Genomic DNA, 144,179 nt, shown 5'->3' on the forward strand with positions numbered 1-144,179 from the left:
CCCAGAGACAGTTTTTCCCACTTTTACAATTTTTCCAACGTTTTGACCCAATCAGTTGCACATTCCTTAGGCTTTTGAAATTATCTTCCATTTGCTCCATTCCATTCCAGGTTCTTGTCAACTATACATCTCTGATAGTCAAAGTGTATCTATATATCAATAGTACTACCTCATCCTCACATGCCCTAAACCAATTTCCTTTGCTAAAAATGCTTCTATTTTACATGTGTCCAAAACAACATGTGAATTCAGCATTCTATTATTCTTCTACAGAAAATGCCTCGGCTGCTAATATAAAAGCAAAATTTAACACTAGAGTCATTGATGTCATGAATTCCTCACCACTCCCCCATTCCCACAGTGATTAGCTTAATTTAAGGAAACAATAAAAGAGGATCTACCTGGTTTTGTGCTGAGCACTCTAGTAAAGATGGGATAGTTGTAGGTGAAAGAGTAGATCCAGACCTCAGCTTCTTTCCTTTCAGTCATGTACCATTTGGGAGACAGTTGTTATCAAGCACCACAACCTAATAGCAAAAATCAACACAATCAGTTTCTCATATATCTGAGAGTAACAAAGTTGACCTTATACTTCAATTTGTGGTTTTCAAGATTAATGACTGATAAACTGTAGAGTGGGGACAGCATATAAAATCCAGATGCACTACATTTCCACCAATACCTGGAAAGGATGAAGAAAGTTTTCTTGGGACCTTGATGGGTCCTCTTCTTGGCGACTCCCTCCAAGATGAATCATCTGGCAATCACGCTACTTCCTTCCTTTTATGTTGTCCTCTCTCTCCTTCACTGTGACTGACTCTCTTTTTCATAAATGGCTGTAGAACTACATTTATTACATGAAATTCACAATGTGTTGTAATCATTGAGTACAAATTTGGTGAGTTGAAGCTTCTATACTTCTCCCTAGATGGCAAATCTTGGTGTAGTTTCTTCATTGTCTGTGACACTCAAATTGCTTTGTTGTTGATGTAAAAGCAAAAAAACTCAAAGGTTCTCTATTCCTAAAAACTAAAGTTATCTTTCCACTCTCATCAAAGCCTACTATCTACAGATTGGCTACTCACCAAAGAACTTACATTTGTGTGTGCATGCTTATGCCTGTCTAATTAGAGACTATACAGAGATAAACACTATCATTGTGTGGCCTTAGAGATGATTCTTTCTGAACTAGAACATTTTTTAAGATAATTATATTACTCTTGGAGAACTCAGTAGCAGTAGTGCTCTTAAAATAGCTAAACATAGGTTGCAATTATATCACAACTATTTGTTATTAATATGCACAATTAAATAACATCTTAGATAAGTGATAAAAAGGTGGCCTCCATGTTACACCTAGGTACTCTTCCAAACAGTGAAAGATGTGAAACTGTGCAGCATGCTATTACATTTGCCACCTCAAGAGCCTATAAGACTATCAGAAGAGAAGCAGAACCCGGGTATTGTATAATCTACTGTCAATAGAGGCACAATTTGCACTATCTCCAACTGTTCCCAGGGTGGGAAATTTGACTCCTTCCTTTTCATTCCTTAATAGACTTCAGTGACCTTCAATCACAGATTTGCTCATCTTAATGGCCACAGTGCAGTCCTGGTAAGGATGTTTATTTCTTGTTTTTCATCTCCTCTGATTGAGAGTATCAGGTTCCTGAGAAAAATGAGGGAGTCTGGGGAAGTTATGTTTTTATGCCAATCTACCCTACGTGATAGCCAATAAAATGTCATATAAGGTGTTGCACCAAAATAAAGTGAGTCCCTGGGACACAAATGTTCCCATCTCAATTATTTAAAGTCCCAACAAGAAACCTGCCTAGCATTTTCTCTACATTGTTGAGTAGAAGTGTAAAGAGATTTGCTCTGCGTGTGTGTGTGTGTGTGTGTGTGTACTATAGTCGCTATTTCAGGAGAGAAGATTTGCTTGCTGTTTAATCCAGTCACAGAAAGATAATCGCAAAGACACAAGAGCTTCTTTGCCCTGTAATTTGACAGAATTCATGCAGCTCGGTACTTTTTTTTTTTTTTACTTCTATATTATCTTTTCATTCTTCAAAAGAATATGAAGTAATTTCATTCAATATGGTATTCTGGATGGTGTGTGTGTGGAGGTATAAAATTGTGCCCACTATACATGTGCAATCCAGATACACTACATTTATTCTGGTGTTGCTGTGAGGTATCAGGTGGGTCCATAATCAGATAAATGGGGGAGAGGGAGAGGGAACAAACAATTTCAGAAGCATACGTATTTTTTTCCGTTTCATCCATCAAAAAAGGAGGGTTTTGGTCTAACTACTTTTAGGATCCCTTCCAGGATTTTTAGCAACCGCTTTAGAACCAACTATATGCTAAGTTTAGACGCGCCACCACAAAAGAAAATACTGTAGTGAAGAATGAGCAGGGAAAACAGCCGAAGGAAGGAGGCCCCAGAACCTCAGCAGGGGGCGGGGCCCGCGGTTACTCTCCTAATCACTAAAAAAAGTCACAAAACAGTTCAAAGGCTCAGAGCAAAGTGTTTGGGTTTCTAACTCTGGCGGGTTCTAGATTCTCAACCAAAAGTGCTTTTGCCTTACTCCACACTCCCTCTCCGCGCCAGCAGAGCTTCCACACCCCTCGGGCGGTGCATTCTCGCGCCCCCCTCGCCCCCACCCCCTCCCCACCACCCCCAAAGTCCTTAGCGTAAAGTCAGCACCTTCCCTGCCCAAGCACAGTCCCACGGGTCTGGAGAGCTCGCCCCGCAGCCGCCCTCCGCCTGTTTATCGCGACCTACAAGTCCAAGCGAGAATTTTCCAAGTCGGGGACACGACCGTGGCCTGGGCGCCCACACTTTCTAGCAGGGCCTCGCCCGGGGCCGGGGAGGGCGCCCCCCGCCCTAGACCCGCGGCGGGGCGCTCCCGGGCACCTCCCCTCCCCCGCGCATCTCCGCCAAAGTGCGGCGGCTCCAGCTCCCCAACCGGCCGCCCATGCCCCAGACCCGACACCCCGAGAGAGCGCAGCCGACGGCCCTGTGCCCCCCGCCTCCCCGGGTTGACCCAGAATCCAGGGCCAACCCGGGAGGCAGAGGCTCCAGGTGGGCACCTCGACTCCCACCTCGGGTGCCCCTGAGGTGCCCGGCAGCGAGGGCGCGCGGGGCCCCGGGGCGCACCCGAGACCCCCCCAGATTCCCCAAAGCCCGCGGGAGGGCGCGGCGGGCCGCGCGGGGGAGGCGGCCGGGGCTGACAAGGGGTGAAGGGGGGGACCGGGCGGAGGCGGGGCGGAGGCTCCCGCCTCCCCCTCGCCGTCCTCCTCGCGGTCCTCCTCCGCGCCCTCCTCTCGCAGACGCCGCCTCCACGGGCCGGAGCCGGGGTCCGCGGCGCTGACTCGGGGCGGCGGGATGGGGACTTAGCGCCACGGCGGCGGCAGTGGCCGCAGCGAGACCGGCCGCCGCCCCCGGGCCCGTCCCGCCGGGGGTGCCGGGCGCGGCCAGCCCGCCCCGGAGCCAGGCCCGCGGGCGGCGGCGGCGGCGGGGCTGGGCAGGTGGCTGCGGCTGGAAGATGGCGCCCTCGGGCCCGGGCAGCGTCAGGCGGCGGTGCCGGCGGGTGCTGTACTGGATCCCGGTGGTGTTCATCAGCCTCCTGCTCGGCTGGTCCTACTACGCCTACGCCATCCAGCTGTGCATAGGTGAGTGCCCGCCGGGGCGCGCGCCCGCCGGCCTCCGCCTCGCCCACCCCGCGGGGGCCCCCGCCGGCCGTCCCGGGACGCGCGGACCCGGGGCGCACGCCGCGCGCGCCCTCCCGCCCCGCCCGGAGACCCCCTCGCGCCCCCTCGCGCCCCCTCGCGCCCCCTCGCGCCCTCCTCGCGCCCCCGGACGCTGCCAGCCCGCGGCGTCTCCGCGGCCGAAAGCAGCCTCGGGCACTCCTGGCGCGCGCACTGCCCCTGCCTGCCCCCCGCAACTCTGGGCTACGGTGACACCCCCCCCCAAGTCGCCCCCCTTCAGCACACGCGCGCGCGCTCGCGGCCGAGACACCCTCTCCGCCGTGGGCTAGTCGCCGCCGCCCCAACCACACCCCCTACCTCGGCCGGAGCGCCGGGGAGCGCCGGGTCTGCGCTGCCCGAGCCCCCGCGCGGCCCGGAGGCCCGGACGGCTGCGCTGGAGGCTGGAGGGCTCCACGCCGGGCCCGGGAGCGGCGCTGCGCCAGCCCCGCGCTGGGGGTGGTGGCCGTGGTCCCCGGGGGCCGGGATCTCCTTTCCTGGTTGTCTTTAATCCACTTTTTAAAAATGTGTGACAGCGCGCAGGAGCCTTTTTGCTGCCTTTATAATTTGAGGATTGCCAGTTGGACACTTTCTAGTTAAAGGGAGGTGGGGGAGGGGTGAGCTACTAGAAAGTGTTTTCCAAGACCTGTGCAATCCGCAGGGCCATAATTTAGGTATTAAAACAATGGGGGCGAGGGTGGAGGGGCAGAGATGACCATCCGAGGTTTTTCATCCAGAGTGCCAAGTGGCTTAAGTCCAGGTTTTAGCGTCCTGAACTGGTGGGTAGGATACTTCCAATGCTGAAAGCTTACCCCCTCCCCCCCAAAAAAAAAGTTGATTATGCACTATTAGAGAATATAATAGTGCCCCTTGCTGTAAGCAGGCGTTTATCTTCAAAGGTATTGTGAAAGCTAATCAGTGTTATCAGAAACGATGAGCCACCTTTCTGCTAGTGATGGGTGCTTGTGTTTGGTGTTTACTGTTCCACCTAAGAAAGGGGTTAGTTTTTCCCCTGCCAGGCACTAGCCTTGGGTGGGACAAAGAGAAGGTGAAATAGTGGCCTGTTTAGTTGAATTTTCTCAACTTAAGCATTTTTCAGAGCTTCAAGATTCAGACACACAATCTGGTCTAAAACCATCTAACCTTAAATTGTTGTCCCCTGTGAGAAATATTAGGAGTCAGAATAATATACCAAAATAAGTGCTTTTCATTAAAATATACTTTTAAGAGAACTCACACTAGCTTCCCATTTCGAATGGTTTTAACATTTGCTATTGTTACTTTTTATTGAATTTAGAGATAACATTTCAGTACAAGTGAAGTGAGTCTGTTTTTAAAATAGGATTGGTTGTATTGAAATCTTTCGGACAGTGCCTGTCAACATGTGATATTCTAAATGGTATGGAGAAAAAGTTTTCAGAAAGGTGATTTGTATTAATTGTTAATAATAAATACTAAGAAAGCTTGCCTTGTTCAGATATACCTTATATGTTACATAACTATTAGAACCTTTGTTGTGTCTCATTTCTTTACCCTCTTAAAATCAGGCAATAGTTTCACTTAATGTACTGTTGCAAAAGGAGGCTATAAGACTTCTTGACTACCAAAACAAGCAGCTTATTCTCCCATATTATCACATTAAACTAAGATGCTTAGCCTGATGCGGTGTCTCACGACCATCAGAAGGAAGCATGTGAAGGCAGGAAGAGCTTTTCATCCCTTATAAGTACCTCTGTCTCTAGCTGAGGGCCTCTGTGGATAGGGTGGACAGGTGAGGGGGGAGGTAAAAATGGAAAATGGCTGTTTTATCTGGATCATGTTTTTATACTTACTTTCTTCAAGTTTAAGATAAACCTAACCTACCCATGAAATCCGCATCACTATTTTAATAATTAAAAATTTGACTAAGAGAGAGAATGCCTAAGTGACATGACCTGTTATTGATATTTTTACCTGGTGTTCGAAAGTGAAGTTTCATATCCCTTATTGCCACTGCCTACTTGGCCCGGCACAATATCCATCATGTTGAAAGCAGTCAATAAATGGTCTGGAATAAACAAATAAATGATTCAGAGGCAACGCTGCCTCAGAGGTTGTCAGAAAGTAGTTTTCATATTTTTATTGCTATAGAAACAAAGAGTCTAGAAGAGAGAACAAGTTGAAAATGAATTTGATTCTACAAATAATTGCACTTTAAGAATGGTAGGCTCTAAAAGCTTGGATAGCTTTGGTTAGGTGTGAAGTTGGAATTAATTATACAGTTCCTTTATGGGTACTGGGGAAAAATGGCGACTAGTGTGACAGACACACAAGGACAGCATTCTCTCCTTTTCACAAGCAAAGCAAATGGGAATGCCAAACTTCCTTCCCCACTTCTCCACTCCCCTGTACCCCCACCCTGCATTAACCTCAGACTAACCTTTGTGGATTATTTTTCTCTTGGAAGTTACTGCTTAAAATCAGATTTACCAAATTTCACCTTTAGATCAGTGGCCAGGACTGGGAGTGGAAGGTGGAGGGTGAAGGTCGGGGGCTGGGACCTGGAGCAGGTAACAAGTAGAATAGAACAAACAGGGTGATTTACCCTGGTCGTCCTCCTACATCTGCTGTCGGCTGGGTATGACCCTGAATATAAATTACTCTGTGCCCTTTGCTGAATGAACTGCAATTTAGGAGTAGTGCTTATCCTGGTATCCTTGGAAACTGGCGATAATGATTCTCATTACAGTTAGTTTCTATATTTAACAACATGGATGTGTGTGGCTCTCTAGGCACTTTTTCTCTTAGCATAATGTTTGCTTAGTGTTTGTATCTTACAAAAATAAACTCATCTTTTTGGAATATGTGCATCTATAAAATATATGGGCTGTACAGCTATTGTATGAGAGTCAAGATTCCTTTCTATACCACGAAAGAAAAGATAAAATAGGAATGCTAGTCCTTGTGATCATTCAGAACATGTTTATCTAGTTTGTTGATTAAGTAGGCTCTTCTTCATATTTCTTCCCCTCTTTCCTTCTCTCTTTTCCTAGCTTCTTTTGTCTCTCATTTTCCATAAAGTAAGACAAATGCAAAGGGTAAAATTGGTAAGGTCGTGCTTGCTGGTACAGAGTTGCAGTAAGGGTAGTCTTGCTGGCTCTGGGCATGCTTGAATCAGTGAATACACTAGACACATTCATGTTTTACAGTCCTTTACAAGAGTTATTGTGGTGTCTGTTGCTTGTTGAAGAGAATAACAGATTTTTCCTTTTCAGTGCTAATAATTAAAAATTTAAAACTTTTCCTACCTTTTGTTAAAACTTCAAATGGGCAAAGTTTCAAGAATGATAGTACAAGAAATACCCTTGTTCAACCATTTTGGCTTTCATCTTTCTAACATGTTTTACTTCCCTTCTCTCACCTTAGGCTGGGCTAGGATACATTTGCTATTAATTTGTATATTCATACACTTCTGAATTTGCTAATTACTTAAGTCATTTTAAGCAATATGAAGATTGAAAAGTTTGGAGATGACCTAGGCCAACCCCTTCGACCATTTGAAGCTACATGTTCCTGAGTTAGTATAAGTGCTACATCCTTTCTCCAGATTACCCAGTGAAATTGCTGGCTACGACTTCAGCAGTTGTGCAAATGTTAAAATGTCTTCCTTTTCCTCCGAACCCAACACCAAATCTCTTTAAACTAATAAAGATGTATTTAGCAAGTCTCTTAAACTTTCTTGTTTAATTAGAGTTAACATAACTCTGAACAGAGTGAACCCGCAGTCTCCACGTAATGATTTCATAGCTTTAGAAGAATCTCTAGTTTGGGCCAGATAGTAAACTAAGTACCTTTGGCTTTGCAGGCTCTATGGTATCTGCTTAAATCTGCTATTGTAGCACAAAACAGCCTTAGACAGTACTGTAACAAATGGGCATGACTGTGTTTCATTAAAGCTTTATTTAGAAAAAGTTGGAGGGCCTGAACTTGACCTTTCAGCAGTAGTTTGCTTATCCTTGGAATATGTTAGATGTTAGCCAATTAGAGTATTGGGGCTTGACAGTTTATATTAATACATATTTCAAAAATGACTGTATCCTCTTATATTCCACAGTGATTATATTGATGATGTTCAATAATTAAGTGAATTAATCTACATTCTTAGATATCAGTTTGGGAGATATATAGTCATATTTTCCTTCTTTTAAACAAACATTCTTAGCAATAAGATATATGAAACCTGTACTTGAACACTGTAAAACTCTGACCTCCCATTAATTTAAGCCCATTGCAAGCTCAAGTATGGAGACTGAATGGGATTCTAATTTGCCTTCCGTCATGAAATGAGTTTGAGTCACACAGTGAAAGAAATGTGTACTTGCTTTTTGGTAAACTATCATTTAAAAAATTAGGTAACACATTAAAGCTTTTTTAGAAAAAAAAACAACACAGGTGACCTTGGGAATACAAGTGTTACTATCTAGAATTATTGAACTAGTGTTAAATGAGATAGAAGGCTCATCTATAGAAAACTGATGACTGTAAAACTTGCAGTGTCTAACTCAGAAATTATTTCTTGTTTTGTGACTTCTTGATATCATAATTTGAAGATTTGAAATGTGAATAGAGGGATTAAAATCATGTCTTCAAATCTAAAAATTCAAATATTCAAAATAAAATATGATATACTCCAAATTCTTTATGCTGCCCTTTGCCTTTAGTGTAAATGGTCCCTGGTAAAGTAAGAGATAATAAGACTCTGCCTTGTGCTTTTTTGCTTCCATTTAGTGTTTCAGAGAATTATTTTTCTCTTGATGTATTGAAAAATGCAGCGTTACTGTTTGCTAATATGTCCTATTAGAGATACCATTAACAAAGCAATTATCAGAATGCTTAGCATGTACAGGTGCTCTGTAATTGTTGAATGAATTGGTTTCATTGTGATTTTTATTAAGTCTATCCCATCCATTTTTAATTTGAAGATATGCAATTATATAATGTAAATAAGTGAGAGAATAGAATCCAGCAGTCAAAGCTCAATTTAACTACAGTTTTAGAAAGTTTGCTCTCAAGTGCTTACTGAGAATGTCATCTTTGCCATTAAATACTTGATCAAGTTTTTCCAGTAATTAAATGGAAGCTGAAGGAATAGTTTTTTAAATCAAGATAATTAATTGTCTCTATAGAAGGTGTTTCCATAAGATTAGAAGAAGGTCAGCTTTGGAAGGGATTGAGTAGCATTCATAAGCATTTATTGAACCTTTGTTACATGCCAGGCACTTTTGCCCACAGAAATGATTTAGAGCAGAGCCTAATAGAAATCTTTTCCTAATAGCTAAGAAAAAACTTGCTGCTTGGGGGAAAAAAAACTCCCTGAGCTTCTTAGTGTCTTGTCAAGCTGGCTTGGGCATGAGGAAAGGAATACTTTTCAGAATGCTACACCCACAGCAGAAAGAAAAGCAAGAAATAGAAAAGGAAACACCCATTCTGAGTAGCCTGTGAATTGCTTGGCGGGCCAAGATAAAAGAATAATCAAAGGAGCAGGTAAAAAAGAACTGATAGAGCGCCCTTACGGAGTAATAATTTCCTCATCATAATATGAATCTTACCACATATAAACTTACTAGGATAAAATTATGACTAGCAGTTTCTGCCCTTGTTGCAAAACAGGTGGCATTTCAGCTCCCTCACTTCTTCCTTGATGTTGGCAGCTCAGGGTGTGTGACTTGGAGGGTGAAACTGAGGGAGTGGGGGCAGAGAACCTCATGAATACAGCCTATCGAATCCCTGGAAGCTGGAGGACCTAGCTTAGAAAACAGGCAGAAACCAAGCAAAGATGAAGCAGAGCTGATATTATTCAGGAGGAATGGCTGTTTGAAGGAGCTAATGCCTGGTGACTGGTTATCAAAGGCCTGAAGCCATCCCTGCTCCCCCAGACTTTATGAAGATGGTTCCAGTGTCAAAGGCTCATTCGGAACATCCAGCTGGCTGAGAGGAGGTGGTTGCACCCACATCCCAGGGTTTAGCAAGAGCAGGTGTTTTGTTATTTTGGCTTTATTGGCAGAAAGAAGTGCCAGAAAGATAGACTAAAGAAAGAAAGAAAAAAAAAAAAAAAAAGCAAAGCCAAATGTTCCAGAGATGAGGATGGATGACAAGTTCTCAATGAGAAGATACTCATTGATTGTTTTCTCTTGTTTGTTTTTATTTTTTGTCTTGATGAAATAGTTGTGGTTTTTCTTCTCAGAAAAATGGAACCATGACTTACATTTTGTAATTTATACTGCTGATTTCATGTATCTGAAAAGCTGTATCAAATTTCTCAACCTTTTTTCCCTGAAGGAAGTGGTGAGTTCAAGGGTCCCTTGAGATTCCAACACTGCTTATAATGACTAGAAATATTTTCATTTCTAACCTGAAAAATGATAGATTAAAATGTAGCATAGATCCTTAATGCTCTCTGTTGGGAATATAGTTTTCCAAAGATCATTTACAAAGACAGTCATAATATTATGTGGAATACTATGATTTTATTGCCATTGAGGTAGAGAATTAATAATGAAAGTATGACAAAATTGAATTAATTTTCTTAATAGTTCATTAGTTCATTCAAAACTGTTGAAGCAGTTTTCTAATTTCTTCAAGGGTAATTTTATTATAATGTGTAAAAGTGAATTTGCAGGGCAGAGGGTGGAGGTGAAGGTATCCAGGCGGAACTGTATGCCCTGATTTCTTAAAAAACATAAGGTAGAAATGTTAGCAGTAAAGTAACAAGCTATGATAGCTTGAAATTTTCCTCTCAAAATTATAGTATCACAGGGTGAAACATTTATGTTGCATTTTTCCTTATTTGACTTTTCATCTGACTGTAACTTTTCAATTATAAGTATCTGTGTCTGAAATGTTACAAAATCCTTGCTTATTTGGGAGGTGTTTACATTTTTAATACAAATGAAAAAAATATTTGTATGGATGACTGAGTTTTATTTCCTGGCCCGTATTTCTCCATGGTATCCTGAAATTTATCCTCATGTGAAATGTGAGTTAAGCATTCCTGCTATCATTTAATTAATTGCCAACCTGGAGAAGCAGAATAGTCCAAAGGCATGCACTAACAAGAGAAGCTACTAACAGTTTTTCACAAAACATTTTTTTCTATATCCTTTCAAGTCAAATATCCAAAGAATACACTATTTTCAGGATAGCTTACTTATCTTCATGATCATTTTATAGTAGCTATAATTTCATGTAAAAAGCATGTCATGCATTTCCATGAATTTTATAGATTTATTTGGTTACAATTCAGAGTAAAATTTGGGAAACCAAATTTGGGTATGTTTAGAATAAACTAACTTACAATTCACCCTAGATTGTGTCCCTGATCTTTGTGGGGACCCAAAGATCATTTCAAAGGGGTATGTGGCTGAGTTCGAAGAATGGCTTTTTACCAAATTTGTAGGACTGTGAGAGATGGTGTGATTTAAAATCCAATATCGGGCCTCGCCGGTGGCGCAGCGGTTGAGCTCTGGGTTGCGAAGCTGCCCGTGGCCTCTACGGCGCTGGTTCGATCCCCGGCTGCTCCCCGGCCAACGGAGGAGGGTCCCACATGGCGCGCAGACCTCTCCTGCCGCCCGCTGCTCCCCTCAGCAGTGTACTTCGGTCCTTCTGCCTGCTCTGCTCCCCGCTCTGGCTCTGGTGAATTCTCTCACCCTCCCGTGCTTCTGACTGTACCCAGTGCATGTATAAACAAACAAACAAACAAACAAATAAATAAATAAAATAAAATAAAATCCAATATCTATGATACTCATATTACTCACATTGGGAGTACTTAGTGGGAAAAACAGCTTGCTCCAGAACAGCTGATGTTGAGTGATGAGCCTCAGACTGAAAGCATAATAAGCCTGCTCCAAATTGCAGGAGCTAATTTGTGATCAAATTTATTACTATATAAGCAACTCCATATGACATGTTTTAGGAAGAAAGAAAGACCCAGTACTTAATTATGACTAGTGATTATCCAGGGCATTGCCAGGGAGGTCAGTTAATGTGACAGGATAGAGGGTAGGGACCAGTTTGACTTAATCAAGACTTTAATTATAGCATATTTTAATGCTATATTAAATGCATTTTATAAATGGATTTAACAACTTAACAATAGAGCATTGGCATAATCAAGGATGTGCATGTAAACTGAGCAGAGATGAGAACTAAAGATGACCAACACTGAGAGTTCATGAGAAGAGCTTGCAAAGAACCAGCAAAGAAAACTGAGAAGCAACTGGTTGTATGGAAGAAAAGAGCATGTCCTGGAGCCTGGGGTTGTGGGGGTGGAGAGGTGGGGGCTGAAGTATAGAGGATGAAGGAGTCAACTCTGATAGAAGTACTCTGGGGAAAGAAAGGAGTCAATATGACGGATCTCTCATCTTCCTAAGAGAAAATATTACTCCTTTGGTGCTGACCAGAAAATTCCATACTGATCCATTAAGACTACATTCCTGGGGGAGTTTATATCTGCAATTAGAGTAAGTGTTAAAGTCTTGATGGTTACCACAGGTGACTTCATTTTTGGACTGTGGTTGGTTTTTTTTTTATAAACTATTTTTTAAAAAGATTTATTTATTTATGCAAGTGCTGGGGTATAGGCCAGAGATGCGGGAGGGTGAGAGGATTCACCAGAGACAGAGTGGGGAGCAGAACAGGTGGATCCACTGAAATACAATGCTGAGGGGAGCAGCAGGTGAGACAGGAGAGGTCTGCCGCACCATGTGGGTAGTTCTGTGGCCAGCTGGGAATCGAACCTCTGCTGCAGAGGCTGAGGACAGCTCTACAGCTTTGTGCTCAACCCGCTGCGCCATCGCCACCAGGGAGGCCCTGTGGTTTCTTTTTAACAATCAGCTTAACAAAACAAACACATGTGTAAATTGTTGGGCTATCTGAATTAATTCAATCCAAAGTAAAAAGTGTTTATTAAGCATGCTTAACCTTTTATTTTCAGAGATAATCTATAGACAATTCCATGACAGCATTAACTATGTCCGGTTACCACTGCAGCCATGGTGGCCCTGATACAGAGGACGGTGCATAGTAGCATTCCATACATGGTTTTATTAAATGAATGTGTGAGTGAATGCCAACTGAACTTGTTTAATTGAGTCTTTTGGGAGCACAGTAGACATTTCAAGCATCAAAAAACAAATCTTTTAGGACGGAATTATACTTCCTTTTTATTATTTGATTTCTCAGATGTTCATAAGTTTGTAATGTTTTTATGGTTTCAAATGATCATGGGCTGAATGGTAGCTCCTCAAAATTTATATGCTGAGCCCTAACTCAAATATAAAAATAGAATGCCTTCTTTTTTTCCTCTATAGATGATGAAATGTATTCATCTGTAGTAAGGATTTAGATGATAAAATTAATTGTAGAACACATTTGAAAATTTAAAAATAGTTAAGAATGATTTTAGAATGAATATTTGCCCTGATGTAAAATAATCACTAAAAAAAATAAGTGCACTTGTGGGATGTACTCCCACTTAACCAGCATTGCATTGTAATAATTTTCTGAGAACTAAAATCTCCCTTTATAGTGTCGAAATTTGTACCCATTTTAGATTTAAAAAAGAACAAATTTCCAAGAGTTCCAACTCTCTCTTTCCTCTTCCCAGACTTCTTAAATAGAGTATACTGAACATAATTTAACTTAGATTTAAAGTTGATCAGTCTGAGACAGGTACATGTATGATGCTAATATTCAAAGCTCCCTGGATTTTAAATTCAGTGTTTCTTTCATATATTTCCTATTGACTGAGAAAGGTCAAGGAGGAGTGGAATTTGTGATTTTGCCAAGGCATTCTTCTAAGTCTAAGGCACTGAGAATCTGGGAAGACTCATGAATGAACTACTTCAGCAGAAATGCCTAACTAGACATTTACATCTTAGTAAAACTTTGTTTTTCTCTATGGGATACTCTCTTGAAAAGTTTAAGCAACAAAACCCCCGTTCATTGTGGAAATAAGGAGAGGCGAGAAAAAAAAACCTTAGCAAAAGTTAGAAACTAACTTAATTTGTGGTTTGAGAAGGGACTCTGTGATTTAACACACACAAAGATTTAAAGATTTTGTGATAAACTATACATAACATAAAAATTTACTATTTTAAACCACATTTAAGTGTACAATTCAGTGGCAATAAGCACATTCATAACGTATGGCAATCACCAACATCCCCCTGCAGCACTTTTTTTTTTTACAATTTCTTTTTTTTTAAATATTTTTTAATTTTATTTTTATATTCCCCATACAATTGCAAACCCCTTATTTTGACCCCATCCCTTCTTTCCCCACCCACCCCATTGTGTGTCTCAGGTTCATAGTTGTTTGTTGATTTTGATTTTTTCTTTCTTATAGTTATTCTTTTTCCTGGTCCCTTATTTAGGTTTTCCAGATTCCTGCTATGAGTGAGACCATCCGGTATTTTTCTTTTTCTTTCTGGCTTATTTCGCTGAGCATGATCCCTCCCAGCGCCATCCATGTTGCTGCAAATTGCATGTGTTTATCTTTTTTGATTGCTGAGTAATACTCCATGGTGTATATGTTCCACATCTTCTTGATCCAGTCATCTGTTTTGGGGCATTTGGGTTATTTCCAAAGCTTAGCTATTGTAAATAGTGCCCCCTGCAGCACTTTTTCATCTCCGGATTAAACAACTCCCCATTCTCCCCTTCCCCTCAGTCTCCACAACTGCTATTCTGTTTTCTTTCTATGAACTTGAGCCTTCTAGGTCCTTGTATAATTGGAATCATATGTTTGTCCTTTTGTGAGTATTACTTCACGTGCATGATGTCTTAAAGGTACATCCATGTAGTAGCATGTGTCAGAACTTTCTTCTTCCTCTAAGTATCAGTAATCTTATTGTTTGTTTGTCCCTTCATTAGTTGGTGAACATTTGTATTATTTCCACCTTTTGCTTATTGTGAAGAATGGTTCTATGAACATTGTGTACAGATACCTGAGTTCTTGACTTTAATTCTCTTGAGTATATGCCCACAAGTGGAGTTTTTGGGTTATATGGTAATTCTGTTTACTTTTTTGGAGAACTTCCATACTGTTTTCCTAGAGCAGGTGGTTTATGATTCCATTATATTTGGACATGTAAAAATGTCCAAATTTGAAGGGTTTTGGAGATAGCAGTGTCACTGCAATAGCTTTTAACTACCTGAACTTTTAAGGTTTAGCATAAATTGATGGAAGGGAATTGTGAATTGTGAATAATCCCCTATTACCCCTTGAGGCAGTTGTCATTATAGGGAGAGTGTTCCTCATGAGAATGCTGGCCATCAGGCATGCCCAGGGCAGAAAAGGTGAGAACTGCTGGCTTACCGAGCATAAAATTCAACAATAGTTTTTTTAGTTACCAGAGCACTAATGCTAACTGCTAAAAATTTTATCTTTTTAAAGAACAATATGTTGGAAAGTGTAAATGGCACATACCCCACATAAACTGGAGCTGGTAGAGAAAAGTGGGGGGTAGGGAAACAACCTGTCTTCAAGGGCATCAGTGACGCAGGGAATTAATCATGACTTCATCCTTCACCACAGCCAAGGACTGAACACAAGTCATGAATGAATAGCAAGGTATTTATATTGCTAGGGTGACTGAAAGTGGCATTAGGAACAGAAAGCAAAGATGACATTTAACTGGAGGAAACATCCAGGCAGAATACATGAGCTGCAGCTCATAATAAGCAGAGGGACTCTGTCCAAATATTGATGACTATCTTTTTAATTCCTTGCACAATCTTTTCGATCTTCCATTGTACATTAATGAATACACCTAATACATAGTAAGACTTTATTTGTGTTATATTGCATTATTATAATATGCTGTCTTACCACAGTAATAATGCAAATCTTTCATTTGCAAGCTGTCAGCTTATGATTATATCAAATTTGCTTTTGCTGCAACTGAATATGCATACTATTACTGCAATTACTGACAGGTAGAATGTGCTAGTGCTATAGATACATGCAAAGTAAGGCAAGAGTATGATTTGCTGCAAATAAGGAACAGGCATACTGTCATTCAAGCTGAGATCAAAGAAAGATGGTGTATGGTAACTTTATAAAGCAATGAGTTACAAAAAAAATAGTGCTTTCCAGTTACTCAGTACTGCAGCGCAAGCCAGCAACTAGCTTGATACTTTTGCATGTTTTAATAGATATTGCAGCCCAACCCTGTCCTGCAGTAATTATTACTGGTGCTAGTGTTGTTTGAAGCCTTATAATTCATTCCTTCAAGTGTGCCTCTGTAAATTCTATTCTGATGAGCACCATAAACACGAAGGTTGGAATTAGAGTTTTGTACCCTTCCTTTCTCTGTAGAGTTGTAAAGTACTCCATAAGTGTCAAATAATATATATGAACCCAGAAATAGTGGTTTAATTTTTAAATGTGTTATTTGTGCTGTTATTTGTATTCCCATCATGTAGTACTTGAAATGTAATTGCTAACCCTGGGAGGTTATTTTAAAAGATTGTCTGTTTCCTTGGAAAAGCAAATAAGAAGTATTAATTTTTCTACTTAATAAATCAGACAGCTAATATTTGGTAGTGAAAAAAATACTCTATTGTCCTCTGTGATAATTCTGAGGAATATATGAGATAATGAGCGATTGCTGTAATAAAATTAAAAAACATAGTACAAAAATTTGTTTCCAACTCATCTTCTATATTTTTTTTAAAATGTTGAATTAGCCAAAATATAAGTAGAATCTTTGTTACTAGTAAATATGTATACACATATATAAGAAAGATGGGTACTTAAGTGGGCAAGATAGTCCTTAAGACCCTTCTAATTTTAAAATTTTGTTTCTGACTAACAAGGGGGATGTTTTCAAGATCTAAAATCCCTACTTTATCTTCTCTCCATGGTAGTCAACCATTACATGGGAACCTGGCAATACCAGGTGTGGTGCCCACCATAGTTTTGCATGGCGTAGAGGAATCAGTCGTGGTCTCGCAAGCCCAACCCCAAAAAAGGTATCTGAAATTGGAAAGGAAGACGGGTTGGATTTGAGAAGATCTGGGAATTAGGAACTTGAGTTGAATTGCAGCTGTGTGTGGAAAAGGGAGGGCCCAAGCAACTCTATGTAATAATCAGGATAAGGGGCCTCCCTGGTGGCACAGCGTGTTGAACGCCATACTGTTAAGCTGTCTTCAGCCTCTTCAGTGTGGGTTTGATTCCCGGCAGGCCAGGGGGATTCCCACATGGTGCGGCAGACCTCTCCTGCCTTGCCCTCTGCTCTTCTCAGCAGTATCTTTGGACCATCTGCCTGTTCTGCTCCCTGCTCTGTCTCTGGTGAATTCTCTCAACCTCCTGCGCCTCTGACCTATACACAGTTTTTGTGTAAATAAACAAATCTTTAAAAAAAATAATAATCAGGATAAGTAAAACACCTATACTGGAATGTGCAAAACTTGCTGGCATTTGGAATCTCGTTATTTTAATTTCAGACAGAGGGATGATAGGGTTCCATTAAGTAAGCTTTGAAATAAGGACACTGAGCAGGGACCAACCTGAAGTCAGAATTCCTTATTTAAGTGCACTGCTTAGTACAGTCAATGATTCATAAATTGCCTTTCCTATTGTCATAGGGAAAGCAATTAATTTTTCAAGGCCATAATTGTGAAGCAGTCTTTATTCCCCTTTCAAAGCAGATAATTGAAAGACCTTTTGGTGCGATGCGCACAAACATTCAGTACGCATATTCCGGTCTTTAGTTTTATTTATTTTTTTTAAGATTTAATTTATTTATGCATACAAAAACGGGGGTGTAAGCCAGAAGTGTGGGGGGTGAGAGGATTTACCAGAGACAGAGTGGGGAGCAGAACAGGCAGATGTACAAATACACTGCTGAGGGGAGCAGCAGGTGAGACAGAAGAGGTCTGCTGCACCATGTGGGTAACTCCCTGCCTGGAGATCAAACACATGCTGCAGTGGCTGGCGATAGCTTGGTAGTGCTGAGACTTAACCCCTGCACCACCGGGAGGCCTCTGTTCTGTTCTTTAGTTTTTCCATAGAGTAGACCTAATTGGATATTTAGAGCAATAGTTTGGTCAAGTTGCCAAGAAGTATGTTGAGAGAAATATTTCTAACTTGAAGATTTTGTTAACAGGCCTCCCTGGTGGCACAAGGGGTTAAGTCTCAGCACTATGAAGCTATCAGCAGCCACTGTAGTATGAGTTTGATCCCCAGTCAGGGAGCTGACCCATATGGCACAGCAGACCTCTCCTATCTTGCCTGCTGCTCCCCTCAGCAGTGTATTTCAGTACAATTGCCTGTTCTGTTCCCCACTCTGTCTCTGGTGAATCCTCTCACACCTCCACATCTCTGGCCTGCACCCCAGCTCTTGTATGCATAAAATAAATCTTAGGGAAAAAAAAGATTTTATCACCATAAATACTACAAATTACCATTCCAGGATGAATTTATGTTCTCGTTCTCTTCATTGTCAGTTTCTGTGCTGGATAGGTGTAGCTGAGTTGTGTATCTGGGCAGCACAGACCCCAGGAATTAGATCAAGAGTTTCTTTCCTTCTGCTGCTGACGAAGGAGGCCAGGAATCCCTGTCCATCTCCTAATTTTCCCAATGTCATCATATCATTCTTGTCCTAGGAAGCTAGACCTCTGTCCCTTCCCAGTTCTTGAATTAAAAGCTCAGGAAAGTCCAAGTACTGCCCTCAAATATGACCCAGTATTTGAATTATTTGCACCCAAAGTTTATGAGATTACCTGTTTTAAGGTTACATTTAAATTGATTTAGGGAGGAAGAATGATAAAAAGAGGACTCTTAAAACCCTGCTCTCCAGAGCATCCCTAATCCGAAGTGACAGTAGTGGATTGAGTGTGAAGCAGGCCAGTATGTGGAGCAGCCAAAGGAAGGAGAGGATGGCTGACTGATAAAGCCAAACGGTACACCGTCAGGGGCACCAGATACCCCGGGCCCTGGAAGGCCATGGGGAATCCTTGAAGTGTTTTGTTTTTTTTTTTTAGATTTATTTTATTTATACAAGAACTAGGGTACAGGCCAGATGCACGGGAGGGTGAGAGGATTCACCAGAGATAGAGCGGGGAACAGAACAGGCAGACTGACTAAATACACTGCTGAGGGGAGCAGTGGGTGAGACAGGAGAGGTCTGCTGCGCCATGTGGGTTGCTCCGAGGCCAGCGGGAATCGAACCAGCACTGCAGAGACTGCGGACAGCTTCACAGCGCGGTGCTCAACCGCCTGCGCCACCAGGGAGGCCTGAATCTTTGAAGTGTTTTGGGGGTAAGGCAGACCTATATTTAGATACCAGCTCCATATGTTATGACTTGAATAACATTAGAAGTTATTTTACCTCTGTGAGATTGTCTTCCCAACTTTTAAAATTAAAACACCTACCCTACAAATTTTTCTAAGGCTTAAATAAGATAAATATTTTTAAAATTCAGCACAATAAGTGGCATATAGTAAGCATTCAACAATTGCTCCCTTCCTTTCATTTATTGTCACCTCTTCTCATCTTACTCCACCCCTCTCCTAGCCAAATGACGTCCCCTCACCCTTGTCCAGCTTCACCCTGCTCAAACTACAGTTTATTTGAGAGATTGATTTATTCCACCAACTTTGTAAGTTGAAGTCCTAAGATGCAGAGCTTCAGAATGTGATGTGAGTAGACTAATCCGGCAGATGACACTGGAGACTTGGGGTGGGATTAATGCTGCTCTCGCAGCCCAGTAGTGAGGAAAAGTATGTGCAAATTCACTATGATGGAAAAGAGGTGAATTTGGATGTTGCAAACTCAAAAGACTTCTCTTAAAGCAGAATAGCTACTTTTTGTAGTCCTATTAACTCTAAGTTTAAGGTGATTTATACATTAGAAAGACTTTTGATGGCTAATCTGAATGCCTACCCTCGCAGGTCCAAATGATTTGCATGATCTTTTGGACCTAATCTATTCTTAAAGACTTCCCTATATCATGAGCTATACGTCTAACTCACTGTTGTTCGTTTTTTGTTTTTGACATTACCTTGTGCCACTCTTCCGGAAATAATTCCCTAATCGTGTTCCAAAGTTTTGATCAGTTTAGTTTATTAGATATAAATTCTGGGCTGGGGCAAAATGGTTGCATCTAATGACCTGGGAAGTCCTACTTTCGGCTCCAGTTACACAACTCCTCTGTTCCTCATGTTGGGATTTGATGCGTGTCAGGCCCTATCAGAATCTGACAGGCCACAGTAGGTGTGTGGATGGTGTAGAGTTGAGAGGAAAGGCATTCTGGGAGAAGTAGGGAAAGAAAATGTACTTTTAAAATTCATTGGTTTAGTTTCTTCTCATATTTGCCCACATTGTAATTCACCTTCACTTTTCTGTTTTTGTTTGTTTGTTTTTTCACATTTCACAAATTATTCCTATCACCTCGGCATTTCACTTTCAAGAAAATTGTACTATTGCAAGCTAAAAATGCACAGTTTTCTTCTTCAAATTGCTTATAAAACTGGTAACACTAAACTTTGGAAAACTCCTACTATTCACGCTTCCTGGTCATTGATGTATTTATGCTCCATACTTAACTAACATTAATAGAGCCCTTAATAAGTGCCATGTTCCATTCTAGGGGTTTTCACTTACATTACCTACTTTCATTCTCAAGACAGCCCAAAAGAGATAAATATTGAGATAAGACCCAGAGAGGCCAAGTAACATCCAACAGATGGCAGAGTCAGTATTCAAACCTCAGTGCAGGTCATGGAAAAGAAACAAGAATAGGTATAGATTATGCTAAAAAAGAAAGAAAGAAAAACCCATCTGCAGTAGTTCTCACTTACTGTGGTTTTGCTGTCTATGGTTTCAGTTACCTGAAGTCAATGGTGGCCTGAAAATATTACATACAATAAGATATTTAGAAAAGAGTAAGAGAGACTAGCCATATCCACACATTTTTTTTTTACAGTATATTGTTATAATTATTCCATTTTATTACTAGTTACTGTTGTTAATATCTTACTGTCTCTAATTCATAAATTACCATGAGTATGGATAGGGAAAAAAACAGTATAGACACAATTCCTGCAGTTCATGGTTTCAGGCATCCAGTGAGTCTCTTGAAACAAATCCCGAGCATAAGGTAGGATTACAGTCTCAGACAGTGATTGCAGGGACGAGCTAGTCAGAGGGGCCTCCATGAGAGACTGCCTTTTAAAACTTGCAACCTGAAATCTGATGAAGAGTTAGCCAAGAGTGAATCCAGATGAAGAGCTTTTTAGTCCAGACAAAGACACTAAGATTTAGTGTGTTCTAGAAGCAGGTCATACTGTGTGCAGCTAAGTGAGCAAGAGGATGAGTGATGAGACCTGATTTTGGAGAGATAGGTCGGACCAGAACATTTTCCACCAGTGAGGCCCAAATAAGAAGATTGGACTTAATTGTAAATCCAGTGCAAAATCATGACAGGGTTTTTAGCGAGCTAATGTCATCACTGTACGTTTTAAAAGAGACCATGGTTTTCTTATTATAAAATGTTTTTGAGGAACTGTGGGGATCCAGTGAGGAATGTAGATTACCTGGGTGTTTGAGGTTAGGAATGTTGGTTCTGTCTTTTATTATAACAGAGAACCCAAACTGGAAGCCATGTGTTTGGGGTCCAAGTTTTGTGCGATGAAGCCTTAGCCTCACTCTTGGCTTCTATTCTGAAGCTATTTATCTGTCCTGACAAAGCAGCTCCTACAAATTTACTGATAAATTTATTTGTGCAGTGATTTTTGCCTTAGGTCATGTAGTTTGTTTTGTTTTGAGAACATAGTTTTCTGTTTTATTTTGGAACAGGACCATTTGAAGAAGAAAAAGATAGCGTGCAATTTATAAAGGAGTCTTTTAAGAGAATACAAAAAAACAAAGAGAATCAGGTTTAGGAGGACTGTTAGCTGAATAATTGAATTATACATCACAATGTACAGTCTCATGAACTCAATTTACATGTCATTCAGCTGTTACTGGGTGAAGGGTCTATACAGGTAAGAACCTCTCTCACTGGTTCTGGGTCTAACCACCCACTGCCACAAAATCAAGCACAGGCATTTGATGTAGCAAAAAAAGAACAAGGAAACCATTTAGTCTAACCAACAGGGTAAAAGGAGAGGGAGAAGGTCCAGTTACTAATAACTGTGCAAGGTGGAGGTGTAGCTGCAGAAGCTGGCAGAATACAGCAGGCTGCTGCTGCTGATGGGGTGAGGAGGTGTGTGAAGGCCTGAGGGTCACAAAGGAAAAAGAAAACAATTGACAAAGTCTAAAATTTTACATAGATCTGTTGTAAAGGAAATAAATTCAAAACACTTTATTAGAAAAGATTGTCATTGGAATTCGACTGAAAATATTAATGCAAATCCTGCTCCACAGGGCTCGCACTTTGTAATTTCATGAACAAGTTTAGCATCAGAGTTTTTCAAAGAGTGTAATTAATTATGTCGGAGAAACTTGAGTTTGAATTAGCGGTGAGGAGGGTACTGATGACCTTGACTAGAGTGGTAGCAATGGAATATTAAGGATGAAGGATCAGTTAGAATTAGTGGAGGAAATAACAGGAATTAGGGGCATGATTGTTAAAGTAAGTTTTACTGGAGCCTCCCTGCTGGCCTAGGAGTTAAGTCTCAATACTATCACTCCTAAGGCCTGTGTTTGATCCCCGCTGGGAGCTAACCCACACGGCACAGCAGACTTCTGTCTCGCCTGTTGCTCCCCTTAGCACTGTATTTCAGTAGATCCGCCTGTTCTGCTCTCCACTCTTGTCTCTGGTAAATCTTCTCACCCCCTCATGCCTCTGGTCTACACTCCAATTCTTCTATGCAAAAAAAAAAATTTTTAAATAAGTTTTTATGTGAAAGATTCAGAAAAACAGGGATGGCAGCTAAAGACGTGGTCAAAGACAAGATTTTATTAAGACAGGTGCTGTTAAAGTGTATTTGTCCTATTGCTACAATTTTTGTCTTAAACTTCTGAACTGAGCTGCTTCTATTACTTAACTGCAAATGTTTTTAATAACTGTGTCCTTGTTTGTTCAGTTTGTTTTAACTTCTAACTAAAATGATTACATAAACGCTTAAGCATTTTTAGCACCGGGATGGAGTCTCACTTACCATTTTATTCTCAGTAGTGTACATGTGGTATATTCAGTGAATGTTTTTAAAAATGAGATAAAGATAAACAGGAAAAATATAGTTTGGCTATAAATCATCCTTAAGATTCATTCATTAGAACAAAGTCTTTATTTTTGGTATTCCTCATTATCATATTGCATTTATGGGGCTAAGATGTATCTGTGTCAGACTGAATCCAGAAATAGCCTAGTAGTTTTATATAGAAAAGTCACTGTGTTATATACCATAAAAGTATATTATGCCTCCAAAAAAAAAGTTTGAATTTGAAGGAAGAAAAAGGAAGATCAGATTAAGAAGAGAAATTAAAAGATCACAGCGGTACGCTTATGATGAAAATACCCAAAAACCAAATTGTTCTAGAAACAATTATGTAACTGTTCTTTGCTAATTTAAGGGGGGAAAATACAGTTTTTTGTCTACTATGAGGGTGTATTTAGATTTTGGATGTATTTGTGACTAAAAGTTAAACTAGATTTAAGTCACCAACAGTTTACTGGGCTGCTACTTATCAATGGTTGTAATTTTTTTTATAGCAAACTCTTAGTATATAATCACTAAAGCCAAATTAAAAAAAAAAATCAGTTGGTAAACTGTAGGAATAGAATGATCTTTGAGATAATCCCCTGTTCGTTATAAAGATTGAATTTGAATCAATCTAGACCAAATCAACTCGTATTTTTTTTAAAGATTTATTTTATTTATTTATGCATATAGGAACTGGGGTGTAGGCCAGAGGTGTGGGAGGTGAGAAGATTCACCAGAGACAGAGTGGGGAACAGAACAGGCCAATCCACTGAAATACACTGCTGAGGGGAGCAGTGGGCGAGACAGGAGAGGTCTGCCACACCATGTGGCCCAGCTCCCTCGCCAGCCGTGGATCAAACTCTTGCTGTAGTGACTGGCAACAGCTTGATAGCGCTGTGTCTTTAACCTCTGTTCTACCAGGGAGGCCCCAACTCTTTTATTTTTAGAGCTCTTGAGAAAATAGGATTTGATAACAAACTCTGGGAAATCATAATTAGTGTAAAATAAACTTAATTTGGATGGGCTTAGGATTTTTAGAGTATGACCAAAGATTTTATTGTTTTCCCTTTAGAGATACATTAAGATGTACTTCAGTTAATTTGCTAGATATAATTCTAATTTATTAATTTTAGTAAGTAATAAATGTGGCTTGAGAACTGTTGCAAAAGATCAGCACATATCTTCTTTGTGAATCTATTCAGGAATAAAACTAAATTATAGATTAAGGGTGTCATATCCACTTGGCTAGGCTAGGGCAGTCAGTTCAATTAAATATTAGCCTACATATTGTTGAGGAATTTTATTTACTTTTTATTTGAGGTAAAATTGGTTTAAATTGTTTGTATTTTGGAAGTCTAGGTATTTTTTAGATGTGATTAAAATTTAATTCAATGGACTTGGAGTAAAATAGGATACTTTCTTGATAAGGTGAGCAGAACTCATCCAGTCAGTTGAAGGTCTTGAGTGAAGAGACTCCCTGAAGAAGGAATTCTGCCTTGAAACTGCCCTTAGATCTGAGACTGCAGCATTACCTAGTCCTTGGCTCTTCAACTTGGCCAGCCTGCTATGCAGCTTTTGGACTGGCCAGCCCCCACAACCATATGAACCAATTCCTTAAAATAAGCCTCCCTTTCTTTCTTCCTCCCCACCAAACTCCTGTGTTTGGATCTGGGGGCTATAGTTGACTCACCCCTGAATTGAATGATTGCTTGATAATTCATGCAAAAGGGATTGGGGGGGTTTAGATTTTTTCTGTTACATTTTTAAGTATATTTATTCAAGCCAGACTTAGATTGAGAAGCATCCTTTTGTATATTATTATTATTATTTTTTAAATATTTATTTTTATACAAGAACCGGGGTACTGGTCAGATGCGTGGGAGGGTAAGAGGATTCACCAGAGACAGAGTGGGGAACAAAGCAGGCAGACTGACAAAATACACTGCTGAGGGGAGCAGCGGGCGAGACAGGAAAGGTCTGCCGCACCATGTGGGCCTCTCCCCAGCCTGCCGGGATTGAACCTGAGCTGCAGAGGCTGCGGACAGCTTCACAGTGCAGCACTCAACCACCTGCGCTACCAGGGAGGCCCCTTTTGTATATTATTTTTATAGAAATTGGATAGGATCATAATCTTTGTAGGATTGTAATTGGATGTAGACTTTAGATTGTCACAATTGTAGAAATGTTACTGGAATTACATACATAAGCCAAGTATCTGTGTATAACTTGTTAAATGAAAACACAGAGGATATTAGATTTTCATGTATTTTACTTGAGCAACAAACTTTGAAGGGCAAAAACAGCTTTTGAAAATATGTGTCTGAATACATATCCAAATAATAGTGGTCTAGTTCAAAAAGATTATCAACTCATATAAACTGTACTTTTTAAATTTTCATTTTTTTTTTTTAATTCTGACAGCTAGGGTCATGGGTTATCAAATACATTTTCTTTAAACCACCAGCATGGTCATTAACCATCATTGGAATAGTCATTAAGGGTCACTCATATATAAATGTGCAAATGGAATTAAATTGATTTTCCAGTTTTTTAGATTAGCTCCATTGCTTCCAGCATTGCTAATTTCTAAGGCAGAGTTGATACAAGTTAGGGTTGTATATAATTTTGAGCCCTCTTGAAGACAACCGGGAAGTCAGTGCCTTGAGTAAGATGCATGAAGGGTCGGTGGGATCAAATACAGAAGACAGGCTTGCCTAGGGTCCTTCTGAAATCCTCAGAGTAACTACTTCAGGACTCTGTGAGAAGTAAACTCTAACTTGGCTGATTTATAAGCACACTTGTGGAACAGGCCATTTGTAAGTCAACGATCATCTGTGCCTACCTGTCCCATTCTGGGATCATAAATATTAAAGAAAATTGAGAGTCCAGGAAACATTTAAAAGGACCACATCAAGTTTGGTAAGAAATTTTGAAATCATATATTATTTGGACAAAAATAGTACATTTAGAATGGTCATAATAACTTTTGATATGTGAAGGTGTGTCAAATAATTTCTCTCTAGAAATGCGTAAACTGACATAGATATTCAGTAGCTCCACTGGGAAGGAGGGTGGCTCCATCAGTTAATCTTAAAAATGCCTCACATTATCCTCTGTTTCCAGTGCTGCTTAAGGCAATGAAATTATATTCCAGGGCCTGAAATAGTGTACCCTTTTAAAAAGCAGAATAGGAATAAAAATACATAAATAAATAAAATAAAATCCTCAGTTGTGACACTATGGAGGCCAAAATTTGCTAAAGATTAATACAAATGGGGCCTCCCCTGTGGCGCAGCGGTTGAGCGCTGGGTTGCGAAGCTGCCCGCAGCCTCCACAGCACCGGTTCGGATCCCCGCCCCGGCCACCAGGCGAGGGTCCGCCCGCCGCTCCTCACTGTACCCAGTGCTGTATAAATAAATAAAATAAAAAATAAAAAAATTTAAACTTTACTTCCTATAAAGTTTACTTAAAAAAAAAAGATTAATACAAATAGAGGATAATCAAATGGGAAACAAAGCTAGTAGGCAATGCAGAATGCCTGGATCACTAAATGCATTTTCTTATCACCGCTTGTCATAGCACTGCGGCTCCTGTCCTTAGGCTCCTGCTCCCTCGGATATTTACAGCGGCCCCTCAGGAATACAGCTTTTCAGTCACGTTGCTGGGCTCCTCGTTGTGTATAGGAAGTGATTTGTCTTTGGGCATAAGAGTTTTTACTTAGAGAAATTTGATAAGAGTGTATGCCATGGACACAACATTTGATTCTTTCTGGGGAGCTAGCTAGGTGGTTGCCAACTTCTAAAGAGCAGTAAATGCCTCCTGAAATGTCATGATCTGGAGAACATTGCTTTCATCTGAGCTCTGTAGTTGGAAGGAAAACTAAGAAAGCAATCAGTATAAAAGTAAGACCCCAGCGGGTGTGATCGATAGGTTTGTTTTGTATGGGAGCCCTGGCTAAAGTGTTAATAGAGGCAGGGTTGAAGCTACACCCTCTCTTCCACACCATGCGTGCCTCACCTCTAGAAAAGTTGAGCAGATATTTAGAGTGTTGGTTTGAAGAGGAGCCAAATTATTAATCTACTTGGTGGCCTGTGTCTCTGGTCCTTTGTTTACCATAAGCTTCATATAACCTGTTTACCTCTCTTTCTCTCTCCCTTTTTTTAATAGTGTCCATGGAAAACATTGGAGAACAAGGTAAAAGATATTATTTATATATAAAATGTTAAAAATAGTTTAAAAAACAAATAGAATTTATTTGCATCTGGTTGGGATTAATGAATTATTCTTTGTGTGAAGGTCGCTTATTCTCTTAATCACTAGACTGAATTCTGTTGATTGCTTGGAAAGGTCTACTCTGAAATGGCAGTAATTGTGCCAAAGATTCTTGTAGCTTCAAGACACAAGAATACCAACAATCTTCCATTTCAGCTATATAATTCATGAAAATTATCACTGGTTCTAATCACACACCGATTTAAATAACTTTTGGGATAATTTAATATTTTAATGATTCTATAAATATTTTTAAAAAGTTAGAAATTACTGTTAAAGTTTTGAAAATATCAAATGTGCTTTATTTCCAATCAGCACATTTTATTTACTATATCTTACAGAATAAAGTTGTTATAGATAAATGTATTGTCCAGAATTAATCTTTATCATTTATAAACATTTATATTTTGTATTTGCATAGTGCTTAAAGACTAAAATCCCATACAAAATGTGTTTGCATACATTACCTGATGAAAGTATCCTGAATGCTTTTCTTAACAATTGTCCCACATGACACTTGTTTCCTATTGGAGGAAATCCCTTTGTCCAGATGGCAGCTGTTTAAATATATTGTCATTAAGACAATTAGGGATGACAGATTTGACCAGAGTAAGCAAACAGCTTCTCAAACAGAAACTGCTTTTGTAATTCTATGTTACTGAAGCAAATTTCTTAAAGTTTGAATGTTTTTACATTTGTTTAATGCTATGTTTACTATTTAAAGCTGCAAACGCAAATACCGTATTTCACAGTTTACAAAATGGTCCCTTGTAGCCACTGCCAATTGATGAGTCTGTCTACAGATATGGGAACATTCTAATCCTGGGTGTAGATCTAATTATGTATTACTAGGGATTTATTTTAAGCCCTTGGTTTTAGGTAAAAAAAAAAAAGTATTCATTGGTTTGTTCTTATTCCAGTATTATATTAATGAAGTTATTTACAATAATAAAAATTAATATATATAAAATATTCAAAATAAAATGTATTAACTATGGTTGGTAATTTGGCGATTTTAGAACAAGCAGATCTTTTGTGAATACCAAAATTTAGTGTGTATTACTCCAATGATAATTATGTTTCTCATATTTTAGTTGTGTGCCTGATTGCTTATCATCTACTTTTTGCAATGTTTGTCTGGTCGTATTGGAAAACTATCTTCACATTACCAATGAATCCTTCAAAAGAAGTAAGTTTAAAATATTAGTAAAGTTGCCCTAAAGATGGAAATCAGTAATACTGATGTATGAAGAATTAATTTTGTCTTTTTAATTAATATTGTAAGCTTATTGAGGTTAATGATTTTTTTTAATATTCATGTGTCATAAATACTTGAATTTTCATTTTAGCAAATATCATCTGTTGTACTGAATGAGTATTATATTTCTAATATTTAATCTGTGTGCCATTTTTACTTTGCAGCCTGACGTCAGGATATATAACTGGTTAGACAGAAAATTAGAGAGAGAGAGAGAAAGAGAGAGAGAGAAGATAACTGGATAGATAGATGATAGGTAGAACAAATAAGCCAAGAGCAGACATGCTTCTATTATGATTATCATACTATTGGTGTATTTTTGAGATGTCAATCACCAGAAACATCATCAACAACAAAATAATGACTCCACTAATCTTCTCAAAGTAGCTAGTCCACAGTTGCCAGGTACCCAGGCCCCTTCTATCTTGTTACTCTGACAGGTGCAGTCAGAGTAACATCACCTCTTGGGTGAGATGGCTGCTCCAGTTAGGTACAACCTTTCTACATTTTAGCCAGAAGGCTAGAGAAAGTAGGAAAGAGGAGCAGAAGTAAATGTCTTTCCTTTAGGGACACTTTCTGGCAGTTGCTGATGCCATTTCTACTTATATTTAGAACTTAATTACCTGGCCACCTCTCCTTGCACGGAAGACTGGGAATGGGGCCTCCCTGGTGGCACAAGGGGTTAAGTCTCAGCACTATGAAGCTGTCTGCAGCCACTGCAGCACGAATTCGATCCCCGGCCAGCCAGGGAGCAAACCACATGGCACAGCAGACCTCTCCTACCTCTCCTGCTGCTCCCCTCAGCAGTATATTTCAATCAGTCCTCCTGTTCTGCTCCCTACTCTGTCTCTGGTGAATCCTCTCACCCCCACACCTCTGGCCTACACCCCAGCTCTTGCATACATAAATAAATAAATCTTAAAAAAAAAGAAAAAAGACTGAGAATGTAATGATCTCAACAGCCCTGTTCACCTTGTTAGAAGAAAGAGTGGATATTGGAGTAAAACTAGCAGTCTCAGCTACAGAAGTTTTAAAATGGAATGATATAACCAAATTTTCACTTTGAAAAGATCATTCTGGCTCTTTGTTTCTGTCTTTTTTATGTTGGTTAAATGTTCTTGGAATAAAGGTTTGTGTCTTACTCATTTTTGTATTCTTGGCTTATAATTTATTATTGTAAATAGTTTGGCAAATATTTGTTGAATAGAAATAAGCTTTGCTCCGGTAATGATAGTGTGATTTTAATAGGTCAAGTTTAAAAAAAAAACACAGTCTAGGCATCATTGTAAGTTGTTTCCTGAAGTAATATGCTTGAAATGCATCCATGTTCCAGAACGCTAGTCAGTATGCTATGTGACCTGGAAAAGGATATTAAAAACAAAATCACAAATATTTGCAGACAATGGTGTACTTGGCCTAGAATGCTTTAAAATAGCCTTTTTCTTCTGCTATTTACTTATTTTTATCTCTTCATCCTCCCTCCCATTATGTTTGCTTCATTACTATCTTCTCTCTTACCCTCTCTCACTCACAGTTGTACGTTTGAACAAAGTTGCTGTGTTCTGTTATAGATGATCTCAGCCACACTGCTGGTTTATCTCTGTATTGACAAATTCCAGATCTATTTCTATCTCTGCTCTCCTCCTTGAATTTCAAACATTCATCTCCCTGTCAAACACAGCTCGTTGATCGTTCTGCTGACACATCAAGTACAGCACATCAAAAACAGAAGTCACCTACTTGTCCTTCTCTAAATTGTGACTCATCTGTTTCTTCTACCAGTTAATGCCGTTAATGCTGCTGCCACCCACCTCATCATTCAAGCCAGAAGCTGGCAGGCCACACTCATATTATCTCACTCCTCACTCCTCCCCTGAAATCAAATCCTGCTGATGTTTTCACTTCCTAATTTTTCTTTTTCATTTCTAACCCCTTCCTTGTTCTTTTTTTGTTATCACCCTAATTCAGAGTGCCAGTGATCTCTTTTGTTTGTGACATTTCTATGTTTTCTATGGTACTACTGTTTAGTCTTGCCTGTATTCCTTTTCTGGGATCTTCCAAAATTTTATCCTCCACCCTAAAGCTGGAGTGATCCATCTAAATTCAAATTTAATATTTTCACTTTACTTCTTGTACCAATTCAGTAAGTTAACATTTCTCACAGTCTCCCTAACTTAGCAGCAATGATTTATGTAGAAATTTCTGACTTTCCACTTTATAGTCTAGTACTTAATTATATATGGTTTTCTGTATACACCAGGCTATTATTTTCTTTCTAGGATTCTTACCTCCTTTCTTATCCAAATAATTCTATTTTTATCCATAGTGGCAGCTCCTTTTTGGTCTCCTTTGCTGGTTTCTCAGATAGCTGCTGAATTTCTAAAGCATTGGAATGTACCATAAATCAAATACTCAACCGTGTCTCTTTTTTATCTACCTTATCTACATCTCATCTCATTCCAGAAAGTCACAAATTAATATCATTAGCCTGGTCTTCTCCCCTAAACTGAGACTAATTTTCACCTACTTATTTGTCATGTAATTGGAATTTCAGATTCACCTTTTCTAAAATATACTAATTTCCCACCCACTGCCCCATACCTCCTGTTCCTAAAGTGTCCCATCTCAATAATGGCCACTCCATTCTTTCAGCTTTTCAGGTTAAAAAGTCATCTTTGGTAACTCTTTTTTCCTCAGACCCTGCATCTGATTAATCAGCAAATTCTGTAAACCATAACTGTGGAGTAAGCTCATGCATGCTCCTTCCTCTGCTCTACCCTGCCCAAACTACCTTCATCTCTCACTTGTATATCTGCACTTCCTTTTTTTTTTAAAAGATTTATTTATTCATGCATATGAGAACCGGGGTACAGGCCAGATGTGCGGGAGGGTGAGAGGATTCACCAGAGACAGAGTGGGCAACAGAACAGGCAGACTGACTGAAATACACTGCTGAGGGGAGCAGCGGGCAAGTCAGGAGAGGTCTGCTGCGCCATGTGGGTATCTCCCTGGCTGGCCGGGGTAGAACCTGCACGCAGAGGCTGTGGACAGCTTCACAGTGCTGCGATCAACTGCCTGCACCACCAGGGAGGCCATCTGCACTTCCTTTTTAACAGGTTCCTTGCTTTTGTCCTTAGCCTCTTTGAATTTTCATCAAGTCACCAAAGTGATCTTTTCAATACATGAGGTAGATCATCTCCTTCTGCAGAGAACTTCCCTATCATATCTGAGTTCACTCAGGGTAAATTCCTTGCCGTAGCCTAAAAGGTTGTGCCTGGCCTAGCCCTGCACTACCTCTAAGTCCTACTTTAACTCTGCTTTCATCACAGGACTTCGTTGTTCTGTCATGTTAAGGATATTCCTCCTTGAAGAACCTTGGAAACCTGCTACCTCCCTTATTCTAGATGCATAAACTAATACTCTATAAGGTTAACAGACTTATCCAGATTTCAGATTCTTTTACGTCTCTGAATATAACCCCTATATACCATCAATATTTTATACATACTTATTGGAATGCATAGCTCAGTATGTTACCATTTCTTTGAAAATACTGATAAAAATTTAAATCTGTTCCACAGTTCCATCTCTCTTATGCAGAGAAAGAATTGTTGGAGAGAGAGCCAAGAGGAGAAGCTCATCAGGAAGTTCTCAGGCGAGCAGCCAAAGATCTTCCAATCTATACCAGGACCATGTCTGGAGGTAGAAGTCGAGGTTGTGTGCTTTGGCATAACAGGATGTGATGACTCTTAGAAAGCGTGTTTTATGCTCATAACTGTCATATGCTCACTGAAAAACATCGCGTCATAACTTGGAATGCTCTTAAATCTTTTCCTGGTCAATTCTATAAAACAATAGAAACATGACTAGTGTTGTAGCCTGGAGATCAACCAAAGCAGAATTGACTTTAATTTTGTTCTGCATTTTTAATTGTGACTTCATGAAATGTTAGAACCAGTGAAGTCTTGATTTAGGATGGTATAAGGAAAGAATATTTATAACTTAGTCCTTCATTTGCGCCTCTGATACCTTATAGAGATACAGTGATATCTTCACTTGGAATGCGGCAGTGAGACTTCTTTATTCAGGACGTGAGCAGGCTGTGCTATCCATTTTTGCACTTACTAAAAAACAACTTTGTAAGGGGATGATTAAGAACTTATTTCAATATTGAAAGCAACTCCATATAGGCATAGTTGTCTAAAAAAGGATCATTTTACTATTAGTTTATTGAGACTATTTCCTTTTTCACAGTTTTTAACATTAGCTAATGTAATATTGATAATTATTTGTTGCAAGGAATTTTTCCAAATACTAAATTTCTTAGTTTCATTTTACTGATCCTACTGAATTGCCTACTTCGCCACTGCTTTCCTATAATTTTGGTAGACTGTTTTCAGCCTGTAAGAAGTTTGTATATGAAATAGCATATTCAGATCAATCATGCAGACTGGATACCATCCATGTCTTGGATACCAGTATTAGAGAAGAAAGGTAGAGTTTATTCATAAATTTATAAATTGTATTTCTCATAGCATTTCTAAAATGTGTTTGTATCCTTACCTAGTTATCTCAGTATGCATAGGAATTAATTGGGGGAGATATTCAGTTTATTTTTTATAGAAATGGACATATTTGCACATTCTGTGAGCCTTTCTGTAACTACTGACAATACAGAATGCATTAGAAAAATTTCCCTAACACATTCTCCTAGGAAACGTACCCAGAGAAAAGAGGCTGCAAGCAAGTCATTCCTTTTTTGTATTTACACAGAGTTGAATATCTTATTTCTATTGATAGAAATTTACTTTTTTAAAGATTTATTTTATTTTATTCATGAATACAAGAGTAGGGGTGTAGGCCAGAGGTGTGGGGAGAGGATAAGAGGATCACGAGAGACAGAGTGGGGAGCAGAACAGGCAAATTTAGAAAGAACTTTAAATTCCATTTGCTTTTTAGAATGTTAATTGGGATGGGGGGGGGTTCTTCTCATATACACAATTCATTGTTAAATCTAAAACTAAGTGGAGCTTTTTGTTCCTAGCAATCCGATATTGTGACAGATGCCAACTTATAAAACCAGATCGCTGCCATCACTGTTCCGTCTGTGATAAGTAAGAAAACTTTTGCTTCTAAAATGTCTACATGCTCATAGTCTTGTTATTTATTATGCTTCTTCTCTCACTGTTTTCCAGATTATTACCTTTTTCCCTTATCCATGTTGCTCAGACCTCTTTTAGGAAACATAGCTGCATAATCACTTGCATTGATTGACACCAGTATGTCTTAAGGCTGCTGTTGCCTGCCCTCCTCAGGCAAAGAAGATTCCTCAGCCGTGGCACGGATTGAAAAGCATTCTTTAGTTGTGCCTACCGTCCAGATTCATACTGACACAAAGTGCTGGGTTTTAAGCAGCTCAGACTTGGCTAGTTCATCTCAACAAATGCTTTTTCTGTGATTCTTTCCCATCTTTATAAGGATAATTCCATTGACTTTATGACATCCAGATGCAATATATTTAATATACTACAAGGGCAGTACTTCCTGACTTATTTTATCCAGCTTTGCCATAAACGTTTGACATTGCTCCTTCTTTAGCATAAAATAGTTGTCTATTAGCAAGTTGCATTTTTTAGAAAACTGAGGTATTTGATTTGCCTCTTGAAGCATATATATTTTGAATTTAAAGTTATGTATCGTAAATAGATTTTGCTGTAGTTTTTATTTTAGTTGTAAACTTTTTCTATTGTTCAATTCTTAGCAGTATTTTACCTACCATTATTCATTTGAAATAACTGCTTAATATTTCCTTTATAATTTAATGTGATTAAAACTGTGTGGGATGTTGAATTTTGTGTGTTTCTGCTTTTTTTCAGATGTATCTTGAAGATGGATCATCATTGCCCATGGTGAGCATGGCTGTATACTTAGCAAGCTTCTCATAAAGTTTAATAAATTGAAACATTATCTATTTAAATCTTTGTTTCGATGAAATATTGCCTTTGTTGATTAGGAAGTACTTTCAGATTAGGTTCTAATATTTATTTAACTAGCTCAAAAGTACCTTTATTCAGGAGAATTTCCATAAAATAATTTAAAAAAAAGAGTAGGTTAATGATGTAAAAGTTAATTTCTATATTTTCTCATATTTTCTTTGCATGCACAAAGTACAAACATTCTAAAATATGTCCCAGAGATTATACCAGAATGCACAAATTATTATATACACAGTAACTTACTAGGAATTTCTAATACAGAACTAATTTATTTCAAGCTTTAACAATTTAAAGAGTACAATAGCAAATACACACATATGTTTAAACAGCAGGCTCCATTTAAAATTCATTAATGTTTCAAATATTCCTAACTCATGAAATTAGGTAACTTAATAGATGATTTGAAAGATAACATTAATTACATAGTGAAGGCTGACTTTCTTCCTTTCCCTGTGATTTTCCACCTCAATGTGCACATACTTCTGATAGCCACACAAACATGGCCAGCCAAGATTTGGACATTAGCATGGTTATTCTGTGATTCTTATTTTCTTCCAGGGGTGGCACTACAGAAAGGTAAACATGCTCACAAATCCACGCTAGGTGTAGGTTGAAGCATAAACATTTTCCCCCTGTTTTCTGAAAGCAGAATGTTCCTATTTGTTATGATTTGGGAGGTTATTTTTTGAGGTCTGAGGATGTTATTACTGTTAATTTATATGCAAAATGTTTTAGTCCTTATATACATATATATAAACACTATATGCATGCATATATACATGCATATATAAATATATTCTGTAATCTTTATAACAGTGACAGAAAGCCCCAATTTATAGAGGAAGAAAATGAGGCTTAGAAAGATTAGAGTGATTCTCAGTCACATGGTAAATTTTTTGCCCTTTGAAAGTCACATTCTCCGGCCTCCCCAGTGGTGCAGTGGTGGTTCAGCGGGTTGAGCACAACGCTGTGAAGCTGTCTGCAGCCTTTGCAGTGCTGGTTGGATTCCCGGCTGGCTGGGGAGATTCCCACATGGCACGGCAGATCTCTCCTGTCACGCCTGCTGCTCCCCTCAGCAGTGTATTTCAGTCAGTCTTCCTGTTCTGCTCCCACTCTGTCTCTGGTGAATCCTCTTACCCTCCTGCGCCTCTGGCCTGTACCCCAGCTCTTATATAAAAATAAATAAATCCTTAAAAAAATAATTAAAAATAAAGTCATGTTCTATACAACATATTGTGCTCTTTACCCAGTTTAGACTCAGCAGTAACAGAGGTTTACACTAAATTTAAACAACAGAAGAGGGAAATTTACCTAGAATGTTTTGTTTCTTCATATAAGATCATTCAGACTCAGAATTTATCCTCTTCCTTTTCAAATTGAATCTACAAAGCAGTAGGCAGTTTAAAGTATCTAACCCTAACTGGGTCTGATATGAAGAGAATAAGGAATTATTTAAAATAAATATTATCACTTTATTTCCCCAAGTTTAAAATATATATCAAATAAATATAGTCTTTATTTATTGACTTTCTCCTATTGACCCTGACATGGCAAATTACACCATTCCCTTATACAGAAGCTAACCTAACTAAATTCAGTGTCATCAATTCTATGATCAAAATAAATTTACTTTCTATAAAAATGTTATTTATCTTTTAATACAAAAGCTGCTTTTACAATCCTGTAGGAAAACAACATCTTTCCTATCCTTTCTCATTTCCTTCTAGTCCACAAAGAGTCCTTGTCTTCACCCACATTGTCCAAAGCCTCACAGCACTCCAGCCTGTGTCTGCCATTCTTTCCTCTTGAAACAACACTTACCCTTTTGTGACAGAATGGAGTTAGACTTGAAACTGTTTGTGATTTTTTTTTTGCTGTTATGTCATTCAGATGTCATGAAAGACAATCTCAGTAATTGATTTGTAGTCACATTAGAATCCCTAGAGCCTTATATATAACTTGTTCAGATAGTTGTGTATCTAGAATTTTTTGCTTCTTTATGAATTTATTTACTATATACAAGCCCCTTAAATTCCCACCTAAATCTCATGCAGTTCCCTTTTCCTTAATTTTTTTGTGGTAGAAATATTAATTTTTCTTTGTCCTCCCCCCCCCAATTTCTGGTTTATTATAAACAAAGTAAAGGTTTACCTTTAAATTTTTATTTTTAATATAATTTTTTAATTGTTAGAACTCTTACATAAAATCTGACCTTGTACAAAACTTTAAGTGCAGGTACAATATTATTAGCTATAAGCACAATGCTCTACTGCAGATCTCTCGAACTTATTCATCGTGTATAATTGAGTGAACATTTTTCATATAAACATTGTTCCACTTAAAAGTGTGGAAATAAATTTTTTTCTGTTTGTTACAAAATCAAAAGAGAGTGATATAGTAAATTACCAACATTAGAGTAGGAACAAAGACATTTGAGGAGAGGAACAATATGTTTGTGTTCTATGCAATAGGCTTATTACACAAGCTAACACAGTTAACTCAGCCAATGATGATATTAGCCAGTTCCACTTACGTGTTGTATCACATTTACACAAGGTCACCCATTAATTCCCTTGTCTTCATGAAAAGAAAAGAAAAGATAGAAATGTGACTACAAAGTATAAGTTGTATTTGTATTTATGCTTATTGATAATATAGTAATTTTGGAGAAGGAAATGAGAATCATATCTCCATATTTGGAATCAAGTTTATGCTCAAAAAGTATCTCAGAATGCTTATTTTCAGATAAGGAAGATGAATTCTTATAGACTGTCCCACTCTCTCAAGGCCACAAAGTCAGTGTCATATGTGCATTGTAACCCTGGCTGTCTGACTCCTGTCTGATTCTTTTTTAAACCTCCCATTTAATAAGATTTAAAATTACTTAATCGTAGTTGCAAATCAAACCAAAGGTAATATAGTGAAAGAACTTTGTAAGTTCCTCTTATCTGCTGATTTTATTAGGTTTCTTACAAGCTCTATGCTTTTAGGCACATACTTATTTGCACAATTGGACATGAAATATATATGGTTCATGATTCCTTAAAAAAGTGTTAAATACTGAATTTTTAAAAATCTAAATACAGAAATTCCTTTTTTAGTGAAGTAGATTTCTTAATGCTTGTGTGTGTAATGAAATCTTTCTTTAAGAGTGAATCTTAAAGAAATGCTACTGTACTTTAAATGATAGGAAACCTCTGTTAAGAGGAGCACATGAATACCTAGGCTGAAAATATAATTCATTGACAACTTTGTTTCTGTTTTGTTAACAGGGTGAACAATTGTGTTGGATTTTCAAATTATAAATTTTTCCTCCTCTTCTTGGCTTATTCTCTGCTGTATTGCCTTTTTATTGCTGCTACGGACTTACAGTATTTTATCAAATTTTGGACAGTAAGTCAGTTACCTTGGTGTTTTTTTATTTGTTTTTTGTTTGTTTTCGGCCATACAAATTCACCAGCAAATTATGTCAGACACTAATTTCATACAGTAGGATTCATTTATATATACCCAGTACTTGTTGTTCACAGATTTTGTATTCCTGAATTCACCTATTTGCTAAAACTTATTTGTAATCCCAGAATTAATGCTCATAGAGCGTTTGTGGTCATTTGCAGATATGCACAGTTACCCCACAAGCAATTCCCTCTCTGCCTTCTTGTTTCAAACTTCATACTTTAAACAAGTGTGCTTTTCAGTTTATTTAATGCCACAGTCTTTGCATTTTTGTACTTTTTGGTGTTTCTGAGCAAAAAAAAAAAAAAAAGATAGATAAGCTTTACTCAGCCATGTGTTAGAGAACTGTTGCCTATGAGTTCTGTATTAACATTGATCTGTTGAATAAAGTATTGTGACCAGAGGTTCATGGAAACCTAATGCAGTATTTCTCCTAGGAAAGATGGTTTAGTAGTTACAAACTGTTTGTGCAACTCTGTAGAACTTAATCACTGCCAATAAAAGAATGGACTGCATAGGGTCTCCCTGCTGGCGCAGGTGGTTGAGTGCAGCGTATGACGCTGTCCACAGCTTCTGCGGTGCTGGTTCGATCCCCACCGGCCTCAGAGCAACCCACATGGTGAGGTAGACCTCTCTTGTCTCGCCCGCTGCTCCCCTCAGCAGTGTATTTCAGTCAGTCTGCCTGTTCTGTTCCCCGCTCTGTCTCTGGTGAATCCTCTCACCCTCCTGCACATCTGGCCTGCACCCTGGTTCTTGCATAAATAAAATAAATCTTTTTTTTTTAAATAAAGAATTGACTGCATAGATTTTTTGGTATTTAAAAATAGAAGTGCTTTATGTGTATCTGGAATGTCCTGAATTTTTATTAGGTGTTGTTGCTTAGGCTTTAGGTAACTCATTTGTTTTCTGTACTATGTAATTTAAATGTAAGTCAAACAAAATTAAAATTGAGTATTTTAAATATATATAGATAATCCTCCAAACAATGGTAAAAAACAAAAGTTATCCTCTGGATTGCGCTATTATTTTCATTAAATTATTTTTTTATTATGATAAGAGTTTTTGAATTGCTAGATCATTTATGTGAAAACTGAATCACATTCACTACTAAAGATTTATTGAGTGCCTACTTTGTACCAGTTACAAAGCTAAGCACTAGGGATACCCATGTCAATGGCCATGGTGCCTAGCATTCAGCGATGCTTCCCTTGTCCATCTTGAAGAAAAGATCCCTAAAGGAATGTCTGAGAAAGTATCACCTTACTGCTTTCATTCCTGTGAGTGATTTTAATTCCATTCCATAAAGATATTTGAAAGAAGCAACCAGTCTCTGTGAGGACGTTGTTGTCAAAAGCCACTAGTGAGATCTTCTGACTTGTGTCAGTCTGGAGATTACTGCAGGGTATTGAAGAGTATAACTTTCTATCTGAAAGGGCCACCTCCTGGCAGCTTTGGGTCTTCATTCAGTGTCCATAGCCCTAAGCCTATCTGTCATTCAAGAGTGAATTTGAGGTTCCTTGGACAATACATACATGGAGAGTATATCTGATTTTGCTTTGACATAGCCTGGATTTGACATCCCATGGATTTGTAAGGTTTATTTTAGACACATATTATACTCTAGTGTTGATCTTTTCTGTGATGCTATCACTTAAATAGCTTGAAGTATTATTGTGAATGTATTGTTCTATGTGTTCTTGTGGTTGATGCTGTTGTTTGAAGTAATATAAAACATCAATGAGAATAGTAGCTAATTTATGCCACTTAACTTTCATTTCCTGGCATTATATAAAAATAAACATTTGTAAATGTGTGGTACGTTAACAAAACATATTCAGGTAGTAAAAGTCATATGTTATAATTCCTCTTAACAAGCTTCCTACATACATACACACTATCACAACTTTTCTAATGTTTAGTCATGGAAGACAAAATAAACATTCCAAATTTTAATACCTTTTCCATATATTGATATTCTGGTAAACCTGTATTTTAATCTGAGTATATAGTTTTTCCCTCAGTTTTGCATAAAATCATGTATCTTCATCTCTAAATTTAAGAAAAATTTTAAGCAAAAATAATCTTACTTATAAAAGTAGGGGAATACCTACCCCTTTGACAAAGCATTTTATTTTCTTCCTTTCTTTATAGAATGGCCTACCTGATACTCAAGCCAAGTTCCATATTATGTTTTTATTCTTTGCTGCAGCTATGTTTTCTGTCAGCTTGTCTTCTCTGTTTGGCTATCATTGTTGGCTAGTCAGCAAAAATAAATCTACATTAGGTGAGTATTCAATTATTGTAGTTAACAGAAGTTAAGTACATCAATAGATATTCATCAAAAGTTGCCATATGATTAAATACCATCCTATCCTGAAGTGAAAATAGTTCTTGTTGTAGACATTGCTTTATGGGAGATTACCTAGACCTATACAAGTTCACTCATTTCATGTATTAATCGATTGTCCATTGTGTGTAAAGAAAGCATTGTGTATTTATAGTGGTGAACAAGGTAAAACAGTCCATGGTAAGGGCCAAATGAAATAAATACCCAAACATAAAAGCAATTATGACGTGCAAAGTGTGGGGCCTCCCTAGTGGTGCAGGGAGTTGAGGCACAACACTATGAAGCTCACTGCAACCACTGCAGGATGTGTTTGATCCCCGGCCAAGGAGGTGACCCACATGGCACAGCAGACCTCTCCTGTCTTACCCGCTACTCCCCTCAGCAGTGTATTTCAGTCCATCTGCCCATTCTGCTCCCCACTCTGTCTCTGGTGAATCCTCTCACCCTCCACACCTCTGGCCTGTACCCCAGTTCTTCTATACATAAATAAATCAATCTTTAAAAAAATAAACACTGGTATGTTATGGGCAGTAAAAAAGAGAGTGGAACTAATAAATGCTCTGGCATGAATGAACCTTGAAAATATGCTCAGTATAAGAAGCCAAAACAAAATATTACATGTTGTGTAATTCCATTTGTATGAAATATCCAGAATAGGTAAGTTCATAGAGAAAGAAAACATATTGTTGATTTCTGGGGATTGGGGAGAAAGGAAAATGGGGAGTTACTGCTTCATAAGTATGGTTTTTCTTTTGGGGAAAATAATTCAGGACTTTTTGTAGAGAGTAGTTGCACAGAATTGTGAAGATACTAAATGCTACTGAATTGGTCACTTTAATATGACTAATTTTATGTTCTGTGAATTAAAAAAAAAAGCCTTTTATGAGACAAGTTAGAAGATATTGAGAAAACTATAGAGGGAAATTCTAGAAAACTATAGAAGGAAAAAAAAGATACTATAAAGTTTGAGAAGAGGGACTAAGTGAAATAGAGTCTTCTAAACTAAAAAATGCAGCCAGGACTAATATCCTTGTGATGTCAAATCACTTTTAGCTGCAAGAATCCATTATTGAAACAGTGAAGATTGATTGTATTCTATAGTTAATGAATGTTGATTTTTAATAGTCAAGAAAATGCTAGTAAGGTGAAAATATTGCTATAATAATTTTTAAAGTAGATTGTTTCAACTTACATGTTGGACAAGTAAATTATAATTCTTTTTTTCTGTTTTTTTATATTTTTTTAATATTTTATTTTATATAATTCTTACATCATTTTTCAGTTTTGCACAATGTATGCATTTTCATTTTGGTAATAGTCCCCATACAATTGCACCCCCTCCTTATTTTGACCCTAATCCTTCCTCTCTCTGCCCCCCCATTGTGTCTCTGATTTATAGTTGCTTGTTGATTTTGATTTTTACTTTGTATTAATTAGTCTTTTTCCTGGTCCCTTATTTAGGTTTTCTAAATTCCTGCTATAAGTGAGACCATCCGGTATTTTTCTTTTTCTTTCTGACTTATTTCGCTGAGCATGATCCCTTCTAGCTCCATCCATGTTGCTGCAAACTGCATGTGTTTATCTTTTTTTTGATTGCTGAGTAATACTCCATTGTGTATATGTACCACAGTCATCTATAAATTATAATTCTCAAGAAGTAAATCGTTTCAAGAAACTGTTAGCTCCTAGAAACTTCTTGATTGAACTGGTCATAGTGAAAGGACTTCCTCTAGACAACATAGTCTTGTAATTATAAAAATACATTATTAAAAAGCTTTATAATCTGCAGTGAAAAATGCTAAAGTTCTTGCGAACTGTCATATTTTTCATAGCACCTTCAATGTGGTTAGATTTTTCTTTTTGTTAATAGACAAAATGCTTTATATTTCCATGTTTGCTCGTATTCCAAACATAAGAGTGTAGCTTTTGCATCTCAGCATTACTTAAGAAGACTGGAGGAGGGGAGGTCTCCCTGGTGGCTCAAAGGGTTAAGACGCAGCTATGTGAAGCTATCCACAGCCTCTGTAACACGAGTTCAATCCCCCGCCAGCGAGGTGACCCACATGGCACAGCAGACCTCTCCTGACTCGCCCGCTGCTCCCCTCAGCAGTGTATTTCAGTCAATCCATCTGTTCTGTTCCCTACTCTGTCTCTGTTGACTCCGCTCACCTCCCACACCTATGGCCTGTACCCCAGTTCTTGCATGCATAAATAAATAAATCTTTAAAAAAAATAATCCCACAGCCACTGTGGATCTCAACATTCACCTGCAGAGAGGGCATGACAGGTACAATCTATATGCTGCTTTGGATCCTGGTTTAGGAAGGCCAGCTATTATGTACCTTTTTGGTGAGATGGAGAGAATTATGAAATTGGAAAATGCAAGTTATCGACAAGCAGGTTATAAAATATTTGCAAAATATATAAAACTCATTTTGAGTTTTAAAAGACTCTAGACTTGTATCCATATCCTTTGATCATTTATCTGTGTCCACCCATCTATTTAAAAAAGATCTAGAAAATGTAGTTTTAATTTATTTGCTTGTTTGTATTTTCTAATTTTTATAATGCATATAGCTTCCATAATAAAAGGGATACTTAAAAATTAAAAAGGTGTAATCATTTTAAAGCTGCAAAATTGTCAGTGGTGCATAAGTACTTGTACAGGTTGGCTATTGATTTTCAGTTTTCTCATTTAATTCAGTCATTTCTAAATATAGGGGTGACTGGTTGCTGTGGCCGCCACTTATGTAATTGCTCTACCATCTTTTGTAGAGGCGTTTAGAAGTCCAGTGTTTCGACATGGAACAGATAAGAATGGATTCAGCTTGGGTTTTAGTAAAAACATGCGACAAGTTTTTGGTGATGAGAAGAAGTACTGGTTGCTACCCATTTTTTCAAGGTACTTTGTTTTGAGTTTTTTCAAATGTGAAACTAATGAAACAGTAATCCAATCAAAGAACTTTACAATTCTACATTAGAACTCCTGTTTCTTAATGTATTATTTTATGATTTGTTATTATATCAACACAGGAATTAGTTGACTCATCATCTTCCTAAGCATATTGTTTTGATGTCAGTGTCTGATATATGTTTGTCTATAACATAATTATGTTCAGCTTACAGACATCAGCATTTTAAGAGTTTCACTCTATTATATTTTGGACTGTTCAATTTTAAGACTTTATTTTAATTGTAGTCTAGGTGATGGCTGCTCCTTTCCAACTTGCCTTGTTAATCAAGATCCTGAACAACCATCTACTCCTGCAGCATTGAATTCAGCATCTAAAAAGTAATCCTTTTTTATCCCCCTATTTTACTTTAAAAGAATGTGTTTTCCTTTTTTTTTTTACATTGGGCATATGTCCCTTTGAACAAAGAATATGAAGCACGAGGCAGTTTATCACAATGATTTCCACTTGGAATGAAGGAAAGTATGACTGGAGAGCGGGTGTAGGGAGTTCCAAGTATATTTGTGAAATTATGTTATCTAATCTGTGTAGTGGGTAAACAGGTATTTATGCTGTATACATTGTGGTTGGCTGAAACATAACTATGATTTCTAAAATGTAATGCTAAAAAAAATTTAAGTTCATATTAGCTCCCCTAGTGCTCAGGTAAGCAAATAGGGAGAACTTTCCTGACTCTCCATGTCTTTCCTCTGTGGTAACTGTTATAAAGAGATGAGAAGAACCTCCTGGATCAGGCTTGTATAGATCAAATGGCATCCCAGATATCCACTCATCAATTCCACTAGCAATGTGCACCCTAATCTTGGTTCTCTTTAAAGACCTCTAAGCATAATCAGAACTATTTCCATGGAGAAAGGAGGGAGGGATCTTGAAAATGCAATGTCTGAAGATATTTGCCTTGCTGTAAGTCTGTTTGGGTTCCAGTCTATCAAAAATTTAAGAATGCCCATGGGAAGTGCTGACAGTTCTGATTTTGCTAACTGGCAAAACTACTTAAACTTATAAAAGGCTGTGTATAAACTCTAAGTTTGAAACACTGATTTTTTTATATATTATAAAATGTTTATTTGAATAAGACAGACTCTCTAATTTTTAAATGAAAATCTATAGCACAAACATAACCATAATATTCCTACTTAAATTTGAGCGGTTTTACTAGTTGCCAGTATGCTGTGTACACAATCCTATGCTTCCTCTCCTCCAATCCAGTGCATATTTCTTGTAAAGTCAAATAGGGATCATAGTACTTGATCCACTAAAGCTGGATTTGACTTCACAATTCTTCTCAAGGCAGTGATCTTCACAGCCATTCCAAAATCACTTCTAGTTGTCAAAAGAGATGAAACCTATTTGCCACCTCATTCCTAGAGCTAGTTGTGTGCATTCTCCACCAGTTAATGAGGTCATTCTGATGGATTTCATAAAGACATTCAAAGGCAGTAGAGTCTTGCTGGGTCAAACTATGGGATTGCCTTGAAAATTCCATGGAGCTATTAATTGGGTTTTTTAAATACCTTACTGAAAAAAAAAATCTTGTTTTAATAATCTATTTCAGAATGTTTTCAAACTTTTATAAAGTATGGTAGTTTTCAATCATTTTTAACCCTTGTTAAGTGTTTTTTATAGTTTAAGAACATTTGGTTTTTAGTTACAGTATCTCTCCTCCTCCTAGTTATCCCATGGGCCTTGGGAAGAATCTTACTTCTGACACTGTTACCCAAATAGGTAATCTTGAAGAGGTGAAGTAACCTCTCTAGGCTTTCCTTTCCTTTCCTTTAAATGCTGAGGTTGTATTTTGACTGCTAAAGTCTCTTCTATTGACTTCTACGATTTCTCCTGATTAGCTCATATGAAATTTCTATGGCTAGTGCTGTTCTCTCCTTTGAAGCCCACAGTTCTATATCTGGCTATCTACTCAACATTCCCACCCAGATGTCTGAAAGTCATCTCCAATTGAATAGGTGCAAAGCAGAACTCCTGATTCTCAGTCATCTACACCCTCACCCCAACCCTAAGCCTGATTCTTTTCCATATATGGTATTAGTGAGCTCATTCTCCCAGGTGCTCAGATCAGACACTTTGGAGTCATCCTAGATTTCTTTCTATTTCCTTAATTTACCCCATTTATAAACCTCTCAGATGTTTCCTCAAAATTTATCTATAATCTGGATATCTGCTTACCACCTCATGGCTGGTTTCTGGCCCAAGCTATTTTTTTTCACATGGATTACTTCAATACCTCCCCAAATGATCTTTCTGATTCCATTTTTTGCCCTATTCAATTCTATTCCCATTAAAGAGTCAATGTGATCCTTTTAAAACACAAAACAGATTGTGTTATTCTTCTGCTCAAAATCTTCTGTTGTTTTCCCATCCCATCCAGAATCAAAGCTAATGAATGTCCTTACCTTGTCTTGTCTTATCTAGCCCCCAGACCTTTCTGATGGCATCCCTGCCACTTTCCCATCATCCACAGTCCTCAGACACAAGATTTTGTTCATCCTTAAATATACCAAGCATGCCCATATTTGGTGCCTTTGTACTTGCCAGCTCCTCTTCCGAACCATACTTCCTTCAGGAATCTGAGTGATACAAAACTTCTCTTCATTCACTTTCTGCTCTGGTTTACCTTCACAGTGGAGGCCATCTTTGAAAACCCTTTTTTGTAAAATAGTAACCTACTCCTCCACTTCCTCTGAAACCATCTCTTTTCTGTTGACATAGCTCTATTTGCTGCTTCAATACTGTATGTTTATTTTATTCTTCTTCTTCCTCAACTACAATGAAATTGTCCATGAAATCAAGGACATTATTCATTGATAGAATAGGTGCTAGTGAATACTATAAAATGAATGGACTCTTGTCATTGTTAGAGTCTTGTTAGCAGTAATGATTCTATAAGAAATTTCTAAACTAGGACCTTTTAGTATGCTGAACCTGGGTAAATGGTCCCTTTCCTGAGGAGTAATAAATGTTAGAGTAGGCAATATTTTTCATATGAATTGGAGACATTCTTTTTTACTTAAGATTTACTTCCAAAAATTTAATAAGGACATGTTAAGGATGTACATGATTGAAATATTCTCAAATTGTACATATGAGGCAATTAAAGAGCAAAAGCATAGTCTCTAAAAAATTATAATAGTTATATTCAACTGAAATATGTGAAGTTGTTCTTGGAGGAACTTTAGTACTTTTTTCTTTTGAGACATAATTACTCTTCAGGGTATTCTAAAAATTAACTGACAGTTTCAAATCAGTAATTTTTTCTACATAGGTGAAATGTTATTTTATGTATTTTTTTCTGTGTCATCCACTATATCAATATGTGGCATAACTATTTAACTTTAAAATTTAAATTCCTTTAAAACCACTCATTCCCCAATAAAAATAAAATCTATTATTTAAAAAAAAATAAAACCACTCATTCCCCAAATAAAACATTAAATTCGTAAGATCTGATGTCAGATATTTTTTCAACATTCTTGCAAGATAGTGCTCAGATTTGTTGTTACAGTTTTATAGAGAAAAATAATTCTTTGTTGAGTACCAGTCAGGCTACTTTAGAAACATTTAGACAAGTTTTTCTTAAACTTATATTTTCACCATCGTATTTTTTTCCGTAACCACATACTGCTTAAATACTAACATTTATCTTTAATATATTTATTTAAATTGGCACTTAATTTTATTTTATTTTATTTTTTTTAATAATAAATTTTATTTTTATATTCCCCATACAATTGCAGCCCCCCCCATTCTGACCCCAATCCCTCCCCTCCCACCCCCGCCCCACTAAAAGTGTCTCTGGTTCGTAGTTTTTTGTTGATTTTGATTTTCACTTTCTTATAGTTATTCGTTTTCCTGGTCCCTTATTTAAGTTTTCTAGATTCCTGCTATGAGTGAGACCATCCGGTATTTTTCTTTTTCTTTTTGGCTTATTTTGCCGAGCATGATCCCTTCCATGCACTTAATTTTATTTTTAAACCAAACTTGGTATCACTATCATAAATGAGAAACTAGTATAAGTTGACATAAATAGAATAAACTTTAAAACATAAAATTGAGAATAAAGTACTCATTTCTAACTAGCTTCCCTTATCTGCCAAAGGCTGAGGCTGAGGCTGATTCTTGCTATTAAAAATTGAGCTTTGCCAGCATAAGAGATTATCATCTTTTTGTAACCAGAAGAATGAAAAAAGAACTAAAGAGAACAGATTTTTTCATTGTGTGTCAGCTTGACTTAATGCCTTGTCCCTGTATTCCGTAGATTTTCTGGGGTAATTCTTACAATTATGTTGCATCATCAGTGGCTTGAGTTCCTTACTATAAGAAAAATTCAACTTAATACTATCAAGAGTTAATATGATGATTGTTATTATTCAGTCCTGAAAACCATCAATTTCCTGCAAAACCATTGAGAGAGTCCCAGAGTCACCTTCTTACTGATTCTCAGTCTTGGACAGAGAGTGGCACAAACCCGGGAAAAGGCATAGCTGGTAAGTTTGTGTTTACTTGGCAATTTTTGTATATTTTATTCTGAAAAGATGGAAGTGGTAAAAAATAATTCCATTATATGACCTATTGGATTTATCTTGCTTTGGACTTGGATTCTCACTGTAAATTTAGAATTGTTTTTAAAGAACTTCTAATTATGCTGTTCATTAATGTCTGTTAGCAGGAAAAAAGAGTTTTATAAAAGATAGCTTACATTGCTTTTTTCCAGTTTATAGAACCAGTCTTTATTAGTGCATATTAAATAAAGTGATAGAAATAAACTCAAATGTAGTTTATTAAAAAAATGAAAAATATCCACCCAACTTAGGCAAAAGGTTGAAGAATATTTGCTGAGGATATAAAATTATATCATTCTTTTGCTCTAACATGTCTATCCAATTTCAAAATGTTGAAGTAAAGTGATTGCATAATAACCATAACTCTACCTGTTATTTCCTCATATGTCACTCACATTTCTCTTGTTGTTGATTTTAAGCTTTGGTTACTTCAGTTGATACAGTTTATTGGCAAAGTAGCAAGGCTTTGAAGTCAAAACTGATTTGGAATCCCAACTTGGGTGCTAAACATCATGTGGTATTTGTTAAGTTACCTAGCTTCGTTTAGACTTAGCTTTCTTATCCTTAAAATACTTATTTCTCAGAGTCGGTATGAATTAAACCAAAACAATGTGATCATTGACACAGGTGTGCGCATATGTGAGTGGTGTCCCCATAAGTGAGTACAAAGCCATACATCTATGATTAAGGCACTCTTAGCCAGAAAACCTCCAAGTTAATTTAATTCCACAATCCTTTCACCTTCATTTCTAGTCTTCACCTCTCTCCTGGTGTTGCCTGACTGCAGTTCCTTGCATTTTAAAGTGTTTACTGGTTTGTTTGAAATCTCTGGGATTTTAGTAATAATGAAAATCAAGTAATCCTGAATAAAAATTCCAAGGGCATTTTTTAAATATGTAATCACTCATATTCTTCTGAACTATAGGCTTTCTTTAATCTTATTTTTAAGGAACGTAAATGCCTTCCCACGATCTCCATCATTTGAATATTCATAATTTAGTTTCTCATTCTTCATGTTCAAGTCTATTTCATTTTTCAATTCTTGGAAAGGATTAGGTATTGTCCTGAAAAATTAGTGATACTTACTTTTCCTCAAATCCATTAGTTTAGAGGCAAGGAAGTGTGATATGCACTTGGGGAGTCAATTTTGTGGGTGTGTAAAGACAAAGAATTCCCTTTTTTTCATAGGGGACTCGTGTTTCATCATTATAGTTCTACATTAACATAAAAATGATTTCAGTTTTTATGCTGTTATTTAGAATAGTAGGTTAATTTTTCTGTTACTTTGATGGATGAATTGAGAATCTATAGTTTAAAGGGTGATATGAAAAGAAGGAACAGAAAATTGGGAAGGAGAAGAGGAGAAAGGACTCAAAGATTGCTTTGCCTAGATTGAGGTAGGTAGATGAAAAACTTGGAAATGACTACAAAGATGATGTGGTATATTCACCAAGGAATACTACTCAGCCATAAGAAAACTCAAGCCATTTGCAGCAACATGGATGGGGCTGGAAGGGATTATCCTCAGTGAAATAAGCCAAAAGGAAAAAAATAAATATCGCATGATTTCACTTACATGCGGAATTTAGAGAACAAAGGGTCAGGAAAAAGACAAAACTTGCAAGCTGACCATAGATCTGAGGCATACAGCAAGAGACGGGGAGACAGATGGTTCAAAACAGGGGAAGAAAGAACAAGACACCATGGTGATACTAGGGGTGCTGTGGTGGTGGGAGAATTACCAGGACTTTACCTGAGAGGAGAGATCCAATACTGTACAAAAATGAACAACAATGTAAGAAAATAAATATATTTAATAATAATAAAAAGGCCATTTTGCTCGTACTTCACTTATGCATTTCACTTATTTTTCAAAATTTTTTGTGACATCAGGCGTGGCTGTATTTGTGTTTCTGTTTAACCATCTTAAAAACACCCATACTGTTTATAAGTCATCTTTGGATGTCTACTAGGGGATCTATGGATGGATAAATAAATCTCTACCTATTTATTCAAAAGGAACCACAAAAAATAATAATTTATCTTCTTTCCTGAAGGTATGAGTAATCCTGCATTAACCATGGAAAATGAGACTTAATTCTTCAAACAAACTTAATTCATACTTTATGAAAGTAAGATGTCTTTTCCTTTATTATTATGTTTTACATTTTTAACAGTTTTCTAATTTTCCTGGGGAAATAGTTTCTATAAACACTTTTGAGTGATTCAAATCAGAAGTTGTCTTAGTTGGCCCATGGCATTGCATTAATCATGCCAGAGAGCTCTGGACACAGACCTAGCTTCAGCATTAGTTCATTTAGGTTTACTTGATAAGAAATAGAAATATGCTGAACAAAATTCACTTTTATAGTAATGTGTTAAATGGCAGGATTGATCCTAAAATACTGAACTTGAAACAATCATCTGGTCATTTCATAGCATCATGCAATTTTTAGGTTTTTTCTGTCTTCAGGATATACAGTGGTCATATCACTATCCATCCATTAGCATAACCTCATGAGTTCAAGTCCCAGACAGTTACAGTTACATCTTGTTAGCACAGACCTTGTCATCTCTATTTACGGTGACAGCCGCTTGTGTCATTCTTAAAAAAATAAGTGTTCCAAATATTTTCTTTATATCACAGTTATTTAAGTCTCTAGTTCCAAATCAGTTTCTTTAAAACAACATATTTATAAGTCTGCATTCAATAACAAGCTACAATAAAGAGCCCCTTTAGAACAAAGCCATAAACCTCTGAACAAAACAACTATATCAACTGTTAAAAATAAATATAATATGAAGAGTTGAACAGTAATGCTCTCAAGAGATTACAGAAGTGAAATCCAGAATTCTAAATCTAAGAGAAGCAAGAAAGAGAGTAACATCTAAAAATTTGATGTATCTGAGTATATCTGTGGGTATCTGGTTTTTCATTTGTTGTGGTTTTGATGAGTAGATGTGTGGTAATAATAACATGCTGATTTGGCAGTTACCCAGTTGAGTGATGTTTTAGTTTGTGCACAAAGAATACATTAGATCAGAGTAATTACAGCCATGGTTAGGATAGTAAAAACTTAATCTTCTTAATTTGGGTAAATAGTAGAAACACTGTTAAATTTCTGGAAATGATTCTTAAGATAGAACTATGAAAACACAAATAAGAATCACTTACCACTATCACAAAGGAAATATTTTATAGAACATAGTTCTCTGAAGCACATAACATTTCACAGAATTTTTTTACTATTTTGAATAAGTAGTTATAATAATAATTATTTGAGAGGTTATATGTGTTAAATATTTTACAAATTTGCATAGTAATATGGGGAAGCCATGCAGGCATTCCAGTATTTTGACATAAGGTCAGTGTTGCATTTTTCATCATTATTTTTAACACTTTGTAGAGCAGCAGGCACACACATTAGGTTCTAAATAAACAGTCTCTTCTGGTTTTGAACTACATTAGTAAATGATCTATGGTCTTTTTAATAAACTATTTCTTGGCCCAGTATAGTTTTCAGACAGGTGTAATGTGCCTGAACCCCTAGTAGTGCTGAATCTAGCCTGCCCAACCTTCCCTCTTACAGATTTTTAAATAAAAAAGTGCTGTGCTCTAGGCACTTGAGATTTCAAATTTATCTAAATTCCAAGTCGGTGTTTGAAACAGATGTAGAACTAACAGCACAGAGCTCTGCTACTTATATTGGGCCCCATACCAGTAGCGCTGGCGTCACCTCAGAGCTTAATAGAAATGCAGAATTTTATTTTTTAATTTGAATTTATTTATTCAGGGCCTCCCTGGTGGCGCAGCGGTTGAGCGCTGGGTTGAGAAGCTGCCCACAGCCTCTGCTGCGCCGGTTCGATCCCCGGCTGCTCCCCGGCCACCGGAGGAGGGTCCCACATGGCGCGCAGACCTCTCCTGCCGCCCGCTGCTCCCCTCAGCAGTGTATTTTGGTCCTTCTGCCTGCTCTGCTCCCTGCTCTGGCTCTGGTGAATTCTCTCACCCTCCCGCGCTTCTGACTGTACCCAGTGCATGTATAAAAAAAACAAAACAAAAAACCAAACAAACAAATAAATAAAAAAAATGCCTCTAAAAATTGATTTATTCATATATATTTTACATCATTGTTCCTTTTTTAAACAATGTTTGCCTTTTTTCCCCCTCTAAGGCGTAGTCCCCATACAATATCCTCCACCAATGCACCCGTGCACCATCACCTCAGTCCCCTGTGCTCCTCCCTCCCTCCTTCTGATTCTTCTCTCCCACCCCCTTCCCCTGCAGGATGTCTCTTCTGTATAATTGTTTTTGTTGTGTTGTGTTTTGTATTATTATTTTTCCCCCTTATGTCTTATTTGGTTCCTGTATATTCCTCCTATAAGAAATGCAGAATTTTAGACCTTACCATATACCTAGCAAATCAGAATCTGCACTTTCTGCATTTTCACAAGATCCTCCCATCTTTTATATGGCTAGTAGAGTGTGAGAAGCACTGATGTAGAGGTCTACATTCAAACCTTGACTGAGTCTTTGAGCATAGAAACATTTTGAAGAAGGGGTGTTTCTGCCAACAACAGTGAATGAGTTGGTTAGTGTTGTTTTTTATGTGTTTTTTAAATAGTTTTTACAAGTTTCATGTTTTCTGTTTCATTTCAAGGTATCTATGCTGTGGATGGAAGAGGCTTCCCTCAGGAGGACACCACTGACCATTTGTTCCCATTTCCTTTTGACTGGATAAGAATATAAATTGATTATGCTTTTCGAAGCCATTGCTTAAAACCTAACATTTTTTTAATGCAGTATACAAATTGTTTCGACTAATACAAATTCCTGTTAAATATTAAAAGTAATTATGGTTTTATGAATTAAGGATGGAAATATCTTCTGTCATGAAGAACTAGGAATAAATTCATGGGCTGGGTTTTCACCCAAATATTTGGGTAGCACAACTTAACAGATAAAAAGCCCATCAACCATCTAATTTTCAGCCTAGAAAACTGAGACTATGAAGATATTGACACTTAAAAGATATGTCACAGCATAATGATAAGCTTTATTTGTAAAACCGATTAGTTACTGTAGGGGGAGGTATCAAATAAGACTGGTTTATTACCTCTGAGGTAACGTCAGCCTTAGACTCAGTGAACTAAAGTGACTGAATTCATTACCAAGTCCAAGTTGGCTACACTTGAAGATCAGTATCCCCTCCCCCCTTTTTTTTTTTTTTTGCCAGACTTTAATCTAATTCTAGCCTTCATTCCCTGCTAGAAAAGAAGTATGATTATGAAAGCTTGAACTCACTGATAAGCAACAGGCTAGACAATTTTTGTTAGCACTAATACATTTCTATTACATTAGAAACATTTTTCCTCTTTTAATCTTAATTTGGGAAAAATATGTACTAACAATTCTAAATATTGTTTTATATTCTTTTGCCAGTTGACTTTTTAAAAAATCTCTCTTTAGTTTCTTTCTCCTATTGTGAACATAGCAAAATATTGAACTTCCTCTAAGAATCCTTGATAGGCCAGTAGATTAATTCTCCATTAACATTTTTTTATGTCCTCTCATCAGAAATATGACAGTTAAACGATGTGTCTTCAAATACCTATTAAGAGTAAATTATGCAAATCACTAAACAAAAATCATACATGTTTGGAAATTTAGTTCACCATGAACTAAATGATATGCTGCCTGGAAATTGAGTTTCAGATAAATTAAAATGGTGTTTGTTGATGCCAAAATATCTGGCTTCAGTAAATATACTAAGAAGCTCTGTGCCTTGTATGCACTATTTTAAAAAGTTTTATTTTTTTTTAATTTGAATGTTTTGTAAATGTTAGCAGTTAGAATAAACTGCAATTTTTGTTACTGATTTTGAGAATTTAGAGCAGATTACCTTTTAAAACTATATAGTTTAGGAACTGGTATTTAATCAAAGAGAAAATGGTATTAAACTTTTCAAAATCTGAGTAAGACAAAAATTCAACATAAAATAGATTAGAGGATAATGGAGTGATCCTTGGAGTAAAAGATCCTTGCAATTACTCATACTATGAAGATTTTTATATGAGTTAATGAAAGAACCAGTATGAGCTTAATCCATTTTATAGATTGAGTGCACATCTTTGAACAATAGGACGAGTCTTTTTCAGATTTTTTTTAAAAGCTAAACATTTTGATCTGACAATCTGTTTCATGAACTCTCAGATAATACATTTTTACTTTTATCTTACTTAAAGCACTTGTTGGTCATTTTTCATTACCTGAAGTGCCAGGTTGGAACCTATAGCTACTGCTAAAAGTCTTAAAGGCAACAGCATCATGTGATATATTAAGAATTATATGCAGCCTGATTTTTTTTCAAAGCACAGCATTATAGCTGTTTTTATGGACAGGATTCTGTCAGGTATTCCCTTTTAAAATAGAGGGTAGGGGAAAAAGGGGGGATTTTTATTCTTTAGCCTGGTAGAGTACTGTTTATTTTTTCCCCTTTAGGTCTTTCATGTGATTATTAAGGTACATAAGTCAATACTCATTAGAATCATATTTGAAAACCTTTCTGAAAAATAAATATTTTCCCCACTAAGTTGTAATGATACCCTTTTTGATTTCATGCAATGAATAATGTAGTTTTTTTGAGATTATAATTTGTAGAAATGACATTTCATTAGCTATGCAGTATATTATCTTAGTGGGTAAAGCATCAAAGAGACCTACATTTTGTATATATTTATAAAATGTTCTTAAAAACAATTTACTTTAAAAAACCTTATTGAATTCAAACTTGAAGACACCTTTATACATCAACTGTCCTGATTAGTGCATTAAACTGGTGATAGTGATTCTTCCTATTTTTAGAAATCATGCCATATAGCTATCAATCTTTAAGAAAATTTTCATTTAAAAATACTGTACAAATGCTTCATATACATTAGTTATTTGCCATGTGCAGTCAAAGAGTTTGTTTTTTCCAAGAAAAAGAAAAATTGCATATAAATACAATGAGACATTCCAGGAAGTGGTTACCCACTAACACCCTGTTACACCCAAATAAAGTCTGGTTTATTACATTCATTAGCTGTTTATATGAAATTGCCTTTGCTCTGACAATCTAACTTGCTTTAAAGAGGTACTTTTTCCTAATGGTCTGCCAGAGATAGTACAGGCTAAATTCATGTCTACAACCTGGTTATAACATAGTCTTTTGAGAAAAGGTGGATGAGGGGGTAGGGTAAATACTCAGTAGTAAAATAAGTCTGAGTATTACTAGAAAGAATATAAAACTGAGTACACTACAATCAGCAGAAAACTACTGGAAACATGGCATTTGTTTGACCAAAAAACTATCTTCCCTAGGGAAATCAAATACAAGATTAACCAAGTTTATAAAAAATTAAGCTAGTAATCATGTGAGTCATGTGTCAAGAAAACCACCTGTGAAAAACTTACTCCATTATACTAGAATTAGACAAGTTTTCTTATCCTTGAAATACATGTAAGCTTGCTGGACTGATTACGAAATTAAACTGTATACTTTGGTATACTCTTGATATTTATCCAATACTTACAAAATAATGGCTCTAGAATTGCAATGAGTTAAAAAAAAAAACCTACAACCCATATACAAACCACATTAATACCATGATGCTGTAACTTCCAGAACAACCATTCCACTCACCCTCACAGCTGGCAAATTTACTTACTGCGAAAATTCTTGTCCAAAGTGACATCTCAACAGGTTTTCACAAATAAAGTTGTCCTGCCCTAAATACTACTAGGCTTAATTCCAAATGTAGCCTGCACTCCTTTCAACATATCTAGCCAGTTTAGAACAAATTTCCTTTTACAAGCAGACCATGCTATAGACTTAAGTATGTTACTATTTACAGATAACACTTTTTTAAACTTTGTCTTGGTGAAAATTCAGATTCCAATTCTTAACAAAAGCTGTGCAATTTTATTGTCACTTACTAAAAGCATTAAATACACACCAACATTAGAGAAGTCTTGAATTCAAAATTATTTCACTAGATTTTAGAATCTTGTTAGACACAGGAAAATGTTTTATAATGGTGCAAAAAAAATAACCCAACTCTTTACACGCACACATGCGTGCATGGGGGCAGACACACACACAAATTCAAACTGTGTTTTCCTTTTTGCCACATGGAGACATTGTTTTATAGTGGTGTCCTGACTTGTAGTGAGTGATCATCACTAGTGGGATGAGTTCAAGTAGACTTGTTTCAAAGGAATGGTCTGTGAATCAAGAACTATGAAGTATTTCCCAGTAGCATGTTCAGTATAGCAGGCAGCTTTGAAACACCATAATTTTTCTCTCCTCAAAAGAGAATTAAACAATGTACCCTACTAGAATGCAGTCTAAGTAACTAGCTTAACCTCTTAACACATTTATGTTCTTGTACCTAGAAGTTCAAATTTGAGAGTGTGGACGATACCAATAGTGGCAACTTGAAGTTACTTGTAGTCCTTTCTTACTGCAGGAAATGACAGCAAAAACTGGTAACAATGCCCAAAGACAGATCCTTGATGTTCATAGCCAGTATTCAGTAGTATTTGTTTAATTTTCAATTGGGGAATGGGGGTGGGGGGGTGGGGGACAGGAATCATCAGTTTGAGTTGGTTTCTTGAGTAACAAACGAAAGGAAGGCTTTTTGGTAAGTGCTTTTAAGCTCTGATTTATACATAGAGCTCATTGCTCAGAAAGGACAGTAGTAGTGGTATATAATATGAAAACAAACTGATTTATGTTGCATCTTCAAGGGAAGGATTAACAATATAAGGAGCTCAAATCTGACCTGTATTAATACTCAATAGTTCTTGTTTGGAGGATAAAGGTGATTAATCAAATTGAGAAAAAGGACATAATGCTCCAAAATACATTAGTGCTGAATTAAGAACTGATTATCACAGACAGCTTTAGTTCTGTTTTTAATCCAAGTATGAAAGCAAGACAATTAAGTTTAATTTCATGTCTTTTTCTGTCAGTGTGTAGCCTCCTAAAACCTAACATTAAAAGCATCTTAAATGACCCAATCATTTAGTGTGAAAGTTTTGAATAGTAAAAAAAATTAACACCTTAGTAAAAAAACATTTTAGAAGTTCTTTAAACAAATAGAGAATATGGATGAACTCCAGAATTGCTACAAAAACGCAACCAAAGGACAGTCTGTTTGTGTGTGTACAGCTGGAGTATGAATTTTTGTTTAGTCTTTCTACATGGTCTGCAGCAATTGATCAAAAAATGAATGGCCTTAACTTTATTTTGTCTGGACATATTCCTTTGGGCTGTTGCATTAAAGAATATTAACTCACCATTAGTACATTAATAAATGCTTTTTCTTGGCTAACAGGTCACTCATAAATGTTCTGGTTGCAGCCTCATTTTCATTTTTGTTTTATAGTTATAGTGATGAGATATTCTAATTTCCTAATTCTCACCATTGTTTTCCATAAATTGGAAATATTATCATGAGTGCTTAGTCTGCTTCGTCAACGTGTATTTTATCTTTTTTTAGCATAAGTATCATTGAATGATAAACACCATTACTTTACCATGTAGTTAAATAACACAATGACAATCCATTGCTCCAGTGCACCTTAAAGCACATCAAAGTGCACTTTTCTTAACATAATGGATATGAGTTGGTAACAGGAAAAAAAGATATTTGTGGTAGACACGGCACTCCAAATACTGTTAAGCCAAATCTGCACCACTGATGATGTAGACACCATGATGTAGCACACCAGCAAGGTGAAATGAGGACATAGGCGGTTTCTATACAGCTACTCAACTTTACCATTGTAGTACAAAAATAGTCAGACAGTACATATATAAGTGTGACTGCATTCCAGTAAAACTTTATTTTATGAACACTGAAATTTGAATTTCATATAATTTTCACATCAGGAAATATTGTTTCTCCCCCCAGCCATTTTAAAACTGTAAAAACCATTCTCATCTCTTCGGCCATACAAAAACAGACAGCAGGCTGATTTTAGCCTACAGGCCATAGTTTGCTGACCCTTGCTCTAGCAGATTTAACGGAACACGGTGAGTCAAGAATTAATGGCTCCGGAACACTAAAGATTATTAGCTTAATATCGTATATCTGAAAGCTAAATTTAGTAAAGGTCAGAATGTTCTTATAGAAGTTATAAAATATTTTTTAGAGACACAAACCAATATTAGTACAAGGTATGAAATTTCAGGAACTATGCAGACTATTGAAAAGGCAATCTTTAAAATTCCTGTTTTTAAGTAGGTAAAGATTAAAATAAAAGAAACCATTAGGTATCTGCTAGATGTATCAACTTCAAAAAGAAACCACACTAAGTTATACCAAATGCATTTACTTTCTAAGTCTTTTGGAATAAGTGATTTCTGGAAAGGATAGAAAAAAATTCTTAATATCTAGTTGAGGTATTCATAAAGAATAAGCCAACACTGTAAAAATGCAAAAGGCTCAAATTGATTTTTCAATTAAAAGGCTAGCTAATAACTAGTAACAGTTAATGAAGTTAGTTTTTCAGTTATACAAAATAAAAAACATCCCCAAATAACTATTTCTAAAACAAATTACCAGTCATCAACATATATATGAAAACATTACTGAAGCCTTTATTTACAAAAGCTTTAAAAACAAATAATACCCTCTGTTTTGCAAATAATATTTCGTTTAAAAAGGACCATCCAATTACAGCATTGTAATATCATGAATAAAGAATGTACAAGAGAAACAAACCAATGTGGCTAACATTTGGAGATTTGCTAGTATTACTGATTGAAGTGTAGGTAACACACATCATCACTTGCAGTCCATCATTTCAGGGTAGTTAATGATTACCAAAAAGTCTTCCTACACATGCTGTGGTCTGGTCACATATTCTGCATGGCTAAATATTTCACAGTCTCTTTTGTCAATATATATAAAATAGATTGCAAAGATATACACAAAAAAATAAACAAGCATTACACTCCTCAGGTAACTTTATTAGTTGTGTGTGTGTGTGTGTGTGTATGTGGCTAACACATATATACATATATATTGCTTATATATATCTATATACTTTTTGTATTTTGTTTTTTTTGCACCAAATTGCTCCATCATTTAGTAACAACTATGAAAGCACAATTTTTTGTCTTTTAATTTGGTACAAAATATACCTAAAGACTTGCTATCTTTGGACTTTAATGAAATTGATTTGTGGAATTAACAAATCAAGAGCATCATAAGTATGGCTATAAAATCAAAAAGAAATTTTAAAATAAGGGTAAACAGTGATGGAATAAAAGAAGCAGATCAAGGGAAGTGTGCTATCATAAAATAACTGCAGCTTATTTGGATACCAGTTTTCTGGCAGGTAACTAAACATCCAATCACAAGGGGTTCTCCTGAAGGGTGTAAAGCTGGTTTGAAAAACTGTTCAGTCACAGAGCAGCCTACACATGCCAATTAGAAACTGACAGACACTATTTGTGCTTGGAAGATTAAAACACTACATACAGAAACAGCAGTTACTAAGTTCCTCAGTAGTTTTGTCTTTTTGTAGTCTTGCTGAATCAACCGTCTGCACGATGTATGGTGCTATATTCTATGGGTCAAAAACAAGTAAATACTGTATTAAGTTGGCAGATGGTCATTTTTCCAGCTAAGAGTGAGAAAATCCAAAATTTCCAATAAAACAGAGGATATGAGTCAGAATCACTCTCTAAAGTGCAAAATTGATGGTCCACAATCTCAAATAGCTAAAACTCCTGTAGAATGGAAGGGAGACATGAAATAGGGAAATAAATTACAGTCAGTGCTAGTTAATTTAGGAAAAGGGACAAACAAACCAAGCTCAAGTAGGTAAAGTTTATCAAAATATTCAGTATGACGTAGCTTTTCCCACTCTCCGTCACACATGCCTGTTAACAAGTATATTAAGGCCAAATTTAACCTGAATGTTTTTCTATTTATTAAAGAGCTGAGATGGGAAGATCATACTAAGTACTGAAAGGGAAAAAATAAAATAGGCTATGGAAAAAAAAAGTATTGTCTACTGTTCAAGGGATTCAACCGGAGATAAAACCTATATACAAGCATGTGTGCATCTCAAATAAAATAAAAACAAAAGGACTATTTCATGTCATGACTGCTTGTTGGCTTCCTCTTCATATGCATTCCCTGTGCCATTCTGTACATAGGATGAACCAGAACCAAGGCCATACAAATGACCACAATATTTGGCATCATCAATATGATCTTCAAAGAACATCTAAAAAGGAATTTTGGAAAAAAAAAAAAAAAGAAGATAATTTTAACCAAAAAGAACCACTGGTAATTTATATGTAAGCACTGACTGTTCATTCACTATGATGACAGCTCTATTCTATGGTGTCCCTTTGCAGCAACACATTTAAATTCAATGAATAAGACTGACTCTCAAGTATAGAGCTCTAAAGAAAAAAGATCACAGAAAATGTATAAATGCACATCTTTCCTATTAACATTTACAACACCTTAATGAGAACCTGTAATCATGGAAATATGGCAGACTTTTATTCCATTAATTTAACGATATTAAATGGTAAGAATGAATGAAAACAGCCAATGATGGTGGTTGTGGTGGGCAGAGTTTAGGTATGTTATGTAGCTTTGTGTCTATGTGCAAGGCTGAATTGGCAACAACACTCAAAACCTAAATATGTTCTGGACAGTAAAACATAAATCTTCATACTAGGTTACTATCACTGGAGAAGCCAAGAAAAATAAAGATAACAAATAAATAGCAGAGAATCCACCATTATTTGAACCATAAGGGAATATTTTTAAATGTAGGGCTGAAAGCCCAAAGATTTTAATTCTCTAATATATATAGCACTGGGAATAGGTACAAAACAAAATATTTACGTATAAAGACAGTCTAAATCACTTCCAAATCAGTACCACCTGGCAAAACAGCTATTTATGCTTTGTATTATTAAGTTTTCTACAAAAAGTTTGAAATTCCCAGAATTCCCAGTCAATTCTTTAATGTGGAAGAGTATAGATTCAAAATAATTCTAGAGTAAATACTTTTCAAAAAGAAAAATTTTTATAAGCAAAAAGGCCATTCTATTTTGCTTTTACACAAGGCTCTTTTCTTTGCATTTACCTATAGTGTAACCTAAGAGTAGACTTGGGTTCATTAAATTTCGTTCTTCTGTTACTATAAAAAATCTTTACCTTTGAGGAACTGGTCTTTCCTTCTGCCTCTTATGGATAGTCTGACCATTATAATTTTTGGTTCAACAACTTCAGATGCAACCCCTTTAGAATTCAAAATTTCCTTGTAAGACTCAATCTACTAAAAAATCCAAGTCCTACTCTGTAAATTCTTAAAATACGACATGAACAGATAGCATTTTTACTAGTGATTTCATGCCTAAGAGATGACAATGCCAAAGAAACTTAACATCTAGATTTCTTGACTTGGTAGAAGCAGCACTGATGTAGTCAATAGGAAGAAGTCTGGAGTTCCTCACTAATAATTATCTTAGGTAAAAGTTACTAGGCTTTGGCTTCAGTTTTCTCATCCAAGAAATAATATGTGGCTAGACCTCATGATTTCTAAAGCAGGCTGATCTTTTAAGTTTTTTAATTTACGAAGATCCTATTTTCTCATTTCCCTATCAACTACATTTCAAGATGACTTGTTTTTTTACTATTGTCCCTCAAGTGTAGTGATTTCTATAGTACCTCTAATTATATCTTCACCTAAAAAAGTACTTAATTCTCCAAAAACTTTTGTCCTAAGATTTTTAATGTTCTCAACCTAACAACCAAGAAAAAGGCACTGATGTCTTCATACTTCTCTCATTTTGAAAAAGGCCATTCCTGTGAGCAAGGAATCAGATCCTGCCTGATGCTGTGGTCCTATCCGTTCCAGCTCTAACTGTTCAGCAACTTCCTGTAAACCACCCTAGAAGAAACAAAAATTGCCTGTCAAGAGAAAAACATTGTAATGTCTGAAGTCACAAATTACATAACGTAGACACTCACCAAAATATAAATGAACTTTAGTATATAAAAAAAGGACCTTATAAAAACTGGTAATAAACAGAGAATGTGAATTACCACTACTGTGATATACAATTTAAAAGAAGTTTATAATTTAACAGAAATCCTAATTGGGATTCTAATTGGGAAAATTCATCATCATGTATTTTACACCTTGTGACAAGTAACTTTTTTAGAGATTTGGGGGAAGCAGATCATAACAAGATAACAGGCATACAGGGTATCATTTATCAAAGTCAATCTATATAGCAATTACTAAGAAACTGCAGGCAGTAACTTTCAAGTTTTCTTAAGCTCTGGCCAACACTAAATAAGTGTTGTAAAGCAAAACTATTATGACTAATTAAATAGTCAAAACTTCACTAAGTGCTTAACTATGCTTCTATTAGTAAAAAAGGAAGAATATGTTTTTAAGAGTACAACTGCCTTAAAGGCTATGTCAATATTGCTAGGGTTAAAAAGAAATATATTAAGAATGAAAGACAGGGAAGAATAAAAGAAGGAAGAAGGAAGGGAGCGAAAGAGAAAAAAAAGGAGGCAATGGGGAGGTGAGCATGAGAGGAGAAAAAGAAAGCAAAGAACAAACGTTAGACCAAGAACAAAACAAAAACTAAGAAATTTCTCTCTAAATTAAGGCCTCTAGTCCCAAACTAGCCCTTCTCTATATCACAGGTTGAAACAACACAGCTGTTGCTTCTGTGCTAAAAATAGCATGAGGATTAGGTTTCTCAACAGCTGCTTAGGAGAGTAAGGAATATGGTCACTCAGTTTGGTTGACTATAGGTCAAAAACCACCTTTTGTCACTAACCTAAACTTTAAAATAATAGTGTATTTAGAATATCTGATATACTTGGGACTTTTCCAATAATATACACAACAATTCTTTGGTTCTCTGTTCCCCAAAACTGTCATTGTATAGACATGCCTAATTTTTAAAATCATTTCCAAAATCAAATGACAATATTTAGGCCTTAGATTCTTAGCAGGGAGCCAAGTGAGATTCCATAGTAAGGATATGTGACTATAAAGGTTCACTAGAGTAACAGCTAGAAATCTCTATAAATTGCAGAGGATTCTGCTGCTCTTAAGTGCAACAAATACAGAATAAACGTTCTTAAAAAGCACTTTGTTATATGCTGTCTTGTATAATGAGGCCAAAAGACTGCTTCTTTCATAATTTTCAGTTTGTCAAAAAACAAGTTTCCTTATTCAATTCCTATTTTTTACCTATTTAAAAGGCACTTATGGGTACCATCTCCTGAAAGTTTATTTGCATTTCAAAATCTGTCCAACCTTGATGTAGCATCTATGAAGAAACCAGTTTATCTATATATTTTATTTACAGTTTAAAATTCAAACACACCTGCAAAAAATAAAATCATTGTATGCCTTAGCTCTGTACCACCATAGGTAAATCCATTTTCAAACTGATGAAGCATTTTTCCTTAGTAAAGAAACTTTCCTTTTGAAAGAATTAATTTCAGATGTTACAGTATGACAAAAACATTAAGCAAAGCCAGAATGTAAACTACTCCTTAGATAAGACCTAGACACTTACTATTAACAAACTGGTATAATTAGGCTCCCTGCCCCCAAAAAATCCAAAACCACCTAGCCTGCTAATTTTTTGAATATGATCCTATGACTAGAAAAAAACAAAATAGTATCTAGCCAAAATATACTGAAAGGGGAAGTTGGTTTTTTTTTTTTTTTTTTTTTTTGCTACATGGCTGGTTATAAAGGCACATTGCTAGCCAATACAGATTTGATCTTGTTCTGACAGATTAAGAGTGAGAAACTTTCATTATTGTGATAAGAGCCTCGTTAGCTCTCACATTTCTGTGCTCGTTTATAACTGTTAATCTAGCAAGCAATGACAAAAATCAGATCCTTTGAGTTTTACTGAAAACTTAATTCTATCAAAATATATTAAAGCTTTGAAAAAGGTTTTCCAATTATTATTTTTTCAAGAGAAATAATCTAATGTTCAAAAAAAATTACTGCATTTAATATAAAACTTAATAAGGCTTAAATCAAATCCCAACCTAGGATCTTATATGTCAGTAAGTCTGAACAGTGTACTGATAACAGATAAACTACTACTTACTTTGAGATTTTTGCAGCTCTTCATGAGGTACTTCACATCATAAATGACAGGAAAAAATAATCGAAGGATCTCAAAGAAGTCAAGTTCTTCTTCAGGCAAGTTAGAGTTGGTCAGGATTTTGATTAAATAGCCAAAGTCATAACCACTATGAATGAATTAATATAAGGAGGACACATAAATACCAGAGATGAAAATTAATTTTTTCTACTATCAATTTTGAGTCACATTACAGGCATAAAAAGAATGAACCAAAAAAAAAAAAAAAAGTGATTCTGCCTCTTTAAAGATACACAAAAGAGAAAAACACATCTATATTTATTTATCCAATGATAGTAGAAATTACCATCCTTTTACAGTGCTAAGATCTTGTTACCTTATCATACAGAGATACCAATATGCAGATCTACACTACCGCCCCAAGTGACATATAGCAGATGTCTCAAAATTTAAGTATGGAAACAAAAAACAAAGATAAATGTAAAGTTGGCTAAAAAAGTCAAAAGGAAGGAAGAGTACTGGTAAAAATAATGCAGATTTTTCCATAAAAAGGTCATCTACCTTGAAATTCAAAGAGCAATTCCCTGATAAAATATTTTCACTTCCCTAATGCAAATCAAAACTACAATGAGATACCATCTTACATGTGAGAATGGCACATATTAAAAAAAACTAGCAACAACAGATGTTGGCAAGGATTTGGAGAAAAAGGAACTCTGCAACACTGCTGGTGGGAGTGCAAACTGGTCCAAGCACTATGGAGAGCTATGTGGAGGTCCTCAATCTGCTAAAAATGGAGCTTCCATATGATCCAGCAATACCACTCCTAGGTATTTACCCAAAGGACACAAAAACATTAATTCAGAAGGACACTTGCACCTCTATGTTTACTGCATCATTATTTACAATAGGTAAGCTATGGAAACAACCCAAATGCCCAAAAACAGATGACTGGATCAAGAAGATGTGGTACATATACACAATGGAATATTACTCAGCAATCAAAAAAGATAAACTCATGCCATTTGAGCAACATGGATGGATCTGGAAGGGATCATGCTCAGGGAAATAAGCCAGAAAGAAAAAGAAAAATACCGGGTGGTCTCACTCACAGCAGGAATTTAGAAAACCTAAATAAGGGATCAGGAAAAAGACTAATTATAATAAAGTAAAAATCAAAATCAATAGGCAACTATAAACCAGAGACACACTACATGGGGGGAGAGGGGAGTAGGATCAAAACAAGAGGGGTGGAAATTTTACAGGGAAGATAACCAAGATGAAAATGCATTGTACAAAAATGAAAAACTATGTAAAAAACATAAAATAAAAATAAAAAAATATTTTCACTTCCCTTACGTGATTTTATTAATAAGTATGTACTTTTTTCTCTCAAAATTCTGTTTATCTCATTATGGCTCCCTAAGAAATACTACGTGAATGTTGCATATGACAAAAGTGAACTGAGTAATAAAGGCTGAGAAATACTATCTAAAGTATAAAATACAAACTCCTACACTCTCAAATCAAGATCTCCTACCCCATTATTTGGCTTTTTCCACAGCTGTCTCTCTTCCTACATTCATGAGCTGCAATTACACACACTCCCTTTTCCTGTGTGCCTTACAAGATCCCTTCCCTAAAAAGCCCAATTTCCATAGACTCCTTATACTACAAAATAAATATTGTTTTCTCCTGTAATTTAAAGGGCAGGAGTCTCATTTTTAAAATATCTTCTAAAAAAATCTCTGCATATAGTTGGAACTCAAAAGGAGGGGAAAAAAAAAGAAAGCTTTGTTACTGGAATTAAGGAATATCAAAGATATAAACAGAAACCTCTAAATTTCTGGCAGTTGGCGAAGTAACTTTACTGCCTACAAAGTATATAAATCAATATAGCACTTGGTTACCACTAGTAAAAATAAGTTTATATTTCAGTTTAAGATTTATAAATAAGAGATTAATCTTTGCTAGAAATAGAGTAGGCTATGAATATATTTAATGACATTTAGGAGAATAAAATCTTTTAACTTGACAAATATTCAAATACATCAATCTAATCTTGTGCTAAACTCTAAGAAATGAATCCTTTCTGTTTTATTCATTTAATACCTCAGTGTATTTTGCCCAGAGTGTTTTTTGAATGAAAGAACATGTCATCTATTGTGAAAGGAGAGGATAATGCTTTCCAGTTCCTTTGTTATTCTGATGACCAGGAGAGGAAAAAAGAACTCAAATTTAAGTGTTTCTCAAATTAGCAGAGATTTAGGACTTGTTCCTCAGATACAGGCTCAAATGGAGAAAGGGTAGGTGAGAATTGGTAAGGTCAGTATCTTCAAATCAAAAATTACTATTTGGTAATATATCAAAGTTTATAATATGAATAGCACTTCACTATAATCATTCTATAGGCTAAAGTGAGAAATTCTAAAGCATGAAGACAACTTTTTTTAAAATGTGTGAATTGGACCAAGTATAAAAAACATTAACATTTGCATAATATATAGTGCTTTTCAAAAACAAAAGGCCAAATAAAATCATTCCAGGAGCCACTTTTAGTTCCTGGGCTGCCAGCTTAATTTAGTTTTACTCAAACAGGAACACATTCTTTCTCTAACCTGGAAGTCTACTTTTACCAAAGGGAAATAATTTCCCTTCTAGAAATTCTCTTCAACAATCAAGTTTTATATTATTACAAAGAATTTAAAATTATCAGTCCAAAGGCTGATAATTATCCTTCTAAAGGCTAGGAGACATTATATGGCAGCCATTCGCTGGAGAAACAAGCCTGAAATTGGTGATACATAGACCCAAGCGAAGTGTGAAGCAACTAGAGGCTAACACAAGTGTCATTTTCAATGCAGTCTTTTTACCTATGAAATGATAACCATTTGACCCCTTCACAAAGGACTACTCCTGAAGTCATAAGAAGTTCTGCAAAGTACTGAGTCTCAATTCCCTCCTCCTCATGTTTTTTAAACTGGATACCAGATGTTGTTAGTAGCTCTATGGAATCTTGGGCATACATGTCCTCCCTGGCAGGAGACAAAAAAGGACAACATTCAAGAGTGCCATACTTCAAACAAGCCTTTTCTCCCATCACATTTACAACGACAATACTGGAAACAACAAGTGAGGGGATTGACTTGGGTCCAACTGTTCCAATGTTTCATACATATTCAAGGAAAATACAATTTAAACATAAAGGTCATGATTTCAGGAAAGTACTCATATAGCAAACAACCACTCAATATAACCCAATGGTGAGATTTTAATCATTACTACCAGATTCAGAATACTATAGCAGCCACCATTTTTCTCAGTTGAAGAAAGACAATGCTATGTTGCAACATACTTAAAATGTATTAAACATTTTGCTTTCCCAATTTATAGTCCATTTCAAATTTTGAAAGGTCATGTTTTCTCCTTTTATTATAGAATTAAAAATTTCAGGATAAAAATGACTTTTAAATTCAAATACTGTAAATGTGAAGATATTTTTTGAAAAGTATCACTGCCACTCTTATAAAACCAAGTGCTTTAGATTTTTATATATTTCCAAGATAACTATACCAAATTCAGTGTAAATCTGATTCACTATACATAAAGAACTCAATTCCTAAAACTAAACTTAAAAATAAAAAGTGTTTGGGTTATATTTATTTCTCACTTACGTCAAATTAAACTTAAAATTAAACTGCCAAGTTGAAGTTCCTGGAGGATATTCTCCTTGCTCATTCATAAATGTCAGTCCTAGCTGAATTATCTTTAACAAGTCTACATTACACCGCAATAGTTGGTACTGATAGTCAGCATTGCTCCTGAATTCACCAATGGGTCTTGCAACCACACCTGGAAACTCGGTGTCCTGTAAAAGTTTTAAGATTGGTTACTAAATGGTCATAACCACCATTCTCAAATTCCTAGGATAATTAGTGACACAGATCAAAGAATCCTACTACAGATTATATTCTATTCATTTATATTCAACAATAAATTTATTTTTAATTACAAAGTCCTTTAAATTAGGAATCACATTTACTTTTCAGAACCCTAAACCTCTACAAACATGTCTTCTTTTCTTACTTTGAATATGCTAATAAAAAATTACTGTGTGTAAGACATGTATGATAAATGTAACCAAGCACTCTATTCCCAAGGAAGGGGGAAGGGACATCAAAAATTCATGTTTTTCAAGGGGTATATGGAACTATGCTACAATATCTTAATGTTAAAATCAAGTTCCCTAAAGACCAAGTTTAAAGGAATGGAAAAAGGTATGTATTTTCACATTACTTCTCTGAGACAAAATTTATTTAAACATGAATTTATGATGTCCCATCCCCCTTCCTTTATTGGATGCTATATGCTATGCTTTGTGTTGAGAGGAAAAAGGATCATTAAGACACTAATCCATTGCTTCAGAGAGCTAATAATCTAGATAACATAGTAGCTCTAACAGTTGTACAAGGTATTGTAGTAAAGCAGCAAAATAAAGTACACAATCGAGGCAGACTGAATAGCATACACAAAAGCAGAGCTGTTTAAAAGTAGTGTACACAGAACTCCAGTGACAATCAAAAATAAAATAAAACTGCAGATCAACAATGACTCACTGGAAGATCTGATTTTTCTATGTTTGTCTGAGAAAGACTTCTAGAAGTTCCCAGAAGTTCCCTGGCTTCTAGAAGCTTATCTGGTATTATCAGTTAAGACTTAGTGTTGCTAAGGAGCTGATCTGTCACTCAGATAAGCCTTAATGGTCTTCTGCTGAATATAAATAACTTCATACTTCAACATCAGACAGTTTCTCTGTAAACATGTCTGAACATAGAAAAAAAACAATAAACATTGTCCAACTATAAAACCAACCAAACATCCTTTTCTCTCTGCAATTATTAGAGACTGTTATTTCTTTATTGCCTTAGCTTCACTTTAGTCTTCTCTCATGTAGTCAAAACTTGATAACTTAAAGAATTATCCCACCTTTCTGATGGTATTTAATATGGAACAGAGGCTTGTTTCCTTAATCCTTCCCTAAAATCACTTGACATAAGCCCAAATCCTAAGTCTTTTTAAACTCTCACTCAATTGTCCCCTGGTTCCTAATGGCATGCATCTTCCCTCATTGCAATGAGTAATAAATCCAACTTGTCAAATTACATGTGTGTTCCTGCTGGACTTGGTTTGAAGACAGTGACAAAACTTAATTTTCATAATTAAATTAATCCTAAAAAACAAAAACAAAAACAAAACAGCTAGAAGGGCCGAACTCCATACTTTTTAAATCCCTCTTCCCCTTTTAAAAAAAGACAGATTCAGTCATAAGCATACCATAGCAACGTAATTATATTTTCGAATAACTTGACGAATTTTCTTCATCTCTTCATCCAGGTTGCAAGCCCAAACTTCACAAATTCTTTGGCTATGATCTACAGTTGCTGCTGGCATAGTGAGGGCACAAGGAAGTCTAGATGCCAAGCATCAAAATGTTATACTTGATCCAGTATTTGTTTCAAAAATACTTTATCCTTTATTTGTGTACCTGTCAAAATAAAAACCAGCTATGTCAGAAATCTGAATAGTAGAATAACTGAGTATACAGAAACCTAAGATATTATTCAAAGTACTTGATTCCTAAGAAAATCCAAGTTTAGAAAGTACTAAGGTTACAGATAATCAGAATGAAAAAAAAAAAAAAGGACAACAAAACAGGTTCCCTGGTTCTAATATCAATATTATGTAAAACAGTGCTTTCTGGGTGTACACACTATTTTTAAAACTTTTCATTAAAGACTGCCCTGAATTCACACATCTTCCGATAGAAAGACATGGGTTTTTCAGATAAAAATCAAACGCTAAATACTGATCACACTTGACAAAATCAGATGTGTGTTAGGACAAAGGTAGTGTTTGCTTTTATTCTTCATTAACAGAACATTCAAAATCTGATTTGAATTGTTAAAACCACTTGCATTCATTCAAGCCAGATTGCAGGGCACAGTTTTTTTTTAAAAAAGAGCTCTCTCTGAGAAATAAGTATCATAAGTATCATAACCACAGAAGCAGTTCTAGCTTCATAACTACAGAAGAAAGAACACAAAAAAGTATCTACATTTCAAACTGTCTTTGGTTTCCTAAACATCAGATCATTTCCCTTAGTTATTAAACACATATACTATGTTTCTGGTCCACAAACACAGGTTTCATAGTATAAAATAACAGTACAGGCCAGCATTTTGATTCCTGGGCAGGGAAATTCCACATTTTCCCTTATTTTCACGTAAGTTTGAAAAAAAAAATATCTTCACACACACGGAAAAAAAGGGTTTTGTGAACCCTCGCCCTCCTAAACTCTGCAGAAACAAATGTAACCTCGAGCGCCTTATGAGCAAAAGGCAAAGGCGATTCAGGAGACCCCTCCTAGGACACCCTCTCGAATCCGCTACAGACAGACAACCACCACTTTGGAAAGACCTTGCAGCTCAACAATGCTCTCCTCCACTTCCTTCTCTACTGCGGTTCCAGAAGCCTCGAAGAGGCATCCGAAACGTTCACATCATTGCAGGAGCATCCCTGCAGGCTCCCAAAGAAACGAGAGGCCAGCACAGAGCTATTCGAGTCATAGGCAACTCTCTTCCCTGGCATAAAGCCGGTGAGACGATACTAACAACCATTTACAGCAGCCAGGAGGACTCCCGAGCACTGCCGCGCGAAGGAACACTCGGCGCTAAGGCTCTTGGCCACCGCCCTCCACTCCCAATTTCCGTCCAACAGAGCAGCCCCAGGTACAAAGCCCTCACGTCATCACTCCGCGCCCGCCCCTTCGCCTTACCCCCAGCCCCAACTACCTCCCCCCTCTCCACCCGCAGCCTCTTCCCTCCGCCGGCCGCGCTCCCGCGGGCGCCATCGCGCACCCTCTCCGGTTTACCGTTCCCGCCCCCTTCCTCCTTCCCCCCGCCTCCCCCCGCAGGGCCGCGGCGGACTCCAGATCTACTTGTGTCGCTGCGCTCACGCTCCTCCTCCTCCTCCTCGCCATAGAGACAGCACCCGGCGGCGGCGGCGGTGGCGGTAGCGGCGGCGGAAGCGGGTGCCCCATAGACACCTCTCGCCGGGAAAGGGGAAGGGGGAGCCGGAGCGGCGCCGCACCGTGCTGCGCCGTCGCTGTCGCACGTCCTGACGGGGGCGCCGGATGATGACGCGACACGTAGCGGCGACCGAGCACGCAGGAGGGGGCGGGGCACGTTGGTGACTCAGGCTGGGCTGGAGCAGAGCTGGACGCTCAGACTGCCTGACTAGGCGGGTTTGAACGTCAGGGCCGTGAAGGTAGGACTGCCTGTCCCGGGCGGCAAGTTCCCTCTCTCCAGCTGCCCGCAGCCATAGCATGCCCCCCAGAACCCGGGGATCCCCAGCCGGGCGTGCTTAGAGAAGACGCGGCCCCCCAGCGCTTGGCCCCCGGCGTCCCTGCCCGCTCCTCTGTCTCCGGACAACGGCGGGGCCGAGCTGTTGGGAGCAGCAGGCCAGAGTCTTCCAGGGCCTGGGGCCCGGGGACCCGAGGAGGATGAGCTGGCTCTTTCCCCTGACCAAGAGCGCCTCCTCCTCCGCAGCTGGTTCCCCCGGTGGCCTCACCAGCCTCCAGCAGCAGAAGCAGCGCCTGATCGAGTCCCTCCGGAACTCACACTCCAGGTGACTGGCCGCTGCCTCTCCCACAGGAGGAAAAAGTAGGGCGGGAGGGCGGGCTGGTCCTCTCCACCCTCACAGCTCCTCGGGCCGACTCCCCGCCAGCTGCTCTTTTGGGTACACTGCCCTTCTTGGGGTACACGCTTGCTCGCCCATCCTTGGTCCATGTTCATTGTTTCTTTCGGCCCCTCTCTGCCTCTTGCCCACCGCTCACGCTTTCAGTTTTGCCTTGTTCATCTCTTCTGACATCACTATCGACTGCAATCTGTCTCACGGGCTGTATCCAGTGTCTTTTGCATTGCCCTGTGTCCTAACTAACTTTTCCTATTTAACTGCCCCGTTGGTAGAATTGTTAAGATACAGGGCATGGGGAAAGGTCATGTCCAAGTTTCACAAAGAGTGGAAAATGAAAAAATAAAAAACTGTTGCAACATCAAAGGAAAGAGAAGCCAAAGTAGTCATCATTTAATTCTTGTCTGGGAATGACATGCTCAATCCTCTTACATCTCTGGTTTAAAACCCTGTTTAATTCTGATGTAATCCTCCCCTCAAACTGTCCCTCCCAAATCTGGCAACTACCAGTCTTTGTATCACTTTATTCTTGTTTCCACACTTAGGGAACAACACTTATATTCATCTTTATTTTTCTGCTGTTTTGTGCATTTTTCGTTATCAGCATGATCAGATTGGACATATTTTGCACAATAATTTCAGCTTTTTTACTCTAAATTGATTTTTGCAGCCTTTTATATTACAAATGTTTGTGACCTCTAATAGTTTTCAAATGTACTGTTTGTATTTCAAATATTATATGAATTTTGCAAATATATTTACCAACGGTGTTACACTCTGTATTTTAATGTAAAGATGTCAACATCTTTCAACCCTAACCCAGTTTAAATAGATTTTTCATACATTTAAAAATATGTATTTTGAAATAATAAAATTTATTCATTGCTGTCAAACTATAATGGGCCATTTAATTGTTACACTGATAATTTTTCTCAAGCAAGTAAATTAAAATGTAGATTAGTTTTAAGTTTGATATGTTAAAAGAAATTCACTGCAAAATCAGTTTCATTCACATGAGGCCTAATGCTGATTGAACTTAACATGTTTCTTGATTTTTTTATCTCAGTTGTTCTGCTTATTCAAAACTTTCAAAAGGAGAAAGTTTTGTGGTATTTATAGGAAAGGGTGGCATATTTTTATTTGACTTAATGGTGATTTTTTTTTGGAAAATCAGGTTTACAGTCACTCTTCTAAATCATGTTCTGTACTAACTTATAAAAGCTATTCTTACAAGATAAGCTTATAAAGTGACTTATTTTTAACAAACATAGCAAAATTTGACCATTAGAATCTGTTACATTGTGTACTAGTACTATTTGTTAAAATACTATTTAGAATCACATTGGCAATACTGGCAAATTTTTATTCCTTTAGATTGGAGTTGAATTTTAGTAATCTATATTTCTTGCTGCGAAGGCTGGCAAATAAGGAAAATGATTAATCTGAAGTTTATTTTTTATTTTTTAAGCCTTCCAAATAAGGTGAGATTCTAAGTTGGAATTGCTAATATAAGGAGTTTTGAGGTTGGCTAAAGATGATCAGTAAATACCCTGATTCACATATACCGAAAGGATCCGTTTTATTTTTTTTTGAGATGGATATTGTGCACTCATATTTGGACATGTGCTGCATATTTTATAATAGCATAAACTTGTAATACTAAGTATTTAATTCTTTTAATTTCTTTTATAAAAATACTTGCATTTTTTAAAATTGAAATAGCATTGTATTATAAGTTTCAGGTGTGCATCATTAAAAATTAACATATCCAGACACAATAGAAATAATTCCATCCTCCTCTGGGTTCCTCTAGATTGGCAAGTAATCAAACAAGCATCAGACAGATAAGAGAAAAAGCAATATGAAAGTTTGCTAATAATATATATACTTTGTGTATACATGGGAGAGACAGAGCATAACTGGGTAACTCGCCCACGTGGCGGTAGATGCCATCCTAAATAGCTTAGCTAGGATGAGAGGTTGAGGAAGAAAGGGGAGTTAAGTTACACCATTTAATTGGGAAAACAAAGGTACTTCTAACTTCTCCATTGAAAGGAGGATTAGTTTGTCCTATAATACCCTGACAGAAAGAAGTTTGGATATAAGCAACAAAAGCAGCCTCCCCCTGGCCTTCAGAGCTCTTCCCTGAAGTCAACCTTTTGCCAAAAAGACATTTTGGGGCTGGCAGATTTTTGCTTCCCTACATTACAAACTACATTAAGTTCACTATTGCAAGTCCAATTTTATGCTTCATCATACAATTGACGCCTCTTGCATGATTTGTATCCTCCCCCCAACCCCCTTTTCATTCTGGTAACTAATACTAGTCTTTTAGTCTAGGAATTTGTTTTTTTTTTTTTATTTAGGTCATTTTTTTTTTGTTTGTTTGAAATTTTATTTTATTGAAAGTTTTCACATTTATAACTAGATAAGTCTGGAGACAATCAAGTAGGTCATCTTCTTCCAGTTTTCAAGGAATAATATAACCCCAGAAAAATGTCATCTATCCTTATTCAGTCTTCCTGTTTAATTCATGATATGCATTTTTAGACTAGCTGGTAAAATGATCTGTCTTTGTTTATCTAACCATATGTTGCTTGAATAGCCAACTTCAACTTCAAGATTTTTGTGCAAAAAGACAAATTGGTTTTTCTGAAGGTGCACTATGAAAAGTTGGAGAATGTTTCAAGTGGTATTTTAGTTAAAATAAATTTCCTAAATTAAAACCATTTTGTTGCATGCTGACCATCACCCTCATGTTTCACACTTTATCCCTTCTCCAAATATAAGCTCAACAGTGCTTTTATAGCACTGAGTTTCTCACATATTTTGCCCTCCACAGTAAACTGTTCCCTACCCCATTCTTTCATCTACTTTCCAACTCTTAACTCTTTATAATTAAAAAAAATCCCATTTCAGGAAAAAGTCTAATTCCCTTTCTCTTAATAAATGAACTCTTTTGTGGTTACTTCCTCATCTTCCCTAGGCCTCTCCTAAAGCTTTGCTGAATTTTATGTCCATTTTCTCATCTAATTCTTACTAGAAAGGCAGGACAAAGGGGAAACTGTCATAAACGACCATGGTGTTTAACCAAAGCAGAATAACATTGTCTGTTATGAAAATGGAAACTGAAAGTTACATAGATTAGGCTCAAGTAATACAGTATACTTCCAGAATAAGTCATCACAGTATTTATCACTAACATTTCTGACTTTATGGGCAGGTATAGAAATAATTCTGTTTTTTCTGCTTCCTAAACAGCTCACTCTGTTGGTTTCCCACCAAAATCATTTCCCCTGATTTCATGGAAGAACACCTTTTTTTATCTGAGTTCCTGTTCTCCAGGACCTCATACCTAAAGGAGGCTGTGCTCCTTTCACTTTTACTAATAATCTCCTTCCCTCTGCTAGGGAGTGCTAAAACCATTTTCTTAGTACTAGGAAGAGATGTCTAAAAGGAAATGCTTCTTAGGTTTTGGATATGGCTGTGTTACATGGGGTACCTGGACTGCTTAGATCATGAAGGAAGATACGCTGAATGTGCTAGAGTGGAAAAATGGGATGTCGGTGATGTTATGACACTGAATTCACCAACTCTGGAATCTCCTCACTGCTGGACTTCTGTATAAAATAAGTAACACCACACTGTTTAAGCCACCTTCAATCAAGGTTTCCAATTATGGAACTTGAAAATATTTCAAGTCATACACTCATTCCAGAATTTAAAGTCTTCAGAAAGGAAATTAAGTATTTCCCTTGCAATCAGAAAATATTGAAAACTGGTGGTCTTAACAGTTACCATCCTAATTCTTCTGATTTTTCCTCTTAAGATATCTAACGTTAATTAGCTCCTTTGTCATTTTGTTTCCTTAGCTCTAAAGCAACCTGAGGCTGTGTTGGTAATTATCACCTATAATTAATTAACTATGTAAATTCAAAGTTATGCAAATAGTAGCCCTTTATATTACCTTTTACTTAGTAGATCAGTCCTCAAGTAAAGAACTTGTGCATTCATTTTAATAGAGTACATGGTACTGCTGGTACTATTTTTATTTAATATCCAGTAAGAAAGTCTTATTTGGGAGTTATGATTTTATAGAATTGTTGTTTTCTTTTTCACTGTTAGACTAATACTTTTAATAAAAGAAGTCCTGAACCACAAATCAGGGGATACTTATGTGTCCTGAATTGACATATAACCTTGATAGGCCTTAGGAGAATTGAAGTAAAAGGATTGACTACCTGATGTCATATTGCCCTGTCCAATGTATAAGTCTGTTCTATGTGATCATTCTCTTAGACATAAGACAAGAGGAACTTTAGCAACATAAAAGGAAGAAGCAAAAATAATTGATTCTAGGAAAAGCAGCAAGACTTAGGTGAATGAAAGCTTTGTCACCAACTGTCCTGGATTCAGATTCTGGTTCTAATACAGAGTAGCTATATGGCCCTTTGGCAACTTATTCAGCTTATCTGAGTTGTCTAAGTCTCACTTGTAAAATTAGCAATTGTGATTTCTATTATGCAGGGTTGTTGCTATTTAAATAATCCATATGAACATTAGAGATTATGTGGCACATAGTAAGCATGTGACAAAATTTAGATACCTTCTTTTCCACTGCATAGAATCCATGTACCTAGAACCTTTGCATCTTAGCTTGTATCTTCTTGCCAGTATATTATTTATGAATCCATTATTCACAAGCCAACCTGCAGCTCACCTGTCCGTGGCAGGACTACTTCTTACTTTCCACTCAGCAAGTCAGTCCATTTCTTAGAGTGAGTTTCTTCACAATTGAAATGTACCAACTTTAAAAGATTTTAGGCATAATATATGTAAATAAACCAGAATATTATCTGGCTGGTAATAATTATTAATGATGCTGTATCTGAGGAGATAATGTCAGACCTGAACTGGATTGAGTTGAATCTTCGGGACACGCTTCTGGATAGCAATTGCCATGATTACCTTTTCATTTATTGCAGCACTATTTATAATAGGTAAAACCTGAAAACAACCCAAATGCCCAAACATAGATGACTGGATCAAGAAGATATGGTGTATATACACAATGGAATACTATTCAGCAATTAAAAAAGATAAACTCATGCCATTCATAGTAACATGATGGAGCAAGAAGAAATTATGCTCAGTGAAATAAGTCAGAAAGAAAAAGAAAAATATCGGATGGGTTCACTTACAGGAGGAATATAGGGGAACCAAATAAGATATTAGGGAAAAAAATAGTAACAATACAAAACAAAAACAAACAGTTATAAACCAGAGACATCCTGCAGGGTAGGGAGAGGAAGGAGCACAGGGAACTGGTGATGGTGCATGGGTGAACTGGTAGAGGAAATTCTATGGAGACTACACCTGGAGGTGGGGAGCAGGAAAAAAAGCAAACATTGTTTAAAAAAGAACAATGATATAAAATATAAATAAATTTAAAAAACAAACATACACCTCAACAACATTATTAAAAATAAATAAAATTTGTTAATGATGTTTCAGCACTCATTAATATTACCTTAAGTTGTCTTTGATACCTCATTTGTGAAGAAAACCTGTCAAAAATATTAATGTCGAGAAGATAGCTGTGGGGCAAATGAACTTGTCACTTCCAGCTAATGATTTAAGTAAAAATTATTTTAATCAAATTTGCTTTAATTTTTCTATAAAAATACAATGAGAAACTAAGCCAACACTACAAATTTAGACAGGTCCCAAATTAGATTCCTGTTCTAAATGAGCACTCTACTATGCCAAGGGCTTTGCACACATTATTTCACTTAACCTAACAATTTTTTTAGGTAGATAGATGCTTTTAATAGGCTCTAAAAACATTTATCACTTACTATTTGACAGAAAAGACCAGAGCACTGCTGTCCAGAATAAAATCAGGCTTCTCTTACTTAGAAATAAGGTGAATATTTGTTTTTAAAAAGAATTAGCAACCTCCATCAAATTATAGGAAATACCCCATCCAGACTTTTAAAGTTTAATCTGTTAAGATCTATACTTCCTAGCTGTCTTGTACAGCTGGTTAGTGGCAGAGTTAGAACATACATTCGGATATATACATACACTTGGATACTTCCGAGTATTATTGCCTGCTTCGTTGAGAAACTTTTCTGACTATGATGATTTTTCTGACAAGATCCAGGTTCTTTGATTAAAAGTAATTTTAGTAGGCTATAAAAACATTTAAACTTATTTTTAACATTAATGATTTTCTAACTTCTAAATTTTTCTCTCATTTTCTTCTACAGTATAGCTGAAATACAGAAAGATGTGGAATATAGGTTGCCATTCACGGTAAACAACCTGACAATTAACATTAATATGTGAGTAGAACTGTATCCTATTTTTTCATGTGCTAATACTTTAACAAAATATTTTTATTACTGGTTTTGCAGTTATTTTAGAGGTAAACTATTTAAAGCAAACTTATTTCAAATATTCCCTTTCTATTACCTTAGTTTATCAAACGTTAAACAATTTCATGAAATAAAAACATTTTAAAGCTACTACTAATGTATTTTGGTATAAGGAAGAAACTGTAAAAGAGGAAATGCCATAAGAGATGTAATAATCCTTATTATCTTAATTGTCTATTGATTTGCAAAAGCTTAGTTGAAGATATGCTGTACTGTAAGAATGATATTGACAAAGGGGAAAGAAATTTTCCTTAATATCAAAAACAGTTAAAATATTCTAATTTTCATTAGTAGAAATATCAACCAGAAAGTTTAAGACTAAATTTGATTTGATTATTTTTCAAGAAAGAAAGAAGTTAAAGATGTAATCATAGGATTACTTAAATCACTTGGACAATGTGATTGCTAACATTCCCATTTAGCCTTAAATCAGTTATTAGTCTTTAATATGAAAGAACAAAGTTATTACCTTAGATTGCATTAAGTGATTGGTTGCTAAAGCAAGTGTTTAAGTGAAGTAAAAAGACCCTTAACTTGAAAATAGGAACCATGTCTTACTCATCTTCAGATACTTGTTGCCTAGCATAGCACTTGTACATTTGAGGCCTTATGAATACCAGCTGAATTAGTTATTTAAAGTATGAATGTATAGCAGGGACAAGCATGCTATATTAATTTGATATATAGGAACTTTTTAAATCCTTGAGCAGTCCTTGAATTGGAACAAATTTCAGACACCTAGATAGCGAATAATGTATAAATCTAATTTGGTTGGACTCCAACGGCCATTCATTACCTTTTTTAACAAACTGATAAAACATCTTCAACTATAAGAAAGAAATAGCTTTATCTCTAATCCAAAGTCCTAGGTAGAGAGTGGGAAAGGCCAACGAGAACCCAGTTTTCTTCTTGACAGTGCTGCCAACAGATTTTTAAGCCAGTAGGGTGACAGAGGCAATTTATTTTTTTTTTTTAAAGATTTATTTATTTATACAAGGACTGGGGTACAGGCCAGAGGCGTGGGAGAGTGAGAGGATTCACCAGAGACAGAGCAGGGAACAGAACAGGCACACTGATGAAACACACTGCTGAGGGGAGCAGCGGGCGAGACAGGAGAGGTCTGCTGCGTCATGTGGGTCTCCCTGGCCGGCTGGAAATTGAACCCGTGCTGCAAAGGCAGTGGACAGTTTCATAGCACTGCACTCAACCTGCTGCGCCACCGGGGAGACACAACAGAGGCAATTTAAAGAAAAATATTCAAACATGGCTTCATATTGAGTCAAATCTTATTTGTTGAGACTTTACTCCCTAATTTTAATTTTCTGTTAGTTCAAAAGAGGTTAAGGTTTTTCCATTTTTTTTTTAAATAAGAATATATTGTTTTTGGGGCCTCCCCGGCAGCGCAGCGGTTGAGCGCTGGGTTGCGAAGCTGCCCGCAGCCTCTGCAGCGATGGTTCAATTTCTGGCTGTCCCTGGCCACCAGAGTTGGGTCCCACATGGCGCGCAGACCTCTCCTGCCGCCCGCTGCTCCCCTCAGCAGTGTACTTTCGTCCCTCTGCCTGCTCTGTTCCCCGCTTTGGCTCTGGTGAATTCTCTCACCCTCCCGTGCTTCTGACTGTACCCAGTGCTTGTACAAATAAATAAATAAATAAATAAATAAATAAATAATTTTTTAAAAAAAGAATATATTGTTCTTGGGCCTCCCTGGTGGCGCAAGGGGTTAAGATGCAACCTATGAAGCTATTCGCAGCCACTGCAGCACGAGTTCGATCCCCGGCCAGGGAGATACCCACATGGCGCAGCAGACCTCTTCTGACTTACCCGCTGTTCTGCTCAGCAGTGTATTTCAGTCAGTCTGCCTGTTCTGTTCCCTGCTCTGTCTCTGGTGAATCCTCTCACCTCCCACACCTCTGGCCTATACCCCAATTCTTGTATGTTTAAATAAATTTTTTTTTTTTTTTTAAATATTTATTTATTTATTTATACAAGCACCCGGTACAGTCAGAAGCGCGGGAGGGTGAGAGAATTCACCAGAGCCAGAGCGGGGAGCAGAGCAGGCAGAAGGACCGAAGCACACTGCTGAGGGGAGCAGCGGGCGGCAGGAGAGGTCTGCGCGCCATGTGGGACCCTCCTCCGGTGGCCGGGGAGCAGCCGGGGATCGAACTGGCGCTGCAGAGGCTGCGGGCAGCTTCGGAACCCAGCGCTCAACCGCTGCGCCACCGGGGAGGCCCTGTTTAAATAAATCTTAAAAAAAAAAAAAGAAGAATATATTATTCTTACTTGACACTATGCAATTGACTTCAGAGTTGGGAGAGGTAGGCTAATTAGTACTTTCTGTTTTATCCACTAACTTTAGAAATTCACTAAATAGTGAAATAATTCTTGGCAGCATTTCAAAAGTACAAAAACCACAAGAAAATTATATGTCCAGAACTGTGGCCTATGAATAGCCAGACTGGTTTCCAGTGGTTCATCTGATACAAATGCCTCATCTGGTTTTTACATGAGATTTTACATTTTTAGCATATTGCCATTAATTGACATGGTGTGAAGAATATCCTATAATTCTGGATCCATATTCCACATTGAAAAGGTTGTTCAGTATTCAGCTTTTAGAATCTTGTGGCCAAAATGCAACTTTTTTTATATTTTCAGTCAACTCAATGAAGCTGTAATCTTAGAGCACTTACAGTTGAATAATTGCTCACAAGAGAAGTATGAAAATTTAATCTGCTTTTAACTAATTTTGTTTTAGGTCTATATAATTTAACATTTGTAACATTCGGTTTTTGTCTATTCTATCTTTACCAGATTGCTTCCTCCACAGTTTCCTCAGGAAAAACCAGTGATCAGTGTGTATCCACCAATACGACATCACTTAATGGACAAACAAGGAGTGTATGTTACCTCTCCATTAGTAAACAATGTATGTATATGGTTTAATTTATTTCTGGATAATATAACAACTGCATTACTTTTCTAGTAGATATTTTAGAAGTCTGAAGTGCATTTAAAATCTCATTTTGAAATCAGTTATTTTTTAAAATATTCATTGTATATAATAAATAATTTTGATTCAAAGATTATATTTCAATGATGAGGACCTCTTGATGTTAGAACTTTGATTCACAGTTGTTAACTCCATAATTGTTAGGAAGGGATAGCATTCACATAGTTCTTAGAGTACAGTGTAGCTGTCGTGAGACTAATTGCCACATGAATGTATTTGGAGGGTTTCCCATATCAACAAGCAATTCTCAGATACTAGCAGGGTGTCAACTCAATCCAGCTCAATTCTGACATTATGTCCCCAAAGACAGCATCACATGTAACAGATTAAGGCCTCAGTCTCCCAAAATGGATCCTCACTTCACATGCAGATCACAAGTGGGTTACCTGTGCTTCTGACCAAACCAGCTGTGCGTCAGAGCTTCCCAGAACCACCTTCTTAGGATCTACTGATTTGCTAAAACAATTCACAGAATTCAGGAAACCAGTTAACTCAACTGATATTACAAAGGATATAATTCAGGAACAGCCAAATGGGAGAGATGTATAGGTCAAGCTATGGGGAAAAGGGGAGAACTTTCATACCCTCTCCATTAGTGCCATTCTCCTCAAATCTTCATGTGCTCACCAACTAGAAAACTCTCTAATTCCTCTCCTTTTGGGCTCTTATGAAGACTTCATCATTGGGCATGTTTGATTAAATCATTGCTGTTGGTATTTGAACTCAAACTCTAGCTGCTCCCCATCCCTAAAATTTGGTGACTAAAGGTCTAGCTTCTATTCTTGTTGGTTTCCCTGACAATCTCACACAGACACATGCCCCTCCTTAGGTGCTTCCCCAAAGTTACCTTCAATAATGTAATATGAGACACCTTTATCACTCACAACATTTAGGAAATTCTAAGGGGTTTGGGAGCTGTAAGCTAGGCTGTATGGATGAAGACCAAGTTTATATGAGAAATATATTTAGTCCTCTGAATAAATGCATATATTTTCTATAAATCAAAATATTACAGATACATGTGTGATTGATTAATATAAAGAACTGTAACTTAAATGTATTCTCAGTATTACCTTTGAATCTTAACTTACTAAGTTTATAGTGAAATTTCAGCTCTACTAATGATTAAATAGATTTTTAACCTGATTTGTGGTATTGGTTCTCTAAGAAATATTGTAAGTGGTAGATTGCTAATATGTTCAGTTGATTCATTGTCCTGTTTTTCATTTAATTCTTGATTTGCAAGTGTATTAAGTTTTAGAGTGCTATTATCCTAAAGAGACTTTTTAAACTTTCTGAAAGTGATTTTGACCATCCTGTATTATTGTTTTTACTTTCAGTTTACAATGCACTCAGATCTGGGAAAAATTGTTCAGAGTCTGTTGGATGAATTTTGGAAAAATCCTCCAGTTTTAGCTCCTTCTTCAACATCATTTCCATAGTAAGTATATTTGTAACAGAATGAGCTCTCTTCTGCCTGTTTGTCTTCAGCAGGCTCCTAGCAGAGGCCTTATCTGGAATGTTAGTCAGAACACCTAGATATGATTCTCACTGGGTTCCTAGGTAAATAGCTTGAGAGTTGTAAGAAAGTAATTTTGCCTTTTTAGTCATCTTTTGTCACTTCTGCATTCACTTTGTTAAGGCAATACAAAGTCCTGACCAGATTCAAAGGGAGAAAAATAGATTTTTCCTCTTGGGGAGGGAGTGGCAAGGTTCTTGAACAGGGTATGTAGTCAGAAATATTGTTGTGGCCATTTTTGAAAAATATTATGCCACAAGATTCTTGGCAGAGAAAACTTAAGACTTTTCTTTTTAATTTGCAAATATCTTTAACATACCCTTACACTTAATAGTTGGTATGGTTCAAGATCCAAGTTGAAGTTTTCCATTCAGAATTTTGAAGACAGTGCTCTAATTTCGACATAGTGTTTCTGTTGTGGCTAAATTGTCCAATGCCATTTTGATTTCTTGATCTTTTCAACTTTTTTCATCTTTGGTGTTCTGAAACTTGATGATGCAACTTTTTTTTTTTTTTTAAAGATTTATTTATACATACAAGAGCTGGAGTACAGGCCAAAGATGTGGGGGGTGAGAGGATCCACCAGAGACAGAGTGGGGAACAGAACAGGCAGACTGACTGAAATACACTGCTGAGGGGAGCAGCGGGCGAGACAGGAGAGGTCTGCTGTGCCATGTGGGTTTCTCCCTGGCTGGCCAGGGATCGAACTTATGCTGCAGAAGCTGTGGATTGCTTCATAGTGCAGTGCTTTATCTCTTGCGCCACCTGGGAGGCCCCTCATGATGTAACTTCTTACTGGTCTTTTTACTTCTTAGAATATTTCTTGACTTAATGCCCATTTCTTTTACCTAATTTCTAAGAGTGTTTTCTTATTCCGAAGTCAGGCAGCATCTTAGATACTGCTTGGAAATCTCCTTAGGTAGGCTATCCAGTTCATTATGTACATCAACTACATTCTTCATCTTTGTCATGCAATATCTAATTACTGGAGTCATGAACCTCATTGATAATCTTTATCTAAAAACTATATTTCCTGTCTTCTGTCAGTATAGAGTTAGGTATAAATTCATTCACTTATTTTAAATATTCAAGCCAACATATTGTTACCATTTCAAGTACATTCTATGATAGAGTGCATACTATTAAAAAGCAAGTTTGAGGGCCTCCCAGGTGGCGCAGCAGGTTGAGCACAGTGTTGGGAAGCTGTCCTCAGCCTCTGCAGTGCGGGTTTGATTCCCAGTCAGCCAGGGATATTCCCACAAAGCGCGGCAGATCTCTCCTCTTGCGCCGCTGCTCCCCTCAGCAGTAGTTTTGGTCTTTCTGCCTGTTCTGCTCCCCACTCTGTTTCTGGTGAGTCCTCTCACCCTCCCATGCCTCTGGCCTGTACCCCAGCTATTGTATAAATAAAAACAAATAAATAAATAAAAAATAAAAAGCAAGTTTGATACATTTCTTCCTTTATAGGCTGTACCCTCTGCAGAGCTCAAAATAGAGCAAATTGGTTTAGAATTATTAAACTTTAATTCAAGAATAATACATATATTCTCTCATGTTGATCATATTGTTTTTAGATAATCATTAACATATTCACAGACATATCGATAAATGCCTTTTATAATTAGTTATAAATCACTTTCCCATGACCCTCATTGGGTTTAATTAATTTGCTACAGAGCTCACAGAAGTCAAGAGGAACATTTACTTGCATTTACCAGTTTATTATAAAGGATATTATAAAAGATAGCAGGTGAATGGTCAGATGAAGAGATAGGACGAAGTTGGGCAAATGTCCCAAGCATATGATCTTCTGTCCCCATGGACCGGGATGCACCACCCTCTTGCCATGTAAATGCATTTACTAGTAAGGAAATTTGTCAAGTCTAGATGTGCAAGGTTTTTTATAGAGTTTAATCTGTAACTCCTTCTCTTCCCTGGATTGTCTAGTATTCTATTTAAAAGAAATTTTTTTTTGTCCTTTATGCAGGAGTGATTGACCATTTAAACTTTATTAATTCAAATATTGATATTTAGGTATTTCTCATATACACTTCAACCTGAATCACCCTAATTCTTTTAGAGTATGGTTCTCTCTGGGGGGAAAAAAGTTAAATATAAAATATTAATGATCTTGTAAAAATAAATATTAACTGCATTGTCTACAGTAGGTGTACTGTGCTACTTTTTCTAATCTACATGTTTTCTTATATGTGTCTGTTTTTAATATTCCTAACATCTGTATGTTTAATTGTCCTTTAAAATTTTCTAGGAAAGCATTCTTGACTTTCAGTCAGATTTTGCTAAATATAGTGCAATCTACTATACTAAGCATCCTCTACTTGAATGAATTTTCTGGAGTAAGTGTTATTTTCCATTCCCGTCAATGAACATATTTATTTATTGCTAGTGGGATGCTTAAAAATCAAAAGTAGTCTATTCTGCATTGGCCAGTTGAATTGTATGCCTTCTAAAGCACACAATTTTCCTTTTTCATGGAAATCACAGTCCTCCTTTTTAAATGTTCATATTTCATCAATGTATAAAATAATTAAGTTAAAGTATCACATGCCTTACAGATTTCTCTACAATGCATGACCATTGTTATTTAGAACAGGTTAGAAGTAATTTTACAAATTCACACCTAAATCTACTCTAATTTTTATTTTTTGTTTCTCTTTAGTCTGTACAGTAACCCAGGTGGAATGCCGCCTTATGCTTCTCAGGGTTTTCCATTTCTCCCTCCATACCCCCCACAAGAAGCTAACAGGAGTATCACATCTTTACCTGTTGCTGATTCTGTTTCTTCAACAACAAGTTACTCACCAGCCAAACCTGCTGCACCTTCATTTGGTGTCCTTTCAAATCTGCCGTTACCTGTTCCCACAACGGACGCTTCAGCACCGGTTGGTATATTCAGTTATCTCATATTTGTACCCTTCATTCAATTAACAAATATTTATTGTATGCCAGCTTGTGCCAGCCACAAGTCAGGCACAAAAAATAAAATGATTAAATTACATTTTCAACTTAAGTAATAAACGCTGAGAAGTAACCAGCAAATAATCAAATAATTGCAAATAAAAAAACTTCAGTAGAATTTAAGGGTTATTCTAGAGTTATAGTGAATAGTTGAAGGAATTGCCAGTAATTCTAGGGACCAAGGTAGAACTAGAAGAGATGCCTTTATGAAAAAAGTGATGCAGGTTTTTTTGCCACCGTATCCTTAGTGCCTCAAATAATGTCTGACACATATCATCAGTGCACAGTTAAAAGAATCAGATAAATGAATGAATGAATGCTTGAGACCAGATTTTGAAACAGTAGTGGATTTTCCAGGATTTCAAGAGGTAATAGCATTGATAAAGGCAGAGGCATAACCAAGATGTCAAATTTGTGAAGCTCTTTATAAATAGATCTCTATGACTGTCAGTGAAGGCACAGGAAGTGATCATGTAGGAGAAGCTGGTATCAGATTGTGGAAAGTCTGCTGTATCATGTTAAGGGTTAAAGTATTCCACGGTTTAAAAAAAAATTCTATGTTCTTGACCCAGTAACTGTTACCATGTGGGAAGTTACTTAGGGAGAGACTAATCATTTGTGTATAAAACATATTAAGGGATTTTTAAACCTTCATTTTTTACACCAGAAAATGTTACAAACAATATTACGCCAATTAAAATTTATTTTAAAGTTTTTAAAAAGATAAAAACCTTAATTTTTAGTCCTTAGTGAATATCACCCATAGTAATAATTAAATATTATAAAACTTTATTTTATCCAACAGTACAAATTTCACTGTTTTTCCAGAAGCTTTCTTCATTTTGTTAATGATATTATGAACAAACTACAATTAGTAGTAAAAACAAAACTACAAGAAAAAAATTTTTTTTAAACATACTTTATTTTTTTAAAGATTTATTTATTTATTTATTTATTTATACAAGCACTGGGTACAGTCAGAAGCGCGGGAGGGTGAGAGAATTCACCAGAGCCAGAGCGGGGAGCAGAGCAGGCAGAAGGACCAAAGTACACTGCTGAGGGGAGCAGCAGGCGGCAGGAGAGGTCTGCATGCCATGTGGGACCCTCCCCCAGTGGCCGGCGAGCAGCCGGGGATCGAACTGACGCTGCAGAGGCTGCTGGCAGCTTCGCAACCCAGTGCGCAACCGCTGCGCCACCGGGGAGGCCCTACAAGAAAAATTTTTAAGGCTCCTCAATTTTTAAGTCATCTATTCTAATCTAATATAGTTATGTAACTGTTCAGACTTTCATTCAGTTATTAATACTTAATGCCTTTCATTTGAGATAATTATATTCATGTATCATTGAAATCTATGGTTAACCCAACACCTGTCACAGATAAACTTGAGATTTATTTTACAGCCATCTACTTGCTAAGAAGCGCTTACTCAGGTTCTCACATGATCCCCAGCCAAAAAAAAAAAAAAAAAAAGGAAGAAATGCTATATATACAAGAGGACACTGAGAAATACAGAGTGAGGAAAGAAGGGGGAGAGAGTAAGGACAAAGCACAGTATGAAGATGAAGACATGATAATGAAAACAGTCAAAAAGATGGCTGAAATTTAATGCCATTTAAAACTCTCTTTAGATAAGCCAAAATGGTTTTGGTTACAAGATGCCAGATGTTCCTGATGCATTTCCAGAACTCTCAGAACTAAGGTAAAAAACTTGAAGTGTAACATTGGTATTAGTTATCTATTTTATTTGTAAATACTTAACCAGATCATCATTTTCATATCCACATTAAATAAAAGGATTTTTAAAATCCTCACTATTCCTACATTATGGTTGTCTTAGTAGGAAAGTTTTATAAGTTAGTTTTAGGTGTTGTAGATTTTATATTCTGAGTGGCTATTACGTAGTCAGAGAATTTTTAGATGCAGGAACTGATAATATTTATCAGGATAACAAGGTCCTTTCTCTTAGGTAGCACTACGTTCTTGTGAAAATTATTTCAGAATATATTATACCTGAATATTTCAAAATATATCTTTCTCTATTTTAGACCTTTTCATTGTTTATTTGGTAGATAAAACTTTGTAGGTAGAGAAATACTGTTGTAATAATATATTACCACATTGTGTTTCTTTGGTAGTTAAAATTTATTTCCAGTTTTATTGAGAGATATATACAGCATTGTATAGATTTAAAATGTACAGCAGAGTGATTTGACTTACATATATTGTGAATGATTACCACAGTAAGTTTAGTTAACATCCATCACCTCATATAGATACCAAGAAAAGAAAACAAGGTTTTTTCCATTGTGTTGGGAACTCTTAGGATAGAGCAGTGTTAACTATAGTCATTATGCTGTATGTATATCACATCCCTAGCATTTATTTTATCTTATAAATAGAAGTTATTTTTTTCTTTTTAAAGATTTATTTATTTATTTATACAAGCACTGGGTACAGTCAGAAGTGCGGGAGGGTGAGAGAATTCACCAGAGACAGAGCGGAGAGCAGAACAGGCAGACTGACGAAGTACACTGCTGAGGGGAGCAGCGGGCGGCAGGAGAGGTCTGCGTGCCATGTGGGTTATTTCCTGGACAGCTGGGGATCGAACTTGTGCTGCAGAGGTTGCAGATTGCTTCATAGTACGGTTCTTAACCCCTTGCGCCAACTTCCTCCCACTCTCTGCTGTATTCCTCAAATCTATGGTCAGCTTGCAAGTTTTACCTTTTTCCTGACCTGTTGTTCATTTTTCTTATATTCCACCTATAAGTGAAACTATTTGATATTTTTCTTTTTTCCTCCTGACTTATTTCAGCTAGCATAATCCCTTCCAGCTCCATCCATGTTGCCGCAAATGCCATGGGTTTATCTTTTCTGATTGCCAAGTAGTATTCGATTGTACATCTATACCATATCTTCTTGGTCCATTTATCTGTTTTGGGGCATTTTAGTTATTTCCATATTTTTTTTATTTTAAAGATTGATTTATTTATGCATGCAAGAGCTGGGGTACAGGCCAAAGATGTGGGGCAGGGGGGAGGTGAGAGGATTCACCAGAGACAGAGCGGGGAACAGAACAGGCAGACTGACTGAAATACACTGCTGAGGGGAGTAGCAGGCGAGTCAGGAGAGGTCTGCTGTGCCATGTGGGTTATTTCCTGGACAGCTGGGGATCGAACTTGTGCTGCAGAGGTTGCAGATTGCTTCATAGTACAGTTCTTAACCCCTTGCGCCACCAGGGAGGCCCTTATTTCCATATTTTGGCTATAGTAAATAGTGCTGCAACTAACATAGGAGTGCAAATTTCCCTTTGAATTAGTGTTTTTATATTCTTTGGGTATATTCTAGGAGTGGAATCGCTGGATAATATGGTAGATCCATTTTTAGTGTTTTGAGGAACCTCCACACAGCTTTCCATAGAGAGTGGACCAGTTTACATTCCCATACTGGTAACTGGATTATAGTCTGGATTAGAATTCGTTTTATCAGATCATCACATTTTACTCCTTAAACAATATATATGTCAGTTACTTCTTAATAAATATGTAAAAAATGATTTCAGTTTAATTCTTTTGGGTAGCATACTTATAATTTAGTGCATACTTCCTATTATATCACTTAAGATAATAGTGATCTCTAGCTGCCCTATTTTTTGTGATAGTAAGATTGAAACACCTAAAATCATTGGCCATTATTTTGTTAAGGATTGCAGATATGACTTTCAGATTTTATTATTACTAATGCCCGAATTAGCTAAATTCTGTGAAGAACTTTCTTAAATTAACTAGTTACATGGAAAGGCACTATTATAAGTGCTTGATTTTTCTCCTTTTATCAATTTTCAGAATAAGGAATTGATGCATTAGCAAGCTCCAAAAGTTCTGATGAGCAAGGCTTTATTTTTTTTCCATAATTGTTTGTGTTTTTACAAACTCCTAAGTTTTTTAAATGTATATTTAATGTGTTTCAATCAATCCAGTCATTATTCTTTTTGATGCTTAAAATAGCCCTATTTTTTAGTCAATAGGAAACCTTTCAACTTGGCTTCTTCTGTATCCTTTTTGGCAAAACAAAAATAGTGTGGGCTCATTCTGAACATTTCTTTTCCCTGGCCTGCAGTCAGCCATTTCTCGGAAGGGCACTCGTTCTCTTTTAAAATAATAATATCAATATTTATACTATTGAATGCAGGATGTGTTTTAATTTGTTTTTTTTTATACTTCTTTTGTCTTTATAATATATCATACCAGAGATGTATAGCCAAATACTATTCTATTCTTTTTTTTTTTTTTTTTTTTTTGTGGGACCCTCGCTGGTGGCTGGAGATCGAACTGGTGCCGCAGCCTCGCAACCCAGCGCTCAACCATTGTGCCACCAGGGGAGGCCCCAGCCAAATACTATTCTTTAACGCCTCTTCAAATAATATTTCTCTGATAACTCAGAAAAAAATCCGGGTCCTTTTATTTCCATTTGCTTGAATTTTAGAGACTTTACCTTTTTTTTTTTTTAATAATGCTTTTATTTAACTATGGTCAAAAAGAAAAAATAGATTCAAAGGGGTTTAACTGCCATCCCTGTCTTATCACTTGTTTCTCTCTTTCATCCTATTGATTTTTGCTTTTGGTTTAGCCTTCCATGATTACTTTAAATATTTATGAATATGTGTACATACAGACACATATATACATGTCCATAACTTTTATTATGATAGCTACACACACCTCTTAGATACATAGGCATAGAGGTAAAATTGGGCATTGTTATGGATGTCATATGCACTAATTTTCATAGTCCTATAGTGACTTGACACTATATTCACACAACTTCATGTTCTGTTAGGGTTGATATTTTCCTTTTATGGCAACAGTTAACCTTATATGTGTATATATATAGATACTTCAAAATTGATTTAGAACCTTATCTGCTGAATAAAACTGAAAATTAGGAATATTTACATTGAGAAAAATGGAATAACTCACAATCATTATTTTTTTTTTTTTAGTGTGTCACAACTTACAGATATGAATGAACAAGAGGAGATACTACTAAAACTATTTCTGACTTTACCTCAACTAAAACAAATTATTACTGACAAGGATGACTTAGTAAAAAATATTGAGGAATTAGCAAGTATGTCTTTCTTTCTTTGTCAAATTTCCTGAAAAAAGAATGATCTTTACCTAGAAATAACCCAGAGATTTGTCTCACAGGAAAAAATCTCCTTTTGGAGCCCAGCTTGGAAGCCAAAAGGCAAACTGTCTTAGATAAGGTGAGTTGTTTATCCTTTTGAAGGCATCTTTAAAATTTTAAAATAGAATAAAACAGTATTTTCATTTGCTCTTTTAGTATGAACTACTCACACAAATGAAATCTGCTTTTGAAAAGAAGATGCAAAGGCAGCATGAACTTAGTGAGGTAAGATTGTTTACCTGTTTTTCCTTACCATAAGAATTTTTAATCTTAATGTGTGTGAGCTACTACATTCTTACTTCCATTATTATCAGAATTATATTCATACTAGCTATAATTCATCTAATTTTATTATAATCAATTATATTAGGATTCTTTCCCTAATTCTGTAATTAGAATTAATATTGGTTTATGAGTTATGAACAGGTCTTAAGCATTATAAATTATTTGTGGTCATACAAGAGCATGTTTGGTTTCAGAACAGAAAAATACAAAGGCTCCTTTTATAAATAACTTTTCTGGGGAAGTTATTATAAAACCAGTTTAACTCTTGTAATAAGAACTTTTAACTTTGATTCGTGTAAGTTTATGGTACAGATATCTTAAATGAAAAGTTAATAAGTAGTATAATGTATAAAATATGTAAAGAGTAACTTACCACAAATAGATTATATTATGTTAGATGCCCAGTTCTGATATGAAAATCAGAAGCATCATATAAAATTCAACCTTTGTATCTGCAAATACAAATCTTTAAAACTAGAAAAGGAAAAGAGTATATAATCTATCACATATCAGTAACCGACATTATAGTTAATATTCTAAAAATCAGAAATTCTGGAAGGTAAAAATAATGTAATAAAACATGAAAGACATTAAACAGTAGCAAAATTGTTATAGTAAAATGGTATAAATTTATAATGGATTTCAGATAATATGATCATTCTTTAGAATAAAAGAAATAATAGTTAACATTGAGTAATTATTATGTGCCTTGCACTGCACTAAACTATATATACATAGGCCAATTATTCCCTATAAAACCATATGAGATAGAAATTGTTACTTTTGCTTCCATTTGACAGATGAGGAAATTGGTTTTCTTTTCCAGAGTTGTAGTGCAAGTGCCCTGCAGGCAAGATTGAAAGTAGCTGCACATGAAGCTGAAGAAGAATCTGATAATATTGCTGAAGATTTCTTGGAGGGAAAAACTGAAATAGATGATTTTCTCAGTAGCTTCATGGAAAAGAGAACAGTATGTAATCCTTTCCAGTTGAGGACAAGTGATAGCCTAATTTCAAATTACTTAAGTATAATCATGACTAATAAAAAACTTATATCCCATTACTGCCTGGAATTTTGAGTGCCATGAGAGAAAACTGAAGAGTTCTATTGAGAAAGATAGCAATGTCCTGCTATTACTTTAAATCTGCTTGTTGTGAGTACAGGCAGGTTAAAAAAATAGTTCTCTTTCAGAAATGATAGTATCTGCATTATTCTGTACTAAAGCTAGCAAATCAGCTTAAGTCTACTCTGAATAGTTGTAATATATTCCTGAATAACCAGTTTTATAATTTTTTTTTAAAGATTTATTTATATATATAAGAACTGGGGCATAAAGCAGAAGTTTGGGGTTTAAAAGGATTCACCAGAGAGAGTGGGGAGCAGAACAGGCAGATATACTGAAATACATTGCTGAGGGGAGCAGCAGGTGAGACAGGAGAGCTCTTCTGCACCATGTGGGTTGCTCCCTGGCCGGCATGGGATCAAATTCATGCTACAATGGTCTGTGATAGCTTGATAGTGCTGTCTTTAACCCCTGCGCCACCAGGGAGGCCATTACAAATTGTTAAAAAGCGAATCTGTAGTGATTAAAAAATTTTGTTTTTAATATTATGGAGAACATTCTGTAGTAGTTCTGTTCTGATATTTCCATTATATGTAAAGAAAAATCAAAGCATGCTGAACAGTTTCTTGCTCTTTGATAGAGTCCTGTTTACCTTATTTCTCTATAACATCACATTTTAAAAATAACCTTTTGTTAATAAACTATCAAACATATGTACTATATGTGTGCAGATATTTAGCATATTTTATTATCCCTATTTTCCATGAGAGAAAATTGATGCTCAGGGACATGCTATAGTAATAGCATTAGTAAGGCATTGATTTCTGGTTCATTGTTCTTTGGTACTTTATACTTTTGCTTTTGAAGTTTTTATTAATCTTCCTTTTTAACAACAGTAAGATTTATTTTTATATTTTTAAAACACATGTTTTTGAAATTACATAATCAGAGATTGATTAAAGAATTAGTTACAGGTAAAAATTATCTTCTAAAAATTATATGGGATTTATTTTGATTCTCTGAACTACCTTAAATATTCAAAACTTGAAGTAATGTCAACAGGTTAAATAATTCTCTCAGAATTTTTTCATAATGTTGGAAGTAGTTAGTAAATAATGGAGAAGTAGCTGGTATTTTAAATAATTTGTCTTCTAGATTTGCCACTGTAGAAGAGCCAAGGAAGAAAAACTTCAGCAGGCGATGGCAATGCACAGCCAATTTCATGCTCCCCTATAGGTAAATTGTATTCTATGAGGTTTCAGTTTCAAGGCCATTACATGATACTCTTCACTGAAGTGTACTCTGCCTGTTCATCCAACTTTAAGCATAGTACTATCATTATACCTATTGCGCTGTATAACAAAATGTTTTATAGTATGTACTAAGCATAAGATATACATAAGCATACAGCTAGTAGAAATCTTTAGATACTTTCTCAGTATGATGTTGGCTTAAATGTATTTTTTTTTTTCAATATTCGATTGCTACTGGTATTGGGGTATACCGCGTCAGTTGAGATACTTCTTAGTAGTTTTCCTTTGTTATTTCTTCCTTTAAAATTCCTAAGAACATTTTTAAGAACTAAATTAAATTAACTTCTGGTGTCTCTTTTCCATTTCATACCAGGATTATTTCAGTAATGACCCCTGGCTTCAGGGTTTTTCTCTTTCCTATATGGCACTGACAGAATGATACTTCCCCTGGTAATGACAATGTCAATGACAAATTTCTCTTCTGGTTTTAAGCCTTCTATAATCTGGCATTGACTGAAGATCATCCATTTTAATTTTCCATTTCCTCTTACATTCTCTTTCACGTCATGTTCTTTCTTCTCCCACTATAACTTTGTTCACAATCTTACCTGTTCTCAATATACCCTTTTCTTCTCCATCTCCCTTGTTTAGGAATTATTTTATTGCAAGATCTAGTTCCCACCCCAACAAATTTAAATGAAAGTGAATGCTATTGAGTAATGCAGGCATACATTATAGAACCAAATGCAGGAAAGTACAGTTAATCACCTGAGAATGAAAACATGACTAAAGGCCATCACTCATCAGAGCAGCTCCTCTTTCTCACAGCCTTTTCAGGACTGCTTGTTTCTCATTTCTGCTTTTGTGTTCTTTTCTGTCTCAAGCCATCACATACTTTCTCACTCGCTCTACCAAGAGCTTTTCTTTACTACACTTGTTCATCTTTAACAACTGCTACCTACAGCCGTGATCATAGCATGGCAGTTCAAGCACCCTATAGAGACTGGCCAGGGTCTCTCTCACTAGAAATCCCCAGAAAGAGACTGACCTAGTGGTGGGTGAAAGAAAGGTCCATCCTGGCTCAGTAGTTTGGCTTGGAGACCAGTGTAATAGGTTCTGCCCCCTTGACTGGGCTGGAGGAGTGGACTTTGAGAAGAGAGTATGGGAGGTCCCCTGAAAATCAGAGGAGCAAGCTACAACGAAGATTATAGGCATTTCTCCAACGCAGTGTTTTGTCCTTTCTCTCAATCTAGTTGTACTTAACATTTAGTGCTAACATCGAATTGTTTTTACATCTGATTTGCCAAATCATCCTGTTAATCTCTGAGGGTAAGAACTGATTTTTAATAGTAAGTGTGCATTTATCACAGCTTGAGAAAAGTGGGGACTGAGAAATTATATGTATATTAACATGCTAGATTCTTTCTCCACACCTTTTCTCTCATTATCACGTTAATCTTATAGGTAAATCCTAATTGGAAGAGAATGTAAAGGGATGAAAATGTATTAAATCTGTTTTTTAAAATTTTTTTTTTTCCAGATTTTCCTGAAAACATGAACTGCCAAGAGAGGAATGGGACACAAAACTAAGAACATTTATATTTATGATTTGCAAATTGGTGTTTCCTCACAGTGGTTGAATTAATATTCTATATAGATTGTATACAGAACTGAGATTGATTTTGTACAGATTCAAATGATTGCTATGATCTTTCCTTTGAGAAATTTTTCTGCACTATTTGCACTAAAAATGTTTATTTATTGTTGATAAATCCTATCATATTTAAGTTCCACTGCTATTCCTCTCATATTGAGTAAATAACTATGCATGTAATTTTAGCTAGTTTCAAAATTTTATAAAATTACTTCATTTAAATTTGTATTTTTAGTTTTAAATTGCCTCATTTCTTTATCAAGAATTTGTTATTTAGATTTTTTTCCCCTCTCAGCCTCTCTTGAAAAATCACTATTTTCAACTATGGAAAGTTACTTACTTTTCCTTTCTTTCTGGAAGATAAAAACCTTCAAAAATATATTTGTTTTTAAATATTAATACTGTCAGAAATGCCAGGCCTGCCAATATGCTGTCTCAAGAAAGAAACTTTTAATACGTACAATAAATCAAAACAGTAAACCAGCTCCTGTTTTTATTTTTTTAATTAAAAATTCATTTAAGAAGCAATATAGGTAAATAGCTTTCCTAAAAGAAAAAAATTGCCTTTCTCTTAAATTTTCATGCTATTTTTTTTAATATATTTGTCTCAAGGCTTGGTGTTTGGGAAAAAGATATGCTAAGTTCCTAATGTTAAAATTAAAAACAGTTGTTTTACTAGTGAACATTTTATTAATACTAATACTAGTTTTTAATATTAGTAATTAATAATATTGTATCAGTTTACTGATTTAATAGTAAATCTAGACACAAAAACATCCATGAATTTTTGTCTTTATCATGAATAGTTTTTTATAAAAATTATAGTAACAAAGCTAACATTTAATTTTTAGGCAGTCTGGTGTATAATGAATTTAGTTCAATTTTCTCTTTAACCTGTACTATATTCAATAATTTGCTTCTATACCATCTCACAGAATAAACACCTTTTACTGGAAACTGTAAAAGCTAATAAAGGGGACAATCTATGAAATATATCTGAGGCATTTTAAGGGTGTATCTAAATCACAAAACACAAAGTGCATAATTTTGTTTAAGTTTCACCCCAGTATGACTGTCATTCTAAACACCAGCATACTAAAAGTACAATTTTGTCTTTTCTTCATTCTTTTGTTTTTCCTATACATGTTTTTGGCAATAGAGCTGTAGGATAAAAACAAAATTATTTTCTTAGACTTGAAAAGTACTTAATATTTTAGTCTTTGTGGAATGGCAAGTGTTCATATATGGACTATTAAAGAAATAATTTGGGTAAATTAACTTTTATTGTCTGTTTTCCTGGCACAGTGCTAAGGGCATGCCATTTAATCTTCAAAATAACCAGACAAGGAAGATACGTTATTATTCTGCATATATAGATGAGATAACTAAGGTAAGAGTGTTAAAATGTGTGGAAGAGTCTTCTGGATATTCAGAAACTGTTCCTTACTGCACTAACCAGCAGAGCTTCAGTTTTCCTAGCAGTCACTGCAAGTGAGAGATGTCATAGTTCTAATAAATTGTAAACAATCAGATAGACTTCTTAGAAACCAGTTAAAGCCCAGAACAAGAGACCAGAAGAACACAGCCATTTTAAAGGACTATAATTTATTTGATCTATTAATTTTATTATGTACCTACTAAGAATGAGGCACTGTGTAAATACTATGAATTACAACTTAGGTGGCTATATTATCTTCCCCTCCAACAACAAAAAGTCATTTTCTTACAGAGTAAATCTTTTCCACAGTATCACAAGTAATTCATGTCAATGTTTATTCCTTAAACTTTACTATCCCAGTTTTATTCTATACCAGTTAACACAGCTTGCTTTCTCCTTCCAAAATTAGTGAGATTACCTCCTTAAAACTCAGTCAGTAGAAAGAGGAATTTGATTGTCATCTACATTTATCAAATAGACAAGTTAGTTCAGATATATGTAGGTAAGTCATCCAGGATGAAATCTGCATTTGAAAATCTCTGTATGAACTTTATTTCTGTCACTGCAATAGAAATTAAGTGACTTTTTTGGTAATTTTATGGCTATTTTATTAAAATGATCATATTGACGAAGTTGTGCCATTGAGGAAAAAAAATATCTGCCAAAGTAGAGATTCTGATTTAGGAAACTAAATAGAAATCAGGAATGGTAGAGGAAAACTTAGAGATTCAGAGTAGGAGTTTTTTGTGAGTAGAATTTACAGGCTAAAATCTCAAGCTAGAAGAAAGTTTTCTAAATAATGAGAAAACATACTAAAGATATGTTTCAAAGTTTGAGGATTTTCTAGGAATAAACTGGACTAAGAAATTCATGTTGAAATAGAGATTGTTTGAGAGGTAAAATTGATCATTATAGATTCTTAAACTGAAAGACAACTTAGATTCATTTTGAGGGGAAGAAAGCATTAAAAAGTCAAAAGCATGCCATGGGTTTCCCTTCTCTTCACCTTCCTTTATTCTAAAAAAAAGTTCCCTTTGTTGATTGTTAATCTAGCTCAAAATTCTTACCTACTTCATAGTTAATTTTCCCAAATATCACTGAATAATAAACCATTAGAGCACTAAATATTTCTAGTTGAGAATATGCCTTAAGTCAGTTTTACCTTGGTTTATTCCTTATGCTTCAAACCAGTGTCCCTATGTAAAACACTTCCTGATTGATGTTTGATTTAAAATGAGAATATCCTCAGATTTTAGTCTCGTTTGACTGGTCATGCTTTCAAAGCCCTGTCAGAGCACAGTAAGGTTTAAACAAGCAATAGATTTAATCTTTTATATGAATTCCAGTATTAGATTAACTTCTAATACAAAGCCTAAATGAAAATGTTCATAAATGAAAATGACCTGTAAAGTGTTTTGGGGGACTGAAAAATGTTTATGACTTTATGTAAAAGATAGCACATTAAAATATAAGTTTTACAATACCAGTATTTATACAATTTGATTTTTAAAATAAATGCATAGTCTACTTGGTATAGTTAGTATGTCTTTCTTCTTTCTTTTTTATTGATACATACTGCCCAGTGGAAGAAATTACAATCACATTCTCAGTATCAGGCAAAGAAGTTTTAAGGGTTGCTAACTACAAGAATGGCATGAAGTGAGTTATGTTATAAAGCTGCAAAAGCCACTGCAACTCTAATCTAAGTACTTGTCATTACCAAGTTATTCCCTGCAATGCATAGTATAGCACAGAAAATGAATTCCCTGTACTTAATTTGGAACTGCCTAGTAGACCATGCTTGAATTTTATATACCAAAATAAACTTGCATTATTTACATTAAAGGAGTACTTTCTAGATGAGCCTTTAAAAGTTAAGTGCACTAAGCACAATTATAATTACACTTTATTATTTCATCCTCCAAATTACTGCATCCTTCCAAATCTTTATTAATAGAGATTTCAGCATTATAACTTTCTTTTCCTTTCTTCATACTTTGTTCCCATTTCAGCAAAATTTAATGCATTATCCTATTTTAAGATATATTCAAAATATTAATGTAAATTATAAATGTTTAGTTCTAATTAATCCCTTTATATTCTAGAATGTAGTAATATTTTAAAAACCATGCAGCATGAATATTATTTCTCTGTCCAAACATGGCAACTTTTCCCCAATAAGTTGTTCAGATCAAAACTTTAGGTTATCCAGTAAGTCTCTCACACACACCCCTTTTTAAAATTACAATTTATCTTTTTACTCTTGAAGCTGTAATTTAAGTTTCTCTGGTTCATTCAAACTGTTCTTACCAATGTGATCAGTTATCTTAATTAACTTTTATAATATCATAGCTGACAATCAGAAGTGTTTAAAATTGTCCACTATTCCCTTTTTCTCAGAAAACTCAATGACTTTTATTAAAAAACTAGCCATGTTTTCTTCCTAATTCTCAGTTCACCTTTTCAGGTTTATTCATTTGTTAGCCCTTAATAGTGATGGTCTTTGCAACCTCTCTTCCCTATGCTTTCTTATTACTCTTTTTACTTTGCTCATTTTCTTAAGACAAGCCCAGTTAACTCCCGGCTTTATTACTGATAGAAATTCATGGCTTCCCAGTACCTATCTGTGCTCCAGATAGCTTTCCTGATACTCCAATTATGTATCAAATTACCTAGTAAGACATGTTTACTTGCATATATTATAGATTTATCCACCTAAACATTTCTAACACTGAACTCCTTTTGCCCTAGTTCTTCCTGAGTCCCCATTCTCTGGGTTCATAACTACACAGTTTGTAGGCTAGAATCTAAGCCCCTTTCAGGACTCCTCATTTCTAACTCCCCAATACATTCACTTTTCTACTGCTATATAGAATATGTACTTGTTTCTACTGCTTCCACCATAGTCCAGTACATTGTGTCTCATCTAGATTAGATAGAATCTTCTCACTGCTTAAGTCAGCTCCTCTCTAATCCACTCTTTACATTCAGAATGATCTTTTCATTTATTTTTTGAGGTATAATTGACATGTAACATTAGTTTCAGGTGATAACACAGCAATTCAATATGTACATTGCAAAATGATCATAATAAATTTAATTATCAGCTGTCCCTGTACATTAGTTACAATTTTTTTTTCTCATGTTGAGAACTTCTGAGATGTGGTTCTATCAGCTATACTATTAAATTATCAAGTTTCAAATATACAATACAGTATTATTAACTAAGGTCGCCATGCTATGCATTACATCCCAATGACTTATTTTACAACTGGAAGTTTGTATCTTTAAGTCTACACCTATTTTGCCCACCCCCAGCCACCACCATTCTGTTCTCTGTATCCATGAGCTTGGTTTTGTTTGTTTTTAGATTCGATATGTAAGTGAGATGTGGTATTTGTCTTTACCCCCTTGATTGATTTCTCTTAACATAATGACCTCAAGTTCCATCCATATTGCTATAATGGCAACATTTCTTTTTTTTTTTTTTTCTCGAAAGATGGCTAAGTAGTACTCCATTGTTATATATACCACATCCTCTTTGTCCAGTCATTTGTCAGTGGACACTTTGGCTCTTTCCACATCTTGGTTATTGCAAATAATGCTGCAGGGAACATAGGAGAGCATATATCTTCAAATTAAGTGTTTTTGTTTTCTTAAATAAATACCCTAAAGAGAATTAGTGGATTACTTGGTAGTTCTATTTTTAATTAATATTTATACTATTTCACATAGTGGCTACACCAGGTCACCTTCCCGCCAGTAGTGCATCAGTTTTCCCTTTTCTCTACATCCTCATCAACACTTGTTAAGTCTTGTCTTTTTGACAATAGCCATTCTAACTGTGTGAATATCTTGTTTTGATTTGCAGTTCCCTGCTTACTGGTAATGTTGAACATCTTTTCACATGTCTTTTGGCCAGCTGAATGTCTTTAGACAAATGTCTATTCAGATCTTCTGCCCAGTTTTTAATATGGATTGCTTTTTGATTTTTCTATTGCGAGTTGAATGAGATCTTTGCATATTTTGGGTATTAACCCCTTACAGATATGTAATTTGCAAATATTTTCTCCCATTCAGTAGATTATCTTTTCATTTTGTTGATTTCCTTTGTTGGGGAGAAACTTTTTAGTTGCATGTAGTCTCGCTTGTTTATTTTTTTGCCTTTACTGCCTTTGTTTTTGGAGTCAGATTAAAAAAATCATCATAGACTCATGTCAATGAGTTCACAGCCTGTGTTTCCCAGGAGTTTTATGATCAGGTCTTATAGTCAAGTCTATTTGATAAAATTTAAGTTTTATGTATGATACAGTGGTTCTGTTCCATTCTTTTTTTTTTTTTTTTTAAAGATTTCATTTATTTATTTATACAAGCACTGGGTACAGTCAGAGGCGCGGGAGGGTGAGAGAATTCACCAGAGCCAGAGCGGAGAGTAGAACAGGCAGAGTGACGAAGTACACTGCTGAGGGGAGCAGTGGGCGGCAGGAGAGGCCTGCATGCCATGTGGGATAGAACCGGCGCTGTGGGACTGCGGGCAGCTTCACAGCCCAGCGCTCAACCGCTGCGCCACCGGGGAGGCCCAGTTCCATTCCATTCTTTTGCAAATGGTTTTCCAGCTTTCCCAACACAATTTATTGAAGAGCCTGTCCATCTGTCCATCCCCCATTGTATATTCTTGACTCCTTTGCTGTAAACATACTATAAGTATGTGAGTTTCTGGGTTCTAGTCTATTACACTGATCTACGAGTGTATTTTTATCCCAATATCTTTTGTTTTGATTACTATTAGAATAGAAAACAATATAGTTTTCTAATATTGTTTGAAATCATCAAGCATGATTCCTCCAGCTTTTTTTCTTTCTCAATATTACTTTTGTTATACAGGGTCTTTTGTGTTTCTGTACAAATTTACAGTTTTTCTGTTTCTGTGGAAAAATGCTACTGGAATTTTGATAGGGATTGCAATGAATATGTAGATTGCCTTGGGTGGTTTTAACAAAATTAATATATCTAATCCATCAGCACAGAATACCTTTTCATTTATATGTTTCTTCAATTTTTTTCCCTCAGATGCAGATGATATATATATATATATATATATATATATATATAAAACCCTAAGGACTCCACTAAAAAACTATAAACAATAAATCAGTTCAGCAAAGTGGCAGGTTACAAAATCAATTTTCAAAAATCAGTTGCCTCCCTATATTCAAATGAGCTAGAAGAGGAAGAAATTAAACAGTCCCACTTACAGTCACATCAGAAAGAGTGAAATACTGAGGCGTGAACTTAACAAAGGAGGTGAAGGACCTATCATATAAAAACTATAGCATATATTTAAAAGAAATAAAAGAACACACAAAGAAATGAAAGATATTCCCTGCTCATGGATTGGAAGAATTAAGATTGTTAAAATGACTATCTAACCCAAAGCAATATACAGAGTCAATGCAATCATATCAAAGTTTCAGTGACATTCTTCAGTAAAATAGAACAGATATTACTGAAATTCATATGGAACTACAAAAGTCGCTGAATAGCCAAAGCAATTTTGACAAAAAAGAGGAAAAATGGTGGTAGCACAAGACCAGATTTCTAACTATAGTACAAAGTATAGTAATCAAAATAGTATAGTACTGTGACAAAAAACAAACACAAAACCAATGGAATAGAATTGAGACCCCAGAAATATACCCGCATTTATATGAACAGTAACCGATGACAAAGGAGCCAAGAGTATACATTAGAGAAAGTAAACTCTCTTCAACAAATGGTTTTGGGAAAACTGAACATCCACATTCACATTCAGACCACTATCTCATATCACACATAAAATTAACTCAAAATTGATAAAACCTGAAACTATCAAATACAAAGAAGAAAGCACAGGCAAAACCCACTGTAACATAGACTTCAATGATGCTTTTGTGGATTCACCTCCAACAAGAAAAACAAAAAATATATAAACAATTGGGACTACATCAGACTAAAAAGCTGCTGTATGGTAAAAGAAACTATCACTGAAATAAAAAAAGAGACTCTACTAAATGGGAGAAAATATTTACACATCATACATCTGACAAGGGGCTGGTAGCAAAGATCTACAAAGAACTTATATAACTCACCAAAAAGAAAACAACCCAATCAAAAATTGGGCAGAAGAGCTAAATAGCCACTTTTCCAAAGACATACAGACAGCAAATAGACACATGAAAAAAATGCTCATCATTACTTACCAGGAAAATGCAAATCAAAACCACAATGAGATACCACCCCACACATATGAGGAGCCCTCATCCACTGTTGGGAACATGGACTGGTCTAGCCCCATGGAGAGTTCTACCTGAAGAATGCAAAAACACTAATGTGAAGGGATATATGTACTCCTGTTTTCACTGCAGCACTATTTACAATAGCCAAACTATAGAAACAACCCAAGTGCCCAAAGGCAGATGAATGGATTAGGATGAATGGATTACACACACACATATAAAAGAAACTCTATTTGCAACAACATGAATGGACCTGGAGGAGATTATGCTAAGCAAAATAAGTCAGGAGAAAGGGAAATAATAGATGGGTCACTTATATGTGGAACATAGCAAACCAAACTAATAACAAACCCTAGGAATCTGACTTGAGGCTACCAGAGGGGAGAGAGAAGGGCAGAGAGCAAAGTGAGGAGGGAGCACAGTGGACTATGGTGGAGGACCGCCTTGGTGGTGGGTGTGGTGTGGTAGCATACACCTGAAGGGGGTGATCCTGTATCTCTAAATCATATACAACGGTTTAAAACAATGTTACCTCGAGGAAAAAAAAAACACCAAAAAATTTCTTACCAAAGCTTTCAACAATAAGCAATCATCAGATGTTACCAATGTTAACTATACCATATTAACCAGTTATATAATTTCTAAAATGATAGAGAAAACTAATTCCAGTATTCAAACAGACACAACGACTAAGTTCTCTAGTTCTTAACTGGGACTTTCTGCCTTTGAAATTTTACCCTATTACCTTTACATTATTATACATCAAAGTCCAGCCTGGTTGGTCCACACTGTCTTGGTAGTGTGGTCTCTGGAATATTAAGAAAAGGTCATTTAAGAAGCTAATGTTAGAATTAATATGTTAAGAACCAGAATGTAAATGTTGCTTCAACTTTATTAGATATTAGATCCATGTTAGAGAAAAAGTGAGTTACAAGTTATAACATTTTTTAAATGATAAGGAGAAATAGGACATTCCAGTGAGAGACAACAAAATTATAACAATTCAAAATATATTATGTAAGGAGAAGTTGGAGTGATTAGTAAACCTGAAAGAAAGCTTAAGCAAAGTTCTTCAATTACAGAAATATATCTGTTAATCAAAGAGGGTACATCTCAACAATATGCTCTGTTATGAGAAATATTGATAAGAGAGTCAGGAAAGAAGGCAATGTCAGATGTCTCCAAAAATTCATGTGGATGAAATTAAGGGCAGAGATGCACGGTGATATAAGTGCCAGGGAGGGGGCCAGAGCACTGTGAGCAGATGCATGCTATGGCAAGAAAAATCTGTTTTGATAACTTCAGGTGATGGTAGAAGTCACTGCTCTAGAATAAGTTTCAAAATGGGAAATAATGTTCCTTTATTAAATAAAAGTTTCTGATCTTCAACATCTAAAGAACTAAGAGTTGGACTTTTTCCCCCTTTTCATTGCTACTTTTTATAATGCTCAATGACTCATTTCTTCAGTTATTATTTTCACTTTAAATTGCACTGTTCCCTTACTTCTGGAAAGTGTTTCTTGTGTGGCCTTTATTTTGAAGCTTCAGGCAGTGAGAAACACAGCTTCATCGGAATCCCGGTCCTTGCCACTGTCTTCGCTTGGTGCACACTCCCCAGCGCTTGGAGACCGACAGCTCAAATCCTCCACCCCAGACTCTTGGTCACTGTTGGCTGACAGGTCTGGATCTGAGCTTTTCAAATTGTCTTGGGTTAGAATCAGAGCGGAATCTTCATCACCTTGTGAAGGGCTTCTAGATGGGAATGATTTCACATTCCCACTATAATCCTGGGGAGTGTTGGCTGTGCTGTTGTCTGAGGTAGAAAACCCTGAGTGTTTGCTGGGTTCACTTTGCTTACTCTTCACTTTAGTGTGGTTTAACTGAACTTTTTGGATTTTTTCCAGCCTCTGAAAAATAAATAATATTTCAGGGGAAAATCATAGTAATTTATCTCTTTTTATATTCTTATGATGGGGGCAAGCAGGAGACTTATTTAAAGTATTAGCCTCAATTCAGAATTCAGGTCCAGACAACAGGGGCTGACTGCCAATTCTTTTAGCAAGTAAGTTACTAAGACATTATGGGGTTTTAAGAAAATAAGGATGAAGACTGAAACAAAAAGTCCAAGGGAATTTAGTGATAAATAAACTAAGTGATATATCATTAGAAATAATGTTATATAATGAGGAAAAACAATTATGTATATTATTCTCCCTATAGGGCTAACTACTAGGAAGTTATAAAAACCAAAAAATAGAGTTGATAGTCTATTACCACCTATACATTAGTATATTAAAAAGTTTTTCTTAAAGTGGAGAAATAATTTTTGACTACAAGTACATATATTTGTTTTTTTCTCTTTGAATTCCATTTTTCCATGAATTCTCTAGAAAGAACTAATTTTAACACTCTCAAATAGCAACAACAACCCAAAAAACCCACTGATGTACACAGTAGGAACAACCAATTAGTTCAAATCATGAAGGTGAGCCATAGGCAGATGTCTAAAATAGGTTTGGGCTCCCCAAAATAGATGACTGGATCAAAAAGATGGAATATTATTCAGCAATCAAAAAAGATAAACTAATGCCATTCGCAGCAACATGGATGGAGCTTGACGGGATCATGCTCAGTAAAATAAGTCAGAAGGAAAAAGAAAAATACTGGATGATTTCACTGATAGCAGGAATATAGGGGAATCAAGGTGAAAAATAATAACAATAACAAAAACACAACAAAACAAAAATAAGCAGACAACTATAAAGCAGAGACATTCTTCAGGGGAGCGGGAGGGAAAGGGATCAAAATGAGGATGGGAAGAGAACAAGGGACTGAAGTGGTGCACGGGTGAACAGGTGGTGGAAACTCTATGGGGACTACGCCTGAGAAAAGAAAGCAAACATTGTAAGAAAAAATAAACAGATTAATAAAAATAAATAAATAAATGAAATAAAATAGTTTGGGCTTTGGATATCTGGGTGCTCACATGGTGGGTTTGCCCTTCTACTGTGTTGCCCACTGACTAAACTATGAAAGGCTACATTTCACATACCCTGTTGCTACATTTCACATACCCTGAGTCAAGAGAGGCTTTCATGGAGCAGTGTTCATCAAGAAAGAAGGAGAGAAAATAGATTAACAAAAGTTTGTCTTACTTCTTCCAGCGCTTCTAGTTCTTCCTCTAGCTGCTGGGTTTCTTCCTTTACTGCCATCAGGTAATCTGTAACTGATTGCCGGGGCTGCAGCCCCTTTTCGAAGCGGTTATACATTCCACTCCAAAACCTGGGAAGGAGGGCAAAGCTTTATGATACCACCATATCACAGCCTGCAAATCCACATTCTGAAGTCTTCTCAGGTATCACTAATCCCACAGTCCCACAGTTAAGATAACTAAATGCAAATAACAGGCTCAAAAATGCCATTTAAGGTAATTCATGTTTCTCTGGTACATATTCAATTAAAAGGCATTTGTTTTTCTAAAATAGATTGAATGAGCACATGTCTCCATTTTTTTAATATAAAAAATGCCCTCAGTTATGTGATTCTACATTTAACTTACAAGGTTTATTCAGTTTTTCCTTCCTCCTTTCACAATTTAAAAAAGTAATTGGCATTTACATTTTTTAAAGTAACTTGTAACAGAGAATTCCACATTTAGGGGGAAAGTAGTAGGACATATTACTAAAAAAAAAAAAAAAAACCAGATGAGATATTTAAGTTTCTATTTGGTTGTGTTCTATGTAGAAAATAAAAGCTTTGAACCTCAGCATTTCATATACTTTAGCCTTTAGATATTAAACCGCCAGAACCTAGTTTATAAACACACCTCCCAGAGGTTTACATACTTGTACATGAAGTTGCATGGTGTTGTTGGGAGACGAAGTGCTCCCTGGGTCTGACTGTGATCAGCTCTAAACAGAGGATTCATGTAGTCGGCCCGATTCTTCCACAGGTGAGCCCATAAAGAGTATGTTCTTTCTTGAATTCTGTTATAAAGAAAATAAGCCTGAACACCACCTACCTTGGCTTTCATAAATAGCAGATAGGAAATATGAAAGCTGGAAAGAGACCACTGTTATCTGGATATCAAGTAACCCTGTTCTGTAACAGGGAAATTTACGATCTTTGTAGCTTCATATGCAGAGGGAGAATTTTGTAAGAGTATCAACTCTTCTGCTATCTGCACAGGCTTCAACAAGATGTTTAAACCCTCTGAGTATAAAATAAAACTAACTTTGGCTCCTCACCCCACTAAATAGTCAGTATGGGTGTATGGCTACAATAGTCTTCAAAATTATAAAAGGCTATCTGAAATTTTCAGTCACTAAAATCTTTGCATAAAAATTAATCACCAGAACACTTACTTCAGTTCTCGTCTTTCCTTTTGACTATTGCATAGGAAGTTTCCAAATTGGCAAGAATAAATGTGGTGTTGAATGTGAATCAGAAATCTTTCATTGAACTCAAAGGCACAGGGAAATTGTTCCATTAACTGCCAGACACACTCAATGAACTGGTCAATAACTGGAGAGATTTCTTTTGGATCACCATCTAGATTGCCATATCTATAAAAAATAAACAAATTAGACATTTTAAGGAAAGATGTGCTTTTTTAGTTAGAAAGCTATAAATGTAAAAACATCATAAAAGCAACTATAGTTTATCTGAATACATTTTGTCTTATAAACTCAGAATGCACAAATAGAAAAACACAAGTTTTCTATAATTCTTTTTATTGAGGTAACATTGGCTTGCAACAGTGTATATAATTCCGAGGTAAAGGATCACACCTCTTTGATAGATGTTACCACACCACACTCACCACCAAGGGACCTTCAGTCCTCCATCAGACTCCACTGGGTCCCCCCCCCCCCCCCGCCCATTGCTCTTCAACAAAATGACTTCCTAAATTCCATTTTCAAGAGAAACTTTGTAGTGCAGTTCTATGTAGAAAAGGGACATATTCATATATTACAAAACAAAACGTTGGTGCTAACGTTAAAATTCAAGGAAAATTTCCATGGAAAAAAGATTATTTAGTTCATATTTTGAAAGTACATCAGAACTTCTGAAATAAATTTGCTAACTTATTTTAGTGACTAGTGTGAGACCAGGAAGAAGTAGCTAAGCAACAAAAAGTTTTCATTTTGCACTGTTTCATTGGAAAGGGATGAAGAAGGAAGACAACTTGAGAAGACAACGGTTCCCAAGATTGTCAGGATAGTTCCATTTCTAGAGTAGAATTAAAACTAACACATAATTTATTTCCATGTGATTACAGATTCCCTTATGTATTTATATCTCCCATAACTTTGTCTTTCAAGAGTATATCAGAATCTTCTCCACATTTACACTTTTTTTTTTAAGATTTATTTATTTATGCATACAGGAACTGGGGTGGAGGCCAGAAGTGCAAAGGTGAGAGGATTCACCAGGGACAGAGTGAGGAGCAGAACAGGCTGATTTACTGAAAACACTGCTGAGAGGAGCAGCAGGCAAGACAGGAGAGGTCTGCTGTGCCATGTGGATCAGCTCCCTGGCCAGGGGTGGAACTTATGCTTCAGTGGCTGGTGATAGCTTAATAGCACTGAGACTAAACCCCCGCGCCACCAGGGAGACTCTATACTTGCTTTTAAATGAAGACAGCATGGTCCTGGATTTTAACTAATTATGGTGATCATTTTTTAATATATACAAATATTGGATCCTCACCTTGTAGACTTGAAACTAACAGAATGTTATTTACCATTATATCTTAATAAATTTTAAAAGGGACCGCCTAGTTACAATCACAGATAGTCTTCACAATTTCCATCTTCTTTCTGTTCATATGTCTTATATCAGGGAGATGCTTAACTTCCTAGTTGACAGACAACAAAACCAGTCAAGGAGGACAGTTAACCCAGGCCACACAGCAGCAAATGTCACAGCCTGGAAAGTGGAGGAATCAGCCTGCCCTACATGTAGGGCCACTGCCCTAGATCACCTCTCCAGAGATATCTGGGGCAAATTTCACTTGTGACACAAATGACTTAGGACAAATCCAGCTAAACTTGCAGTGTGAAAGATCAAAGAGAAATGCTGACATACGTTTCACAGTTTACAGCTTAAAGTGGATATTTGCACTTCAAAAGTGGAAACTTTAGTAAGTCAGATGCGTATGGTTTGGAGGAAGGGAGACCTCAATTTTCTAGGTCAATTAATAAATAAGCATTCTCTGTCTCTTCTGAAACACTTTAATATTAATTAGTTATGCCTAGCAAAAACCAAAAGCAATTAAAATTAGAACTTCATTTATCCATGATGTAATGAATACAACTGCATTTTAACTTTCTGAACAAGACACAGAAGGTAACTTTTAAAAATAAGGCTATTTCATCCACTCAGTTGAGAGCTACAGAAACAGATTGTTTTTATCCTCAACATTCAAAACAACAGGCTTTTTTTTTTTTAGACTATTTTTTTTTAAGATTTATTTTTATTTATTTATACAAGCACTGGGTACAGTCAGAAGCGCAGGAGGGTGAGAGAATTCACCAGAGCCAGAGTGGGGAGCAGAGCAGGCAGACTGAAGTACACTGCAGGGGGGAGCAGTGGGTGGCAGGAGAGGTCTGCTCGCCATGTGGGACCCTCACCCCGCGGCCGGGGATTGAACCGGCGCTGCAGAGGCTGCGGGCAGCTTCACAGCCCAGTACTCAACCGCTGCGCCACCGGGGAGGCCCTAAAACAACAGGCTTTTAAATATTTCTTACCTGTGATTAAATTTATGGCCAAAGGAAATCCAGTCCTTTTCAATTAATACCTAATACAAGAAAATATAAATATGTAGAAATACAAATGAGGAAAAATTAGACCACAATCAATAATGGATTCAAACAAAGTTCTTGGAGTAAGACATCACTAGCCTTGGGTCACCTGCAAATGAATGAGCACTCAATATCCACCAACAGATATACATGCCTAAAGGGTAAAGTTTAAAGTCATCTTAGGAAAAATAAATGAATGGGTATATGAAAATGTAATACCACCCACTGTTTTCTATGACCCAGACACTGTTCATATTGCTGCACAGATCTCATCTTATTGTGAAATCAATATCACCATCACATTTTACAGAAGGAGAAATGATACATGAGAGATTAAATATTTATCTAAGATCATGTTACTAGGAAATGGCAGGTGCCATCACTCCGTTGTTCATCTCTTAACTAATATGTGATGCTTAGTCTAATAACAAATACCAGACTTTTTATAAGAAACAATTAGAAGTGTCTTCTAATGATCTTTATTATGCATTAGAAGAATTCTAAAATGAGGGTGTTTGGGGCATATCAGAAGTTTCAGGCCTGCTTTGGAATTAGGGCTAACATGAGTTTATAATCTCAAATTATGTGGACTTAAATTAAGTAATAGAGAAAAATTCCAACAATTTTGCCAATGCTATAAAATGACTAGAGGTTTCCTTTAAAATATGGAATCACTGAAGTTTGTCCTTGACAACTCTGAAGTTTGTTTTTTTTTTAATTTGTTTTAAGATTTATTTATTCATGCATACAAGAGCTGGGGTACAGCCCAGATGTGTGGGGGTGAGAGGATTCACCAGAGACAGAGTGGGGAACAGAACAGGCAGACTGACTGAAACATACTGCTGAGGGGAGCAGAGGGCAAGACAGGAGAGGTCTGCTGTGCCATGTGGGTTGCTCCCCGGCCGGCCGGGTATCCAACTTGTGCTGCAGAGACTGCAGATTGCTTCATGGTGTGGTGCTTAACCCCTTGTGCCACCAGGGAGGCCCCAAATGTACTATTTTAAACATACTATTTTACAACCTACCATATATATTTTATATTTGCCCCCAAATTCACGTTTAATAACTCTGGTTTGAATAGGTGCCAGCATCTCAGAAATTAACCTTTTTACTCCAATCTACCACATCTTTCCTCTTTTCATTAATCTTGTTGATTTACTAAGAGAAAAATAATGTTGATGAGAAAAAAAGTTGCCATAGTTGCAAAAGCAGTATCTGTCCCATTCAGGGCCCGGTGCCAGAGTCCCACGGCCATGCTCACCATGAAGCCCTTCAGAGTCCGGTAGTGCGGATCCAGCAGCAGGCTGGCAACCGAGCACACTTGGGCAGTCCTGTCCCAGCCATCTGAACAGTGAACAAGCACACTTGCCCCTTCCTCTGAAACTGCCTGAAAAACACAGGATCAGCAGAGTCACAAAGAATGGCTCTGAAAAACATCTCTCATCTCTATACTTTAACAGGCAAAAAAGGAAAACCCAAAACTGTTCATTTATTTAGTGTTCATACACCCATCTAGCCAGGCAGAGCCAAGGAATGGTTTTGTGCTGGCAGCTAAAGCTTTAGCTTTCCCTTCCCTTTCCATTGCACGTCGTCGCCTCAATTAAGCATGCCCTACATAAAAGCATTCTTCCTGTGCAAACATCTCCATGACATGTCTCCCAGCCCACCTTCCACTGGCTCCTCCCTCTGAGTTTCCGCCTTAAGTTTTTCAGATATTGAAATACTGGTGCTGTTCCTGGCTCCATTTCCAAAGAGGAAAAGATGCAAAAAATGTAAATAGTAAAACTATGAGTTAGAAGCTTAAGGGTAAGAGCCAAGTAATGGATCCAGGGATGGGGAAAGGAGGAGAAAATGAAGGTAAAGGTTATGCAGCAAGTCTCTGCTAAGATAAGAATCTTTATTTGCTACTGAGAACGTGTACACACTTTTTAGAACCTCTGTGAGGGAAAAGACTTAACCTGGCTTATTTGGCATTGTAGCCTTAGCACCTACAACAGTGCCTAGCACTAAATGAATATTTGTTGAATAAATGAATTGCCTAATAAAACAAACATACCATGTCATCAGAAAAGACTTAATTGTCTTTGGGTGTAAAACAGTATTTTAAAAAAATATTTACTTTTTGCATAGAAGAACTGGGGTGTAGGCCAGAGGTGTGTGTATAGGGGGTGAGAGAATTCACCAGAGACAGAGTGGGGAGCAGAACAGGCAGACTGACTGAAATACACTGCTGAGGGGAGCAGTAGGCGAGACAGGAGAGGTCTGCGGTGCCATAAGTGGGTCACCTTCCTGGCCTTAGCAGTGATAGCGCTGAGACTTAACTCCTAGGTCACCAGGGAGGCCCAAACAGAGTAATTATTTTTAAAAAAAAATATATCACAAAATAGATAATGCCGTCAAAAATGACTTCTGTGAAAGTTGAAAAAATGCTGCCAAAGGCAGAGAGGAGCCTACCTAGCACGCTCAGGAGAATGATTTTCCCTCAAGCCATCATTAAAAGGGAGTTATTTACTAAGAAGGACGTCTCAAGCCTCATTCACAAGTGGCTCATAGTTGGATAGATTTTTCTATAACATTTTTACCTCCATCCAGGACCAAGCCTAACTTAAGAGAGAACATTCTGAAAATATTTTGCCACTTGACCACTGTGCTGACACACAGTCAGCTGAGCACCATGTTCGCTTTTGAAAAATCACATTCTGAGGGCAAACTTCTGCAAAGAAGCAGGATCTCCAAGTACTCGTTTCTCTGTAATCACATACCTTTGCAATGAACATTCCTGCATCCATGATGGCCTTAATGTGCCTCAACCAGCCAGAGTTTTCCAGTCCCCACAGAAAGTCACTCATGGAGGGAGATTTAAGTTCACACACTGCAAGATAAATCATGTTATGATATAAAATAAAGGCAATCTTTCATTCTACATGTGATCAATTTGCAGGCAGATTGTTAATGATTTTTTGCATTGTAGTGTTTTTGGAAGACTCAAGGTCAGTGTCAGAGTTTACTAAACCTGACTCTATTGAAGAATTTCAAGTAAGGTTTTTATTCTGTTTAGGAATGTTATATTCATAAAGTTTAAATTCTAATATTAATAAAAATTCATTAATGTTACCATCATAAATATCCAGCAGAGAAGTCTATTTAATCTTTCTAGTCAAAGACTACTGTGTTAAGAATTCAATGGAGGAGAAATAAATCTTATAATTCACTCCAGTATTTTCCCAACTAGATCTCTCCATTATCCAACCACTTCAGTTTGGGACTACTTAAAAACAGAAAGCAAACCCATCCTAAAAGTCCTAAATGGAAATGATCAAACTCCTCTTGCCAACAGTCCCCACTCAATGGGAGTAAAGCACGTATACTTAAAGAGGAGATTCTTTACCTCTGAACTGCTTTCTAGACCATCAAATTAGGGGGTATCCCTTTGAAAATAAAGGAAACCTAGGATCCCCATGATATGTATATTTGCATAATCAAGGCAGTTTTGTAAACACTTCTATAAGATTATCACAAGTGATCTTATTGTGAGGGCTTATCTTTTACTTAACATAAAGCCATGAAAAAATTTTAGATTCAGTGATCTAATTACCTATCACAAATATCACATCTGTAATGCCCTTTTGACACTTAAATAAGGTTCCATAGATTTTTGTTTAAGTATAGCTTATTGTACTCTGTGATATACTGACACAGAGTATAAGGAACCCTATTTTCTACTTCCAACTTGGTCAGTAACTAGCAATATAATCTTGTATGTCATTCAACTCTCTGAGCCTTGACTTTTTTCATTTAAGTAGAGAACATCTACTAATGACACCTAAGTACCCTTGCAACTCTACAAACTCCCAGATTCAACTCTGTGAGTGTCTCAAAAGCATTGCACATTTGGAGGAACTGTTCACAACAATATCCTAACTTGTGGGATGTCTTTATCTCAAATATGCCAGATAACAGAGGGTTGACTGGGATTTCTTGCAACATAAGATCACACCAAAAAAAGCACAAGTGAGTCACAGATGACAAGAGTGATAGAAGAAGTAACACTGAGATTCCCTGGAAAGGTTCTCCTTAAGAAAATATGTTACAAATGTGCTGAGGTAATAAATTTCCAAAATCTGCCCTGAGCTCGAAGCAAAGGTGGAGAACCGAGCTCTGGCATCACTCTAGTGGGGAGCACTCACTTTGCGTGAGATCACATTGTTCCCTCCTCCCCAACAGCACCAGCAGAGAAGAACCATTAATATCTGGTGATGGTAAGGCACTAATAAAATAGTACAGGAAGAGCTGCTTGGCTGAAGCCAGGTGAAAAATATACAAATTGATGCATACACTCTACAGTCCTGTTAGTCAGCCCCATATCCCTAGACACTCAATAGCAGGCTGACTGTTTCCAAATTTATGGCGTCCTTAGTCATTAAATTGTCATGAAATATTTAAGCCATGAAAGATTTTAAAATAATGAGACAGACCACAATTGCTTCACATGTCTCTTGGAAAAGAAATGAGAGAAAAGAACAGAGGACGAGAAGAGGAGAGGTGAGAGGAGGAAAGAGAGAGAGAACTTTGCAAATAGTGTCCCAGGATCCAAGCCATCCTGCTGCTTCTCTCCAAAGTTTAACATTCCTGAGCAGGTTTCTGTCCCTTCACTACCTAAGTACTGGCTGTGTGAACTTGGAGAAATTAGCACTTCTGTGCCTCAGTTTCCTCAGCCGTGAGGTGGGGATACTAATAGCTACTGCATCAAAGGATTTTATGTTAGTCCTCATTACTATTATTATCCTCAAATAATGTTCTAACTTTATGAAAAATTTACATAAATATATCTTTTGCCTATTTCAATCTGATTTTTTTCACTCAATATTTTATTTTTGAGATGTGCATTATGTAAGGAGATTAGTTCCATTCATTTGACAAGTGCATAATATTCCATTCTGTGAATATATCTCAGATTATCCATTCTTCCACTGCTGGCCGTTATTTCCTCTTTTTCAATATTCATAAAGAGAACAGCAAAAAAAAAAAACAAACATCTGTCTACAATATTCTCAGGGACAATCTCTCTGGACAGGCACCTCTGTAAATGAAACAGGCTGGAATCACAGCGTCCTGCCAAAGGCTTCTCCAAAGGTGCTGTGCCTGGTTACATTCTCGCCAGCAGATGGCGGTGTCCCTTCCCCATGCCCTAGCCAACACTTGGTATCACTGATGCTTTCAATTTTGCCAATCTCAATTCTCTAAAGGGTATTATTGCACTTTTGTTTTTTAATATTCCTTCAACTCTCTGGGTGAATCTTTTTTCCACTAGATTCTTTATGTTTAATTGCTTGCACATATGTGTGTGCATGTGTGTTTCATGGTATCTTTCTTCAAATTTCTGCTGCTCTTTGTCCATCTATCTGCAAGAGGCACAGAACAGTGTGCACAGGTGCTCTGGTGCTGCTGGGCTTGCTCTGGGAGACCTGGCTGGTCTGACCCCTAGATGTCAGGATCTGCAAATTTATTGATGTCAGGATCTGCAAGTTTTTTCTTAGAAAAGTGACAGGCCCCAGGGAAGGGCCTTCAAACCTGAGTTACTCAAATAAGACTGGATGCCAGAGACTTCAGTAGAAGAGTTAAGTAGGGAATAAGGAGATGTGGGAAGAGCCTCCACCAGGCAGGATGGGGGCGGGAGGGGACGGCCAAGCAGCTGTTGCATGTTCAAACCTCCAGCCAGTCCTGTTTCAGAAGCACCTGAAACCTTGAATTCCTGAGCTTTCTGAGGATCTGTGAGTCCATTTGGCTTGCTTTTGGCTTTTCCCCCCTTCTGCTACAAATTTCAGCTACTGAAGTGAGCAGCTTTTTTCACTTAGTTTCCAATATTCATACGTGTTGTCCATATATCGTACTTTATTCTTTTTTAGGACCAAGTAGAATATCTTTGTCTGGGCACACCACATTTTTTTGTTCCATTCATCAATTAACAGACATTTAGGTTTTTTCCCACTTCTTGGCTATTCTGAATACCCACAGGCAAGTTTTTGTGTGTCTAGTCTCACTGGTGGATATGAAGTGGTATCTCACCATGGTTTTGTTTTTTTAAAAGATTTGTTTTTATTTATTCATGCCTAAAAGAATTGGGGTGTAGGATAGAGATGCTTGGGTGAGAGGATTCACCAGAGCACAGTGGGGAGCGGAACAGGTGGATTTACCGAAATATACTGTAAGGGGAGCAGCGGGTAAGACAGGAGAGGACTGCTGTGCCATATGTGGGTCAGCTCCCTGCCTGGGGATCGAACTCTGCCATCTTAGAGGAATGTTTCATTTGTATTTTAGTTTTATGGGAGCTAACTAGTATATCTTAGTAATAATTATGATGTTGATATGGCAACAGCATGTGGTACTGCTCCAAGGTGTGGGCTTCAGAATCCAATGCTCCAGCATTCAAATCCCAGCTCTGTGCCTACCCAGCAGTACAACCCAGGACCAGCCTGCTGAGCCTTGCTTTCCTCAAATGTAAAATAGGTATGAAACACCTTCCTTAAATAGTTGCTGTAAGGACAAAATGAAATAATACATATAAATTATGCTGGATATAGAAGGTTCAGAAATGGGTTTATGATGTACATTTTATCATTTGTTTATACAGCATGGTATCCTGAAAATTAGGAGACTTTAGATTCATTCATTCTGTGAAAGCTGAGGCTCAGAGAAATTAAAATACAAAGTGATTAATGGGAGGAGAGGTCAAGTCTTTCCATATACAAGCATAGATTTTTGGCTACTATACCATGGCTACCTTCTGGGTTTGACTAGAAACAATAACAGCAAAAATTGCCAGATGCCAGACACTCTTCCAAGTGCTTTGTGTATAACAGCTTTTTAATCCTCATAATAATCACATGAAAAATTATCTTCATTTAACGAAAATGGAGACCAATGGAAAGAGAGGTTAAATGTCCCAGGTCATCCAGCTGACAAGCAGTGAGGCAGGATTCAATCTGGCTCCAGAGTTCCTGCTCCAAGGCAATGCCTCTCAATCTGTAAGGTTATATTTTGTTATTCAAACATGAACCAATCTAAATGTTTCTTGGCTCCTAGAAACTACCAGCTTTAAGGTTATGCACTGTACCACTTAGAACTGTGCATCTAGTACAGGGTCTACTAGTCACTTGTGGTTAGTTAGCACCTGAAATGCATCTAGTCTGAATTGATATATGTTTTGCATGTAAAGAATATAATATCCCAAATTTTCAATGAAAAGGAAAGAATATAAAATATCATCAATAGTTTTTCACTATGGTTACATGTTGAAATATTATTTTGGATATACTGGGTTAAATAAAGTGCCTTATTAAAATTAGTTCACTTTTTTTTTTTTACAATTTTTAATGTGGCCTCTACAAAACTTGAAATTACAAATGTTGTCGGCACTCAACACTACACCCCTGGGGCAGCACTGATTTTGACAGCTCAAGGAAGATGAACCTGATTAGCAGTCCTGAAACACTTGCAAATGCACCTACTCTTATAATAATTTCTTTTTTTTTAATGTGGACAATTTCTTTATTCTCTGTTTATTCTATTCCTGAGTACTTACATATATAGATAACAAAGTCTTTCTTCCTTCTATGCCATCCACTTTAGATCACATTTAGAAAAGAATGAGTCATTAATTTTCAAGAAAACCAAAATATATGAGTTGAATTACATTTCAATTTTAGAATTTGTCAATATTTTTGCTACTGCACTAATTTTAAATGAACATAGTTTCCTTAACTAATAATCAGATCATAATTAAAATGTTCTCTTGCTATAAAATTACATTCTCTAGATGGTAGATTGTTTTAAGTAACCTGCTAAATAATTTGCTCTTTTCCAGAAGTATGCACAAATTTAATTTTTTATATGGGTTATTACAGGGTGCATGAGTGTGCATCATTTAAGAAATTATTATAAATTTATGTTTATAAATTATATAAAGATATAAATTTATAATAATTTCTTAAAACGATGCACACTCATGCACCCTGTAATAACCCATATAAAAAAGGTTGAGGGTGTGTTAAAGAGTGTGTTTGCCTTTTATAAGGTGACAAAAAGGCAATTAGGAAGGGGAGGTGGAATGGAGAGCAAGCTTGTAGACTGGCCCAAGAAGCATCCTAAGACAGGTCGCACAGTTTAGGAAGCAGTACATACAGAAGCTGAGGCTCTTGAAGCCACTTCCCATAAAGCAATCAAGCCAGGGCAAACCTTGGAAAATCTTCGTGTACCACTGACACAAAGACTTGGCAAGCCCTGCATTTCTTATCCAGTTCCAAAAGATCGATTCTAAGTGACACCACTTGGCACGTACTCCGCAGACCCTCCAAGCACCAGGCTTACCTCTGCCTGTACACACAGCCCAGTGGGAATCATGAGAAAGTCCAGTGCCCTCTGTCAGCTCCAGCCCCCCGCTGGGTGTCTGTTGTTTAGTCTTCCTGTCCAACCCCCGGCCATGACCCAAAGTGTTCAGCCTAATCCTAAAATATACACTTCCCACCACGTAGTCTCAGGACTCAATTGATTCCTTTAAATCTTCCACAGATAAAGCTCTTTTGCAAACAGTTGGTTTCACTAAACAGGTCAAACTCTCTGGTTGTTATTGTAGGGCTCACGGCTAGCTGGCATTCTTATTTCTTTTTAATAGCCCCGGGAGCCTGAGGAATAATAGCATGGCATCCACAATTCTAAGCTCAGTCCAAGAACAAATGATCCTTTTCACCTTCTCTTCCTACAAAGCACAGAAATGACTGAAGTTTAAAAATAAAGACATCAGGCCTTGCAGCTAACCTGGAGACAGGCTGTGCTGAAAGCAGTGGAGTAGACATGTCACACAACAAAGCCCTGAAATGTACTGAGAAAGCCTGTTATAGACAAAAGCAAACCAAAACAAACTCTAGAGATCTCACTGTAGAATCGAGGCTGGGGACCAGGGCAGGGGGAGGAGAGAGAGAAAAGTATAGAAAGAGCCCATTAGATTGTAGCAGAGGACTGTGGGAGCCTTGGTGGTGGTGTAGTGACTCACCTGAAGAGGCAGGATGCTAAACCTCTACATCACATACAGTGCTGTAAACCAACATGGCCTCACTGAGAATAGTTTTTCAAAATTAGCAGGTGACCATAAATCAGAGACATTCTGCAAGGGAGGGGGAGGAAGAGGGATCAAAACAAGGGAGAAAAGAGCGCAAGGGACTATGGTGATGGTTCATGGATGAACTGGTGGTAGAAATGTTATGGGGACTACACCTAAAAGGAGAAAGCATACAGGCATCCATTGTGCAAAAAATGAACAATGATGTAAAAAATATATAAATTAAAAAATTATAAAAAAGAATAGTTTTTTAAAATAAATACAAATGTCTATAACTAGAAAAAAAATAAAATCAGAATATCATCTCTGCAGAGAGAGATCTCGACCATCCAACACTTCTCTTCACTTAGCGCACGCAGCAAGGGGACAAGCGGGCACATCTCTTGCCAGTTCAGCTTTTTTCTTCCCACTGAAAATAGCTTCTTGTTTAATATTTCTGTTTTCAGGACATTAAAACTGTGTACACTGAGTAAAATAAGCGCACCAGATTTTCAAGCTAAGTGACAACTGAGAGGGTGTTCCCCCCCAAATGCTGAGTGGCCGTGTTGAAAGCAAACAGCTCTACAGATGATCAACACACACAGACAGATGGGGGTGCACCTGACACTGACACAATTAGTGTCCACAGTTTTAAATATAAAACTGGTGGGCTTGTTTAGACTCAGGATGAGGCAGAAACACTGATTTGATGACTCTTGTTGCCAAACCCAAACCAATATTTACAAACCATTTTGTTGAACAAAGTTCACTTCAGCTGACATCAGAGAGATGCCACAGATCAGAGAGAACTGGAATTGCTAACTAGGAGATTAGTGCCTGAGTCTGATAATATTTATTTTACACAACAGGGTGTATAAACTTCTATAAACTGATGTTAACAACATTTAAAAAAAGAAAAGATACATAATTATGGAACTAAAGGAATTGTGAGATTTGCTTAGAACAAGCCTTAGGTGATCTTCCTTAATTACATCCTACACAGTCTCACTGTGAACCTGCATTGTCAAGAGAGTCTCCCTTTGGACTCTGCTGGATTGGTCTTGCTTGCTTGCCTAAGATCTAATTGTAATTTGGGGTCCTCCACAAATTCCCATTCTGACACAGGCATGAGTTTGGCTAGTGTTTCATTTGTCCTGCTTCCATTTTGGAGACAAGAAGCCAAGGCCAATTCAATGATCTTTAAAGTGCTAGCACAATAATAATAATTTCCCTTTATGGAACACCCTGGCAGGTGAAACCATTCAAGAAGACTTTATTATTGCCTATAAAATGGAAGTGTGGTGAAGTCTGTTCTGTATTGTCCTTCTTTTATTTCAAGTTCATCATGTGATCACAGAATAAACTTCAGAATTTGGCAGTAAGTTGTATTCAATTATTGATGTTAGCTTTCCTCTCTACCCATGCAAACCATGGGCCCTCTTTGTAGAAAAATGTACACTAAGGGCAGAGATGTGTATATTAGCTTCTCTACAGAATACCAAAAAGGTTAAAGATTATTCTTTAAATCAACTCTAGACTTTTCCTTTTGGTCATGCTGCTATTTTCTGGGATCTCTACACAATACTGCCATGAGAGTCATATCTACCTAAGCTGTTTTCTTTTAAAGAATGTGATACAACAGTGAGGTACAACAAAGTCTAAATAATGTATACCTGTGTTGGAATTCCTTGTGTTAGTAACACAGTGCAAGAACATGTATATCTAAATACTAATAAATGTGCACATAGGTGCACACACATTGTTCCACTAACAGTAATTACCACTGGCCTAAGAAAATCAAGTAGCAGCCTCACAAAATGTTCCCTTAGTAATATAAATGGGTACATATACTTTTAAATTTACTTACTACAAAGTTGTTGCATATCCCACCAGTTAATATTCATATCTTACTATTCTTAATACAAGCTAAGGTTAAAATAGCACAGTTTATAGAATTTGTATGCAAAGCTAATAAATTAGAGAATCTTCATGATGACCTTCCACCTAAATTGGTATAATTATCTCGATTTATAAAAGAGGAATGGGCTCAGATGGTACCAATGTACATGTAATAGGAATCTAGTTTCCTTAACTCCAGTTTCTACACTACTTTCACTGCAAGTAGAAAATAAATCAGTATACAAACTGAGCCAGGATGAGCAGGAGCTGAATTAAAGGTAGAACTTAAAGAATGATAAAGTCTAAACAGGTAATATAAAGCAAATGAAAATAGAGAAAATATATATATGTCTAGACTGGGAGAAGAAAGGGGGCGTTGAGTGATGGGGAAATCTAGGGTGGATATAAAATATTAGTGGTAAGTTCTGGAAAGAAGGCCAGCAGTCATGTAAGACTGAGACACTGGCAGCAAATAATTGAAATAAGCAGCCCATGTGGCACGGGAGGGTTGGCAGGGATGCCACGATCTTCATACCCGCGGAGAAAGGACCAACACTCTCATCAAATCTGAGGCCATCTTGTCACCGACAAGCAAATACTGAATCACCAGACCCCTACTACAGCACTGTAGAAAAAAACAAGTCCCATTTGACTAAAATAGTGATGTCTATCTTCAGTTTCCTGGGAGGTACTTTCTCTACAAGTATACCTTCCTTCAATGTCCCACTTTTCTGAAAACTAGACATCATGATTAGTAAAATATAAAATAATTCTGAAGGTGAAAATTTTTAAATTAATTCTTTGAATTGTTTCAGTGAACACCAAATAAAGGAAGATTAGGACAGAAACAGAAATCATTCTCTCCTTATATCACTTTGCTTTCTCATGACCTCTCCTTTAATGATGTCCCATAGAGATGCAATCTTTGCCTAGGATATCCAGTTAAAACAGCCCTTGGTGTGATCACTATGGCAAGCATCAGCTTTTCTTCTGCCAAAAGTTCTGCCCTATGTCAAAACTGGTTACTGGGTTTTGTATTAATGGTGAAGCAGTTTTCTATTAAATGCCTAGCATATAGAAAATGCTCAACAATGGTTTGATGAATGAATGAATGTCTGAAATAACTATGATAGATGCTATTTATTTAGCACTTACTGTAAGGAGATGTTGTGCGTGGTACTCTACAATCATTATCTACCATACAGATTACTGTTTACTCCCAATTTCCAGATTGGAAAATGTGGCTTAAAGAGGCTTACTAAGTCATCTGGGTTACACAAGCAGTAAATAATTGAGCTGCAATCCAGTTCACAGTACGTGCACTCAACAGGGTCATGCTCTCCCCTCTATACCCTGCAGCTTATGATATTGTCTAGATGACCTGATGCCATTCAGCACTCCAGCAACCACATTCTACATCCTCTTATAACACCACATAACAAGGTACATACTCCTGAGCCACTTCTTCCCTCCAAATGGCCATGAATTGATAAATAATGCAGTCTGACAAGAGAGAAGTGCTGGTTTAGCTGAGCACTATTAAAAAACTTGACAACAATTACTGCTGTGTGACTAGTTTACCTTGATAGGCAATGTGGTTTTCCATGTGGAAACTCATGCCATGTTGCTAACTTTTGAGGAACAGTTGACCAGATTTCTGGTCAAGTCTCACTGGCTGTCTCATCTGGTTAGTGATCTGAGGAATAATGATAAAAAGTAAGACTATAGGGCCTCCCCGGTGGCACAGCGGTTGAGCGCTGGGTTGCGAAGTTGGCAGCAGACTCTGCAGCACCGGTTGGATCCCCGGCTGCTCCCCGGGCCACCAGAGGAGGGTCCCACATGGCGTGCAGACCTCTCCTGCCGCCCGCTGCTCCCCTCAGCAGTGTACTTCGGTCCTTCTGCCTGCTCTGCTCCCCGCTCTGGCTCTGGTGAATTCTCTCACCCTCCTGCGCTTCTGACTGTACCCAGTGCTTGTATAAATAAATAAATAAATCTTAAAAAAAAAAAAAAGTAAGACTATAGAGAATTAAAAAGAGTTACTTTTATACACTTTTATTAGTGCATGTCTAGTAGGACTTCATAGCATAAAATGGCAGGCAATGTGATACAAAATACTTAAATTTAAAATATCTATAAAGGGTTGAACACTTACGCTTTCTTCAAGGTTGATTTGTCATGACCCATAAGACAAGAAGTGAGGAAGAAGCATTAAACAAAAAGAACACTTGAATTAATAGCCACAGAAACCTCAGAGCTGGTTCTGCTAGGGACTGATCCCTTCTAGACCTTGGTGTGTCCAAGATAATTTGGCAAGGAGGCCTGGGAAGGAGGCCGCTGACCATGACACCCTTGCAAAAGTGCCTCCATGACAGACTGGGCATTCTCTGCATCCCTTCTGCCCCTAATGAAGGCTGTGAATAATTGGGCCACTGACCCTTCACACAGAAGCCTACTAATATTGAACATTCTTGCGGCTTCTACTATTATCCAATTACAAGCAAAATGCTACTATCAATCACGTATGTATTCTTTATTTCTTAAACCATATTACAGATTCGTCCCTATGGGGTGGCAATCAGGTAACAATATTTTATGTTTCTCCAAGCAAAATTTCTCTCTAGGCAAATTAAACGGATACTAGAAATATTTAAAGTACTGATTTTTGCTGTTGTTTTTTAGTATTGGACATTTTCATTTTAATAAATCAAAAATGGTACCCTACAGTTTTAACTTACACTTCTTTAATTAACACAGCACGTTTAAATGTTTTCCAATACATTTATTTGTTTCAACTTACTGCTTCTTCTTTAAAAAGTGATCTTAGGTTAAGTGGTCTAATCTCACTGAGACTCAGTTTATTTATCTGTAAAGCGTAGGTAATAGCATGTCCTGCAGCTAGTGCTGTGAAAGCCAAATACAATCATTTAAGTGAAAATACTAAAGAAGCCTGGCATATAATAGTTGCTCAATTTTAGTTAAATGAGTAAATCATTGAGTAGGTGGTCAGTTAAATGAATTCACAGTGGCCAACAACATTAATCTAATATTCACATAGAATCCAGGCATGACACTAATGGTGGGGAGAAAGTACAATTTTCTGGGTAACATCCAAAAGATGGAGCATGTTGACTGAAAGAGAAAGAAGACCACTTTCCCATCAACACCTGCCTATCTTGAAAGCAGATATTTACAAAGAGGTGGCACAGCGCACAGCACAACCTCAACTAGCCTGGGTATAAATGTGACTCTAGATACCTCTCTACTTCCTTTCACTCGTTTCCTCACAGACATCCCAGACTTTTTTATCTCCACATTTGCTGATAATTTCTCAGCCTTGGAAAGAGAGTATTCCAGGTTTCTCTACTGACTTTTTCAATAAAAGAAAGAAAACATAGGATACTCTTTATTATTTGAGGGAAACAATCTATTCAATCAAAAGGGAAGCTACTATGGATGCACTTAATAAATTAAAAAAATCACTATATAACTGGAAGGCACTACTATCATCTCATTGGACGGCATGGATGCCACAAGGCCGATTGGCTTAGAACTTACAAATTGAAGTTAAAATGAAATCATGTCTATAAAGGGACCTACACAGAGTGTGCACTTGATCCCAGATTTCAGTGTCTGCTCAAACATTCTGCAACTCTTGCTCACAGACCAAGCTATGTGGAGCCTAAATGCAAACAATTTTCCCTTTCTGAGTTTCAGAATCTATTCTAATCTCATCAATAACAGTGGCTGAGAAAAATTATTTAAAGGAATTAATCATCATGAGTGAAATTTACTCTTCCTCTTCTTACAAATTGACCAGCATCACAAGCCAGCGACCTCTCTGATGCCAAGGACAGCTCTTTGAAGGAGAAAGAGCCTCAGAAGGTGGGTCTGATTGCATCACTTCATCAGCTGAGCTTCCATACGTGGTTTATAAGTGACTTAGTAAAAACACATAGTCAAACATTGGTCAAGTGCCCTGAAAGGTATCCAGAAAACTGTCCTTGCTTGTTGCACTGACAGAGCTGCAAAAAGTGGTGTGGAAGTACCGTGATCCCTTATGAAACAGAGACTGCCCTCCAGAATGTGGTCCGTTTGCTTGTCCTTTGGAAATACCAAGTCAGACCATAGATCTAAGAGCAGCAGAAATGGTTCTTAATTAGAAGTCAAATAAATGCTGATTAAAAAACTAAAGCCAAGTTGATATATTATAAGCACTCTTAGCATCTTCTTTCTGCATAGCAGAAAGTATGTTCTCAAAAGTCAGCTTTTGAAATTATTGCTAATGAAAGATATGAAGCATACTAACCTAAATCGTTTTTTTTTTAAATCATTCTGATATTTCACACTAAGATTAGACTACCCTTTTAATAATAGTACTAAATTAGTCCAAATTTTTGACACTTAAAAAGCATACCATATTACAGGAACAGCCAAACTATCCATAATAACCTGCAGAAATTTCAGAAGCTCAATCAAGATGTGAAGTAACTGATGTGTTCAAAGTTTTATAGTGACAGAGACGAACCTGGGAATTCAGAAAAGAGAATGGAAATTGGGCCTGTGACATTCAAGTCTCTCCAGCCCCACTGACAGGTACACACTGTATCCTGTCCTGATCGGGCAGAGAGCTGCCTGCATAACTGAGAATATGTATCCTTAGGAAAAAAATAACTCAGGACTTTCTTTGTTCCTCGTCATTACAGACCCCAAATATCTACTAAGGTAGCCCCTCCCCAGCACTCATCTCCATGTCTCCAGGTCTCTGCCCCAGAAACACAGGCAGTGTTCATAGCTACCCACATTCCCAAGGCACAGAGTTCCGTGTTTTGCATTGGCACCAGAAGTGGTGAACTGGGACCACAGGTCTCTCCTTGAACCTTTGCAATCACAAGGAGCATAAGCAACAAGTGAAACTAGTTTTGCTTGACATGCAAAATTTCTGCTAATCAGCTTATGGTGGATTTGGCCATATGAATAATTCTTTATTATATAATCCATCTTTGTAATTTCCTCTCCCCATGACTACAAGCCTGTGTGTGTGTATCCTGTGGCACCCACTGTTGTCTGGGAGTGATTATGTGTGGGTGTACTGCAGTGGGTGCTGCTGGTAAGACATGAAGGCCAGGACTCCATAGTCCTCTCTTCCAGTGGCATCCAATCACTCAATTTAGTTTATGAACTTGGTTTCCATGAAGAACAGTTGGTCATTACTTCAAACGCAGAGTAGCCTTATGTCCAAATGGTTGCAAGTGGGTCAAACCATTATTATGAGAAAGAAAGAAAAAGTGCCCCTGTGTATGTTTACCTTTCTGGTAAGTACCACTGGAGAGTACCTGACCAGTCACCACCAAGTGACAAAACCACAACATCTTTTCAACTATCACAGGTATGTAAAATAGCATTGTTGTTAAAAAAAAAAAAAAAGCATCGTTGTAACAGCACAATTTTAAAATCAAAGACTATCTTATTCCATTTTAGAATTAACACATGTGACTGCATTTTTTTAATGCTGTGTATAAGGAAATGGTTTACCTTCCAGCATTTTTTGCAGACTGTTCCTCATGACATGGATGTTCTCTATCCCGATAAACTGAAACTTGATATTGGAATAATTGTCTTCGTTCTCATAGCCTTTCCCTGCAGCACGATTTGCCATTGCATTAAGCTGCAGTGGTCAGCAAAACAGAACAGTCACCAATTATATTCAGGACATGAAACAACTGAAACATTTAATGGCTTATCTGTAAAAACATTCAAATGTACAGAAACATTATGTGCTTTAAATCACTGGAACACCGAACTGAGCTATGTAGTTTTAGACAGTACAAGGCTGTGATGCGGGGAATGTTTTCTTAGCTGGGAAGAATTCTATAGATAAATCCTTCTGGAGATGTCCCTTGTCAGAAGTGCCAAATCGGATATGGAATTCTGCAGTGAACAAAGTTGTCCCAATTTAATGCCAAATCGAACACCCTATAGGTTGACAGAAGAATATCAACAGACACAGCTGGCAATATAAAGCTCTACCAGACAAGTTATGATATCTTCCAATATTGCTGCCAATAAACATATCATCAAATTAGAGTTGTTGGGTCATTTAATTTGCCTACAAGAACGCCCCAGATATCCAATGAAATCTTGAACAGAAATCACTGAATAAATTGAAGAGAAGGTGTGCAGAGGCTAAGTCTCCAGAGACATTTTCCCAGCCACCTTATTTAAATCTAGAGATCCACCAAAAGGACATTTTGGCCACTTTCATTGCCATAATTTGTATGAGAAGTTGGAGTTTCCTAGTGCAAACTAGGTTAAATGATAATGGACTCTGAAGAAATTTATTAACTGCAAACTTCTAAAATCAAGAAGTGGACTAGCCCTGCCTTTGTTGAGAAATACACAGATTTTCAGATGGAAGTATAATTGTTAATACTCCATTCTTGCTGCTTGGCTAAAAACACACCCTAAAAACCAGTATTCACTAACCATTCTCTACCTCTTCAGCAAACGGCAGGAGACTGATCCCAGGCAGACATCAGAGGAACTCGCCACCTGAAATCATTTTAACACCACAATGCAGTACTGGAGGATATTAATACTTATGTTCAAAGAACCAAGTTTTGAAAGCTAAGTTAAAAATATATATTCTTTGGGCCTTCCCGGTGGCGCAGCGGTTGAGCGCTAGGTTGCGAGGTTGCCCACAGCCTCTGCAGTGCCGGTTCGATCCCCCCACCGGGCAAGGGTCCCACATGATGCGCAGACCTCTCCTGCCACCCGCTGCTGCCCTCAGCAGTGTACTTCATCAGTCTGCCTGTTCTGCTCTCCGCTCTGGTGAATTCTCTCACCCTTCCACGCTTCTGACTGTACCCAGTGCTTATATAAATAAATAAATAAAATCTAAAATATATATATATATAATATATATATTCTTTGACTCAGAACTCTTACTTGTGAGAATCTTATACAATTAAAAATATCAGCACATAAAGATAGCTGTCCAAGAAATAATGGTAACATTTTTCCCATGATAGTAAATATTTTTATAATAGCAAGAAACTTTATAAAATTAAAAAACTAAATACCTACAAGTATATCAACAGGGAATTGACTGGATAAATTATGATATAATCATGCCCTGAACTATAACAGAAACAAGAAGGACATAAATACATATAGAGACTAATTTGTCCATTATATGTTAAGTGAAAAGAGTAAGCTACAGAATGCTATTTAAACAATCATCCTATTTTTGTAAAACAAGCCAATCTACAAATATGTACTTAGGTTTATGCGTATTTGACTAAGCAGAATAAAATGTATAGGTGGGTGTGCCAATTAGTGACTACGAGGATGAAAGTAGGTGTCAAGCAGCCAGGAACACTCTCAATACAACATTAGATTCCTCCGTATTCTTTGTTACAAAGAAGGTAAATTAGGTTTGTAGTTTAAATAATAGAAATAAAATGTTTTAGAAGTGAAAAATGGCAGCGGGCAAACCACTGCCGTGAGAGCCCAGGCTGCTGGCAGCCCACATCTCCACACAGCCCTTCTCCATGATTTTGTTCATGTAACATCAGTTGGGACACATTAGCCCCTTGGGGCAGTCTCTAGTGATTAAACATTGTCACTGTTCTCCCTGGCATGTTATGGAAAAAAAAAAAAAGTTGGCCTCAATCAGGGAAACATAATAATTTTATTTTTAAGACAACTTATGTTCATATTTTAAAATTTTTAAATAATTTAAGGGGAACATTCCTTTCCAGGCAATTTACCTAAAGACATATCTCTTTTGAAATTTGCTGTTATAATAAAACATCACTGCTCTTGTAAAATTATATTCCAAAGCTGTTGGCTTACCCTTTAAGCCAATGTACGATTTAAGCATCAAACAATAAAATGATTAGTAGGATACTTGCAAGTATTCTTACATTACATGTATCATGAATAATTCAAGCTACTCACCACTGTTTATTCTGTATCTTGAATAATTCAAATGAAGCCTACTCACCACATACCACAGAGATATTCTTTTTAAATGGCATAATAAAAAAAATTCAAAATGCCATTATTATTTTAATCTATAATTGGGACTCTCTATTCACATTTTTAAATAGTTAATGATCATCAACCTCAGAGAATTTACTGTAGTCATCTTAAAAGCAAAAGAGCAACACAAGATGGTTTCATGAAAGTCAATGGTAGTTATCATAGTGAACAGAAGGTGGCAATATTTAATCTACCATCCAAAGTGTAGTTTCTCAAGGCTTCACCATATTTCTCTAGACCTATCATAATGTGGCAAAAGCTGAACCCTCAAAGCAGAAAATACAGCTTTATAATTGATAATAATTCATGAAGCAGTCCTGGATCTAATATTCAATATGTGTATTCAGATAGCATGTATCTCATAAAAAAGAAGAGGGCCTCATTTGGTCTCCTGTCCTTTTAATTGAGAAGTCCATTTCACAGCCAAAGGAAAAGATAGTTATTTCAGCTCCTAAAAATTCCCTACTAAATAAAACAATGATGGCATCTACTGGTTATCCAGGCTTAAGGAATACAACAGGAAGTAAAAAAAAAAAAAAAAGGACTCCATTTTCTAACTCAACACTATTCTACTATTTGATAATCTCAACATCTTTGGATACAACAAAGCTCATAAGTGAAATCTAAAAGGATCCACTCATTTCTTAATAAATACTCATGAACACCTACTGTGTGCCAGGCATTGATTGGAATAAAAAGATGAATGAGAAGCTGTTTCTCCTGCCATAAACTGATCACTAAGTATAGGAAGGAAAGGAAGACACCCAGCACCAAATAATGTATAATACCCATCTGAGCAGGCAGGAGCTAAGGGACTGGAAGAGGCAGTGATGGTGGCAGGGGTTCAAATTGGGAGGCAACCCATCTGGTCCAAGAGTAATATTTCAGGGAGGAAGGAAGACTTGAGCTGGACTATCATAATCTGGAAGGATGGAGACCAAGGGGGAGAGCATTCCAGATGAAGCCCTGAGAAAGAGAAGAGGTGGGGGAGATAAAAGCAAAGCGACCGGTGGATATGAGAACCAGCCCAGGAAGTGTGAGACGTCTGTGCATGGTGTGGAAGATTTGAGTATGGAGCAACAGTTGTCAAGAGAGCAGTCTAGAAATTATTTTGGGACCTCTGCAAAGAGGCTCAATTAAGACGTTCAGACTTTACAGCACTAGACAGCATTCAAAGTATTCTGAATACTTTTAATTGAAAAAAATTTGAGACTGATATAGGTCCACAGCAAAGATGATCAACTAGAATGGGGAGAGACTGGAGACAGGGAGGCTATCAAAACTTCACAGCAGGATGAGAGGAATGGGGGAGAGGCTGCATGGGGAGCACTGTCAGTCTTGCTTATAGCACTGTCTCAATGCCTCCAACTAGCACAGAATGGGCACCCAAGGAAGATTTACTGCCTAGCTGACTGAACAAATACATGGCCGAATAGCAGAATGAAGTTGAGAGGTCAACATTTACAATTTATTAATTACAAATGGTAAAAAGTACATTCAGATTTTTCCCCTAGCCCTAAGTCAAACTAGCAAACATATCAAAATTATGAAAACTTAGCCAATGATAACCTTGATATCAAGTTAAAGGTCAGCCTTGTCCACTGCCTTAGTCTTGGAGTATAAAATTTCAGCAGAGTATATTCTATACCTGAATAATGACAGCACCTGATTGATGTGATTGGGAAATGGTAGTAAAAGCTGATCCTGGCAAGAGGACTGGGCCACATCCTGGCACTGATGTCACAGATCCTTCTAGCTCCCTCCAACTGTGACTGGTGAAATGACCCTTGACTTGTTGCATGAAATGAAATTATGAGGTGATCTTATTTTTTGCAAGTACTGTATGCTACTGGGATAGCCAAAATTCTTCTTTCTCATCCCCTATGCACAGCTAAGACAGAATTAATAGTTTGGGGATTATATTCAGATAGGAAATCTCTATGCAGCTCAGTTTAAAATTCCAATCCCATATGTGATGCAAAATTCTTTTTCCCTCATTTCGGCATTCTGGATTGCTGAGAAGTCTACCCTGTTTCTCCTTCCCTTTCCTTTTTCTTCTAGACTCTATCTCTATAGTGGGGGAGGTAGGTGATGCAGAGGATGGACAAGAAGAGAGATAAATATCTTCTTATAAGCTGGGCAACACTGCCATTCTCTCTCTATGGGTTGTCCCTGCTTTTCCGGTTCACACTATCATTTACCATCACTGCCTGCTTTGACATAACTGTCTAAATGTTCAGTCTCCTAGGGCATCTATGTGGGCACTTGGGGGTAAGAGGTAACAGTTCACTGACACAGGAGATCCACACTGACATGCAGCCTCCTTATTCTCCCTCCCCTCATACACCCCATGGGCACTTGTAGCTGGGGAGCTCCAGTGGACGAGACTTCTGAGGGAGACTACAAAGATGGCTGATAACTACTTCTCTCCCCTGCATCCCTTGGCCCACAGGAATTTCCCCTTCCTAGTTTTGCCCAGGAGATGAAATGCAGACTGGCCCACTCCACGAAGCTGCTGTCTCTCCAGTTTCCTTCCCTGTGCACTGTCATGGTGGCATCAGCCGGTAGGCTATGCATTTCATCAGGAGATGAGATGCTTGATCCTCTTCTCTGAGGCACGCCCAATCTTTAGAACTGATTCCCTTAGACACCTCTCTGCACAGGATTCAGTTGGCTAATTTACTGCAGAAACAGAAATTTAATTTACCAGAGAAACAGAAAAACATTCACCCTGGTATCCAGTTACACAACTAAAAAGTCATTCGTAAGGTGAAACCAGAGGCCATAACCGCAAGGCCTTTGGAGAAGAGCAAGGACAAAAGTCAGAGTGAGCTGCGGCCAGTGCAGCTGTCCCTCATCCCTTTCCCGCTCACCACTTCTTTCCAAGGTGCTGGCATGGAGCACAGCTCTGGGTCCGTCTCGCTCACAGGGCCCTGGCCTGATTCGGGATGAGCTTGTGGTTGGTTCTTCAGCTCAGAGTCTCCAGCCTCACCAGGTATATCCTGGAGGTGCAATCCTCCTGGGCCTTCCAATGGGCACAAGGTCACCCTAGAGATTTCTGGTAAATGGCACCGTGGTCAAACAGAAGCAGCATAGGCTTTGATATCAGGTAAGTCTGCATCTGAATCTGTGCTCTGACCTGAGCTGTGTGACCTTGGATGAATTATTTAGCTCTCTAAATCTAAGACCTTTTCCATAAAAAGAACAGCTTCTGATTTACAGGGTTATTATAAGAATTAAGTGAGAAAGTACCTGGTATTTTTACAAGTCATGATACAAGTTAATGACAAAGTCATGAACAAGGTTGAGATGAAATGAATTACCTCTCACCTTACAATGCTGCGAATATGGCACGGACACTTTGCCCTGTCTTCTTAAGCACCAAATCCTAGTGGTGATATGTGATCTCAAGGGTACAATATTCATGAATGGATAGTCAGTACATGCTCAGGATCTCCCTGCTTTTACCTCCCCCAATTTTAATGTCAACAAGCAATTCGGAAGACTTTCATCTGAGCAGGAGGTATCTGGGACTGGCCACGCTCAAAGCACACGAATGATCCAGTTGCCTCATCACCCTTTCTCTTTTTAATTAAACCTGTGAGCAAATCTGGGCAGTACCCCATTTGCTACTGCCCAGGACCTGTAGCAAACATGAATGAGTCTCCTGGCTACCAAGGAAGTCTAACACACTCTGGAACAAAAATCAACAGAAATGATCTTTAAGAGAATGAAAGCTCTAAGCAAACAGTTTAAGACTCATGTGAAGTGTGCATGTGCATGGGTAAATACGAGAAGGGGGCACAACTGGTATGAGACACCAATTTTCCTTAATGGAGCAGAACCAAACTTCTTATCGCTAAAAGTAAACACACTTACTGCTAAATATACACTTCAAATCAAAAGCTTTGGATTAATTTATTTTAAATCTGGAATATGCCTGGCTCAACAGCTGCCACATTTCCTAGAAGGTTTACATAACATAGTTCACACTTGGATCACGGGTCCATAAATTAGTATGTGAATCTGTTTGCTTTTATTTAAGTCTGGGGAAAAAGCAAGGAGAGGACCCTAATTCAGTGAAGCCCCTGCTGTGTCTTCCTTTTCTTTCTCCCTCTTGCCTTCAGTGTATGGCTGAGAAGTGGAGATGACTTACTTGTTACAAGTCAGCTCTGCTATAAGAAATACAGAACAGTCCCACTTTATTTACATAAAAGATAAAATGAGGAAGAAAGCATGAAGAGCTAGAGAGGAGAAACACACATCGAAAGAGGAAAGTAAAAGTCAGAGATTTCCTGGCATCTTTCAAGTGAAAATCTTCAAGGAGAGGTTACCTTTTTCCCAGTCTGAAGCTCTCACCTGTTATTGTATACTCAGAATTTACCTAAAAAGAAGGAATCCTTTACACATTATCCACTAGCATGTGACCAGGCTTGTGACCAGACCAGCATGTCTGGCATCTGAGAGCAACTCCATCCTCACTGCTCCAGCCACATCTATCCATTGCAGTCCTGTTGTCAGAAGCAGATGGGACCGTTCTGAAGTCAAGGGTAGGAGGAGGGCACTGATCTTACATTAGGAAAACATCAAATGAAGCTTCCAGTCCATGAGTCACAATACTTGATAAAATGTGGCTCAGAGAAGCAATGAAAATTTTGAGATTCTTGCAACACATAGCACCCAGTTCTCACTATTTCTCATGTCACTATGTGTGCACCTTGTCACTCCACATGGTAACACTATTCTTAAGGTCTGCGTGTTCTTTTAAGTGACCTTAATTCCTCCTTCCTGTTCTAATATTTATTCCCTTATGTGCTTTTTAAAAGTCATTTCATGGACATAATTTACACGTCATATTATTCATCCATTCAAAGTGAATCATAATTCAATAGTGTTATGCATCCATCACTGCAATGTATTTGTAGAACATTTTCATCCCCACCCTGTCCTCACTCCCCAAGTCTTCTACCATTAGCTGTCATTCCACATTTCCTCCTCTTCCCCTAGCCCTAAGCATCCATCAGACTACCTCAGTGTCTACAGATTTGCCTACTGTGGGAATTGCATACAAATGGAATCATACAAACTGTGGACTTTCCTAACTGACTTGCACTTAGTGTAATACTTTCAAGGTTCATCTGTGTTGCAGCACCCATCAGTATTTTATTTTTATATTTAAATAATAGTCCATTGAATGGATTACTATATTTTATTAATTTATCTGGCAACTGATGAGAATTGGGTCATTGCTACTTTTTGGTTATTATTAATCATGTGTAAATACTCATGTACAACTTTCTGTGTCAACCTAGGTTTTCATTTCTCTTGAGTTAGGAGCAGAACTGCCGGGCCAGATGAGAGCACTATGTTTAACACAGTTCTTGAGCTCTTTTAACCTTTTCATAATTAAAAAAAATTTCAAACTGCAGTTTATAAAGTAGAAATTTCTTAAAATTCCCCTCTCACACCATAGGAAAAAAACCATTATTAATGGTTGGGCATAGTGTTTCCCCAATTTTTTTCAATGTATAAAATATGATTTTTATAATAAAAAAGTTATTACACAGTGGTCTTGCAATAAATGTAGCTCCTGTATCTCACTCCTATTGCTTACTAGTACGGCTGGGCCACCTTCACAGCCCTAGAGATATCAGCTGCATGTACCTCTCCCTCTCCAATAAGAGGTCTAGGTATATTTCATTATTGGTTAGAAACTGCAATTCTAAATATGCTGAATAAAGGCCATTTCACTCTGCCATCTCATTTTGTTCTATATAGTCCAAGCACCTGTAGGTGATTTTCTTTCTACATACTCACTAGCACATTTCTCTGAGAGCTCCACTTGTGTTCGGATTTGTTTGCCAGTTTAGATAGAAATGGGCATAAGGAATAAAATTATATTGGATCTAACACTAACTATCCTTTAAAAATGTCAATCTGAATGCTCGGAGGTAAGTAGAAAATCCACTTGGCTAACCTGATGATAATGAAATTTATTATTTCCTATTTATTAGATGATAGAATCAATACAGTAATACATGTACAATTGTAAAATAATACGTTTAAACAGTAAGCAAGAAGAAAGTTCTCTACACATCCTCCCTTTTCCATGGAATTTTAATAGGCAGATGTTCATCCTTCCAGGTATTTTTCTATAACCTACAGTTCTGTTTTATTAAATAAAGTGAAAAATATGCATATTATTTTATGATTTATTCTTACTTAACATTATATTCGGTAAATCTTCCCAAGTCATTGACAGAGTCAATGACATATATCAAGGTAACTTTGAATAGGACTTAGAAATACAGTGAATACCTCACAAAACTCAAGTAATGGAGTTTTCTTAGTAAATTTCATATTGTCAAAATGAACAAAGGCATTTTAAAAACAAACCAAAAAATAAGTTGATGTATTTAGGATGGTGATCCCCAAAGTAAACCACACTCATTTATTGTGTGCACCCTGCACCCACCACAATGCTAAGAGCAGAGATAAATTCCTGCATAAGCCCTTGAGGCGCTTAGGACATGCGGGAAGCAGCCCGCAGGCAGCCCAGTACCGACTGTGCAAAGACAACAGCCCCTGAGCTGGTGGAGCAACCTGAGCAGGTGATGGCAGTCCACCTAACCTGGTCTTGTTTCCAGGCTCATGACCCAGGGCTGCAATGATATGCGGTGACACTTACTTTAGGCCGAGTGTCCACGACGTAAATGAAGTCACTTCCTGGGTTGGCTTTCCTGATGGCCTGCAGCATCTGCTCGTCCTCCAGACACCGGGCGCTGAAGCCGGACAGGGGCTGGCTGCTCCGGCAGATGGAGGCCTGCGGGGAGGGGCCACACCAATAACACAACAACATCATGCAGCTGTGGCAGCTGTACCCACCAGGGGCCCCCAAGATGTTTCTCTACAGCAAAGGGCCCCTCGGTCCACTTCTACACCACACAGGCTTGTGAAAGTATCATGATCCCTTCTGGAGATCAAGGTTTGTTTCTTTTTAATTCAGATAAAAGAAAGCACTGCATAGGCAGGCTGTCCAAAAAGTCTTTCTGTATAAGAAGCTGAGAATGTGTTAGATATTAAAAGAAGATCCAAATTGGGCCTCCCCGGTGGCGCAGCGGTTGAGCGCTGGGTTGCGAAGCTGCCCGCAGCCTCTGCAGCGCCGGTTCGATCCCCGGCTGCTCCCCGGCCACCAGAGGAGGGTCCCACATGGCCCGCAGACCTCTCCTGCGGCCCGCTGCTCCCCTCAGCAGTGTACTTTGGTCCTTCTGCCTGCTCTGCTCCCCGCTCTGGCTCTGGTGAATTCTCTCACCCTCCCGCGCTTCTGACTGTACCCAGTGCATGTATAAACAAAAACCAAACAAACAAATAAATAAATAAATAAATAAACATGCCTCTATAAAAAAAAAAAAAATTAAAAAAAAAAAGAAGATCCAAATTATAAAATTTAAAGTTATTTAAATAACCTACTTTCCTTTTCACTAGTACTGTTTCACTTTTCCTGTTGATTATAAAAATAAGAAATAAATAGCTATGCTCCTAAAATTTAGAGGCACAGAGCGGTGAGGTAACTTACTTGAGGTCACACAGATACTAACTGGGGGAACCAGGGATTGAATCCAAAAAAAATATTTCCTACACCTGGATTTTTAAGTAAAATAACATAGTGCCCATGTATGGATATAAGTCAAGAAGCATGTGGGATAGGACACTCCCAAGGTCCTGCTGGTTCTCTGCACCTGAATATGGTTCCTGTGTGGCCCTGCATGGAACACCATCCGTCTTCCCCTGGAGGTGAGGGTATGTGGCTAATAAGCTGTTCAGTGCCAGATGTGTTCAGTCATCACATTAACCCTAGAGCAAGAATCTCAGCCCTATCAATAGGTGCACAGGAGGGAAATTTAATGCAATGTATTTCAGCAGGAGCATTTAAATCATTAGGAATACAGGTTCATGAAATGATACACATTTCAAACTTCTCTTAATCACTAATTCCCATTACTCAATATTGGCCAAGTCATCTCACCATCAAAATCTTCAATTCATAACCAAAACAACATTGGAGAAAAGCATTTTTACTAAAAAATGTGCCATTCTTATTTTCAAGCACAACTGTTATTGGGGTAGGAATACATAATACTCTTAAATATAAAATGTCTAAAATCACAAAAGGGAAAAAAGAGAGATCAGCAAATTTACATATTTTGTATCTGTTCAGTTTTTCACTGAAGATGAGCTGATATGTATGGGCTTTGCTGAGCAATGAAAGCATAAAAAATTGCTTTGATATTTTACGTCTTCATTTAACCACAGGAATCCACCTTCAAAACATTTACCTTCTTGAATGTCCCTTGTCACATCAGAAGCATTCACACAATTAACCTTGATATTAAAACCTAAGTATTGTTATAAAATACAAATCCCCTCATTGTCCTACCAGCAGTGTAGATCCGTGTTGGTGGGGGAAGGGGGAATATGCAGTAAGCATCTCCCTGCAGCAGCCAGATCATTTAGCAATGACTAGAAGCACAGCCTTTTTGTACAAGAAGAGCTAAAACTTGAGGTTTCCTCTGCTTTAACATTTTACATACAGGAAAACAACTGCTTTAAACTGTTGATTGCTATGTGAATTCAAATTCGGGCCCAGAAATCAAGTACAGCACACAAGAGTACGAATGGAAGAATGAGGGCATGAGGTCAGCAGGCAAAGAACAAAGATTAAGACGGTCTATTCCGTCCTATTCTAAGACTTTATAAACATGAGCTTTATGATATGCATACCGACAAGACTGTCAAAACAAGGAAAAGGAAACATGACAGATATGGTGTTCACTTTTTCAATACCCAGCCCATCCCACCTCTGAATCATAACAGAACAAAAGATGTTCCTCTCTTACTTTTTATCAATGGACGCCACCAAAAAAATGTAAATGTTACTGGCATCCTAATTTCAAATACTTTTGAAATCGTTAGGTCCCAAATCATTCCACCATTAAAAAAAATGATTCAAACTATAAGAAAGTGAAAATCAAAATCAACAAAAAACTATGAACCAGAGACACTTTTTGGGGATGGGGGGGCGGGAGGGGAGGGATTGGGGTCAGAATGGGGGGGTTGAAATTGTATGGGGAATATAAAAATAAAATTTATTAAAAAAAATGATTCATATCTTCATTTGCTTCTAACCAGTGCTCCAGTTCTGTGTAAGTAAAAATATTTTTGAGGGCCTCCCTGGTGGTGCAAGGGGTTAAGCATTGCACTATGAAGCAATCCGCAGCCTCTGGAGCACTAGTTCGATCCCTGGCTGGCAAGGGAGATACCCAGATGGCGCAGCAGACCTCTCTTGACTCGCCTGCTGCTCCCCTCAGCAGTGTATTTCAGTCAGTCTGCCTGTTCTGTTCCCCACTCTGTCTCTGGTGAATCCTCTCACCCCCTGCATCCCTGGCCTGTACCCCAGCTCTTGGATGTAAAAATAATCTTTAAAAAATAAAATAAAATAAAATAATTAAATATATTTGAAGTCAAATAATACAAGCCATTAATACGGCAAGTATTTAGAACCTATCAGAACTAGGCAAAGATGCAGCAAAAAAACTGTAACTTTAACAAGATAATTTATATCCTCCTCAAGTAATAGACCTAATTCAATGTTTTTCTTCAACATCAGCAACGCAGAAGGCTATGTGCTTACTATAATGAAGCTGGGCCTGCTCAAAACATTTTGGAAGCTTCCTTTTAGAATCTGATATAGACCCTGGCTACAGGTGCATGCAACACACACACACACACACACACACACACACACACACACACACACACACACACACACACACACACACACCACCCACCTACCTCTTGTCTCAGTTGCTTATAGTCCCACTTGGATTTGTATTATCTTGCTTCAAAAAAATCAAACTTTTCCACCTGGCTAAAGTCAAATAACTTCTGAAGTGAATGGCAAAGATCATCCTGTTTTCTTGACCCCATTTTTAGCTGGTTATATGATTACCTACAAGATTATCTTCTCACCTGGCTGATGCAGGTGCCCTGTGTTAGGGTCCCTGCTAGCCACAAACATAATTCTATTTCTTACAAATAATATATATATTTTTAAAAAAACAACTTCCTATAAACAAAGATTTCTTACACTGAGGCTATCTTAAAAAAAAAAAAAAGTGCCACTTAAAAAACGAGAAGAATGGTCATAGACTTGGGCCTTTTCTAAAACAGACATTGCAAAGGATCTCCAGCCTGAAGACAAGCACAGCGGCCCCTTAGGTAACCACTTAAAAGAGGATATCACTCACTTGAATGATTGAGTTCAGGTATTTCCTGAATCCATCCTCATACTTTATTGCCAAATAAACATGAAAGGTCAACTTCTACACAAGAGTTTAAATACAGTGTGTTGTGCCATAACACACAATAATATTCACATACCCTTATGAATTCAAACACATGCACACAGTAGAAATCCTCTAGAAAATATCTGTTCACAAGACCAGCAAAGCATTAAACAAAAGCATGCCTTGAGACTTACGTGGTTATCTTTATAGTAGTAAGAAAGGGCAGGAAATCGCCGTCTGCTCCGGAATTTGGAACTCCCCACTATGATATGTGCTGTGGCCGACTTGGGAACATACAGTTCAGTAGGGTAAGAATCACAAACCTGCCACAGAAAATACAAGGGGATTTTGAAGCAACCTTGCCATGTTTTGTGAACTGCCACAAGAAATTATTTCTCACCTTCCTTACAGGTTGCATGTTTACATTCTTTTTTTTATTTTATTTTATATATTTTTACATCATTTTTCATTTTTGCACAATGTATGCATTTTCATCTTGGTTATAGTCCCCATACAATTCCCAGTCCCCTTATTTTGACTGTAATCCCTCCTACCCCTTCCCACCCCTGCTCCCCCACACCCTCACCCCGCCCCAGTAGTGTGTCTCTGGTTTATAGTTGCTTGTTGATATTGATTTTTACTTTATCATAATTAGTCTTTTTCCTGGTCACTTATTTAGGTTTTTTAAATCCTGCTATGAGTGAGACCATCCGGTATTTTTCTTCTTCTTTCTGGCTAATACTGGAAGTCCTAGCTAGAGCAATAAGACAAGAGAAAGACATATAAGGAATCCAAATAGGGAAGGAAGAAGTCAAGCTATCACTAGTTGCAGATGATACGATAATATACATAGAGAACACCAAAAACTCCACAAGAAAACTAATCAAACTTATCAGTCAGTTTAGTAAAATCGCAGGATACAAAATCAACACACAAAAATCAGTAGCCTTCCTATACACAGACAATAAATCTGAAGAAGAAGAAAAAATCAAGAAAACCATCCCTTTTATTATTGAAACAAAAAAAATCAAATACTTGGGAATAAACCTAACAAAAAAGGTAAAGGATCTGTACAAAGAAAACTATAAATATTTACATTCTTAATTGGCTTTTTATTAAAGGAGGCTATTTCAAGGAGACCAAAAGCTACTTTGGAGAAATAAAGTGCTGATCACCTGTCACTCAAGTCAGGACCTAAATCAGCTCATACTAAGAGTGTTCCTGTCTCTGAGCCAGCACCAGGCTGAGCACCTACTGGCTACTCCTTCTGATCTTCCCAAATCTCATCCATTCTTCAAGATGCAACCCAAGTTCTACCACCTTCCCTGAAGACTCCTCGTAAGTTTCCAGCTCATGTAGATTTCTAGACCTGACTCCCTTTATAACACAATAGCTTCATTTTTGTTTCCCTCAGAGTTGATTTTATAAGTGATAGGAAATGATTTGCTCCTTTTATAATTGGCTGACAGTGATTCCCACAAGAGAAACCCTGATGCCTGGGAATAAATGACCATTAAGTTCAAAATCAAAAGTATAGAACCTAGCTCTGTTTTGCCAACTTCATGACCTTTGGGGAAGTCGAGTTACACTGAGCACTGTGGTTTTCTTTTTTCTTTTCTTTTCTTTTTTTTTTTTTTTTTTTTGGTTAACCTAAACACTATCAGACTTCTAGTGATAACCATGGATCATAAATACAGAACCCAATATAAATATTGCTTCTCCTGTTTTAGAAAAAAATTTTCTAATGGGTGAACAAAACCTACACCAGTATTCCAGTTTTCTTATCTGGGCACTTTGATTTTTCTACTCTCTAAAACTGATGTAAAACAAATTTTAAAACAAAGCCAGAAATAACCCATGGGGTTAATATAAGCATCATATCAGATAACACACTTTACATAAATTATTATGTTTGACAGAAATGTTAGTGATGGCAACTGTAGTAGTAGTTGATCTGTTGCTAGATACATATTTTGCTTTGACATCAGCCAGTGAATCTTTTTGCAATGTGAAGATAGTTCACATGGCAGTTTCCTGTGCTCCACCAAGCAAATGTTTATTTCACGGAAAACAAAATCTTCCTGGGTATTTCAAGAGGTATTCTCAGGTAGGTGTGGTGACAGGGGAAATCCTTTATCTACTGGTCCTCTGTCTACCTCTCCCTAATCTTACCACTCTGGAGGAGAATGAAAGTCCACCACGAGTGAGGTCCATGCCTCCCAAGCTCATATATAAACTGTCTGTGGTGATGGCCTCCCTTACTGACCCCAATTGTCTTTGTTACCAGATTGTAAACAACATAGAGCAGGAGACAAAAGGGTCACAAAAGTGACATTCCCAGGTCCAAAGTATAATTCCAGCATTTCCTCAGACATTTTAGGAAACATTACCAAATATATTATTATGGGCTGTGGCACTGACACTATGGAGAGAAATCCCACTCCAAGAACAGATGGTCCAACCTACTTGACCCAGAGAGCACTTACAGGAATTCTTGCTCTGAGACATGCCACTTCCTTCCCCATGCAAATCTGCTGTCTGAACCTCCTTTAAGACTGTCATCCAGAACATTATTACATAGACCACACCTGCTTGTCTGAAGTTCAACAGATGCCTAGTCATTTCACCAGCTCACAATGTTTTCTTAAAGTAATAGTTTAAAAAAATTAGTAGGTTTTCAGGAAGTTGAGGAATACTTCCTTCCAACAACAGTAAGGCCTTGCAAAGTTATTGATTAAATAGAATAATTAATGGGCAAGGTTTCTCAACATACTGGTTCCTCTATGAACAGCACAGGGTTCTGGAGCCCCTGCCAGGCCCTCTTAAGAGTTCTGGTAAGTCCAAGAATTGTTGGTCACACGGACTTCATATTTCCAGGAAAAAAATTATCTTTGTTGATCTGGTTATAAACTTCCAGAAAATGTACCTACCACTGCCTGACAGTATCCACGAGATGCGATCCAAACATCTTAATCTGACCTCTCTCTTTACTAACCCAATCACTTGACTGAGCACTTTGAGGTGAGAGTTGGTTGTCAGGAACTGAGTTATGTCTCATAGGCAACTTTCTTCACATTTAGTACCTAATATTTACTTTAAGGGATTTACGGCATAATGGAGAGAAGAAGCAGTGTGTGAGCAGCACAAACTGATTTATATGCAAATAGTAAAATAACATAGAACACAAACTAGTACTACAGAGAACTGCAAAAAAAAAAAAAAAGATATTTTTAAATTACTGGTTGGATTACACTTAATTTTACTTCAAAAGGAAGAGATTAAAAATTTAACCTAGTAAAGAATGTCAATTATTTTACTTAAAAAGGACTATTTCAGAAATTAGGTAGAAAAGAAACTTTTAGCTTAAAGAGTTACAAGAGTTATAAGACATACAAGTGTCCTATAAATAGGGAGAACAATAATGATAACAGAGACAAAGATGATGATGGTGATGAATAGTTGGCCTGCCCAAGACCACACAAATAAAAGATGGTAGAACTGACTCTTGTGTACCATGTGATTTCCACCATGGACAACAGCTTCCTCCCTATCAGATGACACCATCAGCCCCACTTATCTCACAGAATTTATGACAAGAAATTAGATAATGCTTATAAAAGTAGGAAAAGTAAACATTTCTTCAATGTTGAGGTTAAAAGCAAAAGTAATAGGGCATAACCTTCTTGTTATTCAGAACATTTTGAAATACCCACTATTGTTATACTTTTAAATTGGTAAAAATAAGTAAAGGTATATCAGCATTCTCTCTCTTTCATTGATATTTATAAAATAAGAAAATCCCGTAGGTTTCACTTTTTCTGTTTTGACACAATTTGTTGATTGTCAGTTTGGGTTTTCTGAGTTTAGACTTTGAAAAGAAATGCTGAGTAACTCATGGCTTGCAGACTTTACAACATAGGACATAAGTGACTCAATATGAGTCACATTTGTGGTGCTACTTCTAAAAGGAAATCTCATTAAAAAATAGGAAGAACGTACGTTTCAAAGAAAATATTTTTCCACATGATGTGATTTAACCTCATTTTCTTCTGCAACCTGAGATGTCTTAAAATTTTTCTTTCAAATTTTCTTTTCTAAACTTGGATTTTCCTTGATTTCAAAGTTGAAGATTCACTGCCAAGTTTCGCTTTAGCATGAGAAGTAACTATTCTTATCATCAGCCAGACACTTTCTAATTTGTTGAGATAAAAAGGCTCCATCTCTTTACAAGTGCTATGGCTGTGGATATAAGGGTAGTTAGGAAGATTCAGTATCACGCAAGTGTCCATTCTACCCCAAATAACCTATCAATTCAAGATTTTCAGAAGAATGACATAAGAGGACCTGACCTGTAGGATATCAAGATTTACTATAAAGCATTAATAACAATAATTAGCCAAAATATAATTATGGAAATTATACAGCACCAGGACAATGTGTACAAAAATTTGTGTAAACTTATTGACATGGAAATTCCACCTTTAGGGGGGAAAAAAAGATATTCTACCTTTAGGAACCTATCTTTAAAAAAAAAGAACCTTAACATTGGGAAAGGTTTAACTACCAGGATGTTCTCATTACATTATTTAAAATAGTGAAAGTTGGGCCTCCCCTGGTGGTGCAGCGGTTGAGCGCTGGGCTGCGAAGCTGCCCACAGCCTCTGCAGCACCAGTTCGATCCCTGGCCGCCAGCGAGGGTCCCACATGGCGCGTAGACCTCTCCTGCCATGCCCGCTACTCCCCTAAGCAGTGTGTTTCATCAGTCTGCCTGTTCTGTTCCCCGCTCTGGCTCTGGTGAATTCTCTCACCCTCCTGCGCCTCTAACTGTACCCAGTACTTGTATAAATAAATAAAAAATAAATAAAATACTGAAAGTTATTAACAATTATTAACAAAAAAATTGGAGAGTAGGTGTATAGACTATGATATGGCAGTACCATGTAATAGTATACAATGCTTTAAAACACTACAAAATATACACTGACAAGAAAATACTCACAAAATGCTATGTGAAATGTGAAAAAGAAACAAGAGGTGCTATGTGAAATGTGAAAAGAAACAAGAGGTCCAAAATGGAGTCACTCAAGCCAGGCCCACCAAGACTTAATATCTAAACTAAGTGCAGTTTCAGCATCTTCCAA

At 37.0% G+C, this 144,179-nt stretch overlaps 4 protein-coding genes across 9 annotated transcripts in view; 2 read left to right on the forward strand and 2 right to left on the reverse strand.

Moving 5' to 3' along the window:
- The first annotated feature begins 3,181 nt into the window (after positions 1–3,181).
- On the forward strand, positions 3,182–52,674 carry ZDHHC2 (zinc finger DHHC-type palmitoyltransferase 2). Of its 2 annotated transcripts, none has more exons than XM_037526299.1 (13): positions 3,182–3,678; positions 27,116–27,142; positions 28,315–28,409; positions 32,060–32,180; positions 33,523–33,592; positions 34,355–34,387; positions 37,747–37,867; positions 40,082–40,214; positions 43,053–43,179; positions 43,477–43,569; positions 47,636–47,748; positions 49,881–49,955; positions 52,482–52,674. In XM_037526299.1, exons 1-12 carry the CDS (start codon positions 3,552–3,554, stop codon positions 49,919–49,921), a joined length of 1,101 nt encoding a protein of 366 aa, XP_037382196.1. In that variant the 5' UTR covers positions 3,182–3,551; the 3' UTR covers positions 49,922–49,955; positions 52,482–52,674. The 2 variants fall into 2 exon arrangements, with proteins under 2 accessions (XP_037382196.1, XP_037382195.1); XM_037526298.2 differs by having other exon boundaries at positions 3,530–3,678; positions 32,060–32,192.
- Positions 52,675–59,798: 7,124 nt separating this feature from the next.
- CNOT7 (CCR4-NOT transcription complex subunit 7) lies at positions 59,799–71,187 on the reverse strand. 3 transcript variants are annotated; one of them, XM_037526304.1, is made up of 7 exons: positions 70,996–71,187; positions 69,333–69,543; positions 67,673–67,866; positions 66,872–67,033; positions 64,002–64,146; positions 61,685–61,795; positions 59,799–60,109 (listed from the first exon to the last, which is right to left on the reverse strand). In XM_037526304.1, exons 2-7 carry the CDS (start codon positions 69,447–69,449, stop codon positions 59,981–59,983), a joined length of 858 nt encoding a protein of 285 aa, XP_037382201.1. In that variant the 5' UTR covers positions 69,450–69,543; positions 70,996–71,187; the 3' UTR covers positions 59,799–59,980. The 3 variants fall into 3 exon arrangements, with proteins under 3 accessions (XP_037382201.1, XP_037382202.1, XP_054556993.1); XM_037526305.2 differs by lacking the exon at positions 70,996–71,187 and adding an exon at positions 70,670–70,765; XM_054701018.1 differs by lacking the exons at positions 69,333–69,543; positions 70,996–71,187 and adding an exon at positions 69,162–69,312.
- A 34-nt stretch (positions 71,188–71,221) lies between these two features.
- On the forward strand, positions 71,222–95,622 carry VPS37A (VPS37A subunit of ESCRT-I). 3 transcript variants are annotated; one of them, XM_037526302.1, is made up of 13 exons: positions 71,295–71,324; positions 71,606–71,684; positions 78,023–78,097; positions 81,002–81,116; positions 82,541–82,641; positions 85,397–85,619; positions 87,325–87,395; positions 90,696–90,823; positions 90,904–90,962; positions 91,040–91,108; positions 91,995–92,138; positions 93,387–93,467; positions 95,025–95,622. In XM_037526302.1, exons 4-12 carry the CDS (start codon positions 81,072–81,074, stop codon positions 93,465–93,467), a joined length of 921 nt encoding a protein of 306 aa, XP_037382199.1. In that variant the 5' UTR covers positions 71,295–71,324; positions 71,606–71,684; positions 78,023–78,097; positions 81,002–81,071; the 3' UTR covers positions 95,025–95,622. The 3 variants fall into 3 exon arrangements, with proteins under 3 accessions (XP_037382197.1, XP_037382198.1, XP_037382199.1); XM_037526300.2 differs by having other exon boundaries at positions 71,222–71,684; XM_037526301.2 differs by lacking the exon at positions 71,606–71,684 and having other exon boundaries at positions 71,225–71,324.
- A 7,944-nt stretch (positions 95,623–103,566) lies between these two features.
- The window catches only part of MTMR7 (myotubularin related protein 7), a 71,286-nt gene continuing 30,673 nt past the window's right edge, over positions 103,567–144,179 (reverse strand). Inside the window, exons 5-14 of the mRNA XM_037524716.1 lie at positions 139,234–139,362; positions 135,382–135,516; positions 126,183–126,315; positions 112,420–112,529; positions 110,919–111,044; positions 109,604–109,653; positions 107,216–107,416; positions 106,697–106,837; positions 106,007–106,133; positions 103,567–104,758 (exon numbers count right to left, since the gene is read on the reverse strand). Coding sequence (XP_037380613.1) covers positions 104,396–104,758; positions 106,007–106,133; positions 106,697–106,837; positions 107,216–107,416; positions 109,604–109,653; positions 110,919–111,044; positions 112,420–112,529; positions 126,183–126,315; positions 135,382–135,516; positions 139,234–139,362 — 1,515 coding nt within the window. The 3' untranslated portion in view covers positions 103,567–104,395. The remainder of the gene's footprint in view (positions 104,759–106,006; positions 106,134–106,696; positions 106,838–107,215; positions 107,417–109,603; positions 109,654–110,918; positions 111,045–112,419; positions 112,530–126,182; positions 126,316–135,381; positions 135,517–139,233; positions 139,363–144,179) is intronic.

This window comes from Talpa occidentalis, unplaced genomic scaffold (assembly GCF_014898055.3).
Source record: "Talpa occidentalis isolate TD23 unplaced genomic scaffold, MPIMG_talOcc4v2.1 talOcc4.4, whole genome shotgun sequence".
NCBI lineage: Eukaryota > Metazoa > Chordata > Mammalia > Eulipotyphla > Talpidae > Talpa > Talpa occidentalis.

Excerpts from the sequence above, each read along its gene's own strand:
- ZDHHC2 (XM_037526298.2), top strand. The coding sequence starts at position 3,552 with ATGGCGCCCTCGGGCCCGGGCAGCGTCAGGCGGCGGTGCCGGCGGGTG. Across the intron at positions 27,143-28,314 it reads GGAAAACATTGGAGAACAAG|TTGTGTGCCTGATTGCTTAT; the intron begins GTAAAAGATATT and ends CTCATATTTTAG. Across the intron at positions 33,593-34,354 it reads CACTGTTCCGTCTGTGATAA|ATGTATCTTGAAGATGGATC; the intron begins GTAAGAAAACTT and ends GCTTTTTTTCAG.
- CNOT7 (XM_037526304.1), bottom strand. The coding sequence starts at position 69,449 with ATGCCAGCAGCAACTGTAGATCATAGCCAAAGAATTTGTGAAGTTTGG. Across the intron at positions 67,034-67,672 it reads AATTTTAAGTTTAATTTGAC|GGAGGACATGTATGCCCAAG; the intron begins GTAAGTGAGAAA and ends GTCTCCTGCCAG. Across the intron at positions 64,147-66,871 it reads AAATGGTTATCATTTCATAG|TGGTTATGACTTTGGCTATT; the intron begins GTAAAAAGACTG and ends ATTCATTCATAG.
- VPS37A (XM_037526300.2), top strand. The coding sequence starts at position 71,560 with ATGAGCTGGCTCTTTCCCCTGACCAAGAGCGCCTCCTCCTCCGCAGCT. Across the intron at positions 78,098-81,001 it reads CTGACAATTAACATTAATAT|ATTGCTTCCTCCACAGTTTC; the intron begins GTGAGTAGAACT and ends TATCTTTACCAG. Across the intron at positions 92,139-93,386 it reads GCTTCATGGAAAAGAGAACA|ATTTGCCACTGTAGAAGAGC; the intron begins GTATGTAATCCT and ends TTTGTCTTCTAG.